Source organism: Parambassis ranga, chromosome 7, assembly GCF_900634625.1.
Source record: "Parambassis ranga chromosome 7, fParRan2.1, whole genome shotgun sequence".
Lineage (NCBI taxonomy): Eukaryota > Metazoa > Chordata > Actinopteri > Ambassidae > Parambassis > Parambassis ranga.
In genome coordinates this window covers 22,651,337-22,795,515 of record NC_041028.1, presented here as the reverse complement: position 1 = coordinate 22,795,515, position 144,179 = coordinate 22,651,337, and the positions used below count along the sequence as shown (strand labels likewise).

The 144,179-nt window shown below is 40.7% G+C and overlaps 1 protein-coding gene across 2 annotated transcripts; it reads right to left on the bottom strand.

Annotated features, from left to right (window-relative positions):
• Positions 1-28,032: 28,032 nt before the first annotated feature.
• Positions 28,033-128,239, bottom strand: LOC114438399 (metabotropic glutamate receptor 4-like). Of its 2 annotated transcripts, none has more exons than XM_028409707.1 (10): positions 127,706-128,239; positions 70,911-71,127; positions 54,240-54,375; positions 51,856-52,010; positions 51,291-51,431; positions 41,549-41,749; positions 36,498-36,649; positions 34,154-35,074; positions 30,806-31,052; positions 28,033-28,082 (listed from the first exon to the last, which is right to left on the bottom strand). In XM_028409707.1, the coding sequence occupies exons 1-10, from the start codon at positions 128,237-128,239 to the stop codon at positions 28,033-28,035; spliced, it is 2,754 nt and encodes a 917-aa protein (XP_028265508.1). The 2 variants fall into 2 exon arrangements, with proteins under 2 accessions (XP_028265508.1, XP_028265507.1); XM_028409706.1 differs by having other exon boundaries at positions 34,154-35,089; positions 36,513-36,649.
• Positions 128,240-144,179: the final 15,940 nt, after the last annotated feature.

Genomic DNA, 144,179 nt, shown 5'->3' with positions numbered 1-144,179 from the left:
TGAGAAATTAGGTCGCATGTGCGCCCAAAATGGTCGCACTCTAGAGCCCTGCTACTGCAGAAATCTAAGCATTTCCATTTCCTTAAAGTATTTTCATTGTCGTGACAATAACAGATGACAAAAAAGGTAAACACAAAGACTCTGTCACTTCATATAAAAACTTCCACTTGAGGTATTTTATGATAGAAAAAGCTGAAACCTGTGCAGCCCACACCTGTTGAGTGTCACTGTGGTGATGTGAGGGGAAGTGTTACCATTATATACGAATTATGCTGCAATAAAACACTCCTGTGTGGTCTAATTTTAAGCATATAAGCAATGCTAATTCTATCATTTTGGATTTTTCTCATATTTACTATAATAGCTGCTTAATAAAATAAGCTGACAGCTTGAGTTGTGCATGGTGGCTTGTTTAGGACTCTAGAAGTCTAGGACCTTACTTGGACCTCACTGCTCTTATCTCAGGACTTTATTGTCAAGACTTTAGACTTATGACTTAAGCAATGACTTTTTCCACCTCTGGGTTTTAGAGGCATAGTTTGTGAGGGGGGAAAGGCGCATAATTTACAGCCTAGAGCCCTGCTAAAACTGCAAACGCTGCCTCAGTGAAAAGGAGCCCCAGTCTCACTCAGATAAATGGGCACCATCTTCATTGCTGCTTCAAGAGAAATGTAAATTAATTCTTGACTTTATTTTGATGATAAATTAAAAAAAAAAAAAAGAAATACTGTAAATGTTAAAAGCAATCTTTGCATTTCAGGCCATGCAAATGTACATGCATGAACACATACCGTAGTCACACATAGTGGGTTCCTAGATATGACACTTCCTTACACTTCTGTGCTGTGAGTAAGGTTTAATCATGCAACCAGAAAAGGCAAGGGAAAGGAAGAACAATGGCACATTTTCACCCCACACAATGAGAATTTTCACAACCCCACACTGCGAGTCCTCAGAAATAATGTGCCAGACACTGCTCTGATAAGATCCTCATGCCAAACAGGCTGTACACATTAAAGACCTGCACGGGACTGAATTTTCAATCCCGCTCCCGACCCGATCCCGAAGTCTATCCCAACCTGACCGCCCGCGGAGTTCCGTCGGGTCCCATCGGGTCCCAAGACACAAAAAGTTAGGCAATTACCGGGGCTATTTATGTGTGTTTTTAAGAGGACATGAAGAGAAATATTCTCTAATGAATATATAATTTATAAATACTTTTTGGCCTTTGTAAAACACTGCAGGATTGATTAATCTTTTCCCGAATATAAGAGTTGTATTTATGTGTGTTGTAAACATATAATTGATTATGACCAAACGGTTGAACAAAAGGCCTTATTAGATTTATAAGATCTATAGGCAAGATTTCTAAGAGCTAGGGTATCAGAGTTATACCATGTAAAACGATTAGATACGAAGAATAGAATAAAGCTTTTATTAACACAGTGCCCCCTCTCCTGATCAGTGTATTACAATACACAGTGAGCAGCTTGGACCATAGCTACTGTGTCCTTACCATCCTCCATCTCCTCCTCTGTCACTTTGCCTACAACAGCCTACTCCTTGTGAGATGGGACCATAGACCAGACAGGACCCGGTACCTTTATGCATGCCCGCCTGCTCCCGCCCGAGGCAATTTTACTCCTGCCCAATCCCGCAAGATTTGCGTCGGGTCCAGCAGGACCCGCAGGATTTCCCGCCCGTTGCAGGTCTCTAGTACACATACTATACCCAACCACAAAAAGCATCCATAAGTCTGCATAAGCATCATATTTGTTTTACTTTTTGAGGAAATATTAAACTACATTTTTTTTAATTGAGTAAAGACGAACCATGCTAACACAACCAGAAACAGACCGTTCGTGTGTTTATAGAGGTGGAGCCAAAAAAGGTGATGATAGAAGGCAACAGTTTTCCTTGTGAAATGGGTTTAATTTTATAAATAAATGTGTATTAAGACAAACCCTGATCTTTACCCCTGTTTTTTATTGCCTAACATTAACCAGTATTTAACGTCTAACCACAAACAAAACATAACAGCTTGTGTCAGGATGACATGAATCCTAGATTCTGCTGCCATGTTTGTGCCACCACCCACCACACACCCTACCTACTAACATAGTATTTGCTTATTAGTAGTATATTAGTGATGTCCCATGATCGCTTGACTTTGTCCAATTCTACCATACAGCATAATCATAACCATGTGTTGTTGGGAATGTATTTTGGTAGTTCAGTTTTTTTCCATTCAACCAGTGTGAGATGCCTCTCTGAACCAAAAAACAGAGGAGTATGGAAGTAAATGAGACTTGATAAGTTCAGTGGATGAACTGTGATCTTCAATATCTTGGCAAGACGAGAGTCTAATATGACCGAACACTGTCCTGGAATCCGTGAAAAAATATTTCACACCTAAACGCCCGAGGTTTGGAGAAAAAAATAGTCATCTCTTGGCTTTAAGGACAAAATGATACTCACTGCCCTTCCACAAACAACAGACTCCATCAGTCAGTTTTGATTATCTTAATAATAAACATCTGATGATCACTGGAACAGTTTTTGTTTTTAGTTTTCATCCAAAACTCAATATCATGATGTCATAGTCATAAAACACTCCTAATACTGACCTGATTTCCCTTTAACAGTATATTTTATTTTGTTTTGCATTTGAAAGGCTTGCTGATATGAAATTGTCTTTTCATAACAACTGATTACCAACTGATCATATCATGGAAGGTATCCCTCAGTGCAATCTAATCTAATTCGTTCTGTTTAACTCCTGTCGTAGAGTGAGCCTTTTTGGATTACACAAAGCTTCAGAAAGTCTTGCTACCGGCACAGATGCAGTGTAGTTAGGAAATGCAGTCAATAAAGTGTCATTGAAGGTTGTCTTGAGCTTTGTTTTATCAGTGGAGCACAAAGGATGTCTGTACATGCCTTGCCTCCTAATCTGGAGGGTTTGTTCAGGCATAAATGAGTGAATGATTGCTCTGCTGCACCAGGATTGTAATAGTCTGCTTGCTAAAGCCTGTGTACTATGTTTTACACAAAATAAATGCCAGACAAAACTTTTATAATGTCTGAATAAATCAATCAGACATTTTATTAAATATTCACAAAATAAACACCCACATTTGTTTAATGTCAGTAACTAAATCTCTGAGACCCTGGTCAGACTGGGAAAAATCAAGTCAAAAATAAATCCAGCTATTGCACACACGTCTTTGCTATCCTCCAAACCGCTAGGTGTTGTATTGTAAAATGCTGTGGTAGGACAGGACATGCATGCATCAGGTGGTTTCTTTCCTTATTTTTCTTGTGCAGAACGCATTTTATTCCTTTGTAGCCATGTCGAAATTATACTCCTGGCAAAGCTTACATAGTATCAATGGATGTTAACACGCGGGCTTTGTACGCGACCCGGATACCGTCACCATTAGCCCGGTTTAATTTTGTAACGAACAGTTACACCACCATAAGGTTTTGTCACCCACAATCTGATGTTCCAGTGTGACAGAACAAGATCGAATGACAGTGACTCTTATGATAAAGTTCACAAGTTGGTTCTCTCTTTGGGTTTGGGGAGTGGAGGTTGAGTGAATTCTGATTACACATCACTGACCGGCAGACAAATGCCCCCCATCTGCAGGTCAGGTGAAGACATCCATCAGTATAAATCGACAGAAATGATATGCTGCTGTCAGTCACTGAGAGCACTTCGGGAGCACCAGGGGAATGTGCTTTGTGGCCTCCCTGTCATTTAGAGCGGATGCAGCCCATTTACCTCTCATCTCAACGTGATGGCTTTGAATATGCGCAAAGTTTAAGCTGCAGCAGTGCTGCTTAGGTTACCTGTGCTGAAGCTTAATGCTGACTCACATTTTTCTTGTCAAACTTTATGTTGCAACATACAATCATGTGGACAGACATTGTTGACTTTGAACAATGTGAAACATGTGTACCGTCATGTTTGAAGGTCTCTGGTCAGGAACAGCAGCCTTTTTGCGTCCCTCTACCACTGCTCCATACATATGACAGTATGGTATGGCAATTGTTAAGCAGCCTGCTTTAAGGCTCTCTAGAGAGTCATCAGCACAGCCCAGACAATAATTGGGCTCTCTCTGCTCTCATTGAAATAGGCCTTCAGATCACCCTGAATCCATGGAGTGAACAACATTCTAATGGATAATTCTCACCCTTGCCATCATCGTCTCACCTCCATTTGAAGGCATTTCCACAATCTCCTCCAACATTATCTAGTACATGAGATGATCAAGTGAGTGGCAGGTTGTCTGAAACTGCCACAGCAGAGTTATCGGATGGTCAGCAGATAACTGCAGCTATTGATATCAAAGGGCGTAGGAGAGGAGGAGAGATTGCCTAAATATGGCCTATTGGCATTAGAAAACACTGTGGACCTTTGAAGCAGTCACACATAGTTTAGGTAGACCTAAGACAGCTTTCCAGTAGAAAGAGTCTCATGCCAAGTGTGTCACCAACTGTAGTGGTGGAAAGTGCTGCGGTTAGTTCTGTCTCCAAATGAATATAAAACTATAATTCCTCCTACCCCTTTACCATGAAAACCCCTTGGTGTTTTTCATCTGCCAAAAAGTGATCAAGGCCCCCACAGTGAGCCCAGGGGCTTATTTCTGCCTCAAAAGACTTGGTTTTATTCTTGTCTGTAATATTTAACAGATTATCATCCAACCAGCCCATCTGTACCTGTTCACAGACCTTTAAAGGGTCAATACACCACATAAAGTGTTACTTTCCACCTGCCAAAACGTGATTAAGAGATCAACAGAGTGCCTGAGTGGTTATTTCTGCCTCAAAAGTAGTTGAATTCATTCTTGTCTGTGATTTGTTCTGGTGATCTATCCTCCAAAACAAGAAGGTGATGTCATCAATCAAATAATTATTATAAAATAATTATTATTATAAAAAGGCAAAAAACCATCCCATTTCCATGGCATGTTCTTATTTTTAACACAGAATGTTGCAGTGGCTGTACATTGGCGCAGAGATGAACAACATAAAATGACATTGATCTTTTTTTTTAGTGATTGAATCTGCATCATTGATTATCTTCTCAGATGACTCATTAGTAATCTAAGGCAATCATGTCTGTCCTCCACTTCATTGTACCATTATTGTTTCAGTGCTGCCTCTAATTTACTTTACTCACCTGATGGGTCCCTCGTGGTTTCCCCCAACCATTAGCGAAACCTCCTCGGGCAAATTCTTCCATTAAACCCATACTTACAAATGTTGAGTGAGAGATCAATGATGAGGATGGTGTGTGACTCTTCCTTACATCTCACTATTGCTTCACAGAGCAACTGAATTATTTAGTTGACTAAGCTCTTTTGATCTCACACAAATATTTACAGTAGACAAATCATCCCACATTTTAAAACAGGGTTGATGGGTCAATTTGTTGAAATCCTTCTAGAAGACATTAAGATTGAATAACAATCTTCTAGACTGGATTCCCTTGTTAAAAACAGGAGGAACGGTTGGACACACCTGTTTGCTTATTTATGTACTACAAACTAAAGACATTAAATGGAATGATTGTGGAAGGGAGGTCATTGGAAGCAGCTCCGCCTGAGGCACACGTAGTGATGCAGCCTCTGTATTATACTCCTGCATGGTGCTCTCCAAGAGTTTCTATGCATTCATTATTAAGCCTTTCTATTTGTATATAGTGTGTAAATATTATTACTGATTTGTCTGCCACTCCTTTTCCTGTTGACCCAATGAGCAAATTCCAAGAATTGTAATACATGTTATCCCTGGTATCACTGTGAGGTGTCTGGTTTCATTGCCTGGATTTCTTCACTCACTATAGGGTGGGGCAAATCAATCAAGGCTGTGGATCCATACATAATAACATCTCTGAGCTTGAAGTCCCCTTCATGAAGTAAAACCTGTGTTTTGTCAGTCTTGCAGTAGTTTGAGCTGTGTTGCAGACTCACTGGTTCTAAATGGCAGATGAAGAAGCTCAGGTCTGAAAGTTTGATTTGATTTTTTTTGTAGCTTTACACAGAGGCTGTTGTGTTGTGACAGTCATCCATAGGTTTCTTGAAGCCACAAGGGGGGAAAAATAGGCATCACACTAATGAAGCAGCAAATGTGGTGAACAGAAAAACAGCTCCAGTATGCTGCATGTAAAGCAGCCTCACCTCAGAAAGAAAAGGGTTAAATTACTCGTCATCTTTAACTAGATATTTTTATGTATTGAGGCAGTTGCTGTATACCATACCATTCTGCTGTCTGTGTTGTTTTGATCATGTTCCTTGTCACTTTATGTATGAGAGTAGCTCAGAGATTTTTAATACTCACACAAACTCTTGCCTCAAGATATGCAACCATGAAGGTTAGATTTGCTAGTGAGTCAAACCATATGTTTGATTGGGCAATCAAGCACTTTGGATTGATTTTACTTATTTTGATTGATTTCAATTCAATTCAATTCAATTCAGTTTTATTTATATAGCGCATATTACAATCAGACATTGTCTCAAAGCGCTTCACAGGAACCCCCCTAAGAGCACTGTGGCAAGGAAAAACTCCCTTTAAGAGGAAGAAACCTTGAGCAGGACCCGTCAACTTAAGGGGGAACCAGTCCTGCTGCTAGTCAGAGAGGATGAGGGAGAGAGAGAGAGAGAGAGAGAGGATGAAGGAGAGAGAGAGAGAGGAGAGAGGATGAAGGAGAGAGAGAGAGAGAGAGAGGAGCAAACATGATACAAACATGATACAGTACAGAGCAAACATGACAGCAAGATGAAACAGTGATTATATTGTAATAGATATCTATATATATCGTCAGTCCATAAGTAGGAATAGTAATTTGATAGCAAGGATGAGCAGCAGGGGCTAGTGAAGTCGATGAGCACAGGAGAGATCAGGGACCAGACTGCAGGTCAGCATGCAGGTCTTCAGACCTGCAAAGAGAGAGAGCGAGAGCGAGGCACAGAACTACAAGGAAGACAGTAAACACAGATTATGAGACGATATTACCCAGTATGATCCAGACTAAGGAGAGTGGAGGAGAGGTCAGAGGGTGCTCAGAGGATCGTGTTTGTGCCACCCGACAACGTAGAGCAAGAGAGACTTCACGGGCCGGACTGCAGGTCATCATCCAGGTCTTGAGACCAGTGTGAGCCAGACTAAGGAGAGAAAAGGAGAGGTTAGAGGGTGAGAGGGAAACTGCTCAGTGGATCATGTTTGTGCCCCCCGACAACGTAGGCCTAGAGCAGCATAGCTGTGCTACACACTAGGTCTAAGGCTAACTGTACGCCTTACTAAACAGAAAAGTTTTAAGTCTAGTCTTAAAGGTGGAGGCAGTGTCTGCCTCTCGGACCCAGATTGGTAACTGGTTCCATAATAGCGGTGCCTGATAGCTGAAAGCTCGTCCTCCCATTCTACTTCTATGAATCCTAGGAACTACAAGTAAACCTGCACTCAGAGATCTGAGTGTCCTATTAGGAACACGTGGTACAATCAGGTCCTGCAGATACAATGGAGCAAGTCCATGAAGAGCCTTGTAGGTTAGAAGAAGGATCTTGAAGTGTATTCTTGAGTCCACTGGGAGCCAGTGAGGAGACGCTAGAACAGGAGAGATATGATCCCTTTGGCTGCTTCCTGTCAGAACTCTAGCTGCTGCGTTCTGGATCAGCTGCAGACTGTTGATGGAGTAATGTGGACATCCTGACAATAAAGAGTTGCAGTAGAGATTTGATTCTCGCTTGTGAAGGGAGCCGCTTTGGAGAAGAGAGAAGCGGGGAAAATTGCTCGAATGGAGCTGTCTGTTGACTGCTAGACTGGCTGCATCATGTTACATTTTTTTGGTAACATACCGGTAATGAAGGTGTAGAAAGTTATTGTGTCATACCTGGGGGAAAAAATACAATAAATGTGTCAGAAAATGTTATTGTTCAGTCTTTTTCTAATACCCTAATCTATTGCTGCTAAAAAACAGATGGGATGACTGAGAGCAGGAAAGTGTCGTGTTATTAACTCCTAATCAAGTAAGCCAAAGGCAACGTGGAGCAAACAGAGTCAGCAGAGCCATTTAAAGCAAGGTGTTGAAGAGGAAGTGTTGCAGAGGTTCCTGGTTAATAGCTGACGAGTACACTAACATCTGTTCGGTTCTGCCTGTGATTGCCTAAGTCACAAATTGCTCTAATCTCAGGCCTTTCCAACAGAAACATGCTGGTTTTATCTCTGTAGACTTTTGATGAATGAAAAGGAGGATTTTTACAACCACAGCTCACTTTTGTAACACCGGTACTGATTGTGAGGTAAACACAGAAGTTGTGTTAAGTAAAAATGCCTCAGAAAACTCTAAACTGGATTTCTTTCCTCATTTCTCAGCATGAAAGGAAACATTCCCTCCTTAGTGGCAGAAAGGACAGGACTGCCTGTCAAAGCGCATGGTCATATAAAGGATAAATGCTAAGGAGCGCAGAGGGTTCAGTCATTCTGTGATTAACTGACATTGGACTGTGAATCCACGGAGGGCCCTATATAACACAGACATCCCTGTGAGAAAAGCAACAATCTGTCTAATACTGTGTAACCTATAGCCAGGATAATCAGGCCAGGATGAGTGAAAGCCCAGTTTAAGCTCCTGTCACGAGGGACCGAGAGGTGTCAGTGCAAGAGGCAACAGTTTTCTCTCTTCATCTCTTTACCTGCTGTGACCCTTGCTGCACAGTTCTTCTGCTTTGTTCGACACCCCAATTACAACATGATGCAACAATAGCGTTTATATTAATGCGACATCTAAAACACAAAGTTGATGAGTCTGAAATATTCATCGTAGGCAAACTTTGTGCTCAGCATTAATTTAGAGCTGTACAGAAGTAATTCAGCTGCTGGGATGATATCATTGGGACCAGATGTTAGACCCAAATAATTCATGTTCACTGACTAATCTTGTGAACACTGAGCTTAAAATAATAATAATAAAAAATGACTCACACCAAGGAACAATGTGTAAAGTGACTAATCTGTAAATTATTCTTACTTTTCTAAGAGCTTGTGATGGAAACATGATTTTCTTTTCATTATCGGCAGCCTTTAGTGTCAAGTAAGCTATTATAACAAAGAAAAACCCCAATTTGAACTAATCTAACAAAAATAAATACCTGGTTATAATAATATTACTAAGTTTATAAAGGCAGACTTCAGGTTCATACACCACATTTCTGTGTGTTTGCCCTGTTAGTTGTACTGTAGTGGATGCAGCTATAACATGAAAATTCAGATTGAACACGTTTGGTGCATAACTTGCTGTCATTGGCAATCGCATTCGATGCAGGTATAATAAAATAGTTTTAATGTATGAATGGAAGACTGAAAACTTCCTTCGAAATGTGATATTCTACATCAGCTCAGCTGCAGGAAGTCCTCCCGTGTGTTTTCCTAAATAGGTGAATTTACTGAGACCTGCAGCAGATGGTTTATAGCTAAACAGAAGTGTCACAGCGTGAATATACCGCCATTTTATTGGGGCTGCCGACATGATATCAAGGGAAAGGAGAGCTGCATTGTTCACGCAGACCAGAGGAATGGGAGTCCGGCGAGCCAGTTTTTCATCCTGTCTGGTGGCACTGTGCACCAGCAGGTTCATAATGGCTCTGTTTAATGAGGGCTATGATATACCTCCGTCACTTTATTGGCAGAACTTGGATTCTGTCCCCATGCAGAAAACCACTATTCACTATAAAAGAAGCCAGGCTCCAAACAAGCCTTAATGCGCTGCATCTGTGAGGAAAAAAGAATGTCATCATGTATATGAAAGTGGAAGCACAGTATTCAATTTACTCAGCCCGGCTTATACACTGCAAGTATTTTGAGATGATGGGTTCAGTGCTGAGTGACTCACTTGGCTCAGAAGAAGCACAGAGATTGAATGTATTTGCTAAAATAACTCCAAAAACTACTAACTCAAGTGGACTCAATACATATAAAAGCTGTGTCTCAATTCATGGTCTGCATCCTTCGGAGGAAGCAGCCTACGCAGTCTCAGGAGGCCGCGTCCTCCTGAGGATCCTCCGGAGGATCCTCAACCATTGGTAAATGGGACGGTCTGGCCTTCAAAGCACTTCCTGATTGTGGCGCGACGTCATAAATTTTGCCCCGGGAAAAACAAAAGCGACAGCGACACAACACGGACTACACAACAAGCGGGACAACAGTGTGGATTTAGAAATTTGGAATTTTTTAATATATTTATTTGTTGTTGGAGGAAGAGGAGAGGCGGCTCCAGCGGCAGCAAAACCGGTGACGGCTCATTTTCTGCAGGCAGGGAGAGCGCAGTGGGGAGGTGACGGTAAGCTGCTGTTTAACCCATATTATTTATCATAATTAATATACCAGTTACTGAGCAAACGCTAGCCATATAACCAGTAGATAGACAAATATGATTAAATGTAATTTATATTGTATTCAATTGTAAGACTTGATACAGGTTCTGTTTGTAATTTTAATACTTAATATTTTAATACTAAAAAATTAAATAGCTAAATGTGTAAGAACCCTGCAAATAACCCTGAATGAAATCACTGCTTTAATGTGTCATTAAGCATCGGGTCTGTCACTACACCAGAGAATTACTGCTGGTTGGAGGAGAGTGGTGCTCCCTGGCAGGACCAGCTGTCTGTCCTGGAGGAGGTGTACTGACCATCATCACCTTTGGAGGGTGAGGATACATATTTTATAGCTTTTCATATTTTAAGCTGTTTTGGAAGCCGCTCTGTTGAAGTTATTATTTTTATTTTTGCCCTTTTTAAAAACATCTTTGGTAACATGGAAGCCGCCGATCGTCAGCTCTGCAAACCCTGATGGACGATGTGATGGAAAGAGGAGACAGGCACCCCCCACCCCCAGATGATGTTCCACTCACAGCCAGAGGACTCCAAGGTCTTCACCGTGGCATCCATCCAGTCCAGCAGCACCACCAAGGACTCCTGCTCAGCCAAACATTTATATATATGTTCTTTGTGAATAGTATTTTCTGCTGATCTTTTATAAATAATAAACTGTACATTTTCATAATGCCCACTGGTAAATAGTTAGAAATGTTCAAACTGTGTCTTTGTAAATATTGTACATAACAGAACAATAAATGATTTACTGTTGTCACTGAGAAGTTGTTCAAAAGTTTACTTAAATTATAAATAGGTAATGAAACACATAATGTAACAAGGATAGAAGAGTTTAAGAACACAAAGACAAGAACAATTTAATATACAATTTAATAAGTAACCATTTAAATAACACAGAACATAAAAATCACTGCTGTCCACATCCTCTCAATGAGCTGAGGTCTGTCTGTTCTTTCTCTGCTCTCTCTCCTCTCTCTCTCTCTCTCCCTCCCTCCCTCTCCAGCCTCACGTCCTCCGTTATCAATTGTCAGGTTTCTTCTGTTTCCCTCTGCTCCTCCTACAACAAAATGACAACAGGCAGAATGACCGTTTGATATAATAACGACAATATTGCTCCTCACGTGAACTATACTTTATACTATACTACAGTAAACATTCCAGAAACAACATTCAATCAAAACGTTTAGTTTACAGCACCTCGTATCAACAGGACGTCATGTTTGTAAATATAAAACTCATTTTTTTAATGCCACTATCACTACTAGCATTTTAAAACTCTCGAACTACTGCTCTTTACTTACATTTAAATGTGAATTCGGCACTCCTGCCGGTGCCGCTGCCGCTCGCTTGGTCCGTCATTGTACTATTGGACAAAAAGTAGGCCCGCAAAGCATTGTGGGATATTTAAGGCCACGAAGGATGGTAGCGATGCATCCTCCAAATTCAGGCAAAAGGAGGACGCGTTTGAAGGACCCTTCGACTTTTGGCAATGGATGGAGGATGCAGACCCTGAATTGAGACACAGCTAAAGTCCTGTGATTGATTTTTTATAACAAAAACATGCATCTAGAGCTGCTCCCCCAGTTACATACTAAAATTATGGTCACTCCAGTGAGCCATGTTTAGAAAAATACACATTTTTACCTTTGGATTGCACAGTAGCTACTGTTGCTCCTCCATACTTGGATTTCCTGCTTATTGTCTTAAACCCCAGGTGGAAAGCCTCTGTGCACTCAGAGGTTTGCATATAATTTTGCAACATGTTTAGAGACATTTCATCTTGTCATCTTCAGGGCCAAGACAGGCTTTGCAAACACGCTAATCCACCACCAGCTACGCAACTGAGTCCAAAGCTCCCTGATCCCTCATATATCCTTTGGAACAACAATAAATTATATATATATATATTATTTCCCCAGAGACCAGGCAGTACCTTCTGGGTAATACTGACTCTCACTCTGTATTTTTCTGTCTTTCTTTTTTTAAAGTAGTTCATGACTTATAACCTCAGTCTCATATTTTCTATTTTTTTGTCTTGCACTCAAAATTGTTACTTTATACTGTTGTATCATCAGACTAAAGCAGGTTAACATCTGCTGAGACATAAAGATGAGCTTATACCAAGGCATGCAGAACACAGGTCAGGAAACTTAGAGGAATGCCAGTGGAATTGCGAATACAGTTTACATGTCAATACTCTTACAATCGCAAGATGATTGATAAGTTTGCAGCGATAATGATTTATAAAATGCATCCATCAAACAAACCTTAGTTATCCTGAAACCTTGCCACAAGCTTTTTAATCAGACATCCCTGTAATTATGTAGTATTTCAAGGTGAAAGTTTGCAGTGAAGTCTGAAAGTAACTTGGACACAAATTCCAACCTTTGAAACATGGGATGGATTTTGGGAGTAACATAGAATTATAAGGTTAATTACATATTTGCATGCAAGATGTAACCATTTAATTACATAAAAAAAATGTCAGTGTTAAATGATTAGAATGACCTTTTATTGAGGGGTTCAAGTTCATTTTAGCTTTCAATTCAACTGAGGGGAAAAAAGCAAACATTTTTCTAACACTTGAACGGCTGTGCATGCAGCAGGATGTGAGGCAGTGAGCAACAATTTCTAATAACTGTTTAAAAGGATTAGGTTGCAGGCTTATCGGCGTGAAATTGGAAGATAGAATCGGAACTGTTTCTCAAGGTTTGCTTTTGTCACTGTGTGTAATTTCAATGTACAGCGTTGCCACACATTTCTCTTTGGGAGATTGTGTCATGCTGAGAAGCGTCAGAATATTGTTACTTCCGCCCTCCTGCTGGTAAAGCCTGCTGAGAAGGTTACTGTTTCCAAATGCTTCTAATAAACGGGCTAAAAATAAATAGATCGTCACATACTGTAGGTGTCTATCAGTAAACAGCACCTTTTTGAAGTAAACATCGGAAGGACATGAACCCGGCTCTTGATTGAACTGCCTATACAGTGTCTTGATATATTGTAAACACATTATGCTTTAATACAAATGTCTTAATTATGCTAAAGAACTGGTGACTGTCGGCCTTTACTGCACTTCAGACTAGGCAAGGAAAAAAAAGTTTTAAACTAAGTTGCTCTTGACAAACATTACGTCTGTCTCATGATTCTTTTATTCTTTGGTTCTGTAATTGTGTCTGGTGTTATATTCGGGGGGATACAGGAGGTGCTTGGATATGTGCGGAAATGACTCCATTTATTGAAAGTGAAGATTGCCTCATTACATTTCTTTTCTGAGATGTAAATTTAATGAAGCACCACACTAAAAGGTCACGACTGAATGATTTGCAGGAGCAATATCAAAACCTATTAAAGAATAATAAATAAAGAAAAATATTGTCACCAGAAAATAGAGCTTTTACAGTGGACCTTTTTATACCTGCACATTTTTACTCCACTGAGTACCTTTCCCTTTATGCAGAATATAGGCAGTGTGAAGATTGCTGAACGTAATTTTGAAGGAAATTTGGAACAGGGAGTTCCACCTGAATGATTTTGGCAGTGCCTCAGCCGTCATCACTAGCATGGTTAGCCCTAATGTGTTGTGTTTCAGTTTGATGTCCATACAAACACCACAAAGAGCATGAATCTATCTTATCTGTCTATTTTACACACTGGCTGGATGCATTGGGTTTTCAGATTGCACATCCACACTCTCATGAATGCAAGATCTCAGCTCTGTTGGACCTCAGGAGGAACTGGGTCAAAGGTCACAGTGACCATTCCTCAGAAATGTATGACAAACCATCACCCACATTACCCAAATGTGTGACAGCACTAAATGATCAAATGATGGGTAAAACTCACTGCGACATTTGGCACAAACATAATTATTAATGTCTCTCAAAGTCTTAACTAAAGGTCAGGATGTAAACAAAAATATCTTGACAGATTACTGAAGGCAACTGTGGTAATTCTAGTAGTGTGGGTTGTTTATTTAGATGTTGGGAGAAATAACTCTTGACGATGTATGTGGCAATTTTTCCTACCATGAACATTAGGGGTGCACCGAAATGAAAATTCTTGGCCGAAACCGAAAATCGAAAATGAGAAATCCAAGGCCGAAAACCGAAACACCGAAACAAAACTTATTATGCCAATTATAAATACCATTGCATTTATGGCTACAACTGTGTACTAACCTCAATAAAATCAAGGCATTGCAAATGCACAACTTAATAATAATGTTTCAAAGAATAAAGCAATTGAGAACACATATATAGTAAATCAGAACAGCATAGCCTGTCTATGATTTGAGGCACTCTACTGCAGGATCTGACTGAACATATCGGACAATGAGGGCGCGCTGTGCGCTTCTCCGTCTCCAAACTGTTCTACGCATCCACGGAGCCTGCATCATTTCTCATGCGCGCTGCTTTATTCCCACATCCAAGTATGACCTTTATAACGCGGATCAATACCATAGATCTTAGTGAAACGCGTGGTGACGGACTACGAATATAGTTTTAAATGTTTTCACTCTGCGGTCCGTCTTTACCTCTTTGCTTAGAAGATGCTTTAGTGCTGCGTTCAAAAGAATAATGTCAGCTGCAGATGCATCAGAGCAGCTGATCTCTTTAGTCAGCTGCTCAAATGGAGCAAGAAAAGACACCGCAGACATGCTGGAGCATCCAGCCAAACCTGTGCTGGCTGCTTCATCACAACATCCTGTTTCGGCCATGTTGTTTCGGTGAAAAGTGTTTAGTCCGAAAACCGAAAATGGCCCACAGGTGCATTTTCGGTTTTCGGCTGAAAATATGGTGCATCCCTATTTTACATTGTACCACATTTCTGTCCACTCTAAGCTTTTTTAACTTACAACCAGACTCTTCATTGCAAACATGTCTTTATGAGTAGAAAGCAAAACATATTTGAGTAGAGGAATACAGACACTTCCACAGCGAGAATCCTTGTCAAGGTGGTTTTTGTCCACAGAAGAAAAGGCCAGTCACTGCATTCTCTGTGTTGACACAGCACGGCGATTAGAGCGCTTTTACTCTGACTGCAGATGCCAAACAGCATTGAGGAATAATCTCCGGGGCAAACTCACATTCTTCAAATAGATATGTCAGCATAGCAGCGACAGGACAGGTGGTAGGCTGGAATGCAAACTGTTCCTCTGGATGGCGGCCACACAAACTTACGTGCAAGCTGTTGCATTCTGACAGTGAATAACCGCTCCATACAGGAAAAGCCATCATTGTGTGGTAGAGCGCCCCTCCAGAATGGATTCTTTGGGCCATTTTCATTTTTCTTTTTGTTCCATTTTTATTTCCCTGCTTATTATTGCATTTTATATGTTCATTTCATTACCCTCGAATGAAAAACCACACTTCTACTGATGAAACTTTGGGCCATACATGTCTCTCTCTCTCTCCCTTTGGTAACTGAATTAATAACCATAAAGACGAATGGTCGTCCGTGGCAGCAGATGCTGTGCTGAGGAATGGCGTAGTATTATTGGATGTTTATTGGAACAAGAGAGAGAGGGAGAGAGAGGGAGAGAGAGAGAGACAGAGAGAGAGAGAGATTGAAAAGGTAGGGCAGTTCAGAGTAATTCTGCACCCTACTGCTCTTTAATCTTCATTTCAAGGCAATTCACCAAGTGCTGGTGATCAATAGATGATTTCCTCCTACAATGGCTTCATAGCAAAGCATTGTTTGAGGCCGACACATAAAAGCATCAGTGGTGGAAATCTGTTGATCCTTCAGCAGTATTTTACAGTCAGTGATAAAATTGATTTAATAACAATAGCTAATATCCTCAGTGCAGGTTTCTATGACGATTACGACTACAGCAGGAGAGCATTGATCTAAAGAGACATGAATTCAATCCCTACTTTGGGTACAGGAGTGTTAAATTGATGCCATATTATTATTATTTTATGCATCAAACCAAACATTTACACATTATCACTTTGATTTACTATATGCATGCATTGTTTCTGCAGATCATCAAGCATTACAAGTGACAAATTGAAGCAGCTAGATATTTAGACAGATGAGAGATGACATGATGAAAAATGTCATCTACTTTACAGAAGCAATTACTCGGATCTGAGTCTACTTCACGTTTATTTATCTCAGTTATTTGTAATTTTTTTTTGTCTGGAGCAGAATTGATAGTGTTGGACGTGCACATTAGTTACAGAAATGAAATCAAACTCATTTCTACTCAGTGGACAAAAAACTGAGCAGATATCCCAACTCTCATAAACGATTCAACGTGAGTGCTGATAGAAAGTAAATTGATCCCAGAGAGCAGTTAACTTCCTGCCACATGGACCATGACTGAGCAGCTCAGCAGGCAGAGAGGCTCTTTGACTTACAGTGTTTGACAAGTTACCAACATTTCACAGGGGTAAGAGTTCAGCACGGTGCGTTATGCTTTTTGAGTTCAGCACCTGAGAACGGTGGAGGACTCCACAAAAGGCAGTATGCTAATTTGGAAATCCACAGACATGTTTATAAATGCAAACTACGTATTGTTTATATACTACATCTATTATTTATTGATTATGGAATATATTCTGATTTTTTTTTCCACTAGGGATGCCATAGTATTAAAAATGGACATTCAAAATAACCCAGTGTGTCAACCGTTGACTCAGATTTTGCAGGTCGTGCTATTCCAGCTGCAACACCTTCGTCCACACGTTTGTAGTGTTGAGTGTAGGGTTGTGTGTGTGTGGCTATCTTTGGAGCACTTGTTTGAATTTTTATTGTCTGAGAATAAATATTAGTTGATTGACTAACACACGGCAGGTTACATTTCATTTTCAGTTTTCTACTGCTATAGTAAAGTGTTATCATGATTAGTAAACTAACTAATAATATAGCTATATGATTTAAATGATATGGTCGTGTTTATTAGCTTTCCAGCTATGTATTAAGCCAAGATAAATACTTGAAGAGTCCGATATGGGCTCTATCGTGTTCTTTTTTTTCACTTTTTTTGGGTCAACACATTTATTACATTTCATTAAAGTAAGCACAGATTTAGCCACTCGGCCATGACCATTAACCTGATTCCCATGTGGATTAATATTCATTCAGACTGACTCCGAAGCCCTTTTAAATGAAGCAGAGAAAATGGCTGCCTCACAGGTCAGGTTATGTTAAAGAGGATCTGTGAAAGGAAAAGCTGGCACATGAGAAGAAGATTTCATATTTGAACCGACGAGTTTTTCCACACTGTGTCTATCCATCACATACACTGCCTGAGATTGTTTGGTGAAGGCAGGCCTGCTACGACACCTCAAGCATGATGGAGGGACCACAACCCTCATGCAGTGATCCAAATGGTTGGAGGCTGCTCATTAATATAGATGGGGTTTTTATAGGAATGGCTGTTAGGCTAAATTATTCAGAGGGTTCAGGGAGACATATGGGCTGGCCCTTTTAGAAGCACAGCTAACTGAACACGTAAATACCCACTGAGCGGCAGGTGAAGCAGAGGAACGAGCTTAGAATCTGGCGTGTATAAGAAGAGAAATGGCATGGAGTCATGACAGCCCTAAATCATGAGCTGTAATAGTGTCAGCAGGGTAGCAGCAACCATATACATGAAGACACACAAAAGGCCAGATTGTGATTTACAGAAGACTCATCATCTCCTCAAACAGCATGTATGTGATGTACATATGATACATACAGATCTTTTTAGTGTGCATTGTATTGTACAGCAGTGTTTGCATTGTCCAGTTAGATGATGATGGTGTTGATGATGATGTGTGAACTGGGGCAGGCACGAACGGCACAAACAGCTCTGGAGACTGGTTTAAAAATTGCAGTGAGAATATTCCTAAAATCCTGCCTGGACATGTACACGTTTGTTTGATGTCCTCACATAAGACACACCACCACCGCTCTATGCATTCAGTGCGGTAATATCCTGCCGTTTCATCCTCCTGGCATGTAAAGATGCACATATAGCGGCTGATGCATACACCCACACATGTACATACTGGGAGATAAATGCGGGGGTGCATCCTTTGATCAAGTCCATTAAGTTGTCCTTCCAGTGGACAGGCTGTCATTATTGTGCAAAGTAATGCAACTCTAATGTGCACATGCTCTGTTCCTTGTACTGTAAAGGACATTTATGGTGTGCTGGAATATGGCTTATGTGTACACCACAGTGGCATTAACATGTATTGATTTATTAATAGACTAACAAACATCTGTCCCAAACTTCTTTACATGGCTGTTTTGAATACTGTTTATTTTTGGTCTTTTATTTCCTGTAGAACAGACCGTTGTTATCACTTTCACTGTTGATATAATTCCAGACGTGAACGAGAGACGAGCAGCTTCTTTTGTTGGTTGCACAAACTTGTTTGCAGTGTTTGTCTCTTTAGTTTAAAGGGGGAACCAAATGCGTTGCTGATGGAATATTTATCTTCCCTCAATAGGGTTCCATTATGCTGTCATGCAGTTTAAGCTTATTTGAGGTCCAGGAAAAGGCTGCTATTATGCATAATGAGTTTCTTCCCGGGTGATTTAAATGTTTGTAGTAGATATGTGCTCATTTGAATTTCAATTATCTGATTCCAGGGTAGAGACTTTCTCTGTCTGATTGTTTGATGGCGCATGTACATAAACTCCTCAACTTGTCGGGAATAATCACAGTAAAGTTGTTGTACGCATAATGTATGCTAAAGTACCACATGCCATCTTAAGATACACAAGGCCTCTAATCATTTATAAAGAAGCAGACTGATGCTTTTGTCCAAACAAATTGAACAAGGACTTCTTTGTAGGGAGGCATTTGGGACGTGCGTGAACTGTTAAAGGCTTACTTTTGAGTGTTGTATGTGAATATTGTCGCTGTGCTGTTGGTTTGTCTTTGATTGCTTCTTCCGTTGCTTTGGTTACAATCAGTCTCCTGATTTCTTGTCACATGATAATCATATGTAACAAGTGTTGTCTGGCACTTGTCAAACTGTAGGGTTGCTCTTCAATCACGCTTGCCTTGCTGCTGTCAGATTCCTGTGGGAAGTTAATTGCTTATTATTTGTGTAATTAGTGGAACACAATTTTTAGTCACATTTATTTTAAACTAGGGCAAATTAATTTATGGTGTGCATAGTCTACCAGTGCATATATATCTGTGCATTGAGGCCCTTTTCCAGCAGCCATCACTCCTATGTTCTAATGGTACATTGTGTTAGCTAATCGTGTTTAAAAGGCTAATTGATGATTAGAAAACTCCTAAATGTTGGCACAGCTGAACTGTTATGCTGATCAGAGAAGCTATAGAACTGGCCCGGTGACCCCAAACTTTTGAACGGTAGTGAATATGGTACTTGAGCCTCAAATTAACTGATAAACTTGTAACTGTATTACAACATTGAAAGGGTTGCAGGGTTGCTTTTATGCAGGTCACTTAGTCTGGACTGAGGACATTGATTAGTCCAAACCAGTGTCACAAGCTTTACAGGACGAAGAGTCATGTGATCCTGTACTTTGGCACATATTACAAAATAGCTGCCTTACAATGTGAAATGCAACTACTTTAAGGTTCAGAAGGACCATGGCTTGGGTTAAATCAGCCCATTTTCTTGGGTACCGTGGTGTCAGATCCAGCAGGAGGCTGTGTGTGTGTGTGGGTTGTTTGAATTTTTATGGCAGCTGAAACCAGCTCCAACAGAAGCATTCATTCTGAACCCATTACTGTTTGTACCTTCTGCAGCCAGGTTAATGATAAACTTTGTTCTTTTGAATTTTGCTGCATCTCACATTTTATTCTGTCATCCTTTCTGTTGAGAGGCCACAGTCCAGACAGCAGACCAATGCTTCAGAGGAAACTAGAGCGAGATAATTTCATTGTAATTACTACATTTTTCTGACTCAAGTAAAGGGAGGTCTAAATGAAATTCCTGCTACAGGCTTGTTGTAATGGGCCACAAAGCAGTGTATAGGTTGTCATTGTGATTTATTGTACTGCCTGGGACATTTTCCTGCTCCCAGTCCTTCATGCTTTATTTTCCCTTTTTGTAAGGAGTCTGTATGTACATACCGTAGCATCATTTAGTAAAAGGAATACAATGCATGTTACATTGCTGATGTACATGCCAGAACACATACATTATCTGTCATTTATGTTGTTATAAAATACTACCTCATGTAAAACAGGAAGTAGTTCTATCTGGCCTACTGTCATGGCTCTTTGTCTTTAGAGTTTTCCTGCTTCATCACTCTCAGTAAACCCTTGTCTTAGTGACAGCGTTAGTTGACAGAAGCTGCATCAGTCACACAGAGCGAGACACATGTGCATGGAGTGAAGATTAATGGAACGCCACATGTAGCTACCGGGACAGCCCAAGAATATCTGAGCAAAGAGGGGCAACCATAAAATGTCTGACCACAAAGAGATACAAAAAAAAGACATGCCTTTGACCTAATTCATTTAACCAGAATCCAGCAGGGCTACATTCAGTCTACACTTGGTGTGAGTGTGTATGTGTGTGTGTTGCCACCACATGCACAGAGAAACAAACACCTCAGCCACATTTAATGCTTTTCTCCTGGGGACAAAATAAAATACCCCCTCACTGGTTCGAGCAGCAGAGTGGAAATATTAAAGTGATATTTCAAACGAGGGAAACCTTTCATTTTCAGCATGCATTCCCTAAATGATCTCATGAGCTGTACTTATTCATTCACGCAATGTGAAATTTAGAGTGTTAATATTACCTTTTTAATGGGGAAATATTCAAATGGAAGTGTTGTTTTTTGGTAATTTGAAGAAAATAATATGGGAAACAATTCATCCTGAGCTGAGCAGGCATGAAAAATCGGAAAAGGAAAATCCAGTTCAGAATTTCATTGCTTACAGTATGAGGAGGACAGACAGTGGACAGCAAGGATTAGCAGTGCTTTAGAAAAACACTAGCAGTTCCTGACTTTTAATTCTGACAATATATAGTACTAGATCAGGGGTGGGCAATTATTTTTTGCGAGGGCCACATAGACTTCCATAAGAAAAGCAAAGGGCCAGATTTTTTCATAAATAATAATATAAATTGGAAATCACTGGCACAGTATCTACCTTTATAAATATGCTCCTGTTACATTTTGTGATTATCTTGTCAGAATCTTTTGCTGTCATTTACTGCCCTCTTCTCTGTCCTCTCTGTGTTTGTCCATGTCTGTCTTTGAGTGTGTGCTGGTTGTATGTTGAAACACACACACAGTGTAGAGCAGCACAGATGATGTAAAGATATTTTTACAGAAGAAAACCATTAGAGTTAAGGTAAAAGTTAAAGTAGCAAATGCCAGAGTTCTGAAAGTCAGGCAAGAACTGAGCTTTTTAAGAGCAGATGACGTTTAAATATGTCGGATGCAGCACTGCGGTAACATCTGAATGCGCCGTAGAGTTTCTGTGTGCTTTACCGTACATTTTGGCATAGTCACACAGCATTTTTTAAGTGTACACAGCGCGACCATGTCTCTCCAGAGAGTAGATGGGATTAGGGTTAGGATTACGCAGTACAGCAGCGTGGAAGAGACAAGGAGGGTTGGAAAGACGTGTAATGCCATGCTCAACAGCTGAATTTTGCTGCCTTTGTTTAATATTGAGTACATGGTCCGGGGGCCGGAAGACGCAAGCGAGCCGGGTGTGGCCCGCGGGCCGTGCTTTGCCCAGGTCTGTACTAGGCAGTACCAGCCTGGGAACAACAGCATTGCAGTTGTTTGCATATCTGAAGTCATCGTGTGGTCATAGTGCATAAAAAAACTGGTACCTATCACCATACTACAGTTTACATTTTGGTGTTTCATCCTTCATACCTGCACATGTCAGCCCCAATATGGGGATATTGATATGTTGCAAGTGTTCCAACCACAATAGCAATTTTTCAGTGTTCGCTTGTGAAGCCTTGTTTGACGTTACGTTTGATGTTTTAAAACTTTTACCTGCATCTTCGTCCATTTTTCCTTATATTTCTGTTATAAGTACACCTTCAGTGCTACCGCCCTGCTCATTGTACGCTCAAAGTCAAACATAAGAGCAAGATCTATCAATATTATGTGGATAGAAAGGCTGTGATTTAAGAGTAAAATGCTTTTTCTTTGTGAAAATGGGTGTCTTACAGGTCAGAGAGAAATCATAATGTAAAGCAGCAGTGAAACTGCTTCGAGATAAAGCTTTTAGCAAAGGCAGGCTGTGTGCCCCCTCTGCTTGAACTCTTTTAAGAGTTACCAATCTTACTGTGTTTCATGTGCAAAGCAGGATATATAACCTGCACTTGTTGATAATTGCACCTGACGTTAGACTACATGACTAAGAAGCACACAGCAATAAGCCAGAAGAAGTCAGACTAAGGCAGCAGAAATATACTGGTGCTTTGCCAGCTTCAGCCCCATATATAGACCATATTATGTCATGAGAGTAATGTATAACAGACTGAAGCCAGAGGAACAAGAAACCAGAACATTTTGATGAATTATTAGTGGTGTGTGGATGGTCAGAGTTGTACAAAAAATAAATAATTATTAAGATTCATATGGGTTATAAAATTCTCTGACTAGCTAACTTTTAGTATTTTCTGATGCCGTTAATATTTATCTCTGCACTGCTCGGCAGAATTGTCCAGGTGAATCTACCAGGTTATGCCATTTGTGCATCAAGTGATTGTGTTTAATTTATTGTGACTGACAAGTTCATAACAGACGTACATCCAACACCGAGCTGTAAGTTATCAGGCAGCGTACAGAGAAGAGCTGTATTTATACGACGGGCTACCTCTTTCCAAAAGCATCGTCTTGCATCATCAACCCTCGGGGGCTTCTCGCAGCCACGGCGACTCTGCACCTGCTTGACAAGTAAATCAGTTTCCTGTGGTGAGAATTTTCTCCAGCAGAGCTCTTCATCCTCAGCCATGACAGAAATGACAATATGCTACATGAGAATGATGTGGTGTAATAAAAGGGCTGGATGTAGTAGATATATAAAAAAATCTGCATGAAACTACAGCTGTCCAGGCCTTTGCATGCATCTTTCCTATAACGTGGCTTGCTGTGATAGATTAAAGTGAGTTTTAAGCACTAGTTAGAAGTCTGCCAGGAGGAAATCATTATTTTTCTACAAACTTTTAAATGACTATCATCTGATTTAATGCTTGTTTTTGCTGACATTGGATAAACAGAGGTGACAGGACACCGCCTGGAGGTGGGCCTGTACAGGCTTTCAGGGGTGGTCATTTGCTTTCACAGTGAGTTCCATCTGAGGCATTCTGAACTTTTTCAAGGATGCTTGTGCTGCCAATTGTCCAGCATGTCCTTGTGTCTGTGATGTCTCTGTGCCTATGGTTACTTCCCTCTTGATCTTTGTGAACCTCAGCTATATTGTCACCATAGAAACCAGATTTAAAATTGTGCAAAACACAGATTGATCTGGTGTGATTATTCAGCAGTGTGTGATAGGACTTTGTTACACAATTAGGCCGTTATGTTGTCTTTAATAATTTACAGATGCCAGTGTGCTAAAAATATTAATATTTGTAATTGAAGGAAGCATAAAATCATCGCTGATTGACACATGGTTTGTTTGCACCATATGAGAGGAAGTGTGTGTGCTGCTGTATCAGAAAGTGAAAGCCAGTACTGCAGATTTAGGGCAGACTTTTTACCAAATAGTTTGTTCTCATTATTCTTGTCATATTAGTAACTTGCTTGCAAAGCAAAACGCGGATGTTTGTCTTCACAGAACAAAACCCACCTTTAATGTGAAAGACCTGTTGAGAAATGGGTTGCAGCAGGGAGGGGGGGCTATAAAACACATCTCCTCCTCTGTATAAACCGTACCGTTCTGTATTTACTGCTGTTTTGCTAATTGTGCAGAGCAGGCGATTTACTTCTAACACAAAGGGCTTAATGACGGTGCCATATCACTGATCACCCAAGTGGCAATTTCAGCCCTGCAGTAAATCTAATACGAAGATAGTTTCACTAAATCTGCTTTTCATTTGGAGTGGCTCATATTTCTGTCAGCTTTTATAGACAGTATGATATTTTCTCAATTTGCTCAAGGCTTATGCTGCAGGTGTAGCTGACCATATTGATCCACCATTAAATCGAGGTTAAGGTTATGGCTTGCCTCATTACTGGAGAAGTTCACAACGCCAACAACAACATGCAGCTGTGTAATTCTACGCGCCGCATTCGACTGGTGTTTGGTTGCTGCATAGTTGAATGAGAATGCATTGAAATGAGAGCAGACCTTGAGATCGTCTTCCATTGGTTACATTCTAGTTGAGTGTTTTTGATGGATGTTGAAATCCCTTTTCTTGTTTCCAGTCTTCTGACAGCTTCTCCCCAGGTGAATCAGCTGACTGATGATTTACTAGTGAAAATTATGGGATTGAACATCCTGATTCTTTCATGGGAGTACAGAGTTTTTGCCCTGGGCCATCCGTGTACAAGATGTTAGGTGTGTGTGTGTGTGTGTGTGTGTGTGTGATCTGAATGTGGATTTCTTGTCTTTATAAATCATTTTGATATTATCCACCACCTTTCTTGTTCCCAACAAAATTTGTCATTTCATTTAAAGACAGTCCACTAACACACTTATTAAATGCCATATTTTAATACAGCTCAGGGTCTTTAAATGGTGTTAGAAAGTCCAAACGAGGAGGTATTTTGTTGATTTTGTAATAGATAAGAATATACGGATAAGATGTGTCTTCCTTATCCTTCCTTATCATAGGTCTATTAACTCTTTCACTACTAAAATTATAACAGTTCGCCTTCTTTTTTCTAATGATTCTGTTAGAAAATGTTAATGATATTGATGAAATATAACTTTCAAAAGCTGGCACATATTTGCTATTATGTTATAAATGCTTAGAACAGTATGTAATAAGAAAAGTAAAAAAAAGTAAAGGTTTTTATCAAATTTCTCTATAAACAAATATAAATGTACAGCAACACAAAGACTAGACAACAAGAGATTACAAAAATTAACTCCAACTATTTTACATCAACTCCCTGGCACACGCAATTTGGTCATTACTGTAATGAATGTAATAGCGACTGAAAGAGCCATTTATTTTTTCAATAGTGCAAACATAACCAGGTAGTTTGAACAGCTCATGTCAATTTCTGTCACCAGCAACAGCTCCGTTTTAGAAGAATACAGTAATTGATAACGAATGTTAAATACAGTGCATTTATTTTTCAGTAGCGTTAAGCTAATAAAGAAGCAGGAACCCAGTTTTAGCAAAACAGTATTTTATTAGAAATATCTTGTATAAAAATGAACATGCTCTACACATTTTTTTATTCATTTTTTTCTATAGATAATTCATAAATATCCAGGCACTGTAACTTTTTTAATGTTTCTTTTTTTTTTTAAATAATTTAGTACATAAAGCAGACATGATCAATCCATTTTAATAACGTACATTAACTTGCCATTTAATTTCAGTCAGCACATATTCTATTTTGTAACACAGACAAAGTGTTTTAGAAAAATAAAAGAGAGGAGAAGAGGGGGGTGTGGCAAAAAAAATAAAATAAAAGCAGTAACTTATCATATTCACAAACACAAACAATCTCACAAACAATACTTCATCAAATGAGGAGAAAACAACATCTGCGGAAACACCTTTCCACTTGTTGAAGCTGAGAGAATCGTTGATTAAACCGATCAGATTTGTTTATCAATAATCCTCTGCAGTAGTTTTCTTTCTGGACAGTAGGCCTTTCTCTCAAATTGATCACATGACTCATTATGGGTTCTGACATGCAACATACAGATTTTTGCATCGCTGAGGATTAACATTTAGAGATGAGACAAATCGCAGAGTTACTGTTTATGGTGAATACTTCAGAGACTGGAGACAGAAATGTATGTTTTCTCACTTTTCTTAATTGTTTTTGAACAGAAAACACTCAGGAGGTAATGGATGCAACGTGAACAACACCAGGACAGGTTAATGGAAAGAATGTCAGCAGTAGATTAACAGGTATGAGGCACAGAATGAAGGCAGCGGCCCTTATTTATCAAGCAGCTAGTCAGATCTATTTTAGATCTATAAGTAATGCTATACATGCCCAAACTTATCTGTAAATATTTTCTCCTTTTTGATGAAACTTGGCCTCCATTTTCCCCAAATACATCTAAAAATGTGTAGCTAAACGTGCTTAATTTGCCATCAACAATACCATTAAAACTCTCATTTGTCATTTTCCATTTACAGCCTCAAAATTCGTGACCCAGCAGAAGAAAACAATTTGGGGACATTAATCTTTTTTTTTCTGGGCAAACTCGTGCATCTAACACAAATTATGTAATGGTCCTGTGCATGCCTGCTGTCCTATTTATCTCATCCCATCATGGCATGTTCACAATAACACATCATTCAACACAAACACACTCAGATACAGTTTTTTCTCCTCAAGCATTGAATCAAACCTTACATTTATGAGCAGAATATATTATTTCAACTGAACACTCTTAATTCTCACTGCTCTGAGAATTGAGAATCTAATAAAGATATTATCTGGATGATTTTACAAATTAGTGTAGAACAGAACTCACTGTTGGCTGGGTTGAAATTTGTATAATAATCTCTCTGTCTACATTGTGCATGATAAATAAGGGCCAACAAAACTGGGATGTTTAAAGTATGAGCTGTCCAGTCAGACGCACGTGGACTGTATTGTAAAATTATGAGGATATTCAATGAGGATGTGCTCCTTTTGTGTTTGATTATTCAGCAGAGGGTAACCCAGTGGGTAAATGGTCCAAAATGACATCTCCACCGTGAATGACAACCATGACAAATGTTGCATTCCATAGACGTTGACAACACAGCACAGTACACGTGATGCTCCCATAAGCATGCTCTGGGACTGTACACTAGGTTTTGCCAAGATGATGATGTCATCATCATTTTTATGAAGAAAATCAAACAAACAAAATAAAAATAAACATTTATAAAATATCTGGGGTGACCCACTGCTTTGTTTTCTGGTTGGTTTCAGATATGGTTAGCTCATCTAGGAATACTGAATGTACGGTAGTAAGGCATGTACAGTTCGAAGAGTACTGCAGCTTTCAACTTCGAATGACACCTGTAACCAAAAAAATAATTACTATATTTTTATACGGTTTCATCTTGTTGACTGCATTTGACAAAAACAGAAAACATTTCCCATTTTTGTTGAAATGAGACAGATGATTCAGCCTCGGAGAGAGCTGAAACTGTGTGCTATACACTACAGTGGAAAAACATACTGTAGGCTCCAATGTGGTTCAGTCTGCCTGCAACTGGAAACGTTCACTGGTCAACACTCACCTCACCTCTTGTGCCTCAGAAAGGGTGGGAAGAGGAAAATTAACTGTCCATGCTCCCATACATCTCTCTTTTCCATCCTGCACTCGGCTAATTTCACATTAATTTGGCATCCAAGCCGTCAACCTGAATCCCTAGAAAAATATGACATCCATTGGAGTGGCAAATTCCCATCTTTCCACCCACACCCGCTTGAACATTCTCAAGTACCCCCCCCCCCCCCAGTATATTCCCCCAGAATCAGGTGATATCTCTTCAGGCAGGCCTTTGCTCCTCTTCCATGGGTCATCTCTGTCTTAGATGGCATGGTTACTGTAGCTTATGTATGTCTGCTTCGAGGCCAACACTGTAAGTGAAGGTGTAGGAGAGAGAGAGAGAGAGAGGGAAAAGGGGTTAAAAATGCAAATAGTGGGAATAAAATTTAAATGGTATATGGGACAGTAATCTTTAAGAATCCAGGATGTTGGAATCTAAATTGATGGGCAAGTTCTATTTATGATGACTTTATTAAACAAGCACTGGTGGAGCTAATCATAATGTAAATGGTGTTTACAGACTGTATTTAAATTGAAATGTGTCATTTGGGATGCAGAAAATGGCAGAAATGTGCCATCAATATTAACTAAACTCAATAAATTAAGAGCAGTCACTGATTGTGAGATGAATTTATTAGGTAATGAAATCTCTTGGTTCTCCGTTGTTACTCATCTCTCTGCCTGGACCACTGCAAGTGTTGTTACATAGTAGTACATGGTAACAGTGCAGACATTCTAACAACATATCACCATGGAATATAATAGTGATGCAGATGCAGTCAGAATCATTGATATCATTTTCTGTACCAGTTTCTACAGCATTCATTGTATCCAGATAAATTCTGTTTGGGTGTTTTTCTCATAGCTGATGCTATTAAATTGAGTCCGAAATGAATTGGTGTACAGACGCCAAGCAGATCACAGAAATGGTACGCCATAAAAATGCAGCAGTGACCATTCAAATGCGAGTCTTTAACCACATGCAAAGACCCGAGAGCTCTCTGTGCACCAAGCGAAGCATGCAGCAGTCAGTGTAACAGTCGCCATTTTGAATCCTAAAGTGCTTTACTTGTAAAATACTATTAAGGCAATATGTGATCCGACTTGGCACTATAAGTGTTGTCATCAATGTTTGATATTAGTTCTCATTATTCTTTAACATTCTTTTCATGTTTTATGGAATTTCAAATCAGCTGTGAGTAAAAACACGCAAAGGCAGATGACCCGAGGGCGGACCACGAGCCCCAGACTGCTGGTCAGAGGGAGCTGTCATACATACAATACCTGCATTTATGTGTGCCGTCATGCTTGTCTGCACACATATGTCTGTGTGCAAGTGTCAGTGCGTGTGTCTTTTTTTTTTTTTTTACAAAATAAAACTGTCCTCAGTGAGCATGCTCGGAGGTGGTAATCACACTACCAATCTGCCAATCTGCCCGCAGCAGCCTTGGCTGATTGAATATGTCAGAGGGGATGAATCCAATCAGAAGCCAGCTGAAAGCCAGAGTCAGGGCAAAAGTGCTGCAGAGGAGAAGATGTGTAATAGTGAACGCTTGTGTGTATTTGTCAGTGCCATGTTGGGTGTGTGTGAATGGGGGCGGTATTCTTGCCATTTCATCCAGAGCATCTCTTCCAAGAGAAGCATTGATAAATGAACCTTATTTGAATATTTATGTGCTGCGAGGCCAAGATAAAGAATAGATGGTCCAGAAAGAATTGGAGCTGGCAGACCCATCTGTCTTTTCCTGTTCACTCTTATTGTTGTTGTTGTCCCATTACCACAAATTCCTTCTTTTGTCAACAGGGAAACAAATTACAGGGGACACATGGCTATCGCTTGTCTCCCGCACTCAGGCAGAGTGGTGTCATCTTCCCACATTAACAGACTTTACCATGCTGATTGGCCCTTTTACAGCACCACACACCAATGTCGTCCATCCAGCTTAATGTCAGTTTGTCAAGGGGGTGGATTTGTGTTTGTGTGATTACTGCCCTGTGTCATTCAGGCTGCTGTATTTTAGCCAGGGGGGCAGCTGGGATGCTTTGTGCATAGTGCAGGCACAGGCACGTGTGTTGTGGTGGACATTAGCAGGAAAAAAAAATGTGGTAACACATAATAAAAGGACAGAGTCATTGTCTAATCGGGTTACCTGAGAGTCTAAAGTCCCTCACAAGGCTCCCCTCCCTCAACACAGTCTGACACATAAGCACAAAGAGCATTTGTTAGAATTCACAGTTCAGACCAGAGGAGGGAGAATAGCACCTATAAATGGGATTTTATAAATGGATAAGATATAACAACGTTGTACCGAGGCAGCGTACATGCACGTGTGGGTGCAGGCTTTTTCCTCCTAATACACACCATCATCACATACTGTTCGGCTTGACAGAGTTTAAAATCCAGACCTTCAGTAATCAGAACATGTGGGGTTGCTTGATTGGATTTAAGCCTGCCCCCACACAGGGGCCTGCCTTTTCATACACTTTATCTGGGTGATTAAAATCCAGCACTGCTGTGATACCCCTCCCTTTCATCTCTTTTCAAAATCAGAACAGTGTGGGCACCCTGTCACACCTCCTGATTCACAAATCCAGTGTGAGAGTTGGTGAGAATAAAACTATTTGGCTCCAACGTGTCAAAATGCAGGATAATCCTGGTAAAAACAGGAAAGCTTCTCTTTTAAGAGTATTTATTTTAATTTTCGTATTCCACACTGTAGAATATGCCATTTATGCATTCTTGGATCATACTTAATCTTACTTCTATTGTTTGCTGTCCGCCATGGCTTATAAAAAAGAAAAAAAATGGCACTAAAATGGCACCCTAATTTTTAATATGCACACGTAACACTTGCCAATTTCCCAAACTGCTGAAGTACAAATTCTATTATGTTCACCTAAAAAGAGTTCATTATGTTTTACACGTGTATAGCTAATACTGGTAATACACACACACGAAATGCATCAGCCCCAGACTAAGGTCTGCTTTGTGTTTTTTTTTTTTTTTTTTTTTTAAATTGAACATGATACCGACCTTGTGTTTCCAGACTTTCGCAGAGTTCAGACTTGGCCTCTCCATTTGGCCTCAGGCCGCCTTTGGGGTTGAACTTGTTGGACATGGTGGCTGCGGTAACCACAGCCTTCAGACTGCGTTTGCGCTTAGGGACATTCTGCTCTGGATGAAAGAGAACCACGTAGACCTTAGGCATGTAGAGCATTCCCAGAGAGACGGACGCACTCAGGCTTACAGAGATGGTCAGGGTTGTGGTTTGGATATACATCTGCAAAAATGGGAAGAGATATAATTATTGTTGAAGCTGCTCTGATGACTTAAAACGTAACTCATGTAAAGAAGTGGAGTTTGAACAGCGCACAGAACAGACACGGTTGCTGCATTAGGGTATAATGTCTCATTGCCCCCCCCCCCCCTTTATTTATATTCCCATCACTCTTCCTTCATTTTGTGCTTATTTGTCATATACATCTATAGGAAGCGCCCCCCTCCTAATCTGTGTCTGTGTAGTCTATGTATTACCCCGAGGTTTTTAGACATCAGCATAAGGATTGTGTGTTCTCTGAAGCCAGTGACAGCTGCAACTCACAGCTGGGTAGCAGATATATAGCTTTGGGCAACAACCAGGGAGTGGAGTGAAACATCCTACAGCATATTAAAAAGTGCCTGCCAGTGATTTTTCATTTATGATAATCATTCCAGAAACTCAGACACAGCCCCTCTCTGATGTGTTGATGTAGAGACGGTGTTGAGTCAGGACAGGGACTGTAAAAATAATAATAATATCTACTGAAAGGTGCTCGAAACATCACGTGAAGACATTCTGCAGCTCAGAAATGTACATTTATATATGTAAACAATTGCAGCGATCCTTCTCTATCTTTTCACAGTCCTGCAGTGTAAGAAGACATTAATTAGAAAAAAAGGGGGGAAACAGCTGACTTTGCCTCTGCCTTTGAAGTTGATGAACACAAGGCGGCGAGTGGACAGTGGAAAACACAGCTGTGAGAAATCCGTCATAGAGGTTTGCCTGAGGTTTGGTCTGACATTACATTTGCAGACATCACAAATGACGGAGCTGTTTGACATGGGAATAGCCAACAGGCCTCTGAACCACATGTCAGCATTTATAGATGATGTTTCCAAACCTGCAGTCATATGACTTATGTTGTTTGTGCAAATACGCTTTTGCAATATTTGTCTTAATTCAAGATGATATAAAACCTCTACCGTTCAGGTCAATATCAGAATTCAAAATCAGAAACCCAGTAATAAAACATATGGAGCGTTGCAGCTGTACTTTAGCTACCCACTACCCACAATGATTAAGAAATCATTTTGCAGAGCACGCAGTCAGTTCAATGTAAAACAAAATCTATATGAAAGCTCTGCAGACATTAAGCCTCTAAAACCATGCCATTAAAGGTGCCAGTGGACGATGGAAACGACGGAGCCCTGTGTTCCATCAGACTGCAAACAGCACATGGGCATTCCTGTTGTAATCTCCTGAGAAGATTACACATGGCCTGGGGTGAGTTTGGAACAATATTGCTAGCCCCTCTGGAGTACAGAGTGGAGTCACTCTGTAAGGAGAGGCGAGACCCTTGTCCACTTCCATCGGCCTTGGTGACATAAATTTTTCCCTGACATGCCGAAATAATTGCCCATCTGCTCCATCTGCACAGTGGGGGGTAACAGGACAGGGGACAGAAACGTTACAACCATGTTGACTGGAACTGTCTTATTTAAGTCCTTATACTTTTAGAGTAGGTACATCATTAATGAAATTATTCACTGTTGCTTTTACAATATGTCAAAAAGTCCAAGTAATTAGTTAAAAAGGATACAGGCATGCTTCCTGCAGAAGCTTTCAAAGACCAACAGGCAACACAGACTAGTAAACTTTGTTTTGCCTGGTAGCAGAGAACTCCTTTACAACCCGACATATCCCAAGATCCATTTACGGCCGGCCACAGTTTGTGGACTCTGCAAACAGAACTTTGGCAGTCAGCAGTTACAACTTAAAATGTTAGCAACAGATGCAGCTCCCAAGGTTGCTAGGTGACAGGAGTGATGCTTTATGGCCATTGTGAAATGTGGTGGAAGTCAGACCAAAGAGCAGAAAGCTTGGTTCAGCCTGTGTTTACCCTTCGTAGTCTGAAAAGGCCATGCCTTTCTGTGAACTGAAAGAATGTTACAGCTCTTTCTCTGTAATATAACACCACAAATTTAAGGGTCAGCCTGTGAAAGGCCACAGGATGGCGTGTAATTCAATAAAACCAAGGCCCTCTTTATCAAAAGGCACTTTTAACTCGGACTTGTTAATATTTAATGGTGTTTATATAGACAATAGTTAATGAATAAACAGGGAGATGTGTTTATCATCTGGGGTAATAAAAGCAAGCTGCTTCCCAGAAAACAGTAGAACATAACATTTGCAGATTGAATCTTACAGGTTAGCTGCCCAAACATTCATTTTCTTCTACAATATGACCTTCAGCCTTTGTGGTAACATAACAAGTCTTTGAGATACGCAGTAATTTGGTGTAACAGCTTCATTCATCTACCTGCTCCTGAGTAGCTGAGATAGAAGTGGAAGACAGACATATTTGGAATCTGTGGCCAACCATTGATTACAAATGGGGCCTAAATTAGAAGAATCATTTCCTTGAGAGCCCAAAATATTGTTTCAAACTGAGGAGAACAAACCCTGACTGTTGCTGGTTGTTTTTCACACTTGTTCTTCTGTTGCTGACAATCTAAAGGCTGCTATTATATTTATTGTGTAGCACCATATTGATGCTTCTTTGCCATTGGTTGTCTGACTCTTCCTCGCTCTGCTTCTTCATCTTCTATATTCTTCTCTAAATTTAGAAAACAAGAAACATCAACAGCCACAGTAATTCGATGCTACTTCACAAATAATACACAGAAATCTATTTCTGCCTGTATGAATGTACCGTGATTGACTTCTCCCAACCACGGAAAGTTAATTCAAACACACGCACAGAAACACTAAAGACAACATATTCAAGCAAACTTGAGGTGAATAAATCATCCCTCTCAAGCCGACTCTAAGAGCCTTGTAATCCCCGCAGTGAAGCACAAAGCACATCAGCTCATGATGTATAGTGGCAGCATCCACAGACATAAGAGGGTGATGCTATACAGCCAGCATAATTTTCAGAGGCCATTTTCTTCACAATGAGCAAACTCAGAATAGAAGTCTGACATCTGACACACACACAAGTGATCTAAATTGACTTGCTGCTATTGTTAATACACGACAACGGTAATTGGATATAAACAGCTGTAAGAATGAGGTAAACCTGGTTCATTATTTTAACACATTTCAATTGAAAATTGTACCTTTTCTGCTGACTGTGAGGTGCCAAAGAAGATGGGGATAAAGGCAAGCCACACGATGCAGGTGGTGTACATGGTGAAACCGATGGGCTTAGCCTCGTTGAACGTCTCAGGAACCCCTCTGGTCTTGATGGCGTAAACTGTGCAGGTGACCATTAGTAGCATGCTGTAACCCAGCAGACAGATAAGAGACAGGTCTGAGATGTCACATTTCAAAACACCCCGGGCCATTTTAGGATTGGCTGTACGCTGGTCCTCGTAGTCGATGATGGCTTGCGATGGGTCGACACCAAACCAGATGCACACTCCGAGCAGCTGCACTGATATTAGGCTGAACGTGATGACTAACTGGGAGGCTGGGGAGATGAATCGAGGGGCGCTGACGGACACCTTCCCCTGTTCAAAAATCCTGTAGATGCGATTGGTTTTAGTAAGCAGGGCTGCATAGCTTATACTCATGCCCAGGCCTAGGAAAATCCTTCGCAGTGAGCACACGAACACATCAGGAGTGGAGATCATGAGGAATGTTGTAGCGTAGCACAGAAAGATGCCCGTCAACAGGACATAGCTTAACTCTCGACCTGAGGCCTTGACAATGGGTGTGTCATTGTAGCGCACAAAGGTGACGACCACTAGCAGAGTAGCCATGATTCCGAATACTGCGATGAGGACTGGGATGACTGCCCACGGGGAGCTCCACTCCAGCTTGACAATGGGAATGGGATCGCAGCCAGTGTGATTCTCATTGGGCCGCAAATCAAAGCGGCACATCTTGCAGGTGTAAGTGTCTGCCTGATACTGGTAACCATCACAGTTCTCGCAGTGCCAACAACACGGTATTCCCTTGACTGTCTTCTTCCGCTGCCCAGGACGGCATGGTTGGCTGCATATAGACGAGGGGACTTCTTTTGTTGCGCCAGGCCACTGCATCTCATTGGTCTGGAGGGAAAAGTATGAGAAGGGAGACATTTAATCTCTATCTGTGTCCAAGCAGAGTTTGTGTGCAGTACGTTTATTTTCATGTGTACTAGAACATTCATTTTGTGCGAAATTAAAAATCTGGTAACAACTGCCCAACCCTAACCTTAAACATCTGTCATTTAAACTTCAATTGTGTGTCATAGCTCACAAAATGTGCCTGTGTGCTTTTTATGCTTTATCATGCAGTTTTGTCAGATAAACAGCACAATATTGGTGCTGTTCTGACGGTTTTATTGCACAGCCCCCAAAATGAGCACTTATCAATGCGCAATGAACACAGAAGTTGTTTGCTACTTATGCACTTACAGCTTGGCCTAATGCACTATATGTAGACACGATGCATCTCTCCATACTAATAATGTTCTACTCAGTTCTTCTGTGCAAAAATTTAAATTTAAAACGTTTTTTTAAAAACAGGATAAACCAACTTTTAAAGGTCAGTGTGGCAGGAACATTAACACAACTAACAACTTTTCACCATCTAATATTAAACACACTGCGATGCGTGACAACACAATTTAATTAAGACCTGGTAAATGAGTTTACACACACACAGCAGTGCATGTAAATGGGATATTCACCACATGAAAGCTGTAGTCTTTTTATCAAGACATCATTGTGTAAACTCATTGAATTTAAGCCCAACAGGAAATGATTTTGCTCCTTAATTACTCCCAAAGAATGTTGCACTTAAGTCCCGGAAAGTTAAATGGATTGAAGCTGCTTGGTGCTACAGTCCCAGCACAGTGCAGCACAGCACCGTGTGCTGTTGCATTGACATTATTCATTTTTACTGCAACACACTTTGCTTAAGTGTTGTTACTTATTAAGTGAAATAGGCTGCAGAAATGGATAAGCAATATTAAATTATTCAAATAAAAATCTGGATAGTTTTATAGATTGGCGATGCCGTTATGGTCGATCTGCATGCAGCAGTGTCTCAGAACCTTGTTTTTTACGGAAAGCCAATATTATATAGTATGTGCATCAACAAAATGAGAAGACACCAGGGGGCTTATGTATGATGCATAGCTACAAATATGATGCATGAATATTTTTTACTCTTCCCAAAAGTTTGTCATTTAAAACATAATGCAACACTGCAGAGCTGGTATATGCATGTGTATGTACCGTGAGGAGGAATGTGGTATTACTGTATATGACAGCAACTGTCAAAACAAGGTTGATGCAAAAACATGCTTTTTACCATAAAGCAGACCAGGATCTATTATTAATATAATTCTGTTGACTGTTGCCCTGTAAACCTGACATAAGCAGCATGGGAGGGTGCATACATGAAGCTTTACTGTGTGTGTAACAACACTGTAAATGTTACATAATGTTGATTGCAAGACTACACAGACACTTCTAACTCACTCACTTCTAAGTGAAGCTGGTCCGTCCAGTGACCGATGATCTTGTACTCTGTAGTGTTATTTGTCATCTGGTATTGGTAGATTTCATAGCGACCAGGAGCATCTCCATTCACATTGAAGACCACCGGGATGCCAGCAATTCCTAAGGAAGATAAAGAATAATAAATATATTATTGTTTTATTGTTTTGTACACAGTTTGCAGCATACGTGCACTCTAATGGTGAACCACACTGTGAGAAATGTGTGGTCTTATTCCCACACTGCCTGAGATGAAATGAGGTTGTGAGGGAGACTTCAAGTCAGTGCAGTTATAGTGTTAATGATGGGAGCAAAATGGATGTTGACAGGCATGTTGTCCTGGTCCTTTGAGGAGGGGCCAGGGCTGCTGTCTGTTCATGTTCCCATATCATTTCACACTTCTTCATTCTGCTTATTGCCCCATTGCCTGTTATCCACAAGGTCCCCACTCAGAGTGCTAACGAACGACAGCACTGATTTTGATTACCACTTTGAGGTCTCTCTCATGTCTCTCTGCTTCCTGCTTCTGCCTGTTTCTCGGCCAGCCTACAATCCCCTCTTGAGCTTCGCAAGCGGTTATAAAATTGTGTTGTGTGAAAACGAGGATTCGTGTGGTTTAATGATGAGAAGGCCACCACGAGGAAAAGGACCATCAGTAGCATCCCAGTGTCTGTCTATGTAGTGCTTTCCAGGGGAGAGTTGATTATGTTCCAAAAGTATTGACTCATCTGTTATAAGAAAAAAACAGAATGAGTGTTTTAACCGGTCACAGTATTGATTTTGGTTATAGTTGGAACCTGTGAGTCAGGCTTTGAGACCTGAAAAGTATTTTCTCTCCTTTGCAAAGTTTGTGTTTGTCTTAGGTTTCATCCAAAACCCATGGGATTTAATTGCATTAGTATCATCCTGCTGCATTATCCAGAGGGCATGTCTAAGACAACAGGAGGCAGTCTTTGCAATTATGAAGATTCTATTGCTGATGTGAGCAAGAAAAAGAATTGAGTGGGATGTATGTTTCGACTAATTTGATTGCCTTAATCGATTAGTTTCACCTCTTAACTTGCAAAACGATGCTGCAATTTTCATACACAGCCAGCAAAATATGAGTAAAACTGCTTGTGTAATCCATCCAACCAGGTCAGAACCTGATAGCTAAAAGTGCTGCATGCTGCGACATGAACATTTTATGAGAACATACTGTTTATTGTATGGTATACAAGACATTGTTTTTGTGTCTCAGATCAGTGGTGGCATTCTTTAGAGGCTGCATTTGAAGACTGGTTGTGGTGTGACACGGCGATCTTATTACAAAGGCTCCTTTGTGCCCTACAAATACTTCTCTACTGCACTAGGTTCAGGTAATTGGACAAATGCTAGATGACTGAGTCCCAATGTTTGTTGTTGTTTTTTTTCCCTGTTTGTTCACAATACAATGCAGCATTTATATTATACATGTGGCAACATTTCTTGTGGAGTTTAAAGTGGTTTATGTGCATGAAAAGTATAAAATCTAACTTGTTTAGCCCCACTTTCTGCTAAGATGCAAATCAAAACAGTATTAGCCTGTGCCATACATGTTCATTTTGCACTCACAAGCTAATAATCCAAAGTGAGAGCAGTCTTTAATGCTGTGATGCAGAGGTGGCTTAAATGAGCTCAGTTTCTTTAATAACTACTTGTTATGTTTTTAAGTATACCAGAGCAGTCAGAGACATTTCCCCTTCATAAGGAGGCCAAACGCTGCATGGTTATTAATCATCCAGTTCAGCCGAGTTGGGGGCCAGAGCAGTGTTGATTATCTTTTTAGAGTTTACTCTAATATTATGACACTGACCTCAGAAGTGCCTTTTATTTCAAACTGGAGCAGACTGCTTAATAGTTATCATTTCCCTGATAAATAAGCAATATATGGTATGTTATGTTATCTTAAGCTACGCTACATTTTTTTTATACAAACAACCATGCTTTTTAGCCCTAGAGTACCTCTTGTTACAGTCTACTGTATGTTTGCAGAAAAGTCTGGGTCACAACCACATATTCACAGCATACTTTAACTGTACCTATTAGCAAATGACTGTACCTTATAGTGATATATGATCCTGTAACCAAGGCCGTCCTCAGGTTACAGTAATTAGACCTCATGAAAGGAGGCAGCTGTAAATGGCTCAGCTGAAACCCTGAAGTAACAGCGCCTGTTTAATCACAGCACGTCTAACACCGCTTTACTATCAGGATTATGTCTTGCAAGGTTTCTGTCGCTGTGCAAAATGGCCTCAGGAGGCGTGTTAAGTATTCCTAAAGGTAAGCGACAGCGGTATCCTTCAGTGTCGCAGTGATTACAATCTTAATACCCTGTGTCAATACGTATCGGGCCACATCTACAGTATCTGGAGTGCTTGGGTTTCCTTTGCTTTCAGTCAGCCTGGATGCTTGCAGGAAATGCCCAGAATTGTCTGGGATTGTTTGGACATTCCTGTTGTGTTCCTGCAGGCCTTTTAAATTCTCCATTCCGTGTGCAGAAAGACTCTTAAAAGCAAAGCCAGCGGAGCGGTATTCCGGTAATGTGTAGCATTGATTTTCTAGGCATCCCCACTGTAAACCCAATGGCTTCAGTGCTGACAAGCCTTCCAGTAATATAACACCATGAATAAAGGAATGCATAAAGAAGTGAAGTTTAATTCTATAATGCACGCCTGCTCCTCAGACCTTTAGATAGAAGCTTAGTGAGAATTGATCTATCTTGTTGGAACTCAACACATATTGGCCTCAGGATACAAATACTAATAATTTCTTTTTTTTTTAATTGTAAACAAATGGGGACTGAGCTGCTTACAGAGCAACAAGCGCACTCAGGATCAGGGTTTGACTCTAAAGATGGGGCCTACAGTAAAATCCTGCCCTGAGTGCTGCACTGCTTCCGCTCAGAATCCATGAGACCTAAATGCTGCAAATACAAAGTGTCAGGTTAAACTTTACAATCCACAACAGTAAAGGTCATGTTGACTGCATTATTTAAACATCCATCCTCACTTTATTGTACTTCCACATTATGTATATTCATGTTCTCAAGTTGCATAACAACCTTTTAAAATGGAATACGAGGCCCTTTAAATGACATCATCTCTGCTTGACTTCGACCTGAGCTGCAACATTCGACTAATACCCCGTTCACACTGGGGAAAAAAATCTGGCTAAAGCGGGATTCGGGCCTATCCAGATGTGTTTTTTCTGAGTGTAAACACCTCGAATCCGGCTGTATCCAGTTTGATTCCAATCAATTGGCTCAAATGTGGCGAATCCGGCTAGCGGCATGCTACTTCCGGTTAGCGATGTGCTACTTCCGGTTCACGGGGCGCTAAACGCACGGCGCACACGCGGTCCTACCACGTCCTGAACGGACTCTGTATATTACGAGGCACCACCTAGTGGTTTGGAGGACAGCAAACACGCTGGATGAAGCTGGATTGAGTGCGGACACAACTGTGTTAGCCAGATTTGAAAATAGGTCTGAACGCATCCAGCTTAAAGGCTGTCTGGGCTCAATCCTACTCTAGCTGGAATGACTTTCTCCAGTGTGAATGGGGCCTAATTGCATGAACAATCCACAATCTAGCTGCCAGCTGATTCGTTCAGAGGTTTTTGTCTGCTGTCTTTTGTTGAGCAGACTGTGTCCAACTTCCTACAAGGCTGCTGTGAGAAGCTGTGCTAACATGTTGTCTGAAAACTCTGGATTCAAACATCCCTGCAGAATGAGAGATGTTTTTAAAACTGTTTGAGACAGTAAAAATGTGAAATGCCAAGTAAAGTTTCTTGCTTCATGCCTGCAAACAGTTTGCTAGTTCTGTGTATCATTATTCCTGTCATGTTCTGTACTTGGTTATGACATGACTGCCCCTTACCCAAAGATCCCACCCTATAATTGTCATAGAAATAAATGCATCCATAGCTATATAATCTTCTGTGAGGGTGGTTTGAGACAGTGTCAAACCACTTGTCTTGTGCTTGATTGCATAACCCTTCACACATCTGACGTATAATTAGCTTAAGCTGTTATAACTACTAATGTTGACCGATGTTTGACCCCAATCTGCATATATTTCTATTATATTTTCATGTACCAGCATGTTCATGTGCATGCTGCTTATGTACTGTATGTACCTTTTTGCTGTGCCTATAATTAATTCTCAAAGTTCTACTTTTTTCTACATAAGTGTCGATTTTGTTGCCTTACACTGCTTGTAAACTTTCTAAATAGTTTGACACTTATGTTGTAGAATATTCTATCAAGCCCATCTTTCTAATAATCACTTCTTGGGGAGGATAAGCAGACAAACACTGTGCTGGAGGCTTTCTGTCTTAAGATGGTTGCTCAATATTTCTGTTTTTGATGACCCTTGACAAACTCCATTTCTCGTACGCTCACACCTGCAGGTGAGTCAAATGGCCATGACAGCTAATAACAGCAGTATAATACACCGACCATGGCTCCTCTTTATATTTAAACTGCATCTTTCTGAAGAGATTAGTTTCCACTAAGACCAAAAATTTAAATAGAAGTTTACAAAAGACGAGCGCTAAAAAACTACTGATGCCTGTTCCTGCTTTGTGCTGTCCGTTAACTCTCATCCCACTCTCATTTATGTACATTTTTACTCAGCAGCCGGTGCACTTGAAGCAGGAAGATCTCTTGCGTGGGCAATTCACTGCTGACAAGATAAGGCGGGAAATCTCATAAAGCACAGTTCCTGCGCATCATCAACTATGATAAAACACGCTGTTCTGCTGCTGATTGTCAACCCTCCTACGGCTCTCTGCCTCTCTCTTAGACTTGCTGGGAATAATTTACATACAGGAGCCTGATAATTGGAGACCACTGTACGTACTCAGTAAGGCTCTGCATGTTGGTTAACCCCACAAATAGGATGTGAAAGCAAACATTGCTGTAATTTAAAATACATTTCATAGAGTACTTTAAGTGGTAACAGTCTTGTGATGCATGCAGGTAAAAGGGGGAATACACACCTGTAAAATTGACATGACGGATGTACTTGAGCAGAAGTGTGCCGTTGATGGTGTCCATCTTGGAGCAGAGACCAACTTTCCCAGGACACAGGTCTTTGTGCATGTTATGTAGAGCGTGAGCCATGGAGTAAACAGCATCTATCACGAACTGGACCTTCCCTTCCTGTTCGTAGGATGAATCTTTCCCGATCCGCTCATGGTCTACAAGAGAACATAAAATGAAAACCCATGAAATGGCGCCCCACGTGGGATCGGCATAATTTCGGCTCACTGATTATTTACAATTGATTTAACTGGCTGTACTCCTTCACATTTGACAGCCATGACAGGAAAATCTAATATGAATGGCATGATATTCAGAACAAAGAAGCAGCTCAACAATCAATGGCAAATGTAAGAACTAAACAATGATTGCTAGAAGTGTAAAATCAAGCTAATGATAACCTTTCACAAGGCTTGATTACTCAATTGTGATACCATTTTTTGTCACTTGGTTTATTTTACGTAGAGAATGGCATTGAATTGTTCCTATTATCTACTAATTGTATGACATTTTTTTTCAAGGCATCAATCACAGACTCTCCTTCCACAAAATTTAAAATGGTCTCTCATGCTGCCTATCTCATTATTGGCCTGTCGATCACTGATTAAAATCGCTCGAAAGGATTCAGCAAGACTCCTTTTGGCATCCTAACCTGCACCTATGGAGGGCTGTGTTGCTTCGTTGCAAGGATGTTACATCAAAAATAGACTTTGACATGAAGGGAAGGTTTATCATGCTAAGGCTGGGAACCTTCACTGTACACGCAGGCTTTTGTTTATGAAGTCTTAGTGTTTATCACGTGCCGCCTCGCATCCATTAATCATGAGCACTGACCATGATAGAGTGGCAGAGGAGGACAAGAAGACGCAGCAAGACAGGCCTAATCATTCTTCAGTATTAATGTAATTAGTTATGACAGGTGTATATTAATCATAGCTGGGGCCGTTCTAATGCTTTGAAAATGTGTTAATCGTCAAGCAAGGTTTCGATTAGCAGCTTTAATCTTTTCATTAAGCATCACCGCCCTGCCAGGCTGCTTGGACAGAAAGAGTGACGAATATGAAGCTTTAAGGGACCGTCCGAATCAATGATGTTTGATGTTGTTTTTCTTTTTTTTTTGCAGCCTGTAGTGCTCCACCAGATTGTTTTGATGTAGGTTGCTAAGATTCGGAGGCATCAGCCATAGATTTCTGCCTTCTGCCTTCTTTCCAGTGTAATGGAACTAGATGACGCTGGCGGTGTTCAATCTACAGACCTTTGCAATTTCCTGCACTACACCCAAATTACAGCAAAGAATGCAGGAGTTCGTCATCGGCTCGTGCCTTCTGTGACAGCTTGACTAGTAGTAAATATGGATACCCTTCTCTTTGGTTGTGTGGGGTGGATGCATGCTCCTCCACAGTGAAGTGGTTGCAGGGTGTAGTATGGTGAAAAGGAGTTTTGACATGAAAATAGTCACAACAAGTAACCTTTCTTGTGTCATGATTTCTGGAAATAGAATTCCTGAGTTATTCAAACAGTATTTGTTGGCGCTCTGAGCATTATGAGTGCCATCTACTTTCTGCCATTGTATTGGAGAGTAGGCAGAAATCTCTGTGGCTGATACTTCAGAACAGTTTGAATGGATGAATAGCACAATGACGGGTTCTGTCTCTGCTCATTGCACAAAAATAAGGCCAACATCGTGCCTGCAGGCGCTGCCATGTTTGGAAAGAGACGCCATATTTGAGTCAAAGTTCAATTGAATTGAACAGCATGATTTCCCCTCCCTCTCCTTCGTGTGTGTGTGTAGCTTGCCTGCCTCCTTTGGCTGCTGACAACAACATTGCTTAGCCAACAATAACATATTAAATGCAAATGTATTGGAAAAAAGAGCTCCTCAACACAGATCAGCAGGATAAAAAACAGTTAAACAACCTATAAAGCACCTCTGGGAAAAATCTGAGAGTGTGTTTACTTTTTAGTTGGGTCCTATCCACTAACATGGTGGAGGCTGGGTTTATGACCTTTACTGCAGGCAGCCACTAGATGTTTTACCTCACCATGTCATCAGTCTTTGGCACTTCAGGCAAACAGTCTTTATTATTTATTTATGTAAATTATGAAGAATTACATGTTTCTCTTTGCTGGATGTTGTTGATTGTCTGCAGCAGATTGACTTGGTGACAGAAGAAGCAGGTAATAAGGGTAACCTGTAATTTACCTGCCAGCTAGCCTCCTTTCAGGTTATTATTCTTATTATGTAATTTTTTGAAGATGAGAGAATTAAGAGAAGAAGAACACTCACAGGTCCTCACACTTTGTTGTCATGCAGATTTCAGTGTTGGTACAGCTGTGATTAAGGGGGCTAAGAAAACACCGGTGCTCCACATGTGTGCTGCTTTACCATCTGTTATTTAAAGCCATTTCAACACTGCTATTCTTTTCCTCTAGTGGTTGGTCATTTTCCTCTTCTGCTGCGAAATACATGAGAATTACTGATCTGATTCTTGCAATCTGAAATTAGTTGTCTGCAGCGTAATTGCCCTTAATTGCTCAGAATGTGACAGAAAGGTCTTTGGAGAGACACTCAGTGTTTAAAAGGAAATACGACAGGAGAGACAAGTGACTGTTGAAGGTACTGATACCATCTGACACTGGTTCATTCTGTATGACAGTGTCTTAAGAGCTTATTAAAGTCCAAACAAAAACACTGACATTCTGTATTGGAGGTTCATTTGCATGAGCTCAGGAGATGTCAGTTTTCTTCTCTGTGCCCTGAAGGTTAATGCGTTTTTAAAATAATTAAATCCTCTGCTTTTGAATGCAGCATGAGAAGTAAACAAGTTTGAAATTTGATAAATATGTACTGTAGTACGGTGCCTGGTTTTGATGAACCCTGAAGAAAGACTTCTGTAACCATTCATGTCAATAGCACATAAGTAGCTAGAATGGCAGTGATCAATTTGCTGAGGTGCTCCAGTGAAACTTTGTCCAACTGTGCTTCTTTGCTGTTTTCTAATTACCCAAGAGTTATGTTTGCAGTGACATTTAGTAATAATTATATTTAAATATATTATTTAAATGATCCACTTGCTGTCACCAAGGGAGCTGCATTCCAGTTCCGTTTGTCATTTCTTTCAATTAAAGCTAACCTTCGTCCTGCGTAACAAAAGCTTGGCCTTTTCACGGTGTCATTCGAGGCAGGTGAACACAACGCAACACAATGTAAACAGATTCATGATTAAATAAAATGAATACAAAAAAACACATTTCATATCTAAGCAGAGACACTTCCATTGTTTTTGTTTGTGGTGTTATCTATATGCTCGACAGCATTTTCCCATGTAGATGTGACAATTTAACAGCAGTGACAATGCTCTGAATGTTTAACAGTGCCTCCCGGTCAGGATAATAAAGACATTAAAAATGAATAACGCACACACACATGAAAGTTTACAGATCTTAGAAAGTACATCAGTTTTCTCTCCTTTCAGTAGTTCACTTTACTCAAAGAGTCCGTTTGAGGTGATTATTCTCATGTTGGCACAAATGTCACAAATCATACTTCACTTTTACAAGAGAATGGTAATCTCAGAGAATCATTACTATTTCAGTGGGTGAGTGTAAAAACAGACTTCTTTGCTCATATTGTACACGGTTCTGTCTGGAGGCCAAAACTGTGAAGTGAAACACTGAAATCAAAACCGGCTTTCATCCACAGCTAAAGTAAAGCTGTTCTGAAGTCACGTTTCATTACAGTCTGTCTTATTTTCTTCCTGCTTCGCTTGGAATATTTCTGTTTCTGACTCTTTTCCTCATAAATATATATAAAGAAATCTAGCTCATTAGTCACATGAGAGTTTTCACTGCTAGATCCTCTGGAGTTTCTTCTAATGCTTAGGTCAGAAGTGGTGCCATTTTTTCCTGTTGTTAATCTCTCATTACATGATTCCAGGCTCACAGTTTTGCATTATGAAAAAAAAGGTAACAAGCCACACTTATAATGTGATCAATTAGTTTAGAGTTAAATAGTTTTCACCTTTTGTACAGTAGCATATTTCTCCTTACAGATGTGGAATCGAATACAATGAAACAAGGAGTGGGGCTGATTGTGAGTCTTAATAATAATACCTTATGTTTAAAGGTAGGGTAGGAGATTTCATTCTGATGCACTTTTTGTTAAATTAGTGTAACTTCTCTTTACAATCCGATAGCAACCAATTAGTTCGGCAGTTTTGCATTAAAACGAAGAATATTAATCATCTGTGGAAGCTATAAAACGCTAAAAACATCAGCCAATCCTCCAGGTGGACCCTGCGTGGAGTATTGTCTGGTTGTCACTCTCTTCCTGCTCTGCGCACACCAGAGAGGTACGTGCATGATGGCCACAGACCGCAGCTCGTCTTTAGGTAATGCGCATCCATGTGATTGGGAGGCGTGGCTTTGGGGTGAGCTCCGAGAGAAAGGGGCGTGTGTTTACTTTCGAAATCTGGCTCTCAGTGAGTTTTCAAAATCTCCTACCCTACCTTTAAGTGGTTAATACAGTCTAAAAGCAAACATAACACTGAAGATTAACTTACTGCAAACAGCTACATTTGCAGTGCATAATGCTATCAGGTATTATTTTGTTGTTAAACATTTACAAAAAAAGATGATTTCCATCTGATTTCAGGGCAAGCATCTCTAAAATGGATCGCTTTACAGTTATCCTTCCAGCTAACTCTCTTTAGACACACACTGTGAGTTCTGTGCCGCTGCATCGACTGAGGAATGCATAAAAAAGCATCTGTTAATGTGGCTGTGGTGCAGGAACGTTAGTCGTGTAAAACAAGCATGAATAAGGTGAAACCTTGCTACTGTGGTTTTTTTTTTCTATCCATGCTTTAGATGTTTTTTTTTATCAAGGTGAGATTCTGAAAGAACACAATGAACCAGAAAACTCTGGGTCATACTGTATGCTCTCGCTCACAGTACTCCTTTTGAATGAAGCCAAATTGTTTCTTCTTCCCTTTCATTCCAGATAAAAGAGCATGCAAAAGTGTAATTTCTATTACTCGTGCACTCTGTGATTTCTTTCTTTGTGATGCTAGAAAATTATGGCTTTCTGTCCGACTAATGTGCTCAGATGATAGAGCATAGAGCAGGTTGGATGGCTGCTCCTTGGTAGGAGTTCATTTTATTTGTTGCTTCACTATAGGAGTGTTACAATTCAACTGATTCAGAATGGTCCATTTTGTGGTATTCTTCTGTCAAACTTTGTTAAAAATATAAGAAAATTGTTGGGTTTGTGAAACATGTATTTTTTTTTTAATTAAGGCCGTTCAAACACTGTGTGTGCACAGCATGCAGAGTGAGCAGTAGCTTCATGTGTGTTTACACAAGTTGCTTTTTCAGCTGCTGTTAATCCATGTTTTGGCCGAGCTCAGTGTACAATCACTGTTGTTACCAGAGTAACACAAGAAGAAGGTAGATGGCCACAGTGGGGTCTAAAAAGCTGGAGTTATTTATGGACAGGAACACAATGAAAAACACAATTTCACAATTATCAGAGTTTTCCTAAGCTTTTTACATGCACATATAACGTTTACATAAATTAACGCACATTTTAACCTAGAGCGGCCGCCTTTTCTTGATGTGTGGGGTTGATGACAGAGAGTGGTGGCTGCCATTTTTAACATAAAAACTTTATGTACCGTGTTTTTCGGACTATAAGTTGCAGTTAGGTGGTGTTAGCCTCATTACAAATATAATGGTAGCTGTTCTGTCCCGCTCCTGACTGGTCCTCTTCCACCCCCAGCTTGTCGACACTTTGCATTCCGAGCATAGGTGACTTGCACGTTCATGAAACCTGTGCTTGCAGCTAAGCCTCACACCTCACCTGGCAACAAGGAATTCTATTTTCTGATTGGTTGATAGGTCGCTAATTCCAGACAGTTATATGAGCGTACAGTAGTCTGCCTTTTACTCATTTGTAGTTTAGTTTATAGGAATTTCTGTACGGTGAAGCTAATCATTTCTCTGCATGAGGACTTGTTGAAATTTTCACTCTCAATGTGTGAGACTTGAGATCCCTGCAGCCGCACCACAAGTTAAGAGAAATTCAAGAGTTAACAGAACGCTAAAACGTAGTGATTTACGTAGGCATCTAAGGGGAGCTCGGCTCCATTATGCATTTTTGGCTGGTGCGACTAATAGTCCGGTGCTACCTATTGTCCGGAAAATACAGTAGGCGCCTTAACTTAAATGAGCTTTACTGCCTCAAGAATCTGACATGGGAGCTATCAAGGTATAACAGTTTGGAACTAACTTTTAGAATGACTCTCTGTATTTATTATTCTGAAGCCGTGCAGGTTAATAATAATTCCTCCACATTTGTTGTTCTTTCGCTCTCTGGCTCTCTCCTTTACAAACCTTGACATTTGCATTGTTGCTCATGGAAATCAAAGCTGTCGAACGCTGCTTGGTTGCATGCAGTGTCCTTGATGTTTTCATTGAGCAGTGGAATTCAGACAATTGAGCAGGCAGGCAGGCAGGCATGTGCTAGTGTCGGGTAGCCTTGATGACTCATGTCTGCAGGGATGTGAAGCAGCAGAGTGACTCAAGCCAGTTTGCTTCACTCAAAGTTTGACCCTCAGCGTGCGCCGAAATGATGTCAGCAAGAAGATCGGTCACACCTGCAGAGAGTGTCATGTCTGCCAAGAGCTTAGTGCCTAAAAACAACTTTAATTACAGGAAATATAATTTTATGAAATGGCTCAACTGTTCTCACTCTATATCACACTACATCTGTTTCATGTTATAAGATGCTGCTTTTGGAAAAATTTGTTACGAACAAGTGAAGCAAACAGTCTCCTGCCTTTCAGTAGTGCACGCTATATTTAAGGGCAAGAGTCTTTTATAAAGTAATTGCTCATTACTGATCAATACATGGCATGATACTGTGCACTGTCTTTCTCTTACTACTGATTTGTCTCCTTTCACAAGCTCAGGCCCTATAGGAGCCCTTTCTTTTTCATTGTGCTCTGTGAAACAGGATCATGTTTTATGGTTCACTGCCGTGAAATACTGTGACTGTAACAGTGACTGTTGAGCACATCTGATAGCAAAGTTTAGAACTGCTGAGTTCTTACACAGCCAACTTTATACATTGGAGCCAAAGGGAGTGTAAACGTCTGATTACATTTTCTGTGAGTTTACTAGGTCTACTTAGTTCTTGTAAGACAGAGCTACAGTGAAAATGCATCCACTGTAGGTGACGTGGGATCTTGACAGTATCAAAATATAGTTAAAGCTAATGCGTGTGTGGAGGTTTCCCCAGTTTAGTGGCGCTCCTGTTGATCTGATCTGTCTCAGTCTAATGTTTTGTTGCAGTTTGGGAATACGGCTGTAAAATGACCTGTGTATCGGAGGTGATGATGTGGATCTGTAGCTGCAAAGTAAACCTTGTCTGCAGGGGCAGCAGATACATGAACACTGGGACAGAGTAGTAATAAGACGTGAATTATACATCTGCACTCTGCACACCAAGCCACATGCACTCCTAATGCCTCAGTCCTGGAAGATGACCTGTTACTAACCCTGCTGTTATGGCACATAAATCAGCAGCCACACACTTGTATTGTGTGATTAAAAGCTTTGATATCACACAAATAGAATAATTACATGCCTATCTAATCATGTTAGTACTTTAAGAATATCATTTTCCAGTCCCTGGTGGTTGATTACAGCCCTCCACAGATTTTTACAAGAGAGGAATTTGCTCTTCCCTGCTTATTAAGTGTGTTATTAGAAAGAAAAAAAAGAGTGTAGACTGTGTTTATGAAAGGCAGTCACAGGAACAGGAGGCTTAAAAGGGGTTGAAGTCTGCTGTAAAATCTGCTTGTTGCATGTAACTTCTGGTATACAACCCTGCATTACAGTGACTACTAAACAAAGGGGTGGGAACAGGAAATGATTCTGCTTCCAAAAGGAACAGTGGGGAGTATGGTGTACTTGCAATAAGCTCTGAGTAAAATGATTGCACCTACTGCCTGTAAAAATTGTACTTGCCCCAGAGGCTACTCAGAGCAAGAAGAAAAGGAGCAGCCAGTTTAGATCAGCAGCCACCCTGACACAGGCATGATTATGTGTTGGATTGTGGGTAACAGGGGTAACAGATTTATATATATCTATATATATATATAGATCTATATATAGATATATATATAGATCTATATATATATCTATATATATATCTATATATATATAGATCTATATATATATCTATATATATCTATATATATATAGATATATATATATATATATATATACTATATATCTAAATATAGATATGCTGAAGGTCAGTCGGCTTTTTCAGCTGCACATCAGTGCATCAATGGTGATTCTCCAGGTTTATCCTGCTGAGATCTGCCTTCTTGTAAAGGTTCAGGTTTTGTGCCACATTGTCACTGACTTCACTGCTTCATTTCCAGGATAAATCAGTGATTACACTGAGAAGGTCCAAAAAGGCAACTAGCTGTAATGAAGTATTTTATTAAAGTTATTATTTAGCAATAACTGGATCTTCATTTGCAAAGGGGTGTGTTTTTCTGGAACTACAGACCGTTTGTGCGGACTGGGCTGTGTCATTTGAGCTGGGTTATGCAAGAGGCATACAAACTAGTACTTACACATCTGAGCAAATCTCCCTTTATACCAGAAGTATTCAAATACACTTTGTGGTTGCTGAGATATACTCTATTCATTTTGGGCATGCCATTTTCAAGCTGATGCCTTAAAAAATAGGCTTGGGGTGGAAAAGGTTAAACAAATACTTTTGTATGATCCACTGATCAACTGTTTCAAGATGGCAAAAGGTGTGTGTAGTTGTTCCAAGCAGCCACATCCCAAGGTGGAGTTAAAAGCAGCAATGACCCTTTGAATATGAGCAGAAAGGTGTTCAGTATCTGACTTCATCTCTTGGAGAATGTTTAGAGGGTTGTGCTCGGTTGTAAACATGAGAAGCGACAGAAATGGTTCAGTAATGAATCAGAAAAGGGAACTCGGATAAGAATTTCAAAGCCTGATGCGTTTCACAGCTCCACACAGCCGGCCAATCACTGTGCACAGGGTTGTTTTGAATGTCATATTGTTGAATCATACACAGCCTCCAATACTGAAATTGTGATCCTGAAAATGTTCAGTTTGTTGCAGTGTCACACAGCTCCTCCAGAGGTAGGTTAGAGATTTCCTCCATACGAGGAGCATGTTGCCAGGTGCCAGCTTTAAACCTGGACTGCTCAAGATGCAGTGTTTTGCTGCACGATGTGGTGGGAGCCGGGCCTGGAGAGCCTCCTGCTTTTAATGACCTGAGTGCTCGTTTATAATGGGCTGCCTGGATTTACTATTGATTATGTTTTCAGCGCATGCGGCGGTGGAGTTTTGTAATTGCTATTGTTGCGCACTGCAAATTCAACTAGCCGCCACACGAGTAATGGGAACATTAATTTCTTGCACTAAATTAGAGATTCCCATTCACTTATCTACTACACCCATTACATTTAGCCTGAATTAGAGGCATGTGATTGTTTTATCCCCGATGACAGATGCTGTTTTTAATACACAACCAAGTACACACACTCACAATGTATTCACAGCACACAAAATCACTTTACTTGGTCATTGATCAAGTGTTCTATATTGATCAAGGGCCTTCTCTGATATAAAGTGTGAACTCACTTGTACACTTTTTGATGCCAGATCCTTTCTTCACCGCGTGTCGACTCAGCTTGCACTGGAAGTTATTTTCCCAAAACTCTGCAAACCAGATGTTCCTTCTGTTGTTCTCTAAGGTGCGGCTTGTGAAGTAGCGATCAAACCCTGGAAAAAATAATTTGAAAATGGTGAACTGTTACCTTTTTTCTGGTGATAAGGATAATCCTATTTACATTACATTACATAAAATAAGTCCACAGAATGAATTGTGAAATGCTTCATGGCCATTTGTGAACTTAACCTCCATTTCCTGCACCATGATTTCTGTCAGTCTGCACCAAACAGTGCATTAAATTATTTTACTGAAAAACAAAAATATGCTGCAGGTAGAAAACACAATTCCAATTGAAAGGTATTACTGTGAAATTTGTGCAGCCTGTCATGAAAAAAATGACAACTCTCGTCAGTGTGTACAAAACAATTCAGTCAAACTGTGGAATGAGACTGGATTGATATAAGGTGCTGTAGCAATGTAATCAAAAAAGTATAAAAGGGGCAAAAATGTAAGGTGAACCCCGGCGGTGATTACCTTTAATGGACTGCCGTTTGGGTAGGATGGTTACGGCGCCTTCTGCCATTTCTTCTTGGTTCAGAATTGGAGCGATTTTTGAGCCCCAGCTGTCTGAACCTACCCAGATGAAATGGCCTGTTTGATTGGCCTTCTTAGCTGCTTGAAGGAGCCGCCTTTTGGATATGGAAGGAAAAGAAAAAAAATAAGGCAACCATTGTCTGATGTATTTCATGCACATTCAGTTTAACAGCAATGAAGCAATTCTCCTATTTAAATGCCCCCTAAAGAAGGAGTGAAGCTGCCAGGCAGGTGGTTACATGACTGCTCTTCTATTTAGAGTCTGGACCAAGTTGCACAGAGGCACTTTGGTGGAAATGAAAAGCCACTAGGCTAGGTAGACTCTATCCATTCCCAGTGCAGCGCAGCTTTTCCCGGCTGTGGCAGAATGGCACCCTTGCCACTTTTGTCCAGGCTTGGTGCCAATGGATGGAAGTTTGGGGAGTCGTAAAAAGCTGCCAACAAGCTCTGCTGTAGCAGCAGAGTTACATCAAAAGAAAGTTGAGCACAGCAACATAAAATTTAAACACAGCAACCTGGCAAGTGAAGCATTACCAACCCTTTTATTGCCCCAAAGACGCACGGACAAAAATCGATTTTGAGTGTCACATTGTGTTGTTGAAAACATCAGTATTTTACACAATTCATATACAGAGACTTGTTGCATAAGTAAAGGGCAATATAAGCTTGTAAAATAATTCAGATTTTTGTAAGATGCTGGTGAGCAGTGATGCATCCATCTAACTTTATGTCTCCTACCTTCCTTACCTAAGGATTTATGTCAAGTTGGTAATGATTTTTTTCCTTGACTCTGGTCTCTGGATATTTAGTGAAATGAGCATGTCTTAAGATGCAATTATGTGCTCCATGCAGGAGAAATGAGAGAAATAGATTTTCTCACTGTCAGGAGACGCAGACATGACTAGACAGGCTGAGAAGTCTGATGTGAAAATAACACAGGGAGAGGTAGAGGTGTTGTTTCGGGGTCGAAGATTAGTGTCGACACTTCCTGTCAACTTTGACAAGAAAAGTTCAGTTCCTGACTCGTATCGAGTGTGTCAAATCTGGAGTTATATTGCAGTAAAATCATAATGTTACCATGATATTTTGCTTTCAACTTATACAGACATTTGATATTTGATCCGGTGTTGATGTCAAATATTCAAATTTTGCATTTTATTTCAAATTTACGTGATAAAGAGACAATAATTACAAAAAGAAACAGTAATTTCGTTCAAATTTCCAGTATAGAAAACCTCACAGTATTATTCTATCCTGAAATGTCTTTATATATACAGTATAATTCTGTCATATTGCATGGTTCCATGTAATGTAATGCTTCTCTTGTAGCCTTCCTTGTAGGCATTTTTGGTGTTCTTATTAGGCTGCTGCAGGCTCACGCTGGCTGAGTTCAAGGATGGAGCAGCCATGCAGCTCTGAAATCCCTCTGGCTTTCTGTAATTACTATATATCCAGACTATTACCCGTTATCAGGACAGGATTAAGTCAATGAGCGCTGGGACTTCTGCTCTGGTCATCATCAAGAGACAGCCCCAAATCACTGCCCACTTCCACTAGGAATACACTAGCCCACTAACTGGTTGCTGGGAAACATTTCCCTTTACAAAGCCACACAGTGCTATGTATGTGTTGACTCAGCCAACAACTAATTAACTCTTAATTCAAAACCATCCAACTTAATAATGGATAATGAATTTGACGAGATACATTTAAAGGCTGTTACATACTCCAGGAGGAACTTGTTCTCGCTTGAAAATGACATCCCTTCTTCTCAGAGCACTGCTTTGGGAGCTCTCACAGCTTGTTCTCTCACATCATCTGAGCAGAACTCTTCTTCTTGATCGTGTCCGAGAACTGTTGTGTGATTGGTCAGAATTAGAGTGGCTGTAGTGAATGGAGAAAAGTGGAGAAGCTTCCCCACTAGCGCAGAATCCACACAGGTCAGACTGCCAGACCTATAGTTCAATCTATTATCAGGCTACGAGCACATACACGCCCAGCTCTCTGAACGTTATCAGGTCATTATCATCCTACATTCAGGTAAACGCTTCAAACATGATGACCTATCTGTTCTTGTGAAAGAAGTGACACTGTTAAATTTCCTTTTTGCACCAGATTATTAAAAAAATGGTTGATATCAAAACCGTTAATGGCTGGAGAAAATGTGACAATATAAAAAGGAGGGGGTATATTATACATTTATATTATACATTTATTATAACATGCAGTTTGAAATGGTTTTATTTCATCAGATTCAGTGTGAAAATAAGACATGGGATAACCATCATGCTAACTGACAGCACTCAGGAATTGACTGCGCTCACCTGATGTCGTCCTCGTTGGCAAAGATAATGACCACTCGAGCGTTGGGGTTCTCACTCAGCCTGCGGATGATCTTGTCAAACTCTCCAACCCTTGGTTCACGTGGGATTTTCACAGACTGCGAAATGCACAGACCGCCTAAAAAAAGATGACAAAAGTTTCCACATGAAAACAATATGTAACAGCATGTTGTTGCTACAGTCCTGACTGTGTGCTCTTTAGCCTTTGGATAAATATGTTTTTGAGTCTTTGAACCCACACAGATCCTGTGGACTTTTTTTATGATAGATGCACCGTTAAATGTGTACAGGTGCAGTATTTCAGAGCATGAGCGATGCATGGTATTAGAAAGAAAGAAAATCTTTCCTTGGATCGCAAGGGGCAACTTGGAGACATGGCTGCACATCAATTCTGGTTATGGTTCTGCCAGTGAGACCAGGGGAATTTGGAAGTACATAAATTTTGTAATAGAAAAAACACTTTTTCCCATTACTCTGAATGTTTAATTTTTTTGTTTAACTCACTCACAAACAACCTTTTCTATTAAGTATTTCTACATTTTCTCTGCAAATGACTGGAAGCTGAAAAATATGACACTTCCAGTGCTATAAGTCAGTTTATTGCTGGTAAACCTATAGTATTGACCACTTGCATTGATTAGTTAATCTATTTACTCAGTGGCCCACAGTAATTTTCCACAGAGTGTCTTTACTCTCTCTTTGAGGTGTATGCTATGCACCAGCAGTGTAAAGACCGGGGCCGTCCCCTGGTTACCAACAAGCTGAGGCTTTTTAATTCCCAGTGCAACTCTTCAGGATAACTGTTGTCACTCTGCCAAAATGCCACAGAAAGTATGTGCATGCTAATGAATTTCCCTTTCGTGACCCAACACAAAGGCAGCCCAGCGAACAATCAGTGCAGCAAATAATACCCTGTAGTCCAGTTGATGGCAGCCAGGCTCACACCATGAAACAAAGCCTACCCCCAGCTTCAATACTAATAGGCTGGGAAACTGGAAATATGACTAAAGAATACGGGATGTCGTTAAACTAAGAAAAAAAAATGATGCCGGGCTGCTTTACTCATGGGTACAAAAAGTCACTTCCGGTTGAGTCAGCCAGAAGCTTCAGTCCTGCACTGTTGTTCTGATTATACACTCTGCATGAATTTAATGATGTTTCTTTTTTTCTACAAATGCTGGTTTTGTTTGTTTGTTATTTTTTTTCTGGGCTGTGTGTGGACGTTTCCGGTCGTCATGCATGTCGCAAGTGAAACACGACAGTTCTGGCTTTATACGCACACTCACTTGGCCAGTTAATGGATTAGCAGCTCCTTCACTGGAGGAGTGTATGGCTGCTTTGTGTGTACTGGCCCGTGTCTTGTTGTTTTGTGTTGGGGGATGTTTCCGTCTGCACTCGGGCAAGACTGTTTTTTTTTTTTTTAATCAGCACAGCCACATCGAGCCTTTATTTACTTGTTTTTCTTGTTGAATATGACACAGAGCTGTCATTTATTTGAATTCCAAAAGGTGCCAAAAAGATTTTATGCTTAAAGGGAAACTTTAGCGAACAAACTTTATGTCATATGTCAAAGTTATGTCATTATAATATAATATAATGTATGTATGAATGAGACATGTTTCCTTTCACTTCATGCTGCCGCTCCCACGTCTCCCAGATTATTGGCAGCAAAAGTCAAGCAGCTGATGAAAAATGCTTCATCTAGCAGCTTCCATTAGTGCTGCACACTACAAACCGTGCATGTGCTGTTTGCTTCTGAGGTTGTGGTTTAATTCTGGACTTTAAGGCTGAATAGTGTAAATGAGCTGAAGGCATATGGAGGAAGTAGGGCTGGTGCAAGAGCAGCTGGGTTATTTACATTTTTTTTTACAAGCGTTTGTAATGTTTTTTTTTTCATTTTATGGTCAGTTGGTTGTGTGATTTTCATCAGTTTATTGTATTTGCTTTTTAAAATGCATGTAAGTATAAAAAGCAGTCTGTAGGTCAGATGATTTGTGTACCTTTCTACAATCTATGTGCTCCTCATTGTCGAGTCTTTGATTAAACTGATGCAGAGGTTTATCCATCTACCTCTCTGTGTCATTACACTTACACCACATGGGAAATTTAGCAGCAGCATAGCAGCAACTCCGCTCGCAGAGACTCAATCAATCATTAGATTTCTATGTCTTTGCCTCACTGGTACTTCAGTCCCACGTTCCCCCAACATCTGCTGTATGGAAGCAGAGCACTCATCCCTTCTTTTTCTCCTCTCGCAGCACTGCTGCAGGCTACAGCCTTGCTGAACTTCCAAAGAGAATACCAGGGAGGTCCTGGGGATGTGAAACAAGCCTCTGAGAGTTAGAGTACACTGAACTAGGCTCTCTATGGGGGCCACTGCCACAACTCTGTTAGTTACAGGCTAGACATGGTAATTTGTTTCACCATTCAGCTGTGCATCAGTCCATCCTTTCCAAAGTGTAGACTGTTTGAAGGCACGGTCGCTCGAATTTAAGGCACCCAGACAAAATAGTTTGTCTTTACATGCTCAAATATCTTCATATGCTGATTCAGCTGCACTGAGCTTCTCCAAAATGTCATTTTCACTCAGCCTAAGTGGCTTTTAATTGGGATAATTAAAGGTTGTGCTCTTCTATATTGATATTATCTAATGAAACCACAATCAGCTTTTCAATAAAACACTTTGCTCGACTCCATTTTGCCACTGGACAGGATATAATTAGGGAGAGCTACTTTAAGACTCCCCCTCTCTTCTTGTCTACAAACTGCTTCTAATCGCTTTGCTTTAAATTAAACAGACCACAGAACACAACAGAAAAAAGCAGTCATTTCAAACAGGTAGCAGACTCTCTCATGTTGTTGCAACCACTGCAAAAAATTATAATGAGCAGTGTAGTTCTCTCCAAACACTCATCCTTTACCGCTCTTAATTTCTAAGCCATGTCTGAAAACCACCTCTAAAAATATCCGTTGCTGAGGAGACTGCAGGCTTCCTCTCTTGTGTCTTCTATTGTCAGCCTCAGTCTCTGCTTTCCTAATAGCTCAGAGCACTAATATTCCTTCTCATTTGACACCCATGGGAGTGGCAGAGCTGCCATAAGCGTTAAATATTCCCCAGCACGGTGGCTGCTTCAGTGCAGCTTCAGCTCATGTGCCTGCCGCTAAACAGAAGCATGCAAAATACACCTGAGTGGGCGTTGTGGTGAAAGTGCAGGTGTATAAATAGACTGCTTATTGGGACTACTTACACAAACAGACCTAATTTGCAGCTGGAGAACACAACTTTTCTATGCAAATTTACAAAGGAAAGACAGATTTTTTTGTTTCTCACAGTAAAATAGCGATTTTTACTTTTACATTATTTGGCCGCTAATTTGCCGAATCTTTATAACATAGCAAAACAAATGTAACAGTGTGCATTGGGAAAGTCTTAGCTTTCATATGACACCTTGTTTGTTTGTGTGGCTTGACATATCACAGAGTTAGCAATAACAATGTGGCAAGAGGGTCGACTTTGATATGAGAGTTTTAGTTTGATGATTGATAATTGATTTGCATGATGTTGAGTGTGTTTGATGTGTGTAAATATGACCTATATGTGCTTGTAGTAGAGTTTCTAATGTTTAATTTGTTATGCAACATTTTTTTACATGGTTAGTACAGTCTTTTATGGCTTTTATTGTTGCGGGCTGTGGGGTTGAAAGGGTTAATAATGATACATATATACAGAATAAAATGTTGCTTCTACAATAGCGAGAGTCCATCGGTTCTGGCTCCACCTTGGTAGCTTGCTCGGTTGCACGGTAGCAAAAGATTCAGTGGGCTCAAGACGCAATCAGTTTATAATTACAAAGCCAGTTTGAGTTCCAGAGAGCTTTTAATTCCCATCTGCTTGAAAACAGCAGTGTTGCTCCATCCGTCGATAGCTCTTTATACACTGTCTAGCTGCTGGCCGGCGGTCCAACACACAGGTCTAAGCTAAGCTCAGCCTCTATATTGTGATCACAAATACTGTCGGATGACGTCAAAGATATGAAAAACACTCAGGAAGCAGAACAAGGTGACAATCACTACAACATGTCCCCCTCTGATTTGGTAAATTGTATACCAAATGATTTATGCAAATCAGTTGATCAAAAGCCTGTGATAAGCTGGCAACATGTCGTATGTTTTGCTGCCTTTCATCCAGTGCATGCTGGGACATTGTCGGGCTCCTCAGAGGGAGAGGAAATTGATGGAATTGATTTAAAATAAAGAAAAACAACAGTGCAGGTAAAATCTGGACTGTTCCTGGTAGTGCAGCGTTATCCTACATGAACTGCTGGAAGTGTGATGTGCTTTGACGTCGTTATATTATCTTTTTCTACACATTGTGTTTTTTTCCTGTCTTATCAGAATACAGCAGGAGAGTAAAGTGGAATACTGTGAGGAGAGAAAGAGAGAGTTGGGGAAACTAACCCTGCACCGACAGGGCCCAGGTTCCTTCCCCCTGTTACAGCAACCACCCTGCAAAATCCTGGAAGCACGACACTAAATCACCCCCCCCCCAGAGTCCCTGAGGCACTGGTCTGTCAACGATGCTTTGTGCTCACCTTAATGTTCAGGACTGAGGGGATAAAAAAGAAATGAATCTCACCTCAGGGGATCAATTAATGTATAATATCCCATTATAATTATTATAGACTGCTGAGCCACATAGGTGGCCCCAAACTACCAGATCGTTCCCACCTCTGCAGAAATAGGAGCTTAGCTGTGTATGAATTAGCGTTAGTCTGCAACATGTGGGAAGCAACACAAGTTAACAAGATGCTGTATAAAGGAAGTACTTGGTTATTTGAGCCACATGAGTGGCTTTCAAATGAGAGCAGAGAAGATGAACGGCCCTTTTTCCACCTATGCATTAATGCAATTTGTCTTTATTATGGCAAGCATCCATGTCATTTTTCACATTCATAACCTCTGTCTGCCCCGTTCGATCAGTGAAGCCTTCCTGTGGTAACTGGGTGTTTGTACCGTCTGCGTGTGTGTGTGTGTATACAGCACATCTTCATTAAGAATTCACAGTGATGTGTCTTAGTGCATTTTTTGCACAGTCTGGACATCTTATCAAGGATTTGCTGAGTCTACAGGTTAATATCAGAGAGCAGCTTTGGGATGGATCATGTGATGAGCTCTGGGTTCATCGTTGTTTACTGCTGGGAAAATGAGACTGAACTGTGTTTAGTGTGAGGCTGGTGAAAGTCAAGCTTCCTCTCTCAGATATCACAGCGGTACACAAACATATGCGCCCTGTCTGGCTTTGCTCCATCTAAATAAATAGCTATACTGGAGAGCAGATTTGATATACATATATACTGAGAGACCTGAACAACAGATAGACCCTCTGTTATGTAATGAAATAAATATGATCACAATAAATAGCTGGATTGTTGAGATTAGGTTTCTGAAAAGTAAAGGTTTAAACCTTAATACTGGAAGGCTGCACATTTCTGTCTGTTTAGTTTCACGCCGGTGGCCAACAGTGCAGAAAGTCTGTCTAAAGTCGTAAACACCGTACAGTCCTGAAACTGCAGCATCAGTTTGTTTTTTTAGGTCAAGTTGACATTTTAATTTGAGGTGCAATTAGGTACATTCAGACCTGCAGAAGACTGCTAGAACCCCTCAAACCGAGGATGCACTGTGATTGAGCTAATCAGCTCCTGTAGCAATTCAAGAGCTTGAGGCAGGGCAACTGGACCTGAATACCTTAAATATGTTTAGCCGCTCCTCCAAGCAGCTTAATTAGCTCTGATTGGTGAGGAATGTGGGTTTATATGTGGTTAAAGACCTCACCCAGCAGATCTCTCTGTCTCTCTCATGACACATATAGCTTTTAACAGCTTTTAGCAACATGACAAAGGGACAATCTGTCTTTTGTCATGTTTGGATAATGACCGGCTAAAGCCTCCAGGACTGCTGTGAGACCGTAATGGTGAAACTGTTTGATGACCCATTGTTTTCATGGCACTGGGGAAAACTTCTCGTAGCAATCAGCTCTCTTGTTTAGTAAGCAGAACATCTCTGCAGACTGTGGAATAGTGTCATATTTTTATAGTTTTGCTTAGTAAAATGCTCAGATAATGACCACCAGTAGTTAGAATATCCACTCGAGGCTAACTCAAGTCAACAACCTTGTTAAAAGGTCCAAATGTTCAGCAAGAAAATAAACATGTTTACAGTTTCAGTCTCCATTTTCTCCATTTGTGACAGCTGTGCACAGGGGATGGACAAGGAGTTAGGCTGACTCACACACTGGCAGTGACTAAAGTCTCCACACTGGAAAAATGGCTGACGTCACAGAGGCTTCATTAATTCTTATTTACATTCAAGAGCTTGAATTGGGCAAAAAATGAAGAAGAGAATCTACAGCACATATTTATGCCTACTAATTGTTACTGAGGTGAATTTGAATGTAGTATGGATTTCAGGTGATTCTGCCCAAGCACTAGAGACTACTACACCTACATTGATTTTTAGCTCAATAACAATCCTATACCCATTGAAGACACTCTGTACCAGCCATTGTTGGGTTTCACACTCATGGGAAGATGCTGTGATGAACATCTGCATGGTGATGTGTGAAACTAGAAGAGTGTGATGCATCCCTCTGTATGTTTTTACACTGACATGTCTGTAGAAGAACTCCTAAACAGAAACATGTTCTCCAGATATATGCACGATTGAACACATTAGTATTCACGTGCAATATATAGGCAATATATAGGCAAATACAGTTTAATTCTTATTTTACCACAGATGCTGTTGTCTTACATAACCTTTCGTTCCATAATTTGTCTGCAGTTAATGACACGCTGTTGCACTAAATGGACACTGTGAGGCACTCTGTCCAACTCATACACGGTAACACTGTAAACGGACAAACCCATAGGTCACCAGTAGATTTCCTGGAAAGCTGCTATGAAGCTCAGTGTGGGAACGAGTGCAGCATGAGCCTAAGCAGACACTAAATACTACTGTTTGCTGTACTGCTATTAATCCCAAACCATTCGACTACTCTATCAATCAATTCGTTACTTTACTCACCGAAGCAATTTATGGTATTAGCATGCATGTTAGTTTGCTTATATTAGCATTTAGCTCAAAGCAAAAATGTGGATGAGACGTGTGGCCTTGAGTAAATTATAAACATCCAACTATCCATTTCTGACCGCTTATCTGGGGCCGGGCCACGGGGCCAGCAGTCTAATTTCTAAAAATTTTTTTTAAATAAATCAATCAATCAATCTTTGCCCCAAGAGCCAAGGCCAATAATTCTGAAACAATGAATGTAAAGAAATTCTGAAGTTGGATTCTAGACTGGTTGCTAAATTGACTTGGGAACTACAAGGGTCTAATCTTTGTTCTCTGGAAAAAAAAGGAAAACAGAAAGTAAAAATTCTGCTCAACCTCGTATTGATGACTCTGCTAACATTCTGTGAAAGTCCATATGAGACCACTACAACGTGGGACTGTAGTTACACTCTGGCCTCAAAGTTGATGGATCAAGTGAAAGTGTTTGTTGGCATGGCTATTTTCTTAAGCCAAATGGCAACCAGTCCTGGTATTACATCTGTCAGCAACTCTGCTCTGATAGCTGCCCCGCTGTAAGTCCCGGAGGGAAATGGACCCGCTCTCTATTTATCCCCACAGTGCAGGGGAAGCTCATGGAGGGCAGCAGGGACAAAACATGCAGTTTGTGCTTATTATTCATCCCACACTGTTCCCTCAGTTTGGTGCTTTTACTGTAAAACACGTGGTGCCTCCACTGCAGTGTTTATTTAGAGAGAGCATATGATCATTTGGAGCGGCGGTTCCACTGGCTCCGATAAAACTGAAGCGACGTAGCGGCAATCTGTGTGTTCTAGCATGAGGAAACTGTTTATTTAAATAAACATGTACCATGATCTAAATTAAATTTTAAAATTAGAAATTAGCCTCCTGCAGCGCTGTGAGCATTTATCTATCAGAAAAAAACCTTCCTCAGTTCAGTGTTCAAAAATAAACTTGAAGAAGTTGCTGTCACAACAAGGATGAGAACTGGCCCTTGACTACCATGACATACGTTAAAATAGATTATTTCAACTTAGTGGTGTAAGCACAAATGATTCGTCTGTGTCGGCAGAAATGTGAGAAATCCAACACTGCCCTATTTTTTCAGCTCTTGTCAAGTTCTGAATTGTATTAATAGCAAGTTTTTGTACACATGTGCAGCTTACCCTCAGGATATACTAAGTGTTTTAGTCTTTATATGAGAGTTGTACCTTCTTCCTGAGCTGTTTTATTTTACTGGAAAGTGTAATCAGAATTTAAATAAAGGTACGTGTTCTGAGGCAACTGTAAGGTAGATCTATGAATGACATTTTTTTTCAAAGAACAAATGATTTTAAAATCAAAGGCAGGCCTCTGAGCGCTGCAGAATGAGCTTCTCTGCACTCGGATGAAATGACTAACATGAAAACTATAAGACTTTGCTCTTATTAGTAGAATCCACATATTGTTGCACGATCCTCAGTGGAAACATTTTTTAAACCTTAGTAGTTGACACTGCTTTCTCCTTATGGTGTAGAGCAAGCATTAATGTTGCTGTGTAATCAGGCATGGGTGCAGAGATGCAGTTCGGCCTGAAGGGACACGTTCTCACTCTGTCCAGGAGCTGCTGAAAACTGTCCTGCTCCTACGTTTGATGTCAGGCTGCCTGTTAGCTGCATTGCTTTTAGTAGCTAGCACGCGCCTCTGACAGCATTTGAGTGAAATAATGGCTGACGTTCTGAATTTAAATCTCTTTTGGCACATCACGGTGCTTCCTTTATCAGTGCTTCAGACATGATGTATAGCCCCGTTGCTTTGCTGCCGTTCCTCAGCGTCGTCTGCTGCTGCTGCCAGCAGCAGGTTCTGTGTGGCCACAGATAAAGAGCTGCAGCTTACATGGTCACTCTATGTATGCCTCATTTTTGTAAAATGATAACCCCCGAGTCTTATGTCCCTGTTGTCTGTGCATTGTGTACTGAGTACTGTAGTGTAAAGACCAGCAGGGTCTGGGTCAGAGGAAGCATGGTGGATTTAACCCAGCTCTGGCCTATTGTTTCAGACTTGAAGCACCTGCTGCCTGTTCTTGCACCTTTCCAGAATGTGCGGCCCATCAGGCTGCGCTAAGGTTCACGAGCGTCCTCTAAGCACCAGCGGCAGGATTAGGTTCATCTATTTTGTGTCTTCACCTTTTATTTGGCCTCTGGAGGAACAGGCAGAGACTGGTCCTGTGTGAACTAATGAACAGTTCTCAGGTAAATAGTCTCTGTTGTTGATTTGCTTTTTTGATTGTAGTGTAATTATGTAAATGATGTTTACATCACAGTTTGGACAGGAGGTCAGAACTTTGTCGCATTAATTTAGCAGGCTTGTTAACCTAACCTGAAACACCTGTCAGTGAAAATGTCAACCAATCATAGTGCAAAGAAAGTATTAGATCGGATAACCGAGAGAGTTTAAGCTGATAACTTGCTGAACTGAGTTCTGAGATGAGCATGTGTGGAAGTTTGGGATGCAGTGTTTGCAAGTCTCTCTGACATGATAGAGATAAAGCACATTATGCAAATAAGAGATCTGTGCTAAAGTCTTGACAATCTCTCGCTCTCTCTCTCTCTCTCTCTCTCTCTCTCTCTCTCTCTCTCTCGGTGCACACCTGCAGCTGAAACCCTCCATTGATTTTCAAACTGACTGAGAATGTAAGTTCCAGGTGGTGTAAAGTAACATAAAGAAATGTAGCTGTGACAGTTTTAAAGACATGCTGCAAACTGCTAATCAAGCAAGGTAATGAACAACAATAGTAGTGAAAGTTGTAAACGGCCACAACATGGAAACTTTGAAATCCGTCAATATGATGCTGCAGTTTAGAACCTTTTTTACGCTATAACGAATCAAGCTGGTGCCTGATTTTAAAGGCATAAGTTTGGTTTCTCAGACCATCACTCTCAACCCAGTGGTCATACGTGGTGTTTTGAGGGTCAGAGTGAACCCACCTATGTTGTTGTTTATGTGTGGGGATGTGTTAAACTAATGTCAGCAGGTGATCTAGTGAAATACCAGGTGCAGGTGGATGCACAGTCAAAAGGACGATTCCTTTAATTCAGTCGGTGCTAAGCCAGGCCTGGAGCAGGAGGAGCAGGAGGAGCAGGAGGAGCAGCTGTCTGGTCCCTGACAGGGATTTCCTGTTTTTTTGACATGTTGAGCCAGGGGGACATGAACTCCTTGCTTCCTACCTCTCTCTTGTCCTTCTTTGTTTTCTCCTCTTCATACAGATTAGAATAAGAAGTCATATAACACAGGAAATACTGCTGAAAATGACACAATATAATAATAATCATTTTGTTTATTTTTCCTGTAATTATGATCATTATTACAAACATAAAGCCAGTTCTGTTCAGACAGCTTAATAATAGCTACAGTACCATCAGGTGCAATTTACATAATCAGTAGTTTTCTGTTTGTGGAGCCCAAACAAAACATTTAAACATATTACTGAAAACGGCTCTTTTCTCAAGATCCTTTCAGGTTAATGAGTATTCAAATCATTCCTCTTGACATTTCCCTCATGACAAAGGGTGCAGTATGCAGCCCTCACTTCGAACATTTGCATAATCTCCCTGTCATCCCGGTGCCGCTCTGTGCTATCTTTGCCCTTCTCCTCCTCATCCTCTGCTTCAGCTGTCATTTAGAAAAATAAATCTGATTAATTATGATTTCAAATTATCCCTCCAATTAATCATAAATGTGGATATTTGAGTGTCAGTGTCCACATTTTGGGGGAAAGAAAATTGAAGAAGGCAGGAGGCCATATTAGACATTTAAGGTTCCATTTTTTTAGGCCTGCGTTCATTTCAAACAGTGTCACCGTCTTATTCTGAAAAACCCACAAAATGTGATTACATAAGGGAAAGCGTACCATATCCAATAAAGGAAAATCATACTACTTTTCACAAGGTGAGAATAAAATGACACTGAGTGTCAGCCTCCATTACTACAGAGCACCATACACTCTCTAATAAGGACACCAGAGGCGTAGCAGCTTTTCACAGAGAAGCACAAACGCAACTATATCTGTGGGACCAGAGACTCGTGCATCAAGGACGGTCTTGTATTTCAAGGGTGACAACAGTAAGACATCATACTGAAAAACTGTTTTATTCCTTTTTTTCTTCTTATCATCTTCCATAACGCCACACCAGCTGTAATCCCAGGGGGTGGTTTGAGAGATGGGAAAGAACCAAATGATAACACTAGCCATCAAAGAACAGCTCTGTGTCACAAAGATGGAAGGTTTCAGTCAGAGTCCAGCAGCTGCAGATGAAATGCTGCAGTCCTGATGATGATGATGATGGTGATGATGATGATGGTGATGATGATGATGATAAAGATAAACATGACATGGTAAACACGTTAGGTATCAAAAGGTTGTGTGGTCTAGCTGTCGATTACTTTCTCTTCGTTGAGTGAGAATGATAAGATAAGATAAGATAAGATAAGATAACTCTGTGCTGCTTTCTCATGTATAGAAAATTAGACAGAAGAAAATTGAGGTACGCATATTTTTAGTAAAATTGCAAGAACAAGCTTTAAAGAGAGTTAAAGAGAGAACATGTTAATGCTAATGTATCCAAAGGATTGTTATCCTCAGTGAGTGCCTCATACTTGGTCAGGGAAGTCTGGCTGTAGATGGGATTTTCTGCTTAAGGTGGGATATAATTAGAGAAACATAAACACAGATATCATCTGGACTGTGAGAGCACATTATCCTCATTTCTCAACAAGCATTAAGTTTAAGAAAGCCTTTATTTGTCCCACAATGGGGACATTTTCATACTGCATGCTGTGGCCATCTGCAATATTTTAACTAATCTTCACTTAGTTGTAGACTTCCTGTACAAAAGCCAAGGTCACAAAAGGAGGATCCTGGCCCCCTCTCAGCTGTCTTAATTACTCTCACCTTTTCCACTCTGAGTTCACACTTGCTCTCACAGAAACACTGAGGGTTATTTTTGCGACATCCTCTGAGATATTGACTGCCCTGGTGTCAAACTGTTTCTGCACTACAGTGCCAATACTCAAGTCCAACCATTCTGTTCAGATACTGTGTGTTAGTTCAGTTTCCACATGAAAGCCCAGTGAGCTGGGATCAAATATCAGATTCTTCAACTAACAGGACCTTGTGTAAGCTAACATTGAATACCACACCGCTGCAAACAAACTACAAATACTTTTTTTTTTAATATTCTCTCTCTGTTTGGGGAAAAAGTACCACTATTAAACTGCAGGGTGTTTGGAGAAAAAAAAAAAGAAAGATGTCATGATATGCTCCAGACTGCACAGAGATTTGACAGAATCTCAACACAGACACAGCAGCTGCATTGTGTTGATGATAGGACCTCACAGACATATGGTCTGTGGGTCAACACAACAGTCTGTGTCTACTCTGTCTCCAAGAATGCCTTTCAGAGCAAATACAGCACTAATCTGAAAATAAAGTCTGTATTGTTCAACACATTTGAAATCTACATTTTCTTTGTGTGAGAAAGCGATAATGAGACTGTAAAGATTCTATTTCTAGTGACTGAGGCGAATGAAAATAAAGTTGCAATTTATTTTTACGTCCATAGCTCAATTTTTCTTCTTATGTTTTTTCAAGTTGTTTAGTGCAGCCATGCTAGTTAGCTCAGCCACTAACTAGCATGTCTATGATGTGTCTTTTTATGGATCTACATCAGACTTGGGCAAAATACAGCAAATTAACTGGAACCAGCGCCCCCTGCTTTTCAATGTGGTCCCACGCTCCAATCCGGCTCACGTTGGAACACAGAACCACCACCCAGAACTGAGCTGAGATGCAACTGAAAAGTCACTTATCACTTCACCCAGCATTACTGAACATCTCTCTTCCCTCAGTTGTTGTTGCATGCTCATCAACACAACAGTGAATACGATATGTATCATTACATTTACATTAATGGAACGTGATCATTTTGCCTAAAGTCATCTGGACATGGGTTGGGGGTATGCAGTGGTCAATCACTTAGGAGTCTGAGGTCCAAACCCCCTGACACCGCGAGATGTTTTGTTGGTTTTTTGGTGTTAAGATTTGTTCTTAAATGTAGTTGGATTTGTCATAAAAACCTTCTGGTCCAGGTTGAGCATTGGACATTGGGTAAGGGGAAAGGTAAAGATCATCTTAAAACACATATGATCATAACATTAAACACATTTTTAGTTGAACCGTTCTCTAAGTTCAGCCACCATTGGGAGAAGTTTTAACTCTTTATTAGATCAGGTCAGAGTATTACTTGTCACCGCTTCCTGCTGCTGCCACCGCCTGCTCTTGTCAGCTTTCCAGGTCATCTCCAGCGAGTCTATTGAGCACTATACAGCAGGAAGTATTCAAGTGATGCCAGCTGCTCAGTTGGACTTTGTTACAATTGCACTTGAAGTAATTTTGTGAAAAAATGTTAAGTGGCTACTCACACAGATCTTTCACCTGTTCAAACACTTTCACTCAGTGAATGCTTGTTTCTCTTGTTATGGCTTATGACAAAATTACACATAATTATGCACACAATGAATTAGGTGTTTTTTGAATGGCGCCTCTTGACTAATTAATGAAGCCCTGTGACTTCGGGAAGCAAAGCTGCTGTAGTTTTGTTTCATTTTATTACAGACATTCTGCACTATACTGTCAGCTAATCTGCTGTTTTTACTGCTAAAACCTACTTTTCTCAACACAAAGCAGCACAGCAAAGGACCACTGTCACATTAGGTGGGTGAGACTGTTGCTCAGTATGCCCTTTGGCTGGTTAATGAGATAGAACATTTGGCCACTTCTGATCTGGCTGTTTTATTATGTGAGCAGACAACTGCAGAAGCCATTTAGCAGCCAAATACCTGTGGCTTTGATTTTGACAGAGCTGCCTGTTTGTCCTCTGTGACTCTCACACATAATCAATCAAAGCCCAAACTGGATAAAGGGATTCAGGAATCATACAATACTTCAGCATACGGGGAAAAAAAGATGTTTGCTCCAGTCGTTGTGATTTGAGGGAGCCATAGACGAGCTGACTTGACAGATACGTTGTCTGAGTTCTTGTTTACAGCAGTGAGAGGGTTTTGTGTGTGTTGTTTCAGAACTGTGTGTGCCTTTTTATTGTCAGGTGGCTGAATTGAGTGACTCTGGAATTTGAGAAAGTGTTAAAAAAAATGGCAGCCGAGGGAATACTGTAATACAGCTGGCATTTTGGAGCCATGAAACATCATGTTGAGATGCCTTGTCTTTTTGTGGTATATCTTTGTCTTGACATCTCTTTACTCTGAGTGACATTTGGGTCATCAAATTTGGCAGAGATGAGACTTGGGTAATTTCAGCTGAGGCATCAATCAAACAAGCCCTGCAGCTGTACTACTGTGCTTAACATACACTTTCACATGCTGTATAATTATATTTTATGGCTACCTCAGCAGATTTTATGATTATTAGTTGGAATCATATCTTTCTATATAAAGCAAGACATTTCTAAGTGTGTGTGTGTGGGTAGATGTGTCTATTTTTTCCCCTACTTAACAACTCCTTATCTGATTCACTCTACATCACACTTAATGCAATTTGAAATCATTTTGCATGAGTTAGTGTGATATTTGGGCTGAAACTTTATTTTAACCTCATGCACCAGATGGGTTGTTACTCTGAACCGCCTTGTTCTTGGAAACAGCTTAGAAAGAACAGGCGTCTGGCAGGTTACTGGATGAAGCATCTTCCTATCAGAGGCTGAATTACTTTTAAAGGCTGATCTTTGTCATAAATAAAACAGAAACTCATTAGATGGATGAGTGGATGGATGGATGAGTGGGTAGATGGATGAGTGGGTAGATGGATGGATGAGTGGGTAGATGGATGGATGGATGGATGGATGGATGGATGGATGAATGAATGGATGGAAACACTGATTGAATTTTTACCCTACTTCTAATTCCTGTACTGCAGCTCCTCTCTGATGTTTATAAAAATATGTCTAATCTAGTCATGGCCTCAGGAGGCGTGCTGGACTGTATTATGTCACTGAATCTAAAAACATGACGCCATTAGTTCTAAACTTAGCAGCCAGAAGAGTTTCACAAATGTTTCCTGTTCACCCTTTCTCACGCACAGACATGCTTACTCACCGATAAAACCCCTCCGTAATTATAAGATCTCTGCAGCTGGAGATTGGAGAAGTTTTCAGGGCTTTAAGCATTTCTGACTTGGTATAATGAAATGCTGCGCTGAGCGTGGAGAGAACTGAATCAGAGGTGCCTTCAGACATTTTGAGCCTAAAAAAAACATCAGTTCCAGAAACATTCGTGTTGCTGTGTGAGTTCAGCCTGAATCAAAGGTTCCCTTCAGAGGAAACATTTGTTTACCACTCCGAATACATTTCATATCAAAAAATGCATGTTATGTTAATATTTTAAAACTTGAATTAAACTTGAGATTTCAGCTTTTTAAAAACTTATACCAACATTTGAGACATTTAAAAGATGAGTGCTAGTGTCAGGCTTTCAGAGATCTTCTTATAAGATAATGGGCTAAGGTTAATTAGCATTAAAAACTATATCATTGACATGGAAATAAAACGAATGATAGCACAAGTTGCCTTGTGAAGTTTTGAGCTTTGCTTCATCTGGACCGTACTGTACCTATAGTATTCAACCTCGGTATAGCTGAGCTGGACCCATCGGGGGCCTCAGCCGGAGAATCTGCTGCTGGTACCTCTCCAGCATGACTGATGATGGGCAGCAGCTGAGAGCTGGCAGGAACGAGAGACACAGTGGCACAGAGAGTACTGGATGTGTCGGTAGTGATTACATTCTGCCACAGAGAAAGGTCAGGGGTCAGGCTGAGAGTGTCCAGGCAGCCTCCTGCACCAAACTGACTATTCCCAACACTCTACACAACGCATCTTCTTATGGAGCTGCAGGCTAGCTCTGCTGCTTCCCTCTCACACTGCCACTGCTTCTCTATGTTTGATCATCAAATTTACTTTCTGTTCTGACTGTGTGACCTATAGTATGCCTTGAAAATAACAGTAAATTATTAAAGAAGACACTCTGGGGAGCCAAGTCTTTGTCTCTTCTCCGCAGACATGACTTTGTGTGGCATTTGGTGACAGTTACAGGTAAAGCCTCCTTTTAATGAAGTTCTGTTCCACATTGAGTGGTCCTAAATGTCAAACTGACCTGGGCTGTTGTTACATTTAAATAATCAGAATTTCTGTGGCATTAAGAACTAATTACATAGAAGAGCTGCCTGGCTGTTGTCTATCCAATTTTCCACTTCCACTGCTCTAATCTGCCTCTCCCTGTTGAATCTGAGTCCAGGAAGCTTTAACAGCAACTAAGCCGTGCTGCTCATCTTTCTGATCTTGTTTTTACCTGCAGCTTTTTCCAGTTTTCTGATAGGATGTTATTTAAACAGAGTGCATGTTTGAGAGAGAAACACTTTCGCTGCTGTACGAATTGAGATTCAGATAGCAGGAACCACTCTAACATGGTTTGGAATAAACTCGGGGTGCTTGTAGAAATGTTTGAAGACAGACTCACCATCCTCTCGAGACTTTTGAATAAATGCATCAACACCACTTTCTCCATAGTTTCCCTCTGAAGCTACCGTGGAGACATAGTTCCAGCGCATGGCTTTGACAATGTCCACCATGGCCTGTGCCTGGTAGGTGTCCGGGGGCACCACACGGGAGAAAAAGTCGTAGCGGGTGTTATCACTCAGCTCCGGAGCTGTGGAGGCGTAGCTGACCTGGGGAATCTGAGAGAGAGAAATAGAGAGAGATGGTTGGAATATATAAATAATATTCTCAGTGTAAAATAATTACAAGACACAGCACAAAGATTCCTCACAAAAAAAACAGGATTATAATATGACACCTAACATCTGCTGAAATCTCTCAGCTCCTTGGTGGTTGTTCATCCTCTGGCACGCTGTTGCTTAAAATAGTTCTGATGATCACAGGCTTAGCTACAATACTTTCTGAGAAGTATTTTCCACACCAGTCAAGCAACACTAATCTCTTCATGAATTCACACCCTTCTCTAACATAATGTAAGATTTGTTTGGAGCTGAAAAACATATAAGCCGAAGTAATGCCGTGTGTTCTTGTCAGATTGCACTGCAGTAATAAAAGGAGAAGACAAAGTGAAGGCTCACTTAGATCGAGGGTAATCAACAGTTGTGTCAGTAATCTTCAGTGATTGAAGGGAGTGGCTACATTCTATGGATACATCAGTTTTTAAAACATATAAGACATATAATAACAGCTTAAGCTGGCATGTGCACTTTCCAGAGTTCTGCTTGTCTTTACCCCCAAAGGGTTTAACTCCCTCTGTTCCTGCTTTCAAGTGCCAAGTGTTTTCCGCCGCCCCCGGCAGGAGTCTTAACTTTTGCTTGCTCGAGTTATATCAGATTTATGGCTGTCACAGCTTCTGTCATCTCCCTATGGCTTCTGTGCTGCACGGTTTGGAAGCTAACTGACCAGATTTTATGACGTTGGATAATGTCTTTAAGTGTGGACACAGATTTTATGCTGATGCTTTTTTTTGCCTTCATTGTAATAAATTCAGCCACCAGATGCAGACGACGGAGCTGTTTGCACTAGAGGAGAATGCAGGCTTTTGCTATTTAGGAAATAATCTGACACTTTATAGGGAACACTTTAATGCACCAACAAAAAAACAACAATTTAAAAAAAGGCTGCCTGCTAGGTTTATAATGTTATGACCTCATGTTGATTTAGTAAGACAGAAAATGGAGGATGTGTATATTTTAACCCAATATGTAACATTTTCCTAAACTTAACTACTATTAAGTAGCTAGCAACTATTTTTGTTGTTTTAAAAGAATGCAAGTCAAACACAAAGTCAGATTTCAACAAAACAGAATGATGGCTTATTTTTAGCCCCTTTGTTTCATTAATGTGTGACAGTGTGGTGATACTGGCAGGAGATTTAGCAGTAAAATGAAATGATAAAGCACCTTTAAAGGGTTAATAACTTCACAGATCACAGCATTTTATATACATGCTGGGATCTAAAAATGTCAAAAATGGCCAATGCCCCTCCTGTGTTGCAATGTATGTAAATTGCAGCCATTTCCTTTTCCAGCAATAAATGACAAGGTCGGAACGGTTGACTTTGAGCGCATGCTCCCATCTGATGACTGACACCTGAATGAGGCGTCATCTTTTCCAAACACCGCTTGTCATGGCTCCACAGCGTAGTTTGAGTATTATGACAAATAGTGTCACCTCAAGCTTCCCTACTGTGATGGAGGGACATGTGGATGAAGGGATAAGCTGAATATGACACCTGCAGTATGTCAAAACAACATTAATTTGTAAAAGCTTTGAAGGTGTATGATTTTTGTGAACGAATGCTTTATGTTTCATTACTCACTTTCATCCAGCATTGATGCATCAAAGTGAACTTTACAGGTCGCAATATTAGCTCCACTAACTGCAGACAGACTGCTGTGGGAGTGATAGCGTCCCCTTCCTCTTTCACTCACTTCACACAGTGGAGGCCTTTTGATGTGGTCAGCTGCAGCCCCGGCACTGATCCTGCTCACTACTGCGCTCCCTGCTTGTCGCTCTATAGCCTGTGTTGTGAGCACAGCTGTTCAGTCTGTGTCCATGACCTACAGCTCCTCACAACTCATGTAACTCCACACTGACTTTGCCTCAAGGAAGCACCGAGGTGAAACTAGGGGGCACCATGTGCACATTTATAGTAGATGAATTAAGAAATGTAAAATTATATGGACCTGCTTATTTGAACAATAGCATTGGTTATGTTGAGGATAGACTGTGTTTCAATGCAGGTATGGCTTTATTGGTAATGACTTGTGATGCAGGAAACATGCCAGTCAACAGCAGCCTTGTTAACTCGATTTCCTTTCAAAGAAGAGAAGAGGCACAAAAAGGGAAATCTGTGTTTGTACTGTAATGGAGCATGTGCATGTTGCATGTCAGCTTTCCTGGAATATATTCGTCCCAGGCCATCACACTGTGCCTCGTCCACAGCATTGCATTGTCTTGTGTCTATCAGAATTGCTTGTTCAAATCACGCTGCTTCATGAACTGAGCTGGGAATGGCGTGCTTCATCTACGTGCTGCTCTGGAAAGCAGGTTGAGACCTTGTGGCCAAAGTGTGTAACCTGCAAGCCTGGCTGACTAGAAAGGCCAAAGTACACCTGACCTCCGAGTCTGTTCATTTTCCATCTGCTCTGGCAGAAGGCAGAACCCTCCCTTTACGTCACTTTTATTCCGCTCTCTGAGAAGCAATAAAAGTGTGAACCTGTTCCTTTTTTCCTCACGCTGATTTGACGTCACGAGGTGCGATCCAGCAGGATGTACAAAGGTGTTTGGAAGGTGCTAATGACGTCTTGTTTGAAATTATTTCAGTGTTGTAGCACAGAGTGAAAATAAGCCCTTTAGCCATTTGCATTTTCACCTTACTGCTCCAGCTCTGGGTGATAGATGTGGTTACAATTGTTAACACAGTGTGTACTGGTGAGTAAGATTAAAAACGCTTGTAAACTGGTGTTTCACACTTTTTAGAGTTGTCTTTCCTGATAACATGACCAGGAACTCAGCTCCATTCACGCTCCCACTCTCATATTTTCATGAGTTAGGCAGAGCCAGGTACGGCCAGGATGGCTACAGCTGGTGACACCACACTGAGCTTAATTACTGCTCTTCAGGAAACCTATAGGTGATGGATCTATCCCTCTAAAATCTTAGTAAATATCTTGCCTCTTCTCTCTCCCTTTCTCTCTCCCTGTCATTGTGTTTTTAATTTTGCTGCTGTCATGTATTGTGGCGCTGCTGTGACACGTCTAGTCCCATATCTGCCAAATAAATGGGAGCTGTGTTGCATTTTTCACCTGAGGGATTTTTGGCTGTTGTATGCTGCACAATTTCAGCATCCTGTCAAGACCCAGGACAGGCAGAGCTTATCATGTTTGTCTTGGTGAGGTTTCTTGATCACTGGACTGCAGCAGTGGTCCTGAACAGTGTGCTTCCTCCAGAAGGAGAGCACAGTTCTTTCTGAAGAAAATGAAATTCTTCAGCAAAGCCTCACCTGCTGCTCTATTAGAGAATCAAAATAAATAAGAGACTGGGAGGGGAAAATAAATATGATATGACTGAGGATGGCTTAGCCTGATTCAGTGATTAAAAAAAGCTCGTTCAAAACATGACTCCATTTTAGTGATGCTACGTACACTCACCATCTGTTCTGGCTGAGACTGAAGCAGCTGAGCTTCCTGTCCTCTGAAGTGAGCTTTCTGTGACCCGATCACTTCACACAGAGAATACCAATACATTATGCCCCCCCCCACCACCAAGTTTATAGAACTCCTTTAATCTGCACAGCCCCCAATTCCACCACTACCCATTTAATATCTAATGGGCTTGGGAAATATGCTTAATTGCTGTGATGTGAGTCTCAAGCAGATATTTAATGCAGATTTAATGTTCAAATCACTTGCTTTAAATAACTGCGCCTTTTTAAAAATTCAATGAGCTCATTTGGCACTGCATCAATGCAGGAGTAATGATGCTCATTAGAACTGTACAGAAATATTATACATCTGCAGTGTTTGCTGGAGAAGAAAAATCAAAAGCTTTAGTCGGCCTTTGGAAATGTTTCAGTTAATACTTCCTGCAAAAACATGTTAGCAGCCTATTTTTAATCCATGAGAACCAATGGAAGTTAAACCTGTGTCGCCGTCTCACTGACAGCTGGACAGTACGGCTGTTTGTATTGATGTATGTTATTGAAATGAATGTATTGCAGCTGTAGTTATTTTCAACTAATCAACTTGAGTTCCATCCATCCATCATCATCTGGACCCGCTTTGTCCTGCAGTGCAGGGTCACAGGAGGCTGGAGTCTATCCCAGCTTAATCAACTTCAGTTAAAAACAGTAAATATAAGCTTTGAATTGGCAGAAACAGTGTGCATGAGCCCATGTTATGAGCATTACGTTGACTTTCCGAGAGCAGAAACATGACCCAGATTGCCAGCAATTGAGCATTATGTCTGTCTGTATTAACAGTAGTACGCATCTTTAATTAGCTTGTAGTAAAATGCATTATTTTCAGAGCTAACTAATTGTACCTTAAAATTGAAAAATATAGTAGGAAAATACCGAGATGCGGTGCATTTAAAGCAATGTGGTATTTGGTGTGATTTCATGCAGCATCAGCCAACCCTTGATATTGACATGCAGTCCCACTACTGAAGTTTCATCACACTCACAGAGACATGATCTGATAGCTGACAGATGCCATTTGGATGACAGAATCTGCAGCTCCTGAAAGCAACCTTTTGTTTACACCTGTGTGAGATTGTTTTCTGAAATGAGCAGATTCTGAATGGTGAATCACTGTAAATCACATATATGCAGTGCTAGAAGGGAAAACTTGGCTGATTGTAACTAAGACGGGAAGGGATCAGCCAAGAGTCAGCTCTGCCTGACCCCTTACGCCCATCAGTCCATGAGGAGAATAATTAAGCAAGTAACCTCAGTAATGGAGTAATCCTGCTTCTAATTTTTCTGCTTCTAAAAAACACTTTTTCATGCTTTTTTTCCTGTTCAGTTGGAGGCAGATGCAGCTACTGTGCTGCTTCCCAGGCACTCTGCAGAGCCAAAGCACCTCCAGGCACCCACTGTTCAATTAAGAACCTGCTGGATGTCATCCAAGGTGGAGCTTCCAGGCAGAGAGTCCCTGCAGTGTAGATTTCCATTCTTCCCAAGTAGTAAGTTAAACAACGCTGTTCCTGGAGTGCTGATTGATCAAGCTTTGGTGTTGTTGAGAATTTTTATGTGCTTTCTTATTTCGAGCTACTCAACATTTTCAGCGTTCTTGTCATTAAGGCGCCTCACCTCTGCCAAGTAAGAGAGGTTTGCTTTCTCTACAACTTGGCATAACTCTGTGACTAACTGCAAAACAAATCTGCTGAGTCATAAAGCCAATTGAGATCTTTCCTCCCCTTGTTACTGAGATCAATATGGTGAAAATAAAATGAACAATGGAAGCTTTACACACACATGCTTAGTGCCAAGGATTGAACTCTGAGCTGGCAGCACAGGTGCTAATTGCATGTTTCTCAGGGTTCTCTGCCTGTTGACAGTTTCTTGCAGGAATCTCTAGCATTTCCTCCAGAACAGCATTTCACATTCTTTACCAACCACATTTAGTCTAACACACAAACAATAATAAGGATCAATATTTTCTGCAGAAAGGACTACCACCAGTTCATGAATGACCAGCACATCAGAAGAATTTAGCAGTGCTGCAGTCTGCTTAAACTCCATTAAGTCACAAAAGTGTAAGCCGGTACTTGAGGCGGTCATGCCCATAATTGTGCATGGATTTAAGTCCTCATAAAATTAAAACAAGTAGGTTATTAAAACAAAATAATAATAATTCACACACCGTGCAGTTGTCACAAAAGATAGAACCACAGAGGTCAGGCACCAGAGGTGCAGGGTGAGCTGCATGTGGGTGTCACTTCTCAGCCCTGGAGGCCAACACCAGGACAACTTTAGGGTGTGGTAGCAAAAGTCTGTTTCAGCAGGCAGGAGGCTTGCTGCAGTGTTGATTCTGCAATGTTACAGTTTGTAATAGATTTCTAAAATCTTTTTAGACTCCAAAGCCCCAGACAGACAGAACGTGTCAGACATTTCCGTCAACAAGTGCTCTCAGGGGACGGAAGCAAAACACAGACATTAAGAGTGCTGCTGTTAAAAACACTTTGGCACTGAGCCCGGCTTCGGTTCACACAGACCACTCACAGCGCTTCACATGAGGAATATATATGTTATTCATGAAAGTTGAGCTGTGTCCAAAATCATGCTTTACTGTATTCACTGTAGCACACAGTAGGTCCTTCATTTCTATGTTATGTGATTACAGATTTATATACTGCACTGCTAAAATGCTCCATTAGAATCTCCACTGAAAGTCCGTGTACAGTGATAACATCTTGAAAGGACAATGTATTCTGCAGTTGTAAAGCATGCAATTAGCATTTTTCTGCAGTGATTTAAACCCGGTTTGCTAATTTCTGCACCTTTTTTGCACAGCCTGTTAATATTAGCCAATCCTTGTCAACTCAGCCAACACCTAAAAAAACCCCCTTAATTCCAAGAGGCACATCGTCACATTATTCGACCTTTCGTGAATCAATAAGCTCTACAAATTATATATATATATATATACATATACATATGTTGTTTAGATTCATAAGTGTGAAGTTTACATGGCACAGTGATGGCAGGTGCTGTATGTGAATGAATCATATGTCATAATGAACCCAAGGATGATAAAAAGTGATGAAAAAAAATAAGTTAAACACATTTTTATTAGTTTATTTATTATTTATTATTAGTGTTTCCCCATTATTTTATATCTTATCTCACACCATGAGCCACCATGAGTTTTACTGTAGTTAATCTGACTTTAATTATTGACTGCAAGTAATACTGGTGACTAGTTTATGGCTTCATTTTCAAGAATTTAGGATGAAGAGCACTTCATGTGTCTTGTTATTTATGTTTTTGTTATTTTTCCCTCCAGTTTGATATTGAGTTACAGCAAATAAGCCGCATAGGTAGATACAAAGCAATCTTGTTTTATGACACAAGGAATTAAGTTCGGTCTTAAATAACAGTGACTGCTAGGAATTTCTGGGTTGTTCACATTGAAACAGGTCTGAGCCCCCTTTTCCTTCAGCAGCAGACCTGGAGACAAGCCTGAAGATTTTAATGAATGAACTGGGTGATACTGAATATGCTCCACTTCCTTTTTTTGGTTGCATTGAACCGCAGTTTTTCAGACTAGTTTGTATTTTGGCACTAGATATCTTCAGGTCTTTTCCACTTCAGTGTTCCAAGATCTGATTTAAAAGTCTTGCACTTGTGAAAGCCCAGGGTGTGACATGATGTGTACACACCGGTCTACACAACTGTTCTTGTCATTGTTGGTTGATTCGGCTCTACACCCACACACGCATCAGCACACCAAAACCAGTGCAGAACAGTAGCCGGCAGCCATTTATGCATTGTTACAGTTAGCATAAATCTTTTTCTTTTTTATCTCTGGTAAAAGAGAGCAGGCAGGCGATACTAGATAAAAATGTATTTCCTGTTCTTGTTGGGCTGTTGGGTTGCATTTTCAACCTTTTGTCACAAATAGGTAGCTCATTTTTCATACTTTGCCTTAGCAAAAACAAAACAACAAAATTGTGCAGCTGAATTGAATATTTGATAGGCCCCAGCACTCTTTGTTTACCTCCTGTTTTGCTGTTCCTGCACAGGGTGCTTTTTTTTTTCTTCTTCTTCTGTTCTGTGGCAATCATTAATTTGAGCTATGGCAACTGTGATTAATTATCTCATTACAAATTGAATTATTACTTGCGTTAAACATGCAAATGATCTCAGCTAAAGGTTGAGAATGTTGTGAGATTTGAACAGAATGGCACTTGTGATTAATGGCTCATTGCATAAACAATAAAGCACATGTTTACCACAAAAAAAATTCAAAGGAAGTGGTAAAAAAAAAAGTGCAATTAATGCTCAGGATTGACAGAGTCACCCGTAATGAACATTAGCAGCTGAGCACAGAAGGTGAATGGATGTGGGATCTGAATACCTGAATGCTGTGGGAAAGCCAGGCGATTAATAAACATGAAATGGAATAATACAGTAAAGTGTCTGGATGTGTTTGCCGTTCACACACTGGATATCCCTTTTTGTATTCAATAATCCTGAACTTGTGCCCTCCTCTGTCTCCTCTCCCCAGGCGGCAGACATTTTCTACTGCAATGGTTCAAAAGACATCAGTAAAGGAAAGGAGGGAAATTCTCAGCAGTGCCTTGGGATATAAATGGATTTAATATTTCTGGGACAATTCAGAACAAAGACTTGCACGTTATGTCATATTCATGCTTTATTCATTGATCTAGCTCAATCTCAAAAAGTGGCTTTAACATCATGAGGTCATTGGTCTAAAAAAAACAAAAAAAAACACATCCACAGAATATGAGGATGCCTGTTGTTTCTGCATATAAAGCACACATTCTTATGGAGTTATACATACATTATTTATTGAAATTCTTCATACCAATGAGCACTGCCAGTTCTGATTTGATGGAGCCACATCAGGGCTACCGGAGACTGTGAACGTCTTTATATGATAACATGCCCCATCTTCTCCCTGACTGTTAACTATGAAGTTTTCAGTCCAAGTTGCTTCATTAAAGGTTTGTTTTCAGGTCTGTGTTTAGATGTTGTAGCCATTAATATTATCAGCATGCACGAATGTGCCAGACAGCAGCGTTATCTGCAAAACTGGTGATAACGGACTGAGAAGATGGAGAAACTAATAAAAAAAAAAAATAATGAGTTCACAACAAATCACATTTCCTGAGTGTAAACCCTGACATGATGGGAACTATCATGTTCATTTATATTATATCCTTTCAGATGGGTTTATATTTTTGCCAGTTCCATTTCCTCACACATAATAAGTGTGAAATGTATTCTATATACCTCTTTGTTTGAAATGTAGCAGCAGATGTGTTTTTAATTAAGTGAGACTGGATGTAAATGTATTCTTATTTTGAAATACGGCAGTCATCATATAGCTGTAATTTCCCAATTTTTATACTGAAAAAAAATGAAGGCAGAAACAAAAGAAAACCATTGACCATTATTAGTACTCATTGTGCACTGCTTCATTCCTGTAGTAACTATTTGACACTATCTTCAATGGATGTGGATACATACTGATTTACTTTATTTAAACATACCCTATTCTTATAGCTGTTCTACCTTTGTTGCTCCCTTTTGGGGGTTTAAGTGTCTGCAAATATCTCAAAATCTCACCCTAGGTGTCAAAAAGTGACCATATCCCTCTCATGTGGAATAGCTAAAGATACTGTGAGTATTCCCTGCAGGTGGTGCCGCTGGGAGGCGGAGACTTCCAAAATTAGGCAACACTGTCCCAAATCTGTTCACCACTGCACAGCTTCCCTCCTTTCCCTCAGCGGTGATCATTCTGCTTAGGAATCCAGTCGGCTGAGACATGGTAAAGCATTGAGACACACGTTAGCTTATCTCCTTTTAGCATGAAGGATGAGATGTCAGTTAATGATGACTGTGCTTCTAAGGAGCCTCTGAAAACATCACAAACAAGTGAAAGTCGCCATCAAACTTCAAACCACTCAGCCTTAAACGTCGTCTCAGGGAGGTATATGATGAGCCATATAGAAATGTATTTTTACACTCTGTGGTGTATTTATAGGACCATTATTACAGTTGTCTGAGTGGGTGTTCGTCTTCACATGTGAGCACACTGTGGGAAACTGTAGCAAGCTAGGCCTGACTGTGGTGTATAGGCAGATGTAGGCAGATGAGCAATGTGCTATTGAGGCTGTGAAATTTTCTTCAGATAGAACATTTGAACCTTTTGAATCGTTGACTTACGAGGCCTATACAGAACAGATACAGCAGATTTAGGATTATTTACTAACGTGTAAACGACTGTATGCCTCTCTAAGGTTAAGTGTGTATGAATATTGATGCTTTATATAGCATTATTCTGTTTATCATGCGTTGATCAGTTCTTCAAATCCACACTCTGTGAAACATATAAAGGGGAACAGTCAGCCATTTTCATTGAGAAATAAGGATTCTAGTGGGGATAGGAGGGCTCATTTCAGTGGGAGGACTACAGATAAACAGAGGTCAGGGGGACCACTTGTGCCCAGCTGCTTCGTTCACAAGTCAAAACAAAAAGCCAAGCAAAATTGTATCCAGTGTGTGATGTGAATTGGTGTCCCAAGTGAACAAAGTAAACAAGTGTTGTTGATGTGAAGAGCAGGAATTGAAGCTCACTTCTATCAAACAGCAAGCCAAGCCAGCAAAGCTCAAGCATCTCTTAATAAAAGAGTATCAGCGGGGAGATGTAGACCCCAACAGAAAACCTGAGAAAACAACAAAACAGATCAGGCTTTGACTTCATTAAAACCATCAGAATTCAAACAGCTCATACAGTAAGATCAGTCTGCCCACATATACGCCCATAGTCACCAAACCATAAACCACACAGTGTAAGATGCAACTGTAAAGGAGAGGCAGCGTTCATGTAGAGCACATGTTTTATACAGCAGTGTTTAAATCCACAAATATGAGAACTCCAGGCAACTTCCTGCTCCTTTGCGCATTATGTTACCATGGTAACCTAAACTATTTTGCAATCTGGGAGTTTATTCAAGAAATTCTGTTTCTATTTCTCAGTGTGTTGGTTAAGATTATTTACAGCGTTCCTTTGAATTGTACTTGTACATATGCAGTCATGTAATCTAATGTAATCTTTGTACACAATATGGGTCTCTTTATTAGTTTGGATGAGGCCCAAAAGGAATTTTTGACCTGCTGTAGTTTGTGAAAGATTAAGAGAGCCTCTTCGCTTTTTCTGTATTTTTTTTATTAAGGCCTTCGTGCCATTGACATCAGAACCAATCAGTGCATCACTGGTTTGTATTAAGCCGCTTGCTTATTAAAATAAGTGTCTGCCATAGTCATAGCATCACTAGTCCTGTTTGTTCTTAAAACACATCCTGACTCAGGTTGTTCGTCTGGAAAGGACACTTCTAAATCTATGGCTCCAGCCTGTGTTGGTGCTGCACAGTGCCTAACCCATGAGCTGTCTGACAGCATCAGTTATACAACATATTTATGTACTTTTGCATTGTTCATGCTGCTTTTTTTGTGTTGTGTAGGACTGAATGCAACTGCATCTCTGTTACCTTATCCAACACTCCTCCTCGGGTGCACAGTTGATTTTTGACGGATGCACATGTCAGTAATTGGCACAGTGGGTTCCATCTCAGGGTCAGAGTTTCTACATTCTGGCCAAGCTGCTGAATAAATGTGACATCCATCAGATGCCTCCTTGAAGGTGTTACGCTATGGGAAATAATCTGAAGTTCCTAAAGAGTGCACAGTAATTAGGTGTTACGTTCAAGTTGATGCAAATGAAAAGCTATAGCAGTGAACAGTGTTGGGAAGAATACCTTTAAAAAGTATTCAGTTACAGAATACAGATTACATGCCCTAAAACGTAATTTGTAATGTATTCTGTTGCATTACTCAATCTGAGCAACGTATTCTGAATACTTGGATTACTCACTGAATTGCATTTTAAGTGCAACAATCAGCCCCTGCTTACTACAAAGGACGCTATAAAACAGTCAATAGAAAATGTCCAGATTGTTCCAGTTGACTGCATTCAGTGTTATTGGTTATTGTAGAGAAACAGAACGTAATGATGAATGGAATAATATATTTTTTAAACAACGTAACGCAAAGTCATTTTACACACACAAAAAATAGTGGATACATAACAGACTCATTTTACCTTGTATAAAACCAGCTGACTGCAGAGACACGTTCGTACACGTTAATTTGCCTCAGTTTTTGACGGAGTTAGCTAGCAGTTAACAGCTAACTAGTTTACTTCAAGTGACGCTAACATTGTACCGGCATTATGACTGAGGAGCATTGAGCACGCAGCGCTTCATCCTCAGACTCTGACCCCCATCAGTCCGGCTGCTCTGTCCTCTCTGTCACCTGCTCCATGCAGCTTTTTAGACGGTTTGTTGACATGAACCAAAAATATTAGCTTTAATCAAAGATGTTGTATTGACAGTAAGAGTTGTCACTCCAATGACTATTTACCGCCATACACATGTATATGACCACACAATGAGACAAGCGATAAGGAGTCAGACATCTGCCGTAAATAAGATCTTTGTTATAAGAAGACGATGATTTTTTACGTGACTTGTTTCATTGTTCAATTTCCCCATTGTGGGACTAATAAAGGTTTCTTAATCTTAATCATCCAGCAGAGTGAAAAAACACGTGAAAGTACCGTCGTGTAATCCACTGATTTCAACAATGTAACTGTATTCTGATTACCATCTCTTTATACTGTAACTGTGACGGAATACAGTTCATATTCTTTTGTATTCTAATTACGTAACGTCGCTACATGTAATTCGTTACCCCCCCCCCCCCCCCCCCCACACACACACACACACACACACACACACACACACTGGCAGTGAATCAACCCCAGTCGGAGATCAGAAAAGTCCATCCATCCATGTGGAGACTGTTCAGTATTGAATAAATCATCAGTGAATGTGATCTCACACACTCCCAGCAGTTTCCAGCAAAAAAAGAACCTGTGGCTGGTGTTACAGAGCAATAGAAGCAATTATGTAGGACAGACAAAGAAATGTTTTTAGGATATTATGTTCAATTTAACAAAAACTCTCTCTATCTGAGATCTGACTCATCGTGCACTTTGACAAAATCAGTGTGTATCAGCAGTGTGTGTGTGTGTATCAGGAATCACTGATGTGTAACAGACAAAAAAAAACAAAAAACTTTTTGTGTTCTTCACACTTTGTAACATGCAAATCAACAAATGATGTATCTTTCTACAGATGAACTGTTCTCACCTCCAGGGCTTTTCAATTCAGGGAAAATGCGCTAGCTCAGCAAAAAGCAGCTGAGATATGGTTGTAAATAAAAAAAGTGATGCAGAAACAGGGAGGAGGGATGAGCGCTGATGGGCAAACGCACAACCCTCTCCTTACAAGACAGTTCATTAAACACCTTTCAGAGCCTCCGTGGAATGAAAAGCACCATATAAGCTTGTGCAGGTTAAAGGGTCAACATGCTGTAGAAGTTCACTGATAAATGCTGAGACAGGAGCAGGGAGGGAACACACACACACACACGAAGCACCCCGAGCTTATCAGACACACACACACTGTATTACATTTATCGAGTGGCCGCTTTATCTCCACTAGAAAACATCTGGTCCCTGCTCTCTTCTTATATTGCATCACCTTAAAGTACAGTAATGAAGAATAATAGTAAAGGAGTGTAAACGCTGTAAGGTGGATCTGTTGGTTTTGCCCTGTTTTCCAGAGGTGTCAGATTTCAAATGTTATATCACTGTGAAGACTATTGGGTGTAATTATATTTAGTCTGAAAATAAAATGCAAGAAACAAAAAAAATAAGAGGGTCATCTGTCTTATGAGCTCCTTACAGCGTTGTGTCAGGGCGCTGTAATTAAACGACCTCCTTCTAATGAGAATCTGCATGGCTGTAATTTCTGCTGTAGCAAACGTAGCCTTATAGATAAGCAGTCTGCAGGTTTTGATGGACTTTTTTTGTGGGGCATACCACTGACAGAGAGGCAAATTAATGACCTCCCCGGAGAGTAGGACTGGTGTATGGGGAGGCTTATAAATAGAGCAGTGGTATGATGGAAAGTCTGTGATATCTGTGTGTGACTCTAACTGATTCGAGACGACCCAGCAAGGCTGTAAAAAAAAAAGTCTTCTTGGGCAGAAGCAGGTGTATATTGTTTCTTCTGAGGTACAACTCATGCAGTAATATGAGTACTGTACAGGCCTGCGTTTGTCTGCTGAGGAGCACACTGAGTTGACACCTCCTGTGTTGTAGCAAGCACGAAGGGGGCAGACATGAAGTCTATGCTGTGCCAGAAGTCCAATGAATACACTGATCTGAAGCAGGTGCCTCTTCAATAAATTAAATGATCTGCAGGATCCAAAACAAACTAACAGATCTGGTGTGGCTGTGAATCCGTTGTGCGTCCCGGCTTGTGTGTTAGCTGTTTGCCCCCCCCCAGCCACAGTTGTTTTGGCACACAGCCCTGCCAACAGTCACTTCCTGATGCAGATAAATTACACTTTTGGCGTGACTGGCCATTTAGGCCGGTGGATGGTTTCATTTCTGTCTGATCGATTGTTAGTTGAGTATAAACCGTGTCTGATTCTGTGCAGACTCAAAACAAACAGCCATTCTGCTCTGTTGTAATATTTCAAGTACATTTTGATGACATGATTCACATCACAACAAAGAACACCCCTCCCCTTCACTTTTGGACTATATTCCCAAAAGTCAGAAAGAATGTAAACCTAAGCTACTCTGAGGCCCTGCTCATGAGGCCAATCGATATACTTGAGGGTGGACGACAGACACAAGGGGACTGGCAGCTAATAGGAAAGTGAAATGAGTGTCTTTAGGTACCTGTGTACCCAGCATGCACAGCAGAATCAAGTGGGCTCTGGTGCAATTTTTATCACATCAACGTTTCGGTGCCTTCTTTGGCTACTGTAGTGTTGTTTCTGATTATGCTCCAGTCATCATCAACATGCGTTTATGTCTTGGAAACAACCAGACAATGTGTAATGTTTGATTAGTGCTTTATTAAGATGCTTTGTGAAGAATTAGTCCTCCTGGGCTATTGTAAATGCATTCTTTTCAATCTTGAAATGGCTGTTTTTTTGTTAAATAATTATTTTGGCCATACATTCAGATTGAAGAAAAAACCTCCTCTTGTAAATGGTTCAGAGTAAATTAAAATCACATCAGAGCAAGAGCTGATAATTGACATGAAGATGGTGCTTATTTTATTTCGGTGTGTCAGATAACAAACTAGTATTTTCTTCCTGGTTAAACTTATATTCTGCCTAGACAAAGTTTTTAATGCATTGTATGTAATGGCGCCAGGATCTTTTTACTAAAGTCTGAAGAAACCCTCTAAACCTCTGTTCACTTTGATTAAACTGTGTTCTATTGGATATTTGCTTGCCTAATATTGGAATGGATCAAGACTGGTATAAAGCGCTGCAAGTCATTAAGCACGACCTTTTCTTCAAACCAAAATCAATCACCTCAAAGTCACAACCGTATCTTATCAATACTCAAACCAAATAAACGTGCCGTCCAATACAAAGTCCATGCGCTTTTCAATAGATTCCAGTTCTTTAGCCAAGAAGTCATTCAAGTGATGCCTTTCTGCTGGAGCTGATGGCTGTTGGACAGGAGCTGCCTGAGTGTGAGAGGAAACCATGCACAGACCGGCTCTCTGTCAATGACACGTCCTCAGACATAAATGACGGGGGTCGATTTCCAAAAAAAGCCTTAAAACAACACTATTAAGTCACATTAAGCAAAAGACTCAGAAAGTCCACAAAGAGAGAACATGGAGTGGATGGTGGCATAATCCCAAGTCCAAACTTTTATCACGGAGTAATGCCAGATGTTTTAGCCATTTTCTCGGCTGCCATGGTGACTCCTGGCCCAGCAGTAAGATGTTACATGCACATACACAACCTCAGGAGGTCATTACCTTAAAAAATCATCCCGTTCGCCCCTTTACCCAGTGAGATCTGCTGTAACGATAGCATGTAATTCAAAGCTTGTTCTAAGATAGTGGTGGGTATCCTAAAACAGAGCATGCAAGGGGATTACAAAACCCACAAGGCTCCAGTGGGTTCTTTAGTTTAATGATTTTGGTTAAGGACAGAGATGATTAAGTGGTGTGGGACCTACACCGCCATGAAATATGAGGAACACGAGGCAGACTCTGAGTCTGTTATCTGTCATTTCAATGGCAGAGTTATTAAACATGAATGCTTTCATAGAAGCTGAGGCAATCATTGTGTTTGGATTACTTCTGCTTTTGACATGTTTCCATCAGTAAACAGAAAATCTGCAGAAAAAATCAGAACCTGTAATCCTGCCAGTCTTTCATAACTGGCGGATCCTTAATGGAAGGGACCTTTGTGTGAACCTCTTAACGTTTTTCCTTTTTCCTATTCATGCCACACAACTATATTTCAGCCTTTAATACCCCTTGATATGGTAATTGACCATTGGTAAACATTTTTCATGCAGTAGCACTGGGAAATTGCGAATTTGAGAAAATCCTTCCCTTTAAAAAATCTGCTTCTATTGTACAGCTTTATTTGTGGAAAAACATGACTGCTGACTTCAAAATGCAGTTTTCCTCCACGTTTTATAAAAATCTGAGCACAATGGAGACTGTTTTCTTTCTTCCCCATCCCTGTGCCGGAAGTATCGGCGTCTTAAAGCACAGTTGTTCTTCACATAAGCCTGCACAATATCATGAAAGTGTACAGCTTGTTTCCATTGCAGAAAAAGGAAACTTGAAATATATTATCGGTAAACAAGCTGCTGGTGGCAGCATGATCAGCAGAAGACGATTCTAACTTCACAAGAATGAGTGAGAACAAACACAGAGGGGAAGCTAGGGCTGCTTAACGGTCTTAGATAATCAATAGATGGCTGGAGAAACAGGGTATAATTTAGAGTGTGAGTGTTAGATTAGATTACCGTAAAATAATAAACACAGCATTTTCAGCATGAACCATTCTTGTCTGTTCATTGTTAAGTACAGCAGTCCACATGGAGACACCATTTCGTCCTTTGTTAGCCGTCTCTTTACTTACTTCCCTGCCGTACCTCTCACATGCAGGATATCGACACCGCATGTGCATTTTTATTTTCAGGCATTTATATTACATTCATGTAATGGAACACATCACTTCTGTTTCTCACCTAGCATCTGTCTGTGTGTAATGGCTCTCACTTTAGCTCAGATTCTCAGAGTCTGTTTGTCTTCCACTTATATTCGGCCCTTTCATGAAAAGTGAGTATTGCGCTCTTTCCTGCCTGGTTATCCTTTTGAAATAGTTTCGATGTTGCTAGTGATTAGGTCTTAGAGTTGACCAAGAGGACAGCTTCCAGTCAAGATAAGTGTGGTTTTGTAGAGGACTGTAGAAGCATTTATTTCTTCTCCAGACAACTCCACATGTGTCCCACATGACGCTGTCATGATTGATCGGGACTCATCGCCCTACAGCTAACCTTTACCCAGCCAATGGAGGAATGTTTTCACACATGCACATGCCCGCTACTGTGGGAGTGAAACCACTGCTGTTTGACTATGTGGATACTAGTGCTCTTTTCACCTTAGTTATCATAAGAAAAAATGCTTTTTTTCTACAGAGGAAAAAAAAAGTTGCAGAGAATGTGTTGTGTGCATGATGTGTGTCCAGTGTAAGACTGTCATCTGTCACATAAAGAAAAAAAACTTCAAAAGGTTCCCACTGCTGGTTGCATCTGAGAAATAGAAAGCCCATTAATCCATAGACTCCTGTAATTCTGCCTTCCCTAGAGCCCTAATATAACATAATGTATTCTTGGTGCTGAGGTGCTCAAAGCATTGCACATATATACTGAATATAGACAGCAGCTGGCTGTCTGGGCTCTGTCAGGCAGCAAATTGATGCTGTCCTTGACTGTGCTGTTATCTGAGGCGCTGAAAAACCACATGCCCTTTGCATGCACTGTAACATGTTAAGAAGAGGCAGATTGTAAGGTTAATTTGTCAGAGTAGTTCAGTCATAAAGCGGCTTTAATCTGTGTCACTTGTAGGTCTTGTTCACTCATACATGGGTTTCTGTTTGTGCTTTCCTGCCTTTCTTTAGGTCACTGTCTGAGCTTTTTAACATATTCATATTCATACTGAATATTTGGCTTTAAGTGTTTTAGACAATGCTCTTGCTATGTAAGATAAGATAAGCTGCAGATCTTTGTTAAACTGTCTGACCTGTTGCGTCACTGTTCTGCTTCAGACCATGTGACAACTTCTAAAAAGTCAGCGTGCCAAAAAGTTCTCATATGCTCATGCGCATAGACCTGCTTAAAATGTCCCACATTACAGCAGAAATTTTAGAGTTTAAATCGAGGCAACTGGGCTCAAGGATTGTTTTTTGAAGACGTTTTGCCACTCCCCCAAATGTGGCTTCTTCAGTTCTGCTACTGTTCTGGTTGGGAATCTGTGTTTTTATCTGTTCAGGACCTCTGTGGGTGGATCTCGCAGGAACTCACATGACTAAGATCCCTGTTGTTGGTTAATGACATCCTTGAGCCTAGTTGTCTCGATATAAACTCTTGCAAATGACTATGACCTGGATGAATGAGAGCATCCACAGATATATTTTTACAGCAGAAACACGTCTTTGTTCTCTGTACAAAATGTTCCAATGCATCCTCACAAAAAGAGGCCATGTTTGGATGATTATACATCCCTCAGACACATGGTTACGTTTATCCAAACGGAACACATGATTGCATTGTCCAACATGATCAAGTCATTGTTATAGGAAGTAAATCTGGGATGGTGGGGGTACAGGTAGTGTGGCAGTTTGTCTCAGAACCCATTATTAAACACCATTTTCACTGTACCCTTGGTAGCCTTTTTCAGCTACCATCACGACAAGTCAGTGCCCCCACGATAGAGATGTGGTTGGAGGAACATGCACACGTTCCAGACTGGCTGAAATTCTATTCATGCCCAAGAGAAGCTAACCTTTCAGGAAACATATGTGGATGCTGCATCTGTATGTACAGTCCATAGGTCAGTTTCACTCTTTATTGACTGTTATTGACTGCTTCAGGTGGCTGTTTTCACTCAAGTCACTCTAATAATCCGTCCAACACTATCTGTTCTATGTGAGACTCCCTCACATCTAACAACAAACAGCTACCCACAGAAAAGACTCTCGAAGCCAATGAACTTAGAATAGTCACAATGTGTGTCTGAGACATTGACATCATCATTTGATGTTTGGAGTTTGCATCATGTGGCTAAAAATGCAGCAAGATTGAATAATAATTATGCTGATCTTGTTTCATAACTCCATTTGTGTTGCTTCTCATTTCTACTTAATGGATGTATCAGTCAGGCAGAAAAAAACAAATTAATTATTTCATTAAACACAAACCATACCGAGGCTGCCTCATTCACTTTAACACTGTAATCACCTAAACCATTGACTGTTGTATCTTTGATAATGGAGTGATGGAGGAGAATGTGAGGGACAGAAAGAGAGTGAGTGCAAGTCCATGGTCAGAGAGAGATCCCTCTGCAGCTACAAAGAGCGATGACGTTTGATTACATTTATGTTTGATTGAGTTTAGTGCTCCCTTAAGCTAGCTTGGAGAAAATGAGTTTTCCCCTCCCAAAATATTACCCTGCATCCTTCTTCCAAGCCATCCATCAAGCTCCTATACAGTTTACCACTTTGCCAATTTTACTGATCCCATCAGACACTCTCTGCCTTACCTTCTCTCACACACACACTGCACTTATCTGACCAAAATAAGCCGCCACAACTAATAATACAACAAATAATGATTACATTCCTTAAAGAATCAATGAAATCCTTGAAGCAAGCTCACGTGGCGATACCAGACCCCTGCATGGACTTGAACGCTGCAGAACAAACACAGCTCTTCAATTATTTACATAGCAACATAAATTTCGGCCGTAACGAGAGGCTGCATGCACATTCAGATCAGCACAAATGCATGCTGCTGGACTGCTGTAATACATTACATTACATTACAGTGTAGCAGCAATGTGTCACAGCTTGAATATGGCACCCTGCTCCCAACAAATGGCAAGAATTACCACATGCCACTCACACTGGCTGTCGATCATTTAAACGAGGCAGAAACAGCCAAATCATATGAAAGGAGGAAATGTTTCTTCTTTCTGTGTATGTAGTGTATATTTTTGCTTTATTTGTACTTTTTGCCTTTTACCTTTTGAACTGTGAGGAGCAAAGGCAAACATATATTGCCTTTGATTGCATCAGGCTTGTATGTATGTGTTCTCAATCTGTCAGCCTTATTGTAGACATCCATCTTTCTCTCACCACATTGATGCAGATGTGATTGTAAAAAAAAAAAAGCTGCAGTGTGAAGACTTTATGTCTTTTTATCTAATAAATATATGCACATGCCATCGTCATGTTAAACAGATTGCAAAGAAACAGAGGGGACTTACTGACAGGACAGTCTGCTGTCAGTCTGCCATTTTAAGCAACATTGTTACAGGATCTTTTGTACAGTATTGTTGCTTTCTATCACTGCTATCATCTGTCAGGCTCCTTAATGGCCATTTGATTGTTTTTGGTTTATTGTCCCACATGTGCCTAAGTGCTGTGTGGCAATCCAGAGTGTTATGTACTTGTTTTAGACAAAGGTATGCTGTTTGTTGTTCTTCTAACACAAGCACATGCAACATTTGTGCTTAGTACCAAAGACTTTATGATGACATGTCCATGTAGAATCAAAGCTGGGAAAACAGACACAGCTCTCAAGGGAAAGGCTCATAGCATGATGGCCTGATATATTTGAACTAATCATGTAGCCTACTGCCTGACTGTCTGACCTGTAGTGTAACTGTTCTGCTTCAGACCATGTGACAACTTCTAAAAAGTCGAGTCAGTGTGTCAAATAGTTCTCATATGCTCATGCTCATGCTGTGCTTGAAGACGTTTTGCCACTCCCCCAAATGTGGCTTCTTCAGCTCTGCTACTGTTCTGGTTGGGAATCTGTGTTTTTATCTGTTCAGGACCTCTGTGGGTGGATCTTGCAGGAACTCACATGACTAAGATCCCTGTTGTTGGTTAATGACATCCTTGAGTCTAGTTGCCTCGATTTAAACTCAGACTATGACCTGGATGAATGAGAGCATCCACAGATATATTTTTACAGCAGAAACATGTCTTTGTTCTCTGTACAAAATGTTCCAATGCATCCTCACAAAAAGAAGCCATGTTTGGATGATTATACATCCCTCAGACACATGGTTACGTTTATCCAAACGGAACACATGATTGCATTGTCCAACATGATCAAGTCATTGTTATAGGAAGTAAATCTGGGATGGTGGGGGTACAGGTAGCGTGGCAGTTTGTCTCAGAACCCATTATTAAACACCTTTTTCACTGTACCCCTGGTAGCCTTTTTCAGCTACCATCACGACGAGTCAGTGCCCCCACGATAGAGATGTGGTTGGAGGAACATGCACACGTTCCAGACTGGCTGAAATTCCATTCATGCCCAAGAGAAGCTAACCTTTCAGGAAACATATGTAGATGCTGCATCTGTATGTACAGTCCATAGGTCAGTTTCACTCTTTATTGACTGTTATTGACTGCTTCAGGTGGCTGTTTTCACTAAAGTCGCTCTAATAATCCGTCCAACACTATCTGTTCTTGTCAATGAAGATTCTCAGTCATCCAGGCTGTTTTTTCAGCTTGATGTGTCTCTCTCCTCACACAAAGCTGGATGCTGTTGGTTACCTTGACTTGAAGGACTAATGTAAAAGTCTGGAGTTATAGGTTTCTGATTTCTGTTGGACTGCAGGAAGGGTGGAAATCATTTGGGCATTTAGCATCAAGAGGGTCTCTTACAGATGGGAAAACTAATGGAATAGTAATTGTGTTCAGGAATAATAACATAAATTACTGTATAGCCCAATAACAGTGTTATTATCAGTTAAAAACACATCAGACATCAGATTATGTAGTTTTGCAGTTTTTCAGATTTTCAGATTTTCCTGATAAACTACATATGGTATGACGCTTATCTGTTGCTGCCTTGTCTTTCCACCGCTGTTGACTGCCGATCCTCTTGTATAGTGTTTAGTGTAGCTCCTCTACCTCCCTACAGCAACACACTTTGGATCCTTTGATCGTGCCTCAGCTGAGTCTCCTTGGCTCTCTGCTAGAGATGCTCACAGATTGCCATCATATACAAACTCCCTCTGGACTACTTGGGCAAGGGAATTTGATTATCTTATCATCTGTGCGGAAACTGCCATGCAAGTTGGTGTGATTATGCCGCAGTGCTGCCACAGCCCTCAGTGACATGGGTGAAGAAGAATCAAGATACAGCCCACATGCTACAGTTATAATCGTTCATCATGCGCTCAAGTCAAGACTCCTAATTAACCTGCTTTTACACGGACATAATGCTGCCATTTATTCCAGAAAAGAAACTATATGAGTTGAGAGAGGCAACAAAGCCCACACAAATCTTATTTTACAAGAGCCAACTTTAACATTATAACTCGCCCTATTAATCACATCCAATTCCTCTCCTGTTATTTTACACTTCTACAGAGGCGGAATAGCACACACAAGACAGGCCGGGTAAACAAATGACTCTAAATTATGCAATCTATCAATACGAGAGGGACCTGCAAATACCAAGCTGTCAGATCCAAATGAAAGCCATTAGTTTGCAGCGATCAGAGCCTTTGACTACCTCCAACACGGACAACCTGCTGTAGTGCAGTCAGCAGCTCTTCTATTAATAACAGCAATGATAGCACCTGCCACAAAGAGGCACAATCAAGGTCGCAGAGTTTACAGGTGTTCATGGTAATCTGTTATTCAGTCTGTCTCTCAGTTCTGTATACATATTAATTCTCATTTTGTTGCTGCTAAAGTGACAGTTACAAAACTAAGTGTACTTATTATTATGTTGCTATACATGCTGCGTTGAAAGTTGGAAAGTAGGAGCTTCAGGAACATTTTGCTGTTCTAGTTGTGTCATCCATGCTTTACTGACTAAAGAGTATGCTGTTGGAATAAAGGTGCAATTGATCTGATACATATATGTTCACATGCCTGTTTAGATTTTATTCTTTTATCATTTATTACATATAAATGTATTACCTCTGGTTACTTTTCACTGATTGTGTACTGATGCTAAACTCCTTCTCTGTTCTTATTTGTCACCCTGTCCTGTTCCTGTGCATTGTTCTTGGGTTTATCTAAAGCTGGTCTTTCATGCAGTTGTTAAAGCACTTTGTAAACCTTACATTTAAAGGTGCAAGGGTGCTATATAAGTATGGTTTACTTTACTTATCATTATTTATTCTTGAGTAAGCACTAGCCTGGAAAGCTAAATATAACTATTGATGAATAACCCAATGACTTTAAAGTGTTCCTGGCAGCCTGTTCTTATCAAAAATTATCGTTAAATGATGACAGTCTGATGGGAACGGTTTTCCTTGTAAAATGTGTTTAATGTTACCAATTTATGTGCTTTAAAATAATATTTAATTAATTATTTAATATTTTTTATTACCTAACAAATAGTATTTCTCTAAAAATTAAACTACGGTAAAAACAAAATGAATCGGCAGGTGAAAACAAAACAGCTTGTGGTGTCAGGAGTACTTGAAACTCCTGAGTGAAAGGCTGCTGTGCTACTCGAAACGCATCAGTCCCATGATTGGATAACGCTGAGCAATACTGTCATTATTGTTTCGTTAGCATGCAGCATGGGCCGTATGTGGCGTTATTATCATTATTGACTAAATATGGCTTTTTTCATGAGGATGTGTTGGTTCCTGGAGAACAAACATCTGGACTATGGAGCAAATGTCCTCTCATTTCGTTGTCTCTGATTGGACACAGTTAACAAGTAGGTGGACTAAATTTCAATAATAAAAACTATAATAAAAAGTGGTGTGATTTTTTAGAGAATAGTCAGATTATTATTCGCACTGAACACCTGATCAGAAATGTACTCTATAAACATTTTTTTATTTACATGTATTTTATGCGAGTGAGCATTAATTAAAAGCTCAGTATGCCAAACCCACATTTGAATCCCCCTCTGAGCGTTGCATTCAGCACAGACCACGAAAATAACAATCTACCATCACCCAGAAATCCTCCTAACTGTATGTCTTGAATGTCTCCAGGGCTTTGCTGTTCAGTATCCAGTTCACCATTCTGAGCTCCTCATCTAACTCAGCTCCTATTTTCTTTCCACATTGTTTGATTTAATTATGTTATCTATATTTGTCTTGTCTGGAATTTTGTGTGTGTGTGTGTGCTGCAAAAGATAGATTCTTTGTTAAAGTAGGACACTTCTCTCATTATATTCTCCTTGGGAAAAAAAAGAAGAAAAAAAACTCCAAGAGGGTTTTGCACTTCATTATCATTCTTAACAACAAGAAAGTACTCTTCTTTTTTTCCCCCCTTAAATGATTAAGCAGGTCCTCTCCGGCTCAGCATGTTTAACTGCACCATGGCTGGTTGTTTTGGAGCCATTAGTGGAGGAGGAGAAAAAATGTGGAACTTTTAAACAAAATGCTTCAAGCATACCAGCATCATGTTGGTTTCTAGCAATTTTGTATCGCTCTCAAACGGCACTTCCTCACACATTCCATTTAAAAGCACAATAAATGTGTGACACAAGTTGTGAATGCAAAACACAGCAAGATTCCAATTTAACATGTAGTTGCTTATTTAATGAGCAAACACAAACACGATCAGCACAGAGCCCTTTGTGAGTGTGACCTTAAGAGTTACAAAGAAATGTAAAGAATTGGGAAAGATCACTTTAATTTGGTGTAAATGGCCGTGGCAGCGCACGGTCTCCAGCTCAGCTGAGTGGGTAAGGACAAGCTTCATATATATATAACAGCTGGCGGTATGCACATGTGGTTGGACATCAGTTGAGATTAAAGTAGTAGATTTAAGAATTCAGTTCAAAATTGTGGAAAAAAGTGGTGTTTGCAAGTGATCTTTAATGACATAGCAACAAGATGCGTGTATTTATCTCTAAAGCATCATGGAAAATGGCCCCAATGTCATCATATGGCATGTTCTTGGATTTTCATTAATATGGAGGAAACCGACCATTTTTTTCTGACTTCATGGGGCCTCAGATATCAGTGATACCAGTGATGGCAGATGATATGAGGGGAGACATGGAGCAACATGTGCTTTTTGCACCAGGCTCTCTTGTTAATTTTTATTAGGAGCTATTGTTTGTTTGTATGCCAATGTCTTTTCTTTTTTTTTTAATTATTGTTGCTAATGTTATGAAGGGAAGAAGAAGAAGAAAACATAAAGCAGGGTGTCTTGAAGAGATGTTGTGGGGTGTGTTTAATTTTGAAGGAGAATGGAACATAAGTGCAAGGATGAGTCGGTGGATCGGGTAGTTTGCTGTACTCAGAGGCCGTTCTGTATTTTCGCTGAAGAATTTGTACGTTTTTGTGAAGCACTGTTGAACCAGTAAGCACACAGGGAGACATCACTGCAGCCTGGGCCTTACAGTTACTCTATGTGGGACTGATACTACACACAGAAGCACCCGGGGATACAGAGACTGGCTGCTGGATCAAAGCAGCCCCATGTCAGATGGGGCTCCAGGACATATATCCCCTAAGCTACATATCCCAAGCATATCCAGGCTAATGGGACTTCCCAGACAGAATCAAATGAGTTTGAAAACCTCTAAATGATGGGAGGAGCGGGGCCACTGCACTGCTGTTTGAGAGGTTTAGATCTCAGGCTCAGACAGAGATTTAAATTCCAGCGATGGCAGCATGGTGAGTGAAAGAATTGCCTGAGTAGCAGTTGCTCTTATCTGAACTTTGGTAATACTCCTGTGACTGTGACTTAAAATGTATCTTATGTATCTATTATTTTTTGCATTTTTTTGATCCAGCTGTGTGTGTCATGAGATTTCCTACTGCATATTTTTATATGGGAATATCTCTGGGGCAGGAAAAATGAAGAGCATGCATTCATTTCCTTTTGATATACTATCTGGGTGACTATCTGAGTGACGGATCCTGTTGTAAAGTGGGTAAGTGCTGTGGATATGGGAAGTGGCACACACACAATATACAATTTTATCCTGCTGCAGTGAAGAAGCCTGGATCTGCTCATGTTCTCTCTGGCTTTATTTCTTATTTCTGGGCTTAAGTGTATATTAAGTATTAAATAGACAAGGACAGGGGATGCCTTCTGAGTGTTTTGAATGAACCAAGAATCCTTCAAATATGAATGAATGGGCATTCAAAGATACAACATGCGTTTAAGAGACTAAAAAAAAATAAAAAAACATTAGTTAGCAGCCGTCCAGTGGGCTGCGATGCCTCATTATTTAGAGAGGTCAAAAGGAGAGTGGCAGGACCTTTGCTATCAGGAAGGCTATTATGTATTCAAGTAAGAGCTCTGTATAATAAGTGCACCACAACGGCCTGATTCAGGCATTTGCCTGACAAACATGACATTTAGTGATGCACCGAAATGAAAATTCTTGGGCAAAACCGAAAATGAGGAATCCAAGGCCGAAAACCGAAAAAAACAACGTATTATTAGTACTATTGCATTTATGGCTATAACTGTGTACTAACCTCACTAAAATCATAGCATTGCAAATGCACAACTTAATATTAATTCAATTCACATAAAATAAAATAACTTAGCTTGACCCCACTCATGTGTACATTATGTGTACATCTTATTTTGTCATTTAAAAAAACAAATGTACAGCAGAAAAATAAATCTGATGTCACATATATAGTAAATCAGAACAGAATAGCCTGTCTATGATTTTTTGAGGCACTCTATTGCAGGATCTGACTGAACACATCAGACAGTGATGGAGACCCGTCTCCAAGCAGTTCTACGCATCCACGCGGCCTGGATCATTTCTCGCGCTGCTTTATTCCCACAAGTATGATCTTTTGCAGAGTATCCAAGCAGATCTCAGTGAAACCCGTGCTGATGAACTACGAGTGATATTGTCCCTTTCATGTAGATATGGAAGCATACATAGATCCATGTTTTAGTGTATGTTATATGGATAGCATTGTGTGGTATGATGCATGCTTCACTGGCTTTAGTTGTCTGTTCATAAGAGGAATGTGTAGAACTATGATGGACAGGAAGTATGACGACATGCAGCCATGTGTCAAACTTTATATTTTATAAAGTAACAGCTTGTATTAGTAAATTGCAGTATTGCAGAGCACAAGCCAACAATGTGTCACTCATGCCGGGGACATTGACACGTGTCGGTGGGACGTATGAGCCATTATGTGTCAGTCCAACAGCAGCCGCAACAGTGCTATTTGTAAAAGTGACTTCCTACTTAAAAGCTGGTTTTATAACACAAAGCAGGAGTGTAGGAGTTTGATAAAGGTGCAGGAGTAAATGTGCATAAATATGAGTTTATAAGAAACTTAAGGCAGCAAAATGGTGATGATGAGTCTCACTGGTAAACTTTAGCTTGGGTGTGCCAGTTCAAAATGTTCAGTTGAAATACTTTTCTTCGACTAAATCTGCTGATGAATCAAAATAAATATATACTAGAGGCTTTTTTTCTGTTGAATGAAGCTCCTATTAGTTAAAGTTTAGCCAGTATATCGACACTGCCATTTCATCTTGTGCTTGACATGTTACTCTTCAGAGAGATGAGTAGTTGAGTTAAAGGTAGGGTAGGAGATTTCCTTCTGATGCACTTTCTGTTAAATTAGTGTAACTTCTCTTTACAATCCGATAGCAACCAATTAGTTCGGCAGTTTCGCTTTAAAACGAAGAATATGAATCATCTGTGGAAGCTATAAAACATCAGCCAATCCTCCGAGGCGCCCCTGCGCGGAGTATTGGCTGGTTGTCACTCTCTTCCTGCTGTGTGCGCACCAGAGAGGTACGTGCATGATGGCCGAAGTCACAGACCGCAGCTCGTCTTCAGGTAATGCGCGTCCATGTGATTGGGAGGCGTGGCTTCGGGGTGAACTCCGAGAGAAAGGGGCGTGTGTTTACTTTTGAAATCTGGCTGACTCACTGAGTTTTCAAAATCTCCTACCCTACCTTTAAAGCTATAGGCTAGCAGGTGCTCCAGCCACCCACAAAAGCCCCTCAGGTAGCTGTGTCAATAAAGAGCAACTTACTTCCTGAAAATATTATACATGCACATTTCCCTGTGAGTAGTTTTAACCTGAACCTCTATCATTCTATGACATTGCTCTGATATCACAAGGTCTTCAATGCTTTGAACAGGGCTCAAATCGTCAAATTGGAGATTCTAATGCAGTTATTGTTGCAACAGGTTGTTGGCAATCTGCACTTGATCAAGATCCCCATTAGCCCAGCACCTTGGTTGGGTACAGGTTACTGCTGGCTGTCTCCTCTCTAACAGCGGTCTCTGTGTATCTTCCCAGCAAACCATAATTGGAACATGATGCGGCTGGCAGGTTTGAAGTTTACCGAGCTTGGCCATGGTGATGACATGCTTCCACAGTCAACACTTCATCATTGTTTGTATGACACTTTGTCTTTGCAGCTGTCATTGTTTGTATGACAAAGGATATTTTGGGCTAATTATGAGATGAGAGTGAAGGGAGGAGATGCATGATTCAAACAGGAACTGTATCGTTTAACCTTATCTGTCCCCCGTTGATGAAACATTTCTCATCAAGTTCATTCAATGTCTTTCCGTCTGCCCCTTCATCTGTTAAAAATGACAATATTTAACCTAGGTTAATTTGTTTTCCTTCTGCAGTCATGTTTGCCTGTATACTCATACAATGACTATGAGGACTTTCTTCAGTAAACTGTGGTTTGTTATTTGATTAATTGATTTAGATGAAGAGATTTACTTCCTCCCAGCTGGTAAATAGTGCACTGGGGAAGGGGAGGAAAAACAAATGATAGCTCTGCTGATATTTCTGCTGAAGGGTAGAGAATATAAATCCTTTCCTGGGAATACATGACTGTGCATTTATTTGGAATCATAACTCAACGCTGTTTACATTTGTTGAACATTACTGTACATTCATCAATAAGGCCAAGGGAAACATTAATGTATGGAAATGAGCCTATTATCTGTGTAGGAACAAGTCATTGTTGTGTCGTCATTACTGAACCTTCTTCTTTTTTTAATCTTTTACCTGCTGACAGGTTGTGATGTTGCTGCTGCCGCAAGAAATACAGCTTGTTTCTCCTCTTTGTGTCATGTTATTTAAGCTGTTGTGCCACAATGTAGTGATCGTTCTCCAGCTTCACTTCAGCTATGAGGAACTGCTGCTCAGAAACAAATGTCTTCTTTCTTTTTTTTTTTTGCTTCTCATTAAGGTGCTGCAGGTATGAGACGCTTATCAGTGTCATTGTTGTAGATTTTCTGGGCATTTGTCCAAAACTGAAGAGAAATCATTTCTCAGTGCAGAAAGCTGGGACGTGTCGGAAAGGCTGAAATTACTTTGATATGTATTCCTATAAAAATTGGATTTCTATCCCAAAAAAAAATGGAAACAGGAAAAGCAGCCAACTCCATATCTGCACACTTTTTATTTCTCTCTAATACTCTGCATTTTTTTCATTAGCCAGCTACTTACTATATGTTGGTTGACTCATTCTGAATTTTAAAGAGCAGCTTAGCCCCAGGTATGTAAACAGTGATGAAATTGTGTCTAATTCAGTGAAATACATTTTGTACCATGCCCCATAGTGTTACACCCTGTGAAATCTTCAGAGCCCCGTAGTGTCTAGCAGGCATTTTACAGCAGCAGCTTTCTGATGCGTGAAACCTCGGCTCCGTGGCTTATCATGGAGGACCGAAGGTGTCAGCCACAAAAACAGCATGTGATATCGCCTCTGTTTGGGACAAATGCCCAGAAAAGTATCAGCAAAGTGACACTGATGTGTAGAGTGTAGACAACAAACACCTGCAGAGATGTGAAACAAACTATTTAACCAGGTTCTGAATGGATAAAAACGACAGCATTATAAATCTGTGTTGCGATAAAAGAGTTATTGCATCACGTAAAAATCTTTTTTATGTGACAAATATGTCCCCAATTATTACGTGATTCGTGCATTTTCATGTAGTCCCTGGAGAATTATATGAAGTCGTGTTGCAGCTGTGAGGTTGATATTTGTGTGTTTTTGTGGGTGTATGGTGATACTGGTGGTCCCCCTGAAGATACGTCCTAACTTTGTGAACCCTGACTTTCCCTCTTGTGGTCTCATCATCATCATTTAATTTTATGACCTCATACCTGTAAAGCTAATGACATCCCCTTCAGCACTCAACCAATGTTGGGCATTTTAACTCAGATGGTGAGGATGCTATTGTGATTATGTCAGCATGCAGACTCTTACAAACGACAAGGGTGTCTGTGCAGTATAATTACAATATACAATATTATAGGTACACTTATTTAATTAAAACAACAACATTATGACCAAGTGATGCCATCAAAAATGAGTAACTTGACAGGCAACTTTTTTTTACCTAAATAAAAACTTTTCTGAATATAACATACAGAACAGCTTGTGTGCTGCTTTATTCTGCATCTCAGCTTAATGAGCCCTGCTGAAGCAAACATTACATCCACTGCCGGTGCCAATCCAGCAGAGGTGGTGCGTCTGCACTGCCATACCAACAGATGCCCGGAGCCAAGGCTAGCTTTCTTTTTTTTCAGAGTGCTGATAATAAGGATGAGAGGGATGACGAGCTGCATCAAAACATGATGAATGACATCGTATCTATTCACATTCAGTGAAGAGTGTCATTAATTTGTCGAGCCTGGTGAGCGGCTGTGGTGTGGATGGCCAGCTGTTACGGTGTACCTTTGGTTGTTTGATTCACACGCACAGACACACAACAAGGTAATGATGTGGAAGTTTAAAATGACGATGTTAAAAAATCTGTTCGCTCAATGTTGGAGGCTTAGATAGCATTTAGTTCAGAGACTGTTTGTAATGAAGACACAGACATGTTAGCCATGCAGAAGACCTGTGCACTGTGACTATCATCCCATCCCGTCTCGTATAAAGTACAGTTTGAAACTACATTTCAAAAGTTTCCTTAGTGAAATTGTGTTTCTGTCTGGATTGCCACTTCCTGAATTTACCTATGAACACCTGTAAAAAACAGTTGCATAATGTTCATAAATTTGTTTTTTGAGATCAAGCTTGAGATACGTCTCAAGTGAGACATTTTTCATGAAAAACAAACTCGTCAGTCAGGGGGACGAAACTATACAATGGAGCTTTGTGAATTCTCTCGAACCTTTTTTAGGATAACTGGAGGCATCATAGGATGCAGTGCTTTTAAAGTAGATACCTGCAACTTCAATTTTGGCCTTTTATTGTGTGCAGCATCAGTTTGCACCCTGTCTTATTTTAGAAGATAAAGAGGGGTGGACATGCTTTCTGTTGCATCATTCATGTGTGTGAAGAGTGTTTGGATCAGTGTGGTGACTTTTTCCTCTCACCATCTCGGCAGTTCCCGGGTCCACCATGAGGACAAGAGGTGAAGTATAGTTTAGCTGAGGTTGGCAGGTGGTTGTGTATCCAGGCAGTTTGCTTTTGTACAATTAATTATGCATATGTTTAACCCTAATGTCCAGAATAAAGCTCTACAAACCAGAAAGCAGTCTTGCTGCTGCACATGGATGGAAGCATCATTTTCCTTCTAATATTAGATTGTAAGGTAAATATTGCATGCTAAAAACTGACCCTATCGTGTGTGTGTGCGCACTGCAGAGGTTTTTAATCTGATGAAAAGAACTGGTGTGCATTCAAGATTAGCATTTTGAAAACAAACACACCAAAACGTCTCCTTCCTGCATTTAAAAACATATATTCTGTTTGCTAAGCATGAGGGAGATTTGAATTTATTATACTTCCTCTGTGGGTAAGCTCATCTGATTCATCAAACAGGCTCTCCCTTCCTTTTGATTGTAGAACCTATCAAGAGTGAGCAATCCACACTGCACTCTAATCCCTATTCACCTCCTGCAGCCGTTCCATTGAATACAGTTTTATCTAAAATTCACAAATTAAACAAAAAGTCTAGCTCACGCTTGGTTCTAAAAACCCAGAAAACACATTAGTGGAAGCGGAGTTTCCTTAAGTGTGTTCCCGCTGATGAATTAAGAAATTTAAATGGGGCTCTTTTATTCATGAGACAGCAGTAATTTTAGTTTCCTCTCAAAAACAGACTGCAAGTTTATTAAAGGCATAATTAGAACAGGGCTGAAGACCATGCCAAGACATTACAGCCTATTAATAATCCAATCCTGTGCCTGAGGTGTGTCATTAGAGTGTAAAACTATGCCTGCGGCCCACAGTTAGCCACCCGATTTGTCTGCTGTAGATGTTGAAATGTTGTTGACAAGGACGTCAATGGCAACCAGGAGCAAATGGCTAATTATGCTGCAGTGTTTACCTTTATGCAACCAAGGTTATATTATTTCTCTCGTGTCACAATAAAACCAAGTACCTACAGTTCCCCAGCAGGTGAAGTGACACTGACTGACAGATCTGAGCTGAAATATGAGTCTATAAAAAATGTGAGTAAAGATTAATGATACTTGACCAACACTGTGGACAAATGAAGTGTTAGATGTGTGATTAAATGTCTGGGAAACTGTGCTGTCAGAGTAGGGGAACTTCTCCTGATCGCTTGTCTTATCCTGTGGTTACATATAGTCATTGGAGTGAGAGCTCTTACTGTCAATACAAAATCTTTGTTTTTGGGCCATGTCAACAAACTAGACATAAAGCTGCGTGCTGCAGGTGACAGAGAGGACAGTGCAGCCAGACTGATGGGGTTTAGTGTCTGAGGATGAAGATGAAGACTGATGCATTGCGTGCCTACAATGCTCCAGGAGCATTGCTCCTCAGTCATGAAAGCCGCGCTGCAGCAGTATGGATAAAACCAAACAGCCGTAGCTAAAGCTACAGACAGTCGTCGCAGCTTTAAGGTGCCGTGTGCGCTCCCGTGGCGGAAATCAGTTTTTCGACAGTCAATCACTTTTTGGCAGGACAGGTACACAGCGTCACTTGAATGAACGAACTAGCTAGCTATTAGCTTCTAGCTAACTCCATTTAAAACTGAAGCTGGCTGACGTTTAAGTAGGAACATGCTGCAGTCAGGTAGTTTTATTCAAGGTAAAATGAAGAACATTTGTTTTATAAACGTATTAAAACATTGTTCCGTGTGTGAAATTGTGTTTTGTTGCGGTGCTTAAAACATGTTATTCTGATGTCATTACGTTTTGTTTCTGTTTCTCTAAATAGAATAACATTGATGTGAACAATCTGGACATTTCTTATTGAATGTTTTATACTGTCTCTTGTAGTAAGCAATTCAATGTAAAAGGAATCCAAGTATTCAGAATGTGTTACTCAGATTGAGTAATGTAACAGAATACACCACAGATCACTTTTAGGACATGTGATCTGTATTCTGTAACTTTTTAAAAGTATCCATCCCGACACTGTGTACAGGGTAATGTGTATTGATAACCTGATGGAGTGCTTGATTGCAGAGTTCTGCTTGAACAAACGTAATGCTCCATTTCACTCAGAAACAGCTGAATTTGGCAGAAAAGGCTCAGCTCTCCAACAAAACTTCCTTGATGAATCCCAGCAGCTTGTGTCAGATTGTGTTGTGAGGCCACCAAAAAAACCCCAAAAACAAAACAATGTTCTATTTCCTGTTTCTGCTTAAGGAGCGGACCCGGAAACAGCCTTGACAACAGAGCCAGCACCACAGCCATCATCCCAGAGCTTCAGTGAGGATGGAGGTGCTTCTTCATGGATACTTCACTCACTTAAGGGTAAGAGCTCAGCAAACAAACTGTGTCCTCACATGGTCTGAGTCAGGAAAGCTTCTGAACAGCTTCTGAGCTTAAATACAACAGAACAGGGTTTGAGGTTTGCAGCTGAGGTGATACACAGAATTCCAAATGGTGTCAGGGTTGTTTCCTTCCAGTCAGCCTATCTCATTATGTATACCTGCATCCTGCCAGATTTCCATGCCATGTTGTCTGTCACTTGTATGAGAAAAATCTGAGATGTGCAATAACACTGGTTAACATTGGGATGTTATCAGGACTTGTAATAGTTGTTTAATGTTGCCAAATTGCCACAATTTGAATTTAGGGTAGCAGATAGTGAGCTAAGACTTCATTTAAACTGGCTTGATTTTGTGAATGTATGGACATTAATGTGTCACAGGCTCCATCTGATATATCTGTTTGCATTCTGATTGTGTGAAAACAGCATATGGCAGTAATTTAACTTATACATCTTTTATCAGTCAGCACTAGCTTTAGATGAACAGAAGTGTTTTTCTTGATCAGTATGTTTGCATATGTCTGAATACTTTCCAATTACTGACCAGTTTCCTCTACCTCTTTTACGTCTGTGTCTGCATTTTTCTATTGTGTAATTCGCAACCCTTTCGCAAAAAAAGGCTCGATGTTAAGGTCAAGGTTCATCCAATCCTGTGTCAGGGTGCAGAACAGCAGCAGCAGCAGCTGGCTTAACATTTCTGTTTCAATATGAGCAAACATATTGTAAATGTCAGCGCGCTGTTTATTCTGCTACAGTTAAACAAATAAATCGAGGAACCCTGTTCAGTCTGAATGACACATCTGAGTTAATGCTCTGGGACTTATGACTGATGATTCATGCTTGTTAAATGTGACTGAGTCACACTGAATATCTCTTGATGTTGTATAGGCATAGGTTAAATGGAGCGGTTGGAACTGCGTTTCCTAGCAGTTTTTTTTTAGAGGTACTTCTGTGTGAAGGTCCTGGTGTCTAATGAGTTGAAAGGAAAGTGTTCTCTTTGGGAAGTCCTGTGTTTAAGAAGCAGTGCATGTGTGGCTGGCGATGGAAGGAGCAGTATAATGAGCCGTTTTCATGGCCTGAAGCATAAATTTATGACTGAGCAAGGCCTTGATCTAATGAAAGGCCACTGGCTTAAAGTAATCCGAGTTTGGACTGTTGGCTTCTTAGCTAGTGTGGCGACAGAAGCTGGCAGCTGCTTAATTAGCAACAGAAACTATGAATGTGGAATAAGGAGACGGACGTCAGAGAGACCGTGTGTTGCACAGTTTCTTTAAGACCTTTTTGGATCACCTTGCAGATTTATTTAAAATTGGGGGATTGGCGAGTGGCACGATAGTGGTCAGCTGAAACGTGCATAGATTCAGTGTTCAGCCTTTTGAGCTTCCAGTAGCACAGAGCTCTTCTGAATCAGAGCGCTGGCAGTGATTTCCTACCTCACTTCATTTAATAATGACCCCAGTCTACTACTGAGCTGCTGTCCTGTCTTGTTAATTAGTTCAGCATTAATAGTGGCTTTCCATTTGCTTAACTCCACCTTATATAGTACATGGTCTGTGGGGTGAGATCAGTATTTTCTACAAGGCTTAGTGAGGAGTGTAGTGTATTCATCATGTCAGCGAGGTCTGAATGTCCCATACTGTGTGTATCCTTAAAAGTCTCGTTTCGCTGTCTCTCCTTGTGTAACAGCAGTTTTAAATTAGCACTTGAATAATTTTTTTTCAGCCTTGCTACCTAAAAAACCTTCACGCTGCTCAAATTACCTGAGAAGCTCATACACATGGGGGATGATTATACACTGCATTAGACTTGAGCAGCACCTGCACACTTTGAATCCAAGGTCACGATATTAAAGACAAAGCTTGACACAGCGTGACTGAAACTGTTTACAAACCCTGACAGTAGCCCGTGTTTAAAACTCCAGGTTGGCACATGTTTCTCAGGCAACATGCATGTGAAGAGAGTAATTAATCTCCATAGAATATCTAGATCCCATTTCTACAGACCTTATTGCATGATACCAGTCCATGGGCACATGTGGGACTAAATCATATTGTAAAATATATCAGGTTTTATGAATATATAAATCCAAGTACTCCAAGTATCAGTGAACAATTATCACTCCAACATGGGCTTGTGAGTTTGCTAGGTGGGCTGCAATGACTCGCCCTTTAAACCAGCATCTAGTGGTCATTTAAAGGAAATGCAGTTTTGGCACCAGAATTTCATTTTTGAGTGCCTTGGGAAAGCAAAGTTGTCCTGTACAGAGCTACATAGCCGTTGACCCACAGTCGATGCTGCTGTCCCTCATGTCCATGTTTCAGTTAAACTTCAAGGAGCACATACACCCGAGAAGTTCTGTGCCAAAAAAACAGCAATACACCCTGTATAATATTAACAAGAGATGAGAATTCCTTCAGCAAATCCACAGAATACAAACTGACAAAATCACATATTAGATGGTGCTGTGCAACTTCCCACTGGAGACGTGGTGTGAGCAATTTATGCATGATTTCACAAAGCATCAATAGGAAAACGATGTCAGTAAGCATCTTAATACCGTTTCATCTGTGCAACCGTTTCTTCTTCCACAACGTCCCGGTTTAAATGAAGGCTGAGAGATGGCGTATGATACAATGAACACTTGAGACAGAACATGCACAGCAGAAAGCAGTGAAAGTGAAGTTTGAGGAGGTAGTAGACATTTTTCTTGGCATATTTTGTGTAATACTTGACTTCGGATGTAGGATCTGTGTGTGTTGAAACTTGGCTGTGATTTGCTTTAACAAAAGCTCCTAACTTGGAGTGTATTGTTGTACCATTTGAACTCGTCATCACTGAAATGTGGGCTGATAGTATAAACAGTGCCTGCCAGTGTTTATTAAATGCTGCCACACCTGGGTGCATTTTGTATGTTCTCATCGTCCTGAAGCCACAAACTAAGGCAAATTCTCCCCGGCCGGTTTGTTGTCGTTCTTTTACACCCCTGGGTTTGCCAGCGTTGCTGCACTAAATTATACTCACAGTGGACTGCTTTGCCAGGGGGCATATCAGTAACAGTCTAACTCACCAGTGAAATACACAGGCCGCACATGGAGACAAAGAAACTCTAAAATATGCAGTTTTTCCTCAACCATGATATCACTGGCACCAGCACTCTAATCCATTACCCTAGACGCCTACACTGGAGGGGATCTGTGGACGCCTGATAAACACAAACGGAAACAAAGCCTGAAGACTCTGCCCACATTTACTATATGTTTTTTTTTCTACCATTATCACTGTGTTTTAGTGGGAGGAGGTAAAAAAAAACACACCGTTATATACACCCTCTGTTTCTTGAAACAATTCAGGGGTTATACGACCCCAAGAAGCCATTTCACGCACTGCTTCAAAGTTTTAGGACTTGCAGGTGGCTCCAAGTAAGTGTGGCACCCTTTTTTTCTCCTGCACCACTGAAGTGTCTCCATCTTTTTAAACTCTACTCACTTTGTTTTTTTTTCTGACAAATAATTCCTCTGATAGCCTCAAGCGACAAACAATTGAGTGCCCCCTCCTTCCCTTTTTTTTCCAAGACAACCAATTTTCCCACCACTTTATAATTTTTCAAGAGCCATTACAGATAGCTAATAAAAGTTGATAATTACTGCTCTGGCATGGAGTGTGCAGACATGAGGGATAGTTGTGGTTTGGAGGTGGAAATCGCCCCCCGCTAAGGAGCGAAATAATTAGATGTGGTCTCCCTGAGCTATACGGCTGACAAGTGTGAGTGTCTCAGCCTTTTGGAATAAATGAGAACAGGTGTTGACTCAAGTAGAGCTGAGTACATTTTTTGTGTTGTCCACTCCTCTGCTGTCATCTCTCAAAGCACTTTCATTGTTACAGTAATTACACGGCTGCAGCAGGTCCTGCAGACAATCTTACTAATACGCACAACATCAATCATTGCAGAGTATGACTGTTTTCCTTCCTCCGCATTTCCTTCTCTGACTTATTTCTTTTCTGCACCGTGCACAAGCTGCAGCGGGCAAACCTGTGTCACACAGAGGCAGGAAAAAAAAAATGACTTGTTACCAGGGATCTGCAGTGTAGATTTGGATTCAGTGTCACATTTATCTCAGTTCGTTATAACCATGACACCCTGTGGATGTATAATGTGTAATTAGGCTGTGTTGAGCTTTAATTATAATCCCCAAAGTAACTGTGTGATACATAGTGGCTGTTTGTTATGCATGTTCTCATGCATGTTCTGATGTTACATATAATTAGCTGCATCTATATGCTGATGTTACTTTTTTTTATTCTCTGGTGGTACGGCCTATGTGGAGATGCTTTCTTCATTCCTGAGATGATTCCATGCCGTTACCCTAATTACTTTCTGTAATTCACTTTGAGGGAGAGCTGAGGCTCCAGCATGAATGACTGAATAATGGCTTTGTTTGTGGTGTGTGTATCATGACTATAACTGGAGCTCTCCTGCAACATACCGTCATTGCTTGGATCCATACCGATTAAGACTCAGAAGTTTTTGAGGCTTTTTGAAGCACAGTAGTATTATTGCTTTATCCTTTGTACAATCTTTGGAGCATAAATGGACGGACGCGGAGACGAAGGCCAAACAAGCGATCAACCTGAACATTATAGGGGTAAATATGAGGGGTAAAGAACCCTGTGAGGTAGATGTGTGTCAGCATGACACACAAGAGGACGCCCTGCCTCATCGATCCAAAATAAGACCCAGAGAGGATGATGAGGAAGAAGATGATGAGCCTTCTTCATCATCCTCTTCCGAACAGGTCAAAAGGCTTGAGAACACTGCTGACACCTCAAGCAGCAGCCTTAAAGATGTATTTGAAGATGCTGTTTATGACCAATGGGACGACGACCCCCTGGAAGGATGCTCAACGTGGTACTGGCCTGGACAGGTAGATGTGTGTCAGCAGGCTAGAGCAGAGGACGGTCAACCCAAGAAGTCCACTCTGCAGAGGACGTTGTGGTCCAAATGTGGGAATATACCTGACAAGGCATCTGTCAAGTCATGCAGTGATAGAGAAAATAAGGGTTTTAGCACAAATAAAACCCAAAAGATACTGCTGGCGGCTATAAAAGTGTGTCTTTCAGGAACAGTCCCTGAAATAAACACAAAAAAAACTGGACTTGAAGATAAACCAAACTGGTCTAGTATTGGACATAAAGCCAACAACGCTGGTCCTGGACATGAGGCCAACAAGGCTGGTCCTGGAGATAAAGCCAACAAGGCTGGTCCTGGAGATAAAGCCAACAAGGCTGGTCCTGGAGATAAAGCCAACAAGGCTGGTCCTGGACAGCAACCCAACAAGGTTGGTCCTGGACAACAACCCAACAAGGTTGGTCCTGGACAGCAACCCAACAAGGTTGGTCCTGGAGTAAAGGCCAACCAGGCTGGTCCTGGAGATAAAGCCAACAAAGTTGGCCCTGGAGTCAAATCCAACAAGACCACTTCTGAAACAAATGAAGTCAAGTCAGGTTGTGGAGAAGACATAACTTTGACAACAGTTAAATGCAGAAGAGCAACATGAAAGAGGATTAAGAACAACTTCTCCAGGAGTAAAGTACATCCGGAGTGACCTATCAGGACTCTACCTCTTCCACCAACAATCTTCTTGCTGATCCTTACAAAGACTCAGTATTCGTATAGATCCTTACTTGATTGTTGTACTACAACATATAAAAGCGCAACAAAATAAATTAAAACAAATGAAAGAATATATTGTTATGTGTTCAAATGCAGGAAAAAGTTCTAAGTATAATAAAGGGTGAAATTTCTTCAAAAGCCGAGGACTAAATAGAACACAAACTACATCAAAAGGCAAGAAACTAAGCTAAGACTGAGAAAGGACTACGACCAAAGAACAAAAATTTAACAAAGAAATAAATAAACCTAACCATGAATAATCCAAAAAGAGGAACTGGAGAACGAAAAGACAAGGAGGACACGACGACTGGTAAACCCCACAGAGGAAGATGAACATAAGAGGAGGGAGAGGAGAAGGAGGAACAAGTAGGTAGGAGGGCATGAAGGAAAGGTCTAAAGAAAGAGGACAGGAGGAAGAAATAACAGAAGGGAGAAGAGAAGAAAGAAGCACATATACAATGACAGGTCATCCGGCCAGTAGGTGGCACAGTGACTGTAGCATAGCAGCATATCAATGCGTGCAGAGTCAGATGTTCAGCATGACTGTAAAGTTTCATCCACATAGGATGAAGTATGTGAGAGATACAGCCACAAAAACATGTATTTCCTGTGTGTTGGCGAAGGGTCAACTTCGTGGTGGCACCACAGCCAGACCGTATGACGAAGTGCTGCGTTTTTGATAACTTTTGGTCCCTAACGCCTTAAGAGTAACCACACCAATTTTCAGCTGTATTGGACAAATCCCCTAGGAGGAGTTCATAAAAGTGCTGGGAGTGAGAAATGCTAAATGGCGCAGTTTTTTCAAAATGGTGGACTTCCTGTGCATTTTAGAGGATCTGTCCAAGAGACGATGTCACACCATGTGGGCGGGACAACACCATTAAGTTGACCCTTCGCCACCATAGAAACAGCTGCTGTGTTTCTTGATTTATTAATCCTACCTGCCTCTTACTCTATCATGACATCAGCTCCTCTGCACCTTTTCATATCACCTTAACGGGTGGCAGGCGTGGCCACCTGGCTCAGCAGCGCCCCCTACAATGACATCTGAGTCCCCGTTTGACCCACAGAAATGAAACTCAGTACACATATGTATCACCTCTAGACGAAAAAAAAGTCTCTTGGAGGTATTTAAAACGCACAGGAAGTCATTTTTAATAAAAACTGCGCCATTTTGCATATTTCACTCGCCGTACTCCCCATTCACTCCTCCTGGGGGTTTGTCCAATCCACCTGAAAATTGTATCTCCCTTGTACTTCATCCTATGTGGATAAAACTTTACAGTCATGCTGGACATCTGACTGCACAGATTGATATCCTGATTTGCCACAGTCACTGCGCCACCTACTGGCCAGAGGACCTTTCTTTTGTATATATAAGCATTTCACTATACTCCTCTGTCCTGCTGACCACTACACGTGCCAGTAACGGGGGACAGAGGCCGCGAGACGCTAGGGGGGTGACGGCTGCAAGTATCGTGGACCGCAAGGAGTGCGAGGGCCCGTCATCGCTGCTTGCAGCTTTAATTGTTTTTTTGTTTCCACTGCTAAAGCTAGCATTGCCACCATCACTGCAGTGCTCTTCATGTCCTTTGCTTGTGAACATATCTATAAGGATTCAGCTGCACCTTCCTCCAGGGTTGTTTCCTTATTTTCACTTTCGCCTGTGCTGTCGTGTTGTCTGTGTGTACGTGACCACATGAGTGGATGGCAGCATGCCATTTGATGCCAGTCTCATCGTGGTAATGTTCACTTGGTTTTTGTGCTCTTCCTGCCACTTTTATGTCACGTTGAGAAGAAGCCCTGCTTTATTTATTGACCTGTCATGACTTCAACAACATTCTCAGCCTCATTTTAGCGCAGACATGTCGAGCCTTGAGCAGTAGCATGCAGTGCAGTGTGCAGACTCGACCAGTTGCTTGACAGACATGTTTCTGCATCAGAAAATGTATGTTTATTCCATCACTGTTTGTAATTCCTGGCTGTATATAAGCTAGCTCCACTTTAGCAGCCATATGTGTCCCTGTGTGTTTATATAAGGCTTAGTGCATTCTATATGACTGAAGCTGCATTCATTATGTGAAATGTGGCTTCACTCCAAGAGCTCAGTGTCTGCCAAACCTTGTTAAATAAAACCAACTTTAAACATTATACAGCATGCAATGATGATTCCTGGGTCCATCTTTCTTTTTGGTGCTTATTTTTGTCATTAGATGGCCTAATATAACTTGATCCCTGTAGTAGACATGAATGCTTTGTCACATGCATTTTTTGCATACGACAAAAACCCCACACAACCCTACTTTCCAAAGTTGTGGAAAGTTATCTTTAATACCCCCAAGAAAAATATTTCTGAACTATAACAATAATAATTAAACAGTGTTTTTACAGATAGATGAGAAGTATTGAGAAATGGACGTCACTTGTGATATTTCGGCTCTTTGGTGGTTGCTTTTTTGAACGTAGCTTTGTAAACAGTCCTGTCAGCGAGAAGGAGACGGACAAATCCACAACACCATTGAATAATTCAAAGCACTCTGCCGTCCATTCATCCTGCCAGCTTTTAAAGCTTCTGACTGCACTATTGATCTGTGTGCTTTGGCTGTACCCCATTGGATGTGTATTGAATGACCAAAATCAAATGAACAAGTCTGCTGGAAAAAAAGAATAAGTAAGTTTTAAACAATGTTATTAGTGGCTCACAGCATATCCTAATGACAAGTTTCTCAAACTTATGTAGACCATGTGTTGTCATTCTCTAACTCTAAAGTGAATCTAGGGTAAGTTTTATCTGTCTTTTTTATTATTATGGGACTTGAGTCCCCCCTGAATATCCTTTAAGTACTTGAAGGCAACTGATTAGTACCACTTAATTATCTATTACAAAGCCATTAAGAACCTATTTCCAAATAAAAAAAGAAAGATTTAATAGGGCTATTTCTTTCTTTTCTGTGACAGACCATAAAAACGAGTTTTTAAGGTCATACAAAAACACTATGGGGCTGACAATGATACACTATAGCCTGTATTATGTCCATGTCATCCTGCTCACTTGTTCCTTCCATTGTTTTTTTTTGTTTTTTTAGAGAGAGAAGTATATATTCAGCATGTGTGGTACAAAGCTACTGTTGTGTTACACACGCTTATGCAATTTAATCTTTTTATGCCTACTTCAACTTTATTGCTTTAAGTATTCCTTAATGAGGCATTAAGCTATGAAATTTACATTAAAAAAATACTGGATGCGATTTGTATTTTGAACAACAGCTCAAATGACACATTTTTTCGTCACACTGTTAAGAGAAAGAACAGTGGGAACAGACTACATGGAGGGAAAGGAGACATTGTTCATTCACAACAAGTTTCCCTTTTCTCAATGGAACAGAAAAGAAAGAAATGTGCAAATATTTGAATCCATGTTCAGTTACTTTGACTGTTATGAGCACTGCATGACTGTGCTGTCTGGGTCGGCCTTATCTGCCATGTTCCAAAGCCTTTTAATTGCCAAAAACTAACAGTGCAGACAAAAGGTAATGCAAATTACATTTCATTTGCATAGATGGCTTAATCAAATTAGAACCCATCCCACAAAGACTAGTTCAATAGAATCTTCTGGCAGATAATTTGATGTAAACAAGTGGGCGACGGCCTACTCTCATTGGCTCAACTTAAATCACCTGAACCAACAAACACCATGTAATAACGCACTCTGATTCTTCGTCGTAAATTAAATCCAAAATCAAGGTCAACCTACACCTGCTTGTACGGCTTGTCTGAGACCCAGAGAAAGAAAGAAATGCACTCCTCTGCAAACCCCAATAGTTGGTTTTTAAATATTTCATTACTCCCTTTTTCAGCTTAACTTGCAGAAAAAAAAGAGAAGTGGGGCGGTGAAAAGCACTGATAGCGCGTGCAGCGGTTATGAGACAACAGAGTGGGTTGAGTGAGTGTGCCTGCAGTCTCTCCAGCTCAAGATCAAGCTGTGCCTAGCTAATGTCTGTAAGCAGTGCAGGCTGATTGCCTGAGTGTTTCAATCTAGTCATTGCTGCGTGTGCTTTGACAGTGATGCCGACAGACAGCCAACTTCTCCATGTTTAAGCAACCAGGCTTTTCACCTGCGGCAGATCTTTGAAGTTTAGGACCTGCAAATGGAAATATACAGAAACATTGGTGGCATACTTGTGATGTGGCTTTTACAAAGACTGATGGCAGCATAAAATATTTATAAGTAGGCTATAAGTAAATGTGCTGAGAATAATGAAACTCCACAGATTTTTGAAGAATTTTGTTTTTAAGTTACAAGCAATTAATTATTGTTATTATTATTATTATTACTGATTATATATCAGTAAAACTGATGCAGGTACTTTTTGCTGACTAGCTCATATTTGATGACATGACACAGCTCTTAGAGGCACATGTCGGCTGCTGAAGGCTTCAGAGGTACATGATGGACATCACCTTAGTTCAAAAATTAATTTTCAAAAATTAATTTTAGTTAATGTAATGTTGGAATAAAAAAAAACACTGAAAACAGTGAGAGCATTTTGAAGTGTGTGCTGTGAGCCGGCAGCGCAGCAGCAACGGAGCATCCGCAAGAGGAAAGAGGAGAAACAAAAAAAAGACAAAAAAAAAAGGATGGAGGAGAAAATACAAAAAGATGTCTTGCCCCATTTTAGCGAGGGCAAACGTTTGGACCAACTTTAGATTTTACCATCTCTAGGGGAAGGAGGAGCTCAACAAGACTTATGCAATATGCAGGCTTTGTAAAGTGAAGGTATAGTTGTCTCAGGGCTGCTAGAATACAGAAGACTATGATCTGTGAACCCACACATTTCCAAAAGAAACTGCTAATACCTTATGTCAGATAATTACCATTATTATACGTGAGAGTTGTTGTTTTTGTACTTGCAGCTTCAACATTTACCTTTGAAAAAAACAAACAGCATGTCTAAACACAACTAATTAAATTCCACTTACAACATTATGTTGTAGAAACCAAAAGACAATTTTATAATGGTCCTCTTTTTTCATGTATAGTTTGTATAGTTAATATTAAACAGACAGGAAATAAATGTGCAAATCAACCATTGTGTTTCACGGAGTGTGTATTTTTTTCACACTATGAATGGCATTGTGGCCGGCCACAATTATCTGTTATGCTTTAACAAAGCTGAGGTGAAACAAAGGAAAAAGCACTCTGCTGCAGCTGCACGATCACTGAAGGCATCTGCGGCAGGATGTGATGTCTCCATTAACACTGACTGGTTGATTAACTGTGAGAACAGTACACAAGCAAGTCATGTATTTACCCAGTCGATGGTAATGGCTTCTCACACAAGACTGTGTTTCAGTGGGGGCACATGTTGTGTAAGGAGATGAGCGAAGGGCCACAGGCATTTGTAATGTCAAAACTTCCTCGAAAACATTCATAATGACTCCTGTTAATTTCCAGACTTCACACTAAATTAGATAATTGATATAAACCTCCTTACCCAGCTATGACCTTTTTCCAGGGCAGCTGATCCGACAGTAAGAAAACACACACCAATTAAGCCTAAAGTTTCCTCAGGGTTTAACAGTAAAGTACCACTGAAGCTAATTTCTGTTTGTGTAAAAGTAAGTTTCACCCTCACATTGGGCATAATTACCTAGCTGTCTTTAATTGAATGTAATTATATAAAGCTTTCCCCCCTTGGCTGCTTAATTGCTTATTGAGAAGAATATTTATAGTTGCTCTGTCAGAGCTTTTACTCTCTCACACAAAGAAAAATGTGCAATTTTTTGGGCATTTTTTTGCATGCAGCAGAAGCCATTCTTCGCATCTGATCTTTTATTCAGATTATGAGAGCGGATGCCAGAGAAATGATGATGATGAGAAAACACAGACAAGAGCAGCTTCTGACTACTCTTGCGATTCCCATAATGAAGATAAATTTGTGCTGCCAGCAGTGTCATCTCTTCATGTTTTGCAGTCAGACACAAAGAATAAACACTTACTGAGTTTATCTTTCTCTTCAAAGCACTTAACAAATTGTTTGACACAATGGGAACTCAACTATTTGGATCAATGACATTTGTATTCCAGACATATCAGTGACAGTATTAATAGAAAGTTTAATTTGTAACGCTCATTCACACACATTGATTTCTCTCTCACAGACTGCGCTATCATCTAATAGCACAACATCTCTGGATGACTTTGGAACAAGTCCATCCACTCTCTCTGCGTTCAGGGTGCGTTGTCGATACTGCTCAGGGTTTTAAGTAATGGTCACGCTGCAGCAGGGGTCAATGGGATCTTGTGGGTTTACCACCCGTACTGTTGACTTTGCAGTGTCATTGAGACACTTAAGACAGTAAAGCTGGGGTCATTATATATACATTTAAGATATATACATATTAAGAGTAGTAAATCCTCCTCCAGATTTAGAAAGGCATGTATGACCAAATAAGGAATGTGACATTGTTAATGGGATTAAACAGCCACTCTGTTGATATTTCATTTACTGCGAATCAGCAGTGTAAGGCTGCGGCTCATGTCTCGATTTATGTCTCGAGATTTATTGACGATCCCAACAGGGTAGAGCTCTCCACCCAAAGATGGTATATGAAGGCACTAAAAGTACCTTGAGATGGGAGACCGCTAATGCAGTCTCAGAGCACTAAGAGCAAACAGACCTACATTTGTATTTATATCTATATTATTTGTCCATGAATGATAAATTGATGCTTCAGTTATAAAATCACCTGATCTAGTCTGGTCAAAGCAAAGAAAGAAATACTAGTCCAGGTCTGCAGAGGAAGTGGATTAGTCCACACAGTAATGCTGCTTCTTTTCGGCCACAATAGTGTTCCCCAGCCCTTCCCGAGGGATTCCAGCAGGGTGGCTACATCACCTTGTAGCAGTGACATGGCTGCCAGGGTTGATGATGGCCACGTATTATTCCGTCAGACCCACCACAGTGTGCTCTGCTAAAAATATTCTCCTCATTAAGCCAAGCTAAGAGGAAATCTGCAACAAAAATGTATCCAGCCATTTCAAATAAATGTAAACATAAAGAAAAAATGAAATATTTATGCAAGTGATGGGCTTCAGTCTCCCTCTTAGGGTCCCAAAATATCATCAATGGGTATTTACAGTATGAGGCTATGGACAGACATCTGTGTAGGCACCAATTTATTGTGTTATCACAGCCACTTACTGCAAAAACCAAAAAGATGCATTGAATCTGCAGAGAAGCTCTGCCACTGCTCGCATCTGTACAGTCAAAAGGATAAAATAACAACCAAATATTCAAGGAAACACAGCCTAAATAGGCCCTACAATTACAACCACAGATATTTATCCTACTTTCACTATGATTATAGGCTTATGTTGCATGCATCGAGTACTTAAATACTTCAGGGGCTGCCATGAGGCCAAAACGCCCATCCATAATGTTGTGCAACTGAGTTCAGATAAGATGACCTACAGATCTGTTACAACACAGGCCACACTACATATTCAGCTGGAACCAATGGTGTTATATGAGACAGATCAGCAGTGACTAATGCAAAGTACCTAAGGATACAAAACAGAGCTTCAACACGAAATGGAAAAGATTTCAGAAAGAATCTGTGCCTGAGCAGCCTCGTCAGAGATGACTCTTCTTTATTGCTGTTTTCATTACCGTCTTTGTCAGAAGTGCTAACACAGCTAAGAATCTGTTTGTGCGATGGGCAGACAGATTATACAGAATTGTAAACATTCTGTTGCCCACCGTGTTGCAGAAACATCAATTCATAACATAGGAGTTAGGAAATTGTCCTCGGAGGAGTCAGAGATGTTTACAGGTTTCCTTTTATTATTAAAGCGAGTGACAGGAGGGTGAGATGTGAAGCGGGTGTCACCCAGCCTGGAAATATTTGTTGCTCAGATTGAAACTTTGGCTTTAAACTGAGACATACTCATCCAAAGTTTTTTTCCAGAAATCGATTGCAATATGTTGCAATTGTGGACTGTATATGTCCAAACAGCAACGCTCAGCCACAGAAGGAAGAGGTAAACATGTCAGGAAATGAGGCATGCTGCCACAGCAGCTGGGCAGCAGTGGGTCAATATCCAGGTGTACGCCTGTAATGGAAGGTCTTCAGATGTTGATAGCTTAATGATTGCAGGTTACAGAAACAAGGTGATGGGGTGGCGACAAACCGACAGCTAGTCTGTGAGGATTTATTGTGTTTTTTACAGGGTGAGGAAGCTGTCGAGACGATAATTAGCCAGTAAATGAGAATTGATCCTCATGTGCCAGCAGGTAATGTGATTGTGTGCAGATATTTAGAGAATGCCAGGTTTGGCTTGTGTGTTTGGCCTCTGTGTTTGCAGCCTGCCTGGTCAGCGCTTTGGGGTATCAACTGACACTGTAAAGTCATGTAAATAGTGTCTGGGGAGTTATGCATTCACCTTTGTGCTGGTGATGAAACAGAAACCTGGGAGCACCTGAGGGCATTACAACAGAAAAAAAAAAAAACTAAACAAATTCATGACACCAGCGGGACCATCTGGTTGATACAGCTTTAGAAATCAAGACCCAAGGAGTAAAGATGTTTCAAACTGTTTCAAAGTAGTAGATGAGTAGATGAATACTGCCACTGTATTTCCCCCATCTCACATTTGCCTGAGCTGTCACAGTCACCACATTTAATTCATTCTGTTTTGTGTCAGCGTATTTTGCATCCATCAGTGTTTTGAGAGGAAAACAACCTTGTAATTGATTTTCCCTGGCATGCACCTAAAATAAACAAGACCTAGAGCAAATATTCTGGCGGTAATCAATGTCTCACTGATCACATATACACCTATAAATGTGGAATTGTATTTCTTGCTTAAAAGCATGCTTAAAATATATTTCAAGACATCTATTCCAATGATTTTTTTACCAAGAAAATCAATAACATTAATGTAGTAATTCTTGAAATACTGTCCATTGATAAATGCTGTGTTTCTTGCAGCAATGAGTATCTGCCAGGTTGATAGACTGCAGTCAATACTAAACCCAGTGTTTTGTCTCAGCGCATGACTATTACCATCTGCACCTGCTATTTTGGTTTATGGATTTGTTGCAGCATAATGTGCAAAAAGCCTGGCAGAGTATGTGGTGATAAATTCATTGTAAGCCAGTCATGTCACAACAGCAAACGTTGGGGGATGTGCGAGATTCATTTGAGTTTTGAATGAAGTAAAAATGATGATAGTGATTATAGAAAAATCTTATTATTTTTTTAAATTCTACTATATCGCAAATTGTAAATGTTTACATCACAGGACAAAATGCAACAGAAATGGAAGGAAAGGAGCCAGTGATTGCACAGGATTGATTGGTCTATGTAGTTAAACACCTCCCACATAAACTACACACTACAGTCCCATAGTGGATCAGTATCATGTATATATACAGTATGTATTGAATGGGGTTATTTGTATGTGTTTTCATTGAGGTAAACACAGTGGATACCTGAGTGTAATGGCTCGTCAAAGCAGAGACTGAATGTGTCCTGCTGCTTTCAGATGGATGCAGTGATTTTGTGTATGTATAAGAAGGATTTCTCACTGAGATATATAACATATCTGACAGGATTCTGTCAGTAGCTTGTGAGATAGACTGAGATGGATGACATGACAAAAGTGAGCCTAAAACGTCTCAGTCTTCTGCTGCAGTATAGATCATAAACCCTGCCTCCTCTATGTTAGTGGATGGGACACTTACCTAACTAAAAACTATAAGTTCTCTGCAGATACATTTTTCCTAGAGATGGTAGCTATTTTTTCGAGGTAGTGGTGGGTGAGTGTTTGGAAGGAACGGTCATCATGCAGCTCCCCCCTTCTACCTTTTCTGCTTCCAACATGGCATCTGTTTTTACATTGGTTGTGCTCATAAGATATCACTATGTGAACCCCCGTGTCACGCAAAGCAGTCACACACTTAATTATTTAAAAGGATTATATAAAACTCATTCCCATAGAGTTGACATAACTGGGGAAGTACCCTATGTACTGAGACCAAAACCAAGATTTATGTCCATGGGGACTGATTTTCTTACAGAGCTTGCCTCAAGTGGACACTTAGGGAACTGCAGTTTTTGCCACTTCTGCATTTCTCAGGCCAGGTTTGTGTTTGTATGTCAGCGCTATGCCACAATAATATCAACAGTTTTTTTTGTACTGCTTCATCTGAATGAACCTCCCACCTGCTCATTATTGTTAGTGCTGCATACATGAGGACCTTGCCTCCCTAAGGCAAAACACCTGGCTTATTCATAGACAATCAAGCCCACTTCATACACACAGGAGGAACTAATTGTTGAATAACCCATTTTTTAAGAAGGAAATTGTGTTTAGGGCATAAAAACTAAAGCATATACTGTGACTGTCACTTTACAACATCACAGTGCTTGACACAAAAACAAAATCACAACTTGTCCTCATCCCATTTATTTCAGAATTGCAGCTTGAATGTCCTGTTTTCATGGTAAATCCCAACTGCCTCTGACCAGAAAGCCAGTCCCTTTGTATGACACAGCAGTGACTCATGGGAGGCTCCATGTTGTCTCATATGCTCGAAGGCTGGATGATGTCCAAGCTGCTTAGCCTGAAGGCGGCCAAACTTTCTCTGCCTGCCTCAGCTGCCGGCAGGCTGGAGATATCGCCTGGCATTAGGTTGACAGAGCAATTCCTTTAAGATCTCAGGCAACTTTACAGTGGCTCTATGAAAATTTTATTATACTGACCTTTTCTAGCTCATATGTTTTATATTTATTAGTCAAGAAAAGAGCTCAGAAGCACAATAACCAAGCTTTCAATTCACTCTTTCTCCCACCCAGCCGTGTCATTTTAAATGCTCAAACAAAACAATACATACAAAAAAAATCACTTCCCTGCAATCAATAAGGAAGCTGTCATGGCACCATCGATTACTTTTAATTTAAAGCAGTTTGAGCTACTTAAGCAGTATTATTCCCTCATCTCTGTGGCATCAAACCTTTGTTGAAATCAGAGTACGTTTGTTGAGCAGTGCAGCCTCACACAGCAGGACAGTGATGGATTTGTGGGTTGATGGTGAGATTATGCAGGTGAGACAGCTCCAAGCCTTTTTATCCCACGTGCTTTTCAAGAAAAACATCTGATGTGTTCAGATGCGAAGATGTGAGCCTTTGTCAACATCTAAATGTTAGAAACTGGCAGATTGCATCCACTGTGGAGTAGTGACAGCTCCAACACAGAGGACATAAGTGAGCCCTGTTGGTATTTATGTTTTACTCTATGTTGTCCCTCTTGGCATTTTTTTTAATTTTGCAGCAGCAGAATAAAATCCCACATTCAAAAAAGAAAAAAAAAATTCCCCTCCTGCCAGCATTTCCTCAGTAGGCCTGCTTGTGCACAATAATTAAATGAGAGTAATTAATTTGAGTGAAACCTAACATATCGAGGAAAAGAATGCACAGGATGAAACAGCCACACAGTAGCTTTTCTGTCACTGTGCATGGTGATTACCAGCAGTGGTTCGGATCGGCTGCAGAGGGATTTGCAAACAGCAGGAGGAAAAGGATAGAATTGTGCCCGGAATAAAAGGCAAGGTCCTGGGCAGGCTTCAGTCATTACCGTCCTGGGAATTGACCGCTCGGGCTTGGGTGGGCAGAGAGAGGTGAATCGGAACTAATCCTGAACTAAAGGAGCTGCTCCTCTGCTGCTTGAACACGGTAGATGGAGGACGTTTGCAATCTAGGGTTGAGGGAAGATAGCTGGATGGATTTGGTCGGCTCACTTGTAAAAGTCAAGTTGAGGGGCAGAAAGAGAAGCATGAAAAGTCCACTGGTCTGTAAACACACTGAAGACAATTGCTTGGTGCTTGTTTTTTTAGGGCATTTATTTGATTCTTTTCTCTTTTTTGTTTTTGTGTTGCATTCTCAATGTTCGGAATTGTGTATACGAGATTTGTTGGGCGTGGGTGGGTGGGTGGATTTTTGGGGAACAGGCAGCGTAAAGGAACTAATCTTGCGTAGTGTGCACCAAATTGCACTTGAAACTAAAATTGGAAAGAGCTAAGTCAGAATCATTTCTCCTGTCCAAACCCCCTTTCTCCTCAATTACCACGGTTCCAGTGTCTGCGAGGCTCTGTGAAGGTGACGGGGCTCGCGGGGCCTGTCCATGTCTGATAAAGTGAAAGCATAGCACATGGCCATAGTGCTGTTATTATTATTTTCTGACCACACTATTAAAGGTCATGCAGCTGAACCTTGCCATTATAAAACCATCAGACTTCTGAAGGAGTCAACAAGTCTTCATGCAGACGTTAATCATATTTTTATCTGAACACTGGGTCAAATATCTTTGAGCGTGAGGGCAAACTTTCATAGAATTATCGACAAACTGCAGCAAAAAGCTTAAACAAACACATCTTCTGATACTTTTGACCCACAAAAAACAGATTTAGAAACGATGGTGAGCTCATTGGAGCATTTAGCAGCTAAAAAAAGAAACAGTGAAGGGAAACAAAATTGAGCTAAAATGGGAGTGACTATTGAAAATGGTTCTTCCTCTCACAGTTATGCCCAAAAAAAAATTAACTTAACGACAAAAGCCCACAAACAAGGTAAAAGAAGTGGATTGTAGCTAGATTTACCAGCTTCCAGCTGGGGTTCATGTTCCCTGTGGGAATGTTAAGTTTTTCTTACTTACTTTGCTGCATCACAAATATCACTTTTACTTTCACTCATCATTAGGCTTAGCAATTACAACCACAGGGGTCAGTTGTCATGTCGCCACCATCACCACCATTTTCTTGGCTATCACGATGATGAGACAACCCAGACACATTTACATGCATTTTATTTACACACGCCATGTCAATGAGCTGAATGTCTGCTTTATAGCTAACAAACACTAATGCAATAGACAGAATCAGTAGATGGACTATTAGCAAGTCAAAGTGTAAAGCATATTTGTGCATATTTTTGAGAGGTTCTGAAGCTTTCAGTGTATCTTCACTGTAGGCTGATCAGGTAATCCAATAAAAGCCCTGTCTCAACACAGTGAAATGCTGAGGGGGAGTAAGGCACTGTGCCTCAGGGCCTCTGCCTCTAATGAGGGAAGAGAGAGGCGGATGCAAGGTCTCTGCTTTACAGACAGCACAACAGGCAACTAGTTAACCCTCTTCTTTCTGCTCAGAGTGTACCCGTCTTCCACCTCTGCTCTCCCTCTCCTGTCTGTCTCCCCAGTTCTGACTCACTCCTCCGCAGAGAGACTTAGTCCTGCAGCCTGAGTGTGCCTGCTTGTACCTAATTTAGAGTGCAGGTTTGTGGAAGTTGCCCAAGCTACCCAGCTCTTTGTCTGAAAGCTTATGATTGTCTCAGCAAGTCGGCTACAATACCTGAAACACCGTGCACTCTCCTGCAGTTTCTGACTACTGCAGCAATAACCCTCAAACCAGTCAGTGTGGCAGTTTTTCCTGCTACATATAAAAGACACAATCAAAAGCCTGGGGCTTTAATTACACTCGGTCTGTCTTGAGTATCATAAGCAACCAACTACTAATTACCTCAAGTGCTGGTGTACTTTGCTCCTGCTTATACTGTATAGCAGTATAAAGAGCCAGCTGATGAAAACAGACCAAGAGCTGGACTCAGTGATGAGGGGAAGCAGAGAGGGAGCTTTCAACCCCGATCCCTGGGCGTAAATTACGTAACAACATAGTAAAATATTCATGATACACCACGGGGACGGAATCCTGGCTGCTCTGAAGTGCTGAGCAAACATTTTCACCCTCAACCACTCTAAGACTGTGTGAGGAGAAGGAGAAAAAAAAGCCCATAAAAAAACAACTGCATGTCCAAAATGATGTTAGTTCCTGTATCTTATGTTAGGGTTGCATGATTTAATTGTTGTGCTTTTTTAAGCAAAACAAACAAAATAGTGCATGTGTAAAAAGAAAGAGAGAAACAACGTACAACAGACATGAAGCCGGCATAAAGCAGCTGCCACATAATAGCTCCTACACCAATGTATAAGTTGTACTATAAGGAGGGAAGAGGGAAAGCAGCTCTGTCACCATCAGAGGTGGTGAGCAGTGACACCTTCTTTGCTGTTCATGAGAAGGTTATTTTTTGTCTTTAATGATTTAAAAAAAAAAAAAAAGAAGAAGCTGCCTAGATGCGATGTAAAAACACAACCTTGGCTTTACTTCTTGCATGTAGTGCAGATGGATTTTCAGTGGAACCAGATGGCTTAATGACTTTTACACTCTGATATTCCACAGTGTGAAATTAAAGGGCCACAGATTTAATGTGACTGCTTATATAAATATTAACCCTATGGATTTTTACATTATTTATATATATATATATATTCTATTTTGGTGTTTAGTTTTATAGCTTAGTGACTTTTACACACTCCATACTCCCTCTACCTTACAGCCACTGTAGGAGGCCAATACAAATGCCATCTTCATGGCTTTTTGTTTCCCGATCAGTGTGATTCATATAAAAACTGTTTCCGCCCATTGAGTACAGAACAGGAGATAAGGCTTTTAAAGCTTTTCACTTCACCACAATGTTTACTCAGAATGCTAAAAAACTTTGTGCAGGTTGCTCCTGTTGTTGTGACTGACACTTCTTTTTGTTTGCAATTATACCGTAACACCGTCTCATTGGTGTATGGTGTACCATTAGGAAAACCATCATCAAAGAGAGAGACATGCCAAGAGGAAGCCTTGTTTTGTGTCTGTTTTCACTTCAGTCACACTCAGACACTCAGGGTTCTGTTTTTTTTTCTGACAGGGTTGTTGATTTGTCAGATTTTAGCTGTATGAGCAGCTATTTCAATAACAGTGCATTGCCTCTCGGCGGTCTGTTCTCTTTTCTGTGAAGTAGCAGTGCTCTGACCAGCCATCCTGTTCTCCATCCATGTTTTTTTTTTCTGTGTGTACTGTCATACCATGTTGTTGTTTCAAAACAAGTTTGAAATGTGTCAAATTTCTTTATCCACTGCTGACCCAGTACTTGCACATACAGTTTATATCTGAAATGATGCGAGCAGCTCATGTTGAGATACGACACCCTGTGTTTATTTTCTTCCTTTATCCAATGACAACCCACCAATAGAGGTAGTGTACACATTTGCACATATTCCATTACCTAAAAGCCTTTTTTTCTCTACTTCCATCTGATCCCACTGCTGGTACTCATGGTTATTGTGCATCAGAGCTGTGATATGCATAACATGCTCAGCTAATGGCTGTTCCCAATACCTTTCAGCATGTCAAGGACAGATTGGCGATTCTACTTTCATACCTAGCAATGAGACATGCTTGCATGAGCAAAAGATATCTTCCAACACACACACAAACTCCACAAGTTCAATCCTCTCTGTCCTGCATCTTCTCCTATAGAATCTTGTTTGTCATTTTTTGATGTGTGTGTGTGTGTGTGTGTGTGTCCGTCTGCTATCTCTTATCATGAGTGGTCTGGAGAGTGTTTGGAGTTTCACATCTTCACATATTGTGTTTCCTGCTCGGAGTCAAGTAGCAGCATCTTCCTGCATTCTCCTCTAGCCCTCAGTGGGATTTGCCAAGGCCCCTGTCAAGGAGGCTGTTCAAGCCCATTGGGCATATACCTTTAAGGCCCTGTCCATCAAAACAGGATTGCTGCTTCTTCTGACCTGAGCCTAGAGGTGGGATAATTTGTCCACACACAAGTTGCGCTATACTCACAGATTCTTTCTTTCTTTTTTGCCCAATAACATTGAGTCTTGGATGCTAAGGCTCCATGCCCTTTAGAACAAGAAATAAATAAATGAATGAATAAATAAAAAGCTAAATAATTTGTTCCCACTGCAGGATTTGGCATGCAATTTGGAACCCACAACAGCTCACTGGCAAAGTCCTGTCCAAACAGAGGCTTGCCAATTAGCTGTGTGAAGATGTCTCAGAAGCCTGTGAGTGGACAGGCCCTCCTCTGGCAGTTCATGTGCCCTCTGAGTCCTGGCAGCATCAACAGCATGGTGTTTGGTGGAACATTTGATGTTGGAGAGTTGTGGAGCAGCTTGAGTTATAGCCATCATCCCTGGATACACTGCTTAGCAGTGTATTGAAAAATGTGCGTGGAGTCTTTCTGCTGTGACCCCTGTCCTCTGCATGAAGTTAAAGGTGGCAGTGATGATGTAGCTTTGCTTCCTGCCTTTTATGGCTTGTGCCAAGAAGAGCCCCCAGAGGTATAATTTTTGCAATACAGCTGGTTGTGTGCTGCTGGAGAACTACAGTATCTTCCACCAACTCAGTGCAGTTCTGTGCAGGCTGAGATGATGTTGACATGTGTCAGAAGCTGTTGGGGCAGTGCACTATCCAACCTATGTTTGCAGGCAGCCTGCGTGTTGCTGCAGTTCTATGCAACAAGACAGGTTCCTGTGTGAGATATGTCAGCAGCTTCCTTTTTGCCTAGTGGTAAGGATAATTAGACTGTGCATTCTCATGATGGTAAAGGTTGTGTGAGGGGCTATCATAGTAGAAAAAGACTAGTGAAGTAGCCCATCTAGCACTTTCTAAAGAAGATTAAAAAATGTGTGGAAAACAGCATTTATTGTGGTTGATCTATCAGTCAGGCTTCTTTACATTGAAGATTTCACTTATCACCTTCTTGCTCTCTGTTGAGTTGTCAGTTGGACCTAGAATGGCAACAGACAGGTGAGACATTGTTGAATCAATGTCACAGCAGGTGATTCAGGCCTCATCTTCTATAGGGCTCTTTTAAAGTGAGGTCTGTGCGAATACAGCCAAAGCGCTCTAAGAGAAATTTCTGCTTTTCACTAGTTGCTAAAATTTTAATGGATAAAGAACAGGAAAATAGAAAGCCCTGTTTTATGTTTTTCATTTAGTCCACAGAAAGGAAATGGATTCCTGAAGAGAAGACATCCACACCCGTGTCTGGAAGGAAAAGATCCCTACATTGACACAGTTCTTATGCTCATTAGTTTGGTTTGGCAGCACAGAGCAGGTCGGCCTGTCATGAATAGTTTGCTTTCCTCCCCTCTGCACATTGTATTTGCATGTCTTGAGGCAACACAGTGCAGAAGCTCATGTTATACGCTACATTGGAAGCTCATGGTGCCATGCATGACTTCCCTGAATTAATTAGACAAAGACAAGTGGGCTCTTCATAAATTAGTAAAGAGAATTATGATATAATGATCAGCACCTACTTTTTTGGACAGTGTCTGAAGTGAATGTAAGGCTCGTAGGAAACACAAATCTCAGTGTATGTGTGTAGTTGTTTTGCATGGTGACATTGCATTATGCAGTATTACTTTAACTTCAGTTAAAAGCCTGATGAGAAAAACAACGTTCTACAGGGTATACAGGTTTTTCAGTCAGGTAACCACAAAAAAAATACAGGAGAAATGAAGAAGGAAGAAGTGTGTGTATTAAAAGACACTGACCTTGAAGAGACGCAAAATGTTGGCTACCATGATTGACACGGAGCTGGCAGATGCACCAATCACTCCCACCACTCTCTCAGGCTTAGTAATAATGGGCGGTCCTCCACTGAGACACTTGATGTCGGTTGAGTCTTTCTCAATCAATGCCTGAACAAATGTCAGTGACTGTTCCAGAGCATGGGTGTCCCGGGAGCAGGTGTCCAGGATGCGCGCCCCCAGAGTGATATTAGGCAGCAGCTCATTGTCATTATTGATACGATCCAGGGCAAATAACATGGCTTCCAGCCTGTGGATCCCTTTCTCCTTCTTCAGCTCTCCACATGCTTTGCCATCGTTTCCCCTTGCATGTACTGGGAACAGCCCACCCAGAGATATGTCCCCATCAATGCGTATTGAGTTGAGGTGCGTGTGGCCTGGCATTTTGGGTTTAGCTGCCAAGGCAATCAAGAAATAACAAGCCAGCAGCAACATGCAGCAGAAAACACCTCTGTGGCAGCCAATCCACGCTCTCTCAAAGCCTCCTCGCAGAGTCATAATGAAAGGCTAAATCCACATCCAAATACAAATTCAAGTCCTTTGAAAATGAAAGAGCGTGCACATATACGCACACACACATACAAATGTCCTGAAGGTTAGCTGCAATATTTTTCAGAGCGCTGTTGCCTTCAGAAGTCTCTTCTCATGTTCTCCAGCTGCGACACAAACTAAGTAATACTAATTATGCAGCTTGGCTTTCTTTATCTCCTTGCCTTTCTTCTTTCCTCTTTGTGTTTCAGCTTTTCCCACACCTGAGAGTTGTGGAAACATGCAGTAACTAAACAGTACAGAGTGTGCTGAGGCAGAGTCCACAGAGAACGCTCGCATAAGGCAAGAACAAAGGTGGGATGCTTGCCTCTCTTCTCTGGTTCTCAAGAATCACTGGGGTGCATTTAGCTTTCTTCTTGGTCTGTCAAGCAGGCAGAGAGTCACCAATGGGCTTCACTGTAGGCTCCTGCAAAGACAGAGGAGAGGTGTGAGAAACAGCAGAAACTTCTAGAAATAAAATAAATGGGAGATGAAACGGAGGCTCGTTCATGTGTTCATTTATGCAGGTTATCATTCTGTATTGTCTCAGTTATTGTTAAGGCCTTGTGTCTTTCTGAGTACTATACTTGATATTCAAAATTCTTTTCATCTCACACTTGTAAGAGAAGGAACGGCACCTCTTTCATCTAAAGGCTGATAGGGGCTAAATTTGGTTGGTTTTGCAGTGGCTAGCCACAAACTACTGCTATTTTAAAATAGATACTGCTATAGATACTATAAAGAAATACTGCAGTACCTTGAGTGGCCACTTGAGAGCTAAAGCATATATACACACCGTTATGATAAAATGCTCAGGAAGGTTCATACAAAAAACTTTCTTTAGTCTGTAAAGAAAGTGGTCTTGTTCATTAAAAAAGTCAATTGATCATTTTTTTTATACTCACCCATTTAGATTAAATTGAGGTTTAAATGTGTGCATAAATAAGGGCTTGGATGCTGTGGGTGACAGGTGGGTGTTATCACAGTTTGCTAGCTGTCTGCTTAATTGGCCCTTGCCCACTTAAGCTCCACTCACGCTCCACTTTTTTTTGGATTAAGTGGCAGTTAGGTGAGTCAGGCATCACGCTGAGCATCAAAGCTTTTCTTCAGAAAACATATAGGTGAGGGTTCTTCCCTAGTGTAAATGTTTGACAGCACAATACATCACTCCATCACATTTCTGCATCCTTATATTCATGCAAGAAAAAATAAAAAATCTTGACCCAGCACAGGAAATCTGTTCTGTGTTGCACCCATAGCTCAACTGCTTTCAGAGCACCGCAATGAATTATTTCTATGTGCCTTGAGCATAACTGATTTGCTGCTGCTTGGCACTGTTCCAGAGGCTTCATAACCACACACTGCTGTCTTCATGAAGAACATCTCAAGAGTGTTGTTCCAAAAGGTTATAAAATACTGGACTAAATTAAGACCACTGGATTCTCATAATCAAAGAAACAATATTCATGGCGTAACCTGCTCTTTGCACATCTGATCTGCTGTAGTCTCTCCCCTACCCTTTGTATCAACAGTGGTACGGTCTCTCTCTCTCTCTCGTGCTCTATGTGCGTGTGTGTACATGCACATTTTCTCAACATAGGGCTGGCTTCTTCCACAGAGCCAGACTAATAGAGCAATGGATCTGGACACAGTGGGAGAGGCCTGCAGCTGCCCCACTCTCTCTGTCTCCTTCTCTCTCTCTCTGAATTGACCATCACACAGACACACACAAACACATACTTCTCTGTCAGGCTTTACTTCATGCTGCTTTTGTATGCTAACATACAGCTCCCTGCTGTGGCACGGCCTGTAATAGAGGACACAAAGGGCAAAAAAGTCTTTCAGGGTCACAAAGTTGTGCTACATTGCAGTTTCTGTCAGACAGAGTGTGATATTTGACAATTGTTTTAATGGGAACAGAGGTATGGTGTCTTTTTCCCTGAGTATGCTAACATCTCACTGAAGCGGGCTATCAAGAGATTTGTCCCCTTATCATGAATAATATACATCTTTGCTGCTCACGTGTGCATCTGTGCTTTCTTTAACTTTGGACATCAAATCAAATACTAAAGAAGCCCTGCTCTAACACGGCACAGTGGCCTGTCTTGTGCTCTTCCCCCCTTTATCCTGCTGGGAACCAAAAGGAGATATTTATATCATTCTGCACAGATCATCCTCCTAAAACACAGCATCCATAATGGATGAAAGCCTACCAGCCGCTGCAAAGCATCTCCTTCTCGGGGAATGCCTAGTAGAGGAGGAAGGGGGAAAGGGTCGCTGCCACCGACTGGGGTTTATGTAAAAGAGTTTAAAATAGAAACAGGTGGGAGAGTAAAGTAGCAAATGTATTCAAAGTGGACTCTGGGTAATTATACGGTAACCATAGTTTTTATTACAGCACCATGTGTAATGATACTCTGGAGCTTCATGTGTTTTATTTGCAACATGGGTGGCCAGAAATAAGCTTTTTAATTTAACAATTGCATTCTCCTTTGTGGGTAATAATGCTGTATGATAATTTCCTTGAGATGATAATAGAAAGTCTGAAAATTAGGGAGAAAAGCTGCAGGCGAGGAACTTCTTACTCTAAATGTATATGTGATCATCATCATTACAAACTGATAAAAACCACAATCATGATAATTGCAGTGCACCACTGAACGAAACAACCAGATAAATGTCTGGAGGGCTGGACAATACGCTGCTAATTAAGTCAGGTTTTTAAGAATACGCCTTGACATCACAGAGAAGTCCTCCTTGCCTCTCGGCATCTTTTTGGACAGGGGGTTGACAGCAGTGGCCCTTCACTGTCATCACTCTGTTAAACACCGCACACACACACAGTGGCAGCTTTACCAGATGTTTAGTCACAAGGCCCAGATGGGCAGAGCAGATAAACATCAGCTGTCTGCAGAGAGTAGGAGTTAGGGGGAAATTGCAGAATCCACACAGCGAGCGTCTCCCTTCACTGTGACGAGAAGGAGCTCCAACTTCCTCCGCACTCCACCACAGTCCCCCTGCTACTGTTGTGCACTGCCACACTGACAGCTGACAGAGCCAAGACTTTACTCCGGTAAAGGTTTCACTGAAATGTTTTTGCTACGCACTAATTTATAGACAGAGTATTTACTGGAAGGTGTCATAAAATTTAGGAGATGGAGAAGTTTTTTGCATTTATACGGGAAAACCTTTCAATTAAAAGTTGAACCCTAAATTCTGTTCTTACATTGAAGAGAAAAACAATCATACTTGTAACAATAAATAGCTGATTAAGCCATCTCACCTATCACACGCTCACAATGGTAATCTGTAGCGATTTAAATTGTCGTGAAGGAAAGTGAAGGTAAATGTGAGGGCTGAGCAGGGATTTTAGGTAATTTCATTCTCTCCTCACATAAGCACATGTTATTTGAATAGAGGCTCTTTTTCAGCAGCTCGGCTCTGACAATTTGACTGAGTGCAATTTACTTAAATTTGTTACAAGCATGGAAAAGTTTATTGGCTGCCAGAAAATGGAGTTTCTCTTGACGATTTAACTAAGTATTGAAGAGCTGCAAAAAAAAAAAAAAGATTGCTGAATTGGAGGGACACATAAGAACTGCTTCTGAAATTATTCGGAAAGAGTACATTTCTTTCTTCTGCCAAATGATCAGAGATTGCCGGCAGTCATTCTAAAATTTGAATCAGACTTTGGCTACTAGCCAGCCACAGCCAAGCCAGAATGACAAGCACAAACTCCCACAAAGCCAGACTGTTTGAGAGGAAACACGGCCAATAATTAGCAACCGCCTTGCTATTAAAAGGTTTTTGTTTGTCTCAATTTTTAAACGGAGCCTGGCTTTAGGCTGAGCTTCAGTTTCACTTCACACCGTCTAGAAGAAAGAAAATCCACATACACAAACACACTTACGTTCTCCAATTGAGTGAATAACGTCTGCAGTTTAAACAGCAGTAATTGTTTTGATTTGACACCCAAAGCGTGCAAAATGAGCTTAAATCAATGCAACCCACCAAACAATATTTCCATTTTAGAAATACTAAATAATCTGTATGTGTACTACTTCTACTGAGCAGCCTTATTATGCCATGTTGTCATGTTTCGCTATTTTACTCAGACTCTCTGAACATCTTGTGAAGCAGCAGAAGGCACACAGCTCAAATTTACATCCTGTCGTTGCTGCAGAGCCTCACAATGACATGCATCCTGCTAATAGGTCCGTCAAAGTGAAGCCGGGCACTGTCTGACAGTGATGTCCTAATCCAATGGGGAACTGCTGTTTTGGCCGTTGTGCTTCAGTAGAGGAGATACTTAGGCCCCAAAAGCCAATATGATCACAGCGCAGGATGGAGATAAAGTCCTGTGCACAGAGATCATGGCTGCGCTGTGCTGCCATGTATGTATTTCAGATTTGTTGTTTACATCATGTTCCCCTGCTTGTGAGAGATTGTTTTTACATTTTACATACTGGTGAGTCATGGAATTATTTTTCAGAGGCAACATTTTAGACTGAATACAGTGTTATGTTTATGTACCACAAATTGCAGGGGGTTTGAGGGATGACGTGCATGCAGAGTGCAGGACAACAGGGCCCTTTTTTGACCCTTTAGTTCACCTCAAAGAACGTTTTTGACCAAATAATAATGATAACCTTGTTTTGTTCGAAACATCATCACATATAAATGGAGGGAGGTCCAGAGACTAGCTTACTTATCTCACATGTAGCTTTACCATCTCTTTTTGGCTACAATTTACTTGTTTACACAGCTAATTGCTGTCAGTAAGCATAAAATTTAATTATGATTTATGATGTACTGACTCCATGCCATGTACATTAAATAACATTTCTTTTTCATATCAACAGAAAAAAAGTGAAAATTCAACCAAGAATTATGTTTCCTTCAAATATTTGCTGCTGCAGATTAGTTATACATAAGCACATTTTCAAAGACACAGGCTTAGAGGGGGGAAACGGCTTAGCAGAAAGTGTTGCAGTAGTGTTTTGTGACTCAGTGTGCTAACATTGTGCTCTCATTTTAGTATAGGATTCCATCACAGTGGAGAATTGTAACATTTAGTACTCTCAGTATCATTTTTTTCTATGACGCCGACTTACAGAAGCAAACGGCATAAGTATTATTGACGTCAAACTGATGACTGTATTGTTTTTAGACAACAAAGGCAGAGGCAATAAGAAGCCTGTCCTCACTGCCAAGGAGAGTAGTGACAGATTCTGTAAAAGCACTGACTCACTTGTTATGGCCTTTGAAGACAATGCAGTGGATTTACACCTCAATATATGGTAGCAGGAGGGGATGTGATGCACTTCACAGCATGCTAGAAATGTCTTGTTTCCATATTTGTTTGTGTAATTGAGTTTTTTTTTTTTGCAAGTTACAGATAGGATATTAGAGCAACTAGAAATTTTGAGCCTGAATGCAGATGGCTGAAGATTTAATTTGTAAATCAATTCTATTTCAGATGAGCATTTATATAAAATTATACTTTAGATTATTTTTGTTTCCTAATTTATCTTATCTTGGTTTGTTGGATTATGTGCCACCTAGTGGTGAGGTAGCAGATTGCATTGAATTCGCTCCAAGCTTTGTCGTGTTTGTTACTTTTACATACAAATGTAAAAAACCATTAGAGCTAGTGTTTGTCTGCTACTCTGGCAGTGGCTACACAACATGGCAGCGCTGCAGAGGCGGATTTAGCTACATGTGATATGGCAATATAATTGTACGACTACATGACATGCTAACAGGTCTTTGCTGGTCCTTTAACATCCATGTCTGGTTGCTGTCATTTATTTCTTGCGTAGCACATGCTGTACTTTGTTGTTGAAAGAAGCAAAACAAAGAAGCTTGCCCTGCCTGTTCAATGCTTCTCCTTATGAAGTGTAAGTCACACTGAATCTAAAAATCTGTGTATCATGTCTGTGCACTGATAACGCAGTACAAACATTGACGCACATTGCACCCAATCAGGCGTTAAGGGTTTTAATAGCTTAATTGCCTTTTTTTTTCACACAGTATCGCTGCTTGACCCATGCCACTTTGACAACATCTGTGAAGATTGGACAGACAGAATGTAGTTTTCTAAGTAAGAATACAGGGTAACCTCTGTGGCAAATGTTAGACAAATCACTGCTGATGCAGATGCAGCACAATTTCAGTCAGTGTCACATTAATTTCGTGTGAAACGTTCCATGTATGATGAGTCAGACTCAAGGTAGAAGACAGAAACAAGGGTAGAAGTGTGCCGGGGCAATGAAAGAGCTTGGAAGAAAAAAGAAAGTTTCATTACATGGATTGTAACTCTATATACCAGGCTATCTGCATTCATCCCATCACAGACATCAGACACCCACCTCATAGCTAATTCCCCCCTTTCTCCATTACCCTCTTCTCCCCTCCCCAGGACTTTGTCCATTAGCTCGCTCCACCAGAGCTGATATCAGACGTGATTCATATATTCGCTCATTAACTCTTCATGCAAAATGCAGATTCCATTAACAAACAGTCTGCTGTGCTGCCCTGGGCTAACGGGAATGTGAATGCGGAGATCTGTGGAGAACATCCAACAGTGAAAATGGAGAATGAGACAACAGAACTCTTTAAAGAGGTCACGGTGGTATAATAATGAGATCCCATTTTGTCTGTGTTTATATTGTATGTCTGTGATCGTATGCTGTCTTTGCTAATGAACCTGCAGCCTGTCCTCTCCAGAGAAATGACGGCAGGGTGCAATTTATTTTTATTGCACGCTACATTTAGAGAAGTTTGTCGCCATGGTGGCCAAGAAAATGGTGAAGAAGCTTGTTGCAGAGTTTTGGTTTGTGGTGTGTTTCAAACCAAACATGATGTTGTCTTGAACATAACTGAGTATTTAATGTCCAGTGAATACAAAAATAAAGTGAAGTTTTTGATGGGTTATGGATCACTTCAAAAAGTCTTATGCCCGGTTTACACTGTGCGATTTTGGGCTGTCCCAGAGGAAAGACGAGCATTTGTAGAATGAGAATCATGGAGATATCTTTGGTCGTGGCTCTAAATCGGTGAGACAGGTTCCACAACGACCAAAGACAAGCTGAGATAAAATTCTAGCGGTGTCAGAAATTTAGGATGACTGTCTTACAGTGTGACAGCTGCTACGACCTGTCACCCCGCATCCACGTCTTCCTCCTCCTCGCATGTTGATGTACGTCATAACCTGCGATCGCCTGCGATTCAGTGAATGGTCATCGTACAATCTGCACGCATCAAACTTGCTCTCGTACCAAAGTTTATTAGATTCACGTCGTGTAGTGCGTCATGCAATGGTCTTATAAGATCGCTAAAAATCGCACAGTGTAGAAAGGCGATAAGTCACAAAGCAGACACAAACCCCAGCCTACTGGGTGCAGTTCTGGAGCTGGGTTCACCCTGTCAAACAGCTGTGTGGGGTGACCTCCATCATCCCCCACCTACCTCCTTACTCTGACCTTTGTGGCTATATCAGTCCGATGACCAGATGACATTGGACAATACATCCACATGATCTGCTTGCGCATAACCATTTCAGCAGGATGTGTTGGCTTTGTTATAGCCACAACCCACTGCTCCATCTCTATTAGCATGTATCTCAGCCCTGATTTGTTGTTCAGGATCTCTGGCCAACATCTAGCTATATGTTGTACAGTGACAGCTTTTATGTATGAGTATTTTTTTAATTATGCTTGATGCCTCTCTCCCAGAATGACAGAGCTAGTGCAGGCAGCTAAATGCCCTTTAATGTAAGCCATTTCTTCTATATCCAGTCTAAAACCATGTCTCCTCACCGCTGCATGTATGTAAAATGTGAATTATTCATGGCCAAATCCTCCAAGCCTCTGTGCATATGTGCAATTAATGGTATAAGGATTGTAGGGGGTTAAGGAATGCTGTGACTTTTTCCTGGTATTTTCCTGAATTTATTTTTCAGTCCAGAGAAAGATGAGTGCATGAGAGCCAGTGAAGCAGTGAACAAAAGGGCACTAGCTGAGGCTTTGTGTGTGTGTCCCACTTTGCTTGAACTAATTTTTCATGTCGTTCTACAGTTTACAACATCAACACACAAAAAAAGCACCCTTTGAGCCCTGCTGTTGAGGAGCCAAGCGCAGCAGTTCATATAAGTGCTTGGATCAAAATGTCCTAAATGTGCCAGCTGAGACAAACTTAAGCAGTGGACAGTGTAATGGTTTTTACTCACAAGTAAGTAGCAACAAATGGTGACTCACCAAGTGATCCATAATATCACTGCGCTGTGTATAAAACAGCGGATTTCTATGTTGGTTGTTGACTCCGAGTGAAATATGGATTGATTGATAAATCAACAATGTTAAACATCCCAGTTTCTCCACATGTGATTTAAGCCAGGCTCCCTGACCAAGTGAGAATGAATACAGCTGATTGAACCTATTGATAGATGAAGCTGTGACACTTGTACAGCAGATCAATACGCTGGCGTCACGCATGGTGAGATGAATGTACAAAGCGACAGAGAAAACACACAGTGAGGGCTGGATTTTTTTGGTATTTTTCTAAAATCTCCCGACACAAAGTGGAAGTTAGATCACGGTTAATGTGATCCAAACAACAATAGCGCTAAAGGAAAAGCAAACAAGTCAGTTTCTTCCAAACTTGATGAGGAAAAAAAGAAACATTTTTCTGCACAGAAATCAAATGAGGGAAGACTTTGGCAGCTGCCGTGTAAAGCACTCTCTGAATCCAATAAATCTCTCCCCAAGAGTAGCACCCTAATAGTCAAGTAATAGCTGGTTAACAGTGCTGAGCACATTTCAGAGTGTGCAGGGGAGATAGTTTTGTCACAGAAAGCAAATGCTCCAAAAGCAGCTCCCTCGGAAGTGACAATAGGGGGGCAAAGACGTATTTGTGGGGAATCACATATTTCAAATCACACATTGAGCTTCTAAGTATAGCTCGGGTTTATCTGCGCTCCTGGAGACAGAAGCTATGAATACTGCATCCCTCTGGTTGCCACCACCCTGTCAAAGAGGGTTTCAATGTTGAGGCATGCTTGAATGGATAAAGTGGATTTTTTTATCATGAGAACAGCACCATTCACTTCTCTTGTGCATTCCTTTACATACAGGCGTGGGATGCAGAGTGGATCCCCGCTTCTCCTGAGAGACTCAAAGGCAACGTTATATTTGAAAGGCAGAACAAAGAGCATTAGAGGCTCCCAAATCATTCCTGAAAACTCCATACATTACAAAGTGATGCGTGATTGTCTCTATCGGCCAAAGTGTCAGTTTAAAATGAAGTTCAAGATAGAAGCGGATTTGTTTATTTATTTATTTTTTTGACCAATGGTTGACTTTTAGAGGCTTCAAACTGTTCCCTGTGTCCACTCAATGAGGCACAGCTTTTCATCTCTGCCACGAGTTCCACTGTGAAACACCTGCACCTCATTTCCACTGGCACTGTTATTGGTGGAGATAATCATTCATCACTTTCTGATACAGGATATTTTCAGGAAACGTAAGGTAGGCTCCAAACCCAACTGGCACAATTTTGGCTTGTACCGAACGGATGTGCTTTCCACACCATTTACATTTGGCTCAGGAAATGGCACATGCTGCCTGTAATGGGCAGAAATAGTGGCATTCACAGCATGCATCATCCCGTGTGGACAACAGCTCTCTTCCAGGGCACACAACAAAGCATGGACACTTGATTTGTCCCCATGTGAAAGAGCTCCACTGAGCTTTCAGCATCTGTAATGTGTTTTTTTATGCTTTATTGGTGTATTTATATTTTTAATTGTTTCATATTTTTTACTTACTCAACAGCAGTTAGATCTGATGTGTTTTGTGATGGAAGCTGTGATTAAAAAAAAAGTAATGGCCCTCCTGGGGTGGGGGGGTGGGGGGCAGTAAAATTATAGACAGTTGTTGAGCTGCTCATTGACAAACACTCAGCGAAAACATAGCTGTTACTAAATGCACAAGTCTTGATTATGCTGTTTTGTTCCAAATTCACAAATGAGAAAAAAAGAGAAAGTTTGTTATTTTTGGAAGAAAGAAATAATGTTAGTAAATTATTGTCTGTCAATCACATATTAGCTGTAGCAGCTCTGTTAAGGCAAATCAGATCAGATTAGATCAGGGTTGAGGAAATCAGCTGAAGCATCAGATTAGAAGGCACAAAGTTTGACAGTATTACACTTCAGCAGCATATCATGTCTTTACATTGCTGTGTCAGCACTGGAAAATGGCCTGATGTGCTCATTATCATTCTGGCAAAGAATAATAATAGTAAATGTGGCTTGTTTGTATTTCTTTGAAGTAATTACCATCAGTTTGGAGTTGTTAAGCAGAGAATGTAGTGATGCTGCCCTTTGCAAAACACTGTCTGGGGAACTTGTTTTGGTAGAAAAGCAGACACGTCATTAAAATTACTTAGTTTACTACAAAAAGCAAAAATTAAAAACAGTAAAAAAAAACTCAGAGGGTAGTTTGAAGTTGAACTGGGTGGTCAAGTCAATGTCAGTTTATCCAATTTAACATATTGTCAACAAGAAGGACAAAAAATAAAATAATAAAATAGGCCGACTGTATTTTGTGGGACTCAGTTGTAATAAATGACTGGTCAGGCACACGGTAAGTATCCCCTCTCCATTAGTTTCCTTTCACTCAGGCTGCCATGGACGTGGTGTTCTCGTGGACTTCATTGCAGTGTGCTGCAGTATAACTCCATTGTGCCGGGCAGCAGCAGATTGATGTTGAGCTGCTGGCACATCAGGCCACGTACTCGTTGGCACTCCTGAGCTTGTATCAAGGGTCCCCGTTGTCATCACAACCAGTTCCCTTTCAGGCACACTCACTTCCTCACGCTGTCATCTTTACTTTTTAGTGGTATCATCACCAAGAAGGGGGAAGAAAACTAGAGAGCAGAGCCCATGCAGCTTTCTCAATGCTATCTGCCAACACTGAAATCTCTCCTCTATTGCCATTCATTTCTTCTCAGCAGCTTCAAAGGGTATCTAGTCAGACTTTAGTGTGATGACATGGATTTAATCCCCAGACTAAAGATTGTTTTCAGCCTTTTTTTTTCTTGTTGTCAAATGTTCATGCTGGGCGGCTGGAGTGTGGCTGAAAGAGCATGTTACTTGTCTGCCAAGAGAAGTGGAAGTGAGCGTTGGAATACAGACAGGGAATCAAGGGGTATTAGGTTGGAAGATTTGCGACATTGCTAATTGGGTTGCCAGTGCAACTTATTAAAATCTGACACTGCCCCCCCATCTCCTTTTTCCAGCTGTATTCTGTGATTCTTTGCAGAAGGTGTCTTGCATGAAGCCATTAGAGGGATACAGTTGAACTCGGCAGGAGAATGCATGATGATTGTTACAGTCAAATGAATATTTCAGCAGCTTGGAAACAGCATTTGTGTTGACAAATGGTTCTGTTGCTGCTGAACGTGTGCTGGTATAACCGTGGCAGTTTCTGCTTCCTTTACATTTTTTTTTTATCTTAATTGATGTTTGGAAGAGTTATTCCCTGGGTTGATGTGGAGGGGCTGTCCTCTTCATTTACTGTTTTATGATCCTGCTATTGTGAAGCCTTTCAAGGCTGTAACTCTGATTAACGGCCGTTCAAAGAACACTGTTCTTTTGACTTTGTGAACACAAAATCTCAAATTTGACCTTACAGCAGCAGCTTTTCATTTCAGGAAGCACTCTAAGAGCAGGTCCAGCACATGGCTTAGTGACAGTTGCCCCAAGCTTTGCTACAGGGCCTGTCTGCTGTGATCCGGATGCCTTTAGAAGCTTCTGACTTGTTCCGAGAGAGAGGCTGTCTGAGGACTGAGGAAGAACTGACTTTACCCCTTTCAGGAAGATTTGAATCAGTGACAATCAGCCTCTGTGATCGGAGGTGCTAATGGCCAAATGAGATGGTCAAAACGTGATAATGGCCTGTCCAGCTGTCCATCACTCCCGCCAGAGCTCACTGTCATCCTCAAACTGTGAAACAGCAGATTTTCATGTAGCCACACAGCAGTCATGAGAGTAAATCATTTGTTTTTACCCAAAACTTTTTAAAAACAAAAATGAGTTAAAGTGAATGGGAGGAACATTCAACTTCTTTGCTTTTATAGCCAACTACTTTACCCAAGTGAGCGTGTCGTTTCATCAGTGTGTGGGGATGTTGATAAATCTGTGTATTTAGTCAGCATGACCCAAAGCAGTTTTACATCTTAATGCTGTTTGCCATGAAGACATGTTAAATGCAGTTTAATGAATGCAGTTTTCTCAGCGGTGCTCTCTGCCTTTAGATTTCTACTACTGGAATTTTATATATAATTTCATGATGTACAGTTACAGTATTGAGTCATCCAATGTGAAAACAAAGTTTTCCTAATTAATAATATATTCAAATATACGAAAACAGAGACTAAGGAAATGTTAAAAATACAGGCTTTTTATATGATTTTTCAGCTTTATTATTACCCTAAAGAGTGACTAGCAATTAAATATGCCATAGACTAAAAATATGTCATGTATGTGCAACCATATGAAAAATGTTACACAGCGATCAGTCCACTATTCTACAGATGTTCTGAATGTGTCCTCTGAACATTGTCAGATTCATTTATGACCACAAACAAAGCAAAGAGATGACTCATGGCTGTCCCCCTCTGACAGCAATGAAATAGAAAGTATGTCTTCCATGTCGATACACAGCACCAGTAGATACTCCAGGCATGGCCTTGCGCCTCCTTTGTGGCTTTCAGCAGGAAACATATTTGATTCCAGGGCTCTTCCTGTATAGCCTCACTGCTGTTAAATCCTTGTGTCTGAACTTCAAGGTCTATGTCTCACAAACATCATTTCACAGGGATAAAAGAAGGGCACCTCAAATTCAGGGTCCTTTGACAGACTTGAATTTTGAAATACTACAGCCCCCCCCCTTCTCTCTGCCTCTGCAGCATATATATATATATTTACAGGCTTGATGCGTGCATCTTGGGTTTTTACAATTGAATACAACTCATTAATTATTCACCCATCCCCGCTCTATCACATCCTCCTTAGTCCTCTTTATCTCTCCCTTCTGTCTCTTTCGTTGAATTTCTTCAGCTGATAGTGGGAGAATGCAAACCTCTCTTTGTAGCAGAGCTTAGCATTAAACCAAGCTAACTTTGTGTAAGGCGGTCCTTTAAGTGAAGCGTGGGACCTGATAATTGTTCCTTTCATCTGTCTTCTTGGATCAGAGGAGATGAGGCAGAGCATGAATGGGAGATTGATTGCAAACCACAGCTAAGACTCAGATGGGTTTGCTGCCCTACATCTGATATCTCTGCTTGGAGATGAAGGCAAATTATTTATTTTATCTATTTATTTATTTAGTTATTTATTTATGGTGAAAACGATCCGTTATGTTCATCAGTCACCTCCCAAAATAATTTGCACCTACTCTGTTCAATTATGCCGAAGTATAATTTCAGCAGTCTGTAGGCCGTGTGTGTGGGCCTCTGCAGCCATCTTACATAGCTGAATTAAAAAATTTTGTTCTAGTAATTGTGCTTAAAAATTAATGCAGGTTTTGAGAGCCAGTCTACAGCTAGCATTCATCATGTTCTGACAGCTCACCCTGAAGATTAAGCATTCACCCTCCAACACCAGAGGAAAATAGGGAGGAGCCCAGATGAGAAACAGGGTCATTAACTTCAGGCTCCTCAGCGGAAAAAGGTGTCTGATTGAGCAATTGGGATTTTCTGAGAAGAAAGCTTTGGGACAGACTTTGATCCATAAAAGGATCGTGTTCGTGTTAAAGATTTGTTTGAATATCTTCGTAAAATATAGGACAGCTGGGTTTTGGGTGATACTGTGGTGGAGATTAGCAGTGGAGCGTTATTTGTCTTCTACTGATGCACTGAAGAGAGAACAAAAGCTGATCGCTAAACCCATCAGGTGCTGCCTGTGTGCTAATCTAAGGTGCATTTGAAATAAATCCATTGCACGGCTGCTTATGGGTCCAGCTTTGCGGTGAAGTTATAAGATTATCTGCTGAGGACTGAGATTATATTACCTGAAACAAGTGCTTTCATTTTTTCCTGCTCCGAGGGAGATGAATTTTTAAATTCATACGGCAGAAACACAATCTGCAACTTTGCTCTCAAACATGTTGTATCTTGTTGCTTCCTTTTTATTTATTTATTTTATTTTATTTTATTTTTTATAAATATCATGAATCTGTGTTATCCTGGATAAATATTCCTAATAACACAATGTTTCATCATTTGGGTAATGAGATTTCTTGCACATGAGACTAGAATATAACTGCTAGTCCACTCCTGCTCTGAAGGCAGAAGAGGGGTTGTATGGTTATTTAAGCCATTTTCTAAGGCATGATTGCTCAGTGGTTTTCCACTCAGAGGCACAACCTGTTCTTTGTAATGGGGCTGAATCCAAACCTGTTACTTATAGGAGCTCAACAGCTACACACAGGTCTCAATTAACTTTACACTCATGCTGATGTCAGATAGAAAAACTGTGACAGTTTGGCTGTTTTCTGACAATGCAGCTTCACTTCACAACTTCTACTATTACAAGATATTCTGGCCTCAAATGGATGGAGGTGGACCCACATCATCCATTCTTATTTACTATCTGTGTATAAAATTAGTTGCCAAGACCAGTCATACACCCAAAACTTCCAGAAGTTCCTCAAAGGACTCTGATTGATCCTGCCTAGTCATCATTAGTTTGGTTACAAGCTTGAACTAAGGCAAGATAAATGTGTGTGAGTTTGTGAACTCACAAATCTCACTAACACCCAGCTGCTTCTCAAACACTCATCACCATGGTAACCAAGAAAATGAAGCAGGAGTTTTGATACTTGCATAACAAAATCACACCTGAAAATGCAAGTAAAGTAAAAAAATAATGCAATGGTTTGATTTCAGATCAGAACCCCGGTCTGCCAGGTTGAAGTGTGCACCTTTATGGTGTAGCAAAAACAACATCTGGGTCCTTTTTATGAGGCTGTGTAAAGTTTCAGTGTGAAGATGTGTTGCTCCTGCACCTCTGTTTTTGAGTGTGTGTGTTAGCTTGAGCGTGACTGCTCAGATTCAACTATGCCCTGCTGCACACGCTCTGAGATTCACATATTCACAGCTGGAGGCTGCACTGCACACTCACAGTTTTATCTGTTGGCCACTGAGCAGCCCCACTGGATCTGTTGGCCTCGCTGCTCTTACTACATCTGAAAGTAAAACCTTAAAAAAACATTAATAACTTAACACAGAAATTTGCATGCAGCTTTTTCACCAAATTGTTACATGGCTTAAAATATTGTTGTGAAACGTTTCGTATCTAAAGCAGCGAGAGTTCTGACACATACAGGCCCCAAGGCACCTTAATGTAAAGTAGCCATTGAAGTGACTGCTGGTGCTGTAGTAAAGTCTGTTCTAGCATGCAGTGGACAGATTGCTGGTCCTCTACAGAGGCACACACAAACACAGTCAAACTGAAATTCAAGCCCACAGGCAATTTCCAGGTTACATAATCTGCATGCCTTTGCAATGTTGATGAATACATATTATTATCAGCAGCAGCTGTAGTTCTTAGATATTGGAAAGCACTGACATCCCATGAGAAGTTGAACACCTTAGAGAAATGTGCTGATGAGCATGTTTTTGTATTTTGCTTTGGAACATGCATGTGATCTAAATCTGTGCATAAGCACAACACAACACATCCTCACAAAAAAAGGCCACATTTGGGATGGAACATATGGATGTAGCCCAAAATCATGGGACCAATACAGCCTTAAAAGTCCAGGTTGGAGAGTTAGGTTAGGTTTTTTAGGAGACATCAAGAGCTGTTATGTATCTGTGAAGAGGAAGTCCCGTCACGGGTGTACTA

Bases quoted from the DNA above. Each gene is read 5' to 3' on its own strand.
- LOC114438399 (XM_028409707.1), bottom strand. From the start codon at position 128,239: ATGACTCTGCGAGGAGGCTTTGAGAGAGCGTGGATTGGCTGCCACAGA. The intron at 52,011-54,239 runs GTGAGCGCAGTC...CATATCCAAAAG, and splicing joins GCCAACGAGGACGACATCAG to GCGGCTCCTTCAAGCAGCTA. The intron at 31,053-34,153 runs GTACAATTTTCA...CCATTTTTGCAG, and splicing joins CCTCACAGTCAGCAGAAAAG to ATGTATATCCAAACCACAAC.